The 141,633-nt window shown below is 42.2% G+C and overlaps 5 protein-coding genes, 1 long non-coding RNA gene and 1 other non-coding gene across 9 annotated transcripts in view; 5 read left to right on the top strand and 2 right to left on the bottom strand.

The window, feature by feature from the left end:
- Positions 1 to 11,200: 11,200 nt before the first annotated feature.
- LOC141505312 (uncharacterized) lies at positions 11,201 to 15,063 on the top strand. Its single transcript, XR_012473580.1, has 3 exons — positions 11,201 to 11,289; positions 12,888 to 12,954; positions 15,017 to 15,063. It is a non-coding gene; the product is annotated as an uncharacterized LOC141505312 (long non-coding RNA).
- A 5,171-nt stretch (positions 15,064 to 20,234) lies between these two features.
- TRUB2 (TruB pseudouridine synthase family member 2) lies at positions 20,235 to 36,046 on the bottom strand. 2 transcript variants are annotated; one of them, XM_074211046.1, is made up of 8 exons: positions 34,947 to 36,045; positions 33,361 to 33,492; positions 29,445 to 29,519; positions 28,321 to 28,382; positions 26,969 to 27,050; positions 25,571 to 25,643; positions 22,746 to 22,882; positions 20,235 to 22,209 (listed from the first exon to the last, which is right to left on the bottom strand). In XM_074211046.1, exons 1-8 carry the CDS (start codon positions 35,053 to 35,055, stop codon positions 21,938 to 21,940), a joined length of 942 nt encoding a protein of 313 aa, XP_074067147.1. In that variant the 5' UTR covers positions 35,056 to 36,045; the 3' UTR covers positions 20,235 to 21,937. The 2 variants fall into 2 exon arrangements, with proteins under 2 accessions (XP_074067147.1, XP_074067148.1); XM_074211047.1 differs by lacking the exon at positions 29,445 to 29,519 and having other exon boundaries at positions 34,947 to 36,046.
- COQ4 (coenzyme Q4) lies at positions 35,189 to 47,021 on the top strand. The gene is made up of 6 exons (XM_074211048.1): positions 35,189 to 35,676; positions 40,835 to 40,931; positions 42,037 to 42,139; positions 44,439 to 44,568; positions 45,332 to 45,425; positions 45,790 to 47,021. Exons 1-6 carry the CDS (start codon positions 35,460 to 35,462, stop codon positions 45,944 to 45,946), a joined length of 798 nt encoding a protein of 265 aa, XP_074067149.1. The 5' UTR covers positions 35,189 to 35,459; the 3' UTR covers positions 45,947 to 47,021.
- Positions 47,022 to 57,399: 10,378 nt separating this feature from the next.
- On the bottom strand, positions 57,400 to 57,492 carry TRNAR-UCU (transfer RNA arginine (anticodon UCU)). The gene is made up of 2 exons: positions 57,456 to 57,492; positions 57,400 to 57,435 (listed from the first exon to the last, which is right to left on the bottom strand). It is a non-coding gene; the product is annotated as a tRNA-Arg (tRNA).
- Positions 57,493 to 57,876: 384 nt separating this feature from the next.
- Positions 57,877 to 74,920, top strand: SLC27A4 (solute carrier family 27 member 4). Of its 2 annotated transcripts, none has more exons than XM_074211038.1 (13): positions 57,877 to 57,926; positions 60,147 to 60,313; positions 61,541 to 61,935; positions 62,939 to 63,097; positions 64,379 to 64,448; positions 64,546 to 64,637; positions 64,871 to 64,980; positions 66,085 to 66,294; positions 66,591 to 66,717; positions 68,864 to 69,001; positions 69,506 to 69,670; positions 71,723 to 71,869; positions 72,310 to 74,920. In XM_074211038.1, exons 2-13 carry the CDS (start codon positions 60,153 to 60,155, stop codon positions 72,465 to 72,467), a joined length of 1,932 nt encoding a protein of 643 aa, XP_074067139.1. In that variant the 5' UTR covers positions 57,877 to 57,926; positions 60,147 to 60,152; the 3' UTR covers positions 72,468 to 74,920. The 2 variants fall into 2 exon arrangements, with proteins under 2 accessions (XP_074067139.1, XP_074067138.1); XM_074211037.1 differs by lacking the exon at positions 57,877 to 57,926 and adding an exon at positions 58,027 to 58,218.
- Positions 74,921 to 77,837: 2,917 nt separating this feature from the next.
- On the top strand, positions 77,838 to 98,789 carry URM1 (ubiquitin related modifier 1). The gene is made up of 5 exons (XM_074211036.1): positions 77,838 to 77,903; positions 86,407 to 86,477; positions 94,944 to 95,025; positions 96,943 to 96,991; positions 97,565 to 98,789. The coding sequence occupies exons 1-5, from the start codon at positions 77,869 to 77,871 to the stop codon at positions 97,631 to 97,633; spliced, it is 306 nt and encodes a 101-aa protein (XP_074067137.1). The 5' UTR covers positions 77,838 to 77,868; the 3' UTR covers positions 97,634 to 98,789.
- Positions 98,790 to 135,504: 36,715 nt separating this feature from the next.
- The window catches only part of CERCAM (cerebral endothelial cell adhesion molecule), a 13,962-nt gene continuing 7,833 nt past the window's right edge, over positions 135,505 to 141,633 (top strand). The window contains exons 1-5 of the mRNA XM_074211035.1: positions 135,505 to 135,713; positions 139,478 to 139,588; positions 140,475 to 140,592; positions 140,847 to 140,981; positions 141,225 to 141,429. Of these exons, the coding sequence (XP_074067136.1) occupies positions 135,520 to 135,713; positions 139,478 to 139,588; positions 140,475 to 140,592; positions 140,847 to 140,981; positions 141,225 to 141,429 (763 nt within the window). The 5' untranslated portion in view covers positions 135,505 to 135,519. The remainder of the gene's footprint in view (positions 135,714 to 139,477; positions 139,589 to 140,474; positions 140,593 to 140,846; positions 140,982 to 141,224; positions 141,430 to 141,633) is intronic.

Raw genomic sequence — 141,633 nt, 5'->3', positions numbered from 1 at the left:
GATAAAACCACTGTAACCAAGATCAAAAGAAATGTAGTAAACTGGGAAACAATCTTTACAATTAATGATTCTGACAAAGGACTCATTTCTAAAATATACAAAGAACTGAGTCATATTTTAAAAAAAGCCATTCCCCATTTGACAAATGGTCAAAGGATATGCAAAAGCAATTTACAGATGAGGAGATCAAAGCAATTCATAGTCATATGAAAAATTACTCTAAATTATTAATTATTAGAGGAATGAAAATTAAAGCTTCTCTGAGATACTACCTCACACCTGTCAGACTGGCCAATATGACCAGAAAGGATAATGATCATTGTTGGAAGGGTTGTGGGAAATCTGGGACACTATTACACTGTTGGTGGAGCTGTGAACTCATCCAACTTTTCTGGAGAGAAATTTGGAACTACGCCCAAAGGGCAACAAAAATGACCATACCCTTTGATCCAGCAATACCACTACTGGGTGTATACCCTGAAGAGATAATGAAAAAAGGGTAAAAACATCACTTGTACAAAAATATTCATAGCAGCCCTGTTTGTGGTGGCAAAGAATTGGAAATCAAGTAAATGTCTTTCAATTGGGGAATGGCTTAGCAAACTGAGGCATATGTGTGTCATGGAACACTATTGTTATATTAGAAACCAGGAGGGATGGGAATTCAGGGAAGCCTGGAAGGATTTGCATGAACTGATGCTGAGTGAGATGAGCAGAACTAGAAAAACACTGTACACCCTAACAGCAACATGGGGGCGATGATCAACCTTGATGGACTTGCTCATTCCATCAGTGCAACAATCAGGGACAATTTTGGGCTGTCTGCAATGGAGAATACCATCTGTATCCAGATAAAGAACCATGGAGTTTGAACAAAGTTCAAGGATTGTTCCCTTTAATTTAGGGGGGGAAAAACCAGATATCTTATTGTCTGATCTTGTTATCTCTTATACGTTTTGTTTCTTCCTTAAGGATATGATTTCTCTCTCATCACACTCAATTTGGATCAATGTACAACATGGAAACAAAGTAAAGACCGACAAATTGCTTTCTGGGGGGGGTGGGGGGGAGGGAAGTAAGATTGGGGGGAAAATTGTAAAACGCAAAATCTTTAATTAAAAAAAAAGATTTAAGATTAAGTTTAAGGGACAACTGGGGTGGCTAGGTGGTGCAATGGATAAAGCACAGACCCTGGAGTCAGGAGTACCTGGGTTCAAATCCGGTCTCAGATACTTAATAATTACCTAGCTGTGTGGCCTTGGGCAAGCCACTTAACCCCATTTGCCTTGCAAAAAAAAAAAGTTTAAGGGACAACTGCTAGAAGTTGCTCCAAGAATTTTTTTAAAAAGGGGAAGGGAACCAAAAAAGGGGGGGAAGAAGGGAAAGAAGAATGAAGTCAAAAAAGGGGAAAGAAAACCATGACTTTCTTTGCATATAGCTGAAAAATAAATCTGAAGAACCCCTAAAAAAGAATATAGAATAGGGACAGCTAGGTGGCATAGTGGACAGAGCACTGGCCCTGGAGTCAGGCGTACCTGAGTTCAACTCGGGCCTCAGACACTTAATAATTACCTAGCTGTGTGGCCTTGGGCAAGCCACTTAACCCCATTGCCTTGCAAAAAAAACTTAAAAGAAAAGAAAAAAGAAGGGACCTATTTGTTCAAAAATAGTCATAGCAACATTTTGCGTAGAAGAATTAGACATTGAGGGGATACCCATCAAATGGGAAATGACTGAACAAGTTGTGATATATGATTGCAATGGAATACTATTGTGCTGTAAGAAGTGACAAGTGGGATACTCTTAAGAAAAATCTGTAAAGACTTACATGAACAGATGCAGAATAACATGATTGGAAGCAGAACATTGTAAATAGTAACAGTAATATTGTATGATAATCAATTGTGAATGACTTAGATCTGCTGAGCCATATGGTGGTCTAAGACAATCTGGAAGGACTCATTGAAAAATGCTGTCTGTTTCCAAAGAGAAACCCACACATACTATTTTTCACTTTCTTCATATGTATTCATTTTTGGTTTGAGTTTTCCACAGAATGCCTGATATTGAAATATGTTTTATGTGATTAAGTATGTATAGCCTTATCAAATTGTTCACCATCTCAGGATGTGGAAGGGGAGGGAACGGAGAGTATTTGGAACTAAAGATTTTTTTGAGTTTTGTTTTTGTATGTAAAGGAGGGAAATAAAACTGGCTAGTAGAGCTATCTAAGAGGATAGAGGACTTAGAGATAATTAAATCAGTGTTCAATGTCATGTTCTATTTTGTGGTATAGATGTATGTGTTGGATATGTCTGTATTTTGGCCCATTAAAAACTCCTTTAGATTCATGATTGTTAATTAATCTTTTTATCCTCATTAGGATCTCCCACAGTGTTGGCATAGATTCTCTAGTCTAACCTCATCATTTTATAGGTGAAGTCCAAAAAGATCAAAGAGATATGCTAGATAATTGATGACAATTCATTGAAACCTAAGGAATAATTCTAGTATTCTTTGTCAAGAAGTAGTTTTTCCTATTCTTCACCTTGGACTATTTTCTTCAATTCTTTCTGAATCATACCAGGTACATGTTCCAGGAGCCTGCTCTTTAAAACTTAAGTGTCTCACTTTCTTATTTTTTCTTCCAAGCTTTTTCATACCCTTAATGTGGATGTGGAACTCAAAATCTTACCAAAATATGAATATTGAAAATTCTTTAATAAATAAATTTATATTAAAAAAAAAACCCAGCATCAGACATATGGTTACAAGGCTGAGGGCTTGGAGTTAGAATTTGCATAAGTTTCTCTGTCTTTGAATTGGTGGATTGACTACTATATTTCTACAAGAGGAAAGAAGTGCTAAAGAAATAACAAAGTATTGGGAAAACCTTAATGTCAACTGTCACTTGGTAAATAGATAAAATTTTTATAGCACTTACATTTTAAAAAAAAATTTTCCCAGTTGATATTTTATTTTATTTTTCTAATTACATGTTATGAAAGTTTTTCAGCATTCATTTACATGCATATGCATATTTATAAGTTACATAATTTCTTCCTACCCCTCAGTTACATGATTTCTTCCCTCCCCTCAGCAGCTAACGGTCTGGTGAACATTATACATACATATATATATTTCTACACATTTATGTTTAATATGTTTACAAATTAGTCATTTTCTGTATGAATAATTAGGACTGAGGGAAAAGAAAGAAAGCCATGAGATAAGGAAAAACATAAGAGAAATTTTTTTTAAAAGTTGGGTTTTTTTTTTGTTTTATTTTGCTTTTCTTCCTCTGAATATGGATAGCCTTGTTTATAACAGATCTCCCAGGGTTATCCTAGCTCTCTGAAATGCTAAGAGGAACTGTATCCATCAAGGTTGATTGACTCACAGTGTTGTTGTTAATGTGTACAATGTTCTCTTGGTTCTATTCCCTTTGCTCAGCTTCAGTTCCTGTAATTTGTCCCATGCTTCTTCAGGGACCAACCATTTGTGGGCTTCTTATAGAACAATAGTACTCCATAGCATTCATATACCATAACTTGTTCAACCATTCCCCAGTTGATGGACATCCCCTCACTTGCCACTAAAAAAAAAAGAGCTGTGGAACTTTTCCCATTTTTTATGAATTCTTTTGGATAAAGGCCTAGTATTGGTATTGCTGGATCAAAGGGTATGATCAGTTTTATTGCTCTTTAGACATAGTTCCATATTGCTTTCCAGAATGATTGGATTAGTTCACAATTCCACCAACAGTGCATTAATGTCTCAATCCTCCCACAGCCTCTCCAACATTAATCATTTTCCCTTTTTGTCACCTTAGTCAATCTAATGAGTGCAAGTTGGTACCTCATGGTTGTTTTAATCTGATTTTTCTCTAGTCAGTAAGATTTGGAGCATTTTTTCCATATAATTAATTTCTTCATTTTGCCTGTTCATGCATGATAAAAAGTATATAAAGGAAGGTGGCCTGCCTCTACCAGATCTAAAACTATACTATAAAGCAGCAGGCATCAAAACTATGTGGTTCTGGTTAAGAAATAGAGTAATGGACTAGTAGATTAGAATAGGGTCAAAAATGACTGCAGCTATCTACTGTTTGATAAACCCAAAGACATCAGCTTCTGGGATAAGAATTCACTATTTAACAAAAATTGTTAGGAAAACTGGAAAATAATATGGCAAAAACTAGACATAGACCCACATCTCACACTCTATACCAAAATAAGGTCAAAATGGATACGGGATTTAGACATAAAGGGCGACACAGATAAGTTAATAGACCAAGAAGTACTCTATCAGATCTTTGCAAAGGGGATAAATTTATGACCAAACAAGAATTAGAGTACATTATAAACTGCAAAATGAATGATTTTGACTATATGAAATTAAAAAGGTTTTGCACTAATAAAATCAATGCTACCAAAATTATAAGGAAAGCAGAAAGCTGGGAGACAATCATCACAACTAGGAGTTCTGATAAAGGTTTCATTTCTAAAATATAGAGAGAATTGCATCAAATTTATAAGGTTACAGTGGGTCCTAGGTGGTACAGTGGGTAGAGCACCAGTCCTGGAATCAGGAGGACCTGAATTCAAATGCAGCCTCAGACACTTAATAATTACCTGACTTTGAGGCCTTGGGTAAGCCACTTAACCCCTTTGCCTTGCCAAAAAAAACCCAAAAAAAACCCCTAAAATTTAAAAAAAAATTATAAAGTTACAAGTCATTCCTCAACTGATAAATGGTCAAAAGATATGAAGACAATTTTCAAATGAAGAAATTAAAGTTATATACAAAATTATATGAAAAATATGCTCCAAGGGGCAGCTCAATAGATAGCTCAATAGGTAGCTCAATAGATAGTGCACCGGCCCTGGGGTCAGGAGTACCTGAGTTTAAATTCGGCCTCAGACACTTAATATTTACCTAGCTATGTGGCCTTGGGCAAGTCACTTAACCCCATTGCCTTGCAAAAAATCTAAAAAAAAAATGCTCCAAATCATTGATTAGAGAAATGCAAATTAAAGCAACAATGAGGTGTCACCTCACACCTATTAGATTGGCCAAGATGAGAAAAAAGGGAAAATGATCAATGTTGGAGAGGTTGTGGGAGGATTGGGACATTGAAGCATAGTTGGTGGAGTTGTAAATGAATCCAACCATTCTGGAGAGCAATATGGAGCTATGCCCAAAGAACAATAAAAATGTTCATTCCCTTTCACCTAGCAATTCCAATTCTAGGCCTATATCCAGGAGAAATCATTAAAAAATGGGAAAAGTTCCACTTGTTCCAAAATATTCACAGCAGCTCTTTTTGTAGTGGCAAAGAATTGGAAATTGAGGGAATGCCCATTAATCGGAGAATGGCTAAACAAGTTATGGTACATGAATACTATGGAATATTATTATTCTGTAAGAAACCATAAATGGTCAGACTCTGGAAAAGCATGGAAGGAATTACAGGATCTGATGCTGAGAGAAGGGAGCAGAGCCAAGAGAACAATATTCACATCAACAACAATATGAGATAATCAATCTTGATGGAAGTAGCTTCTCAGCAGTTCAGAGAGCTAGGACCACTGTATTAGACCAGCTGTAGATAGTGTTATCCCCATCCAGAGGAAGAAAAAAACAAACAAAAAACCCAACCCTTCAGAATCTGATGAATATAAAAATTATGCCATATTTCTTTTTCCCTTAATCCTAATTCTTCATACTGAAAATGACTAATCTGTAAAGCTGTTTATCAAAAATATGTATGTACAATGCTTACTTTACTGTTTGCTGCTGATAGAAGGGATGTGGGAAGAGAGGGTGGGAGAAAATTTTGTAACTTAAAAATATACACGTGCATATGGATAAAAATAAATAAATAAATATTTTTTTGGCAAAAGAAAATTGCCTGTTCATATCCTTTGACCATTATCAACTGGGGAATGACTGTAACCTTTAAATTTGATTCAATTCTCTATATATTTTAGAAATGAGACCATTATCACAACTCCTAGCTGTGAAAATTGTTTCCAGCTCTCTGTTTTCCTTCTGATCTTGGCAGCATTGGTTTTATTAGTGCAAAAATTTTTAATTTTTTTCTTTTCTTAATTGATATTTTTCCAACTACATATTATGAAAGTTTTTCAACATTCATCCACACGCATATGCATATTTTAAGTTATATAATTTCCTTCCAGCCTTCCATCCCACCCCCTTCCACAGTGTTAAACAGTCAAGTGAATATTGTACATACACATTGTGTTTACCATGTTTCTCTGTGGAATTAGGACTAAAGGAAACGAAAGAAAGCCGTGAGATAGGAAAATACATGAAAAATGTTTAAAAAGTGAACATAGTGTTTATTCAGATTCTGAAGAGTTTTTGTTTTGTTTTCTTCCTCTGGATGGGGATAACATTTTCCATAGCAGATCTCCTAGGGTTATCTTAGCTCTCTGAATTTGTGAGAGAAGCTGCTTCCATCAAGGTTGATCAATGTACAATGTTGTTAATGTATACAATATTCTCTTGGTTCTGCTCCCTTCACTCAGCATCAGTTCCTGTAATTCATTCCATGCTTCTCTGGAGTCTGACCATTTTTGGAACAGTAACGTTCATGTACCATAGCATGTTTGACCATTCCCCAGTTGATGAGCATCCCCTCAATTTCCAATTCTTTGCCTCTACAAAAAGAGCCGCTATGAATATTTTGGAACATGTGGAACTTTCCCCAATTTTTATAATTTCTTCTGGCTATAGGCCTAGTATTGGATTTGCTGGGTCAAAGAGTATATATTCAATTTTATTGCTCTTTGGGCAGAGTTCCATATTGCTCTCCAAAAAGGTTGGATTAGTTCACGACTCCAACAATAATGCATTAATGTCCCAATCTTCCCATAGCCTCTCCAACACTGATCATTTCCCCTTTTTTTTTTGTCATCTTAGCCAATCTGATGTGTGAGGTGGTACCTCAATGGTTGTTTTAATTTGCATTTCTTTAATCAATAAGATTTGGAACATTTTTTCATATATATAGCTTTAATTTCTTCATTTGCAAATTGCCTGTTCCTACCCTTTGACCATTTATCACTTGGGTAATAACTTGTAGTCTTATAAATTTGATTCAATTCTCTTTATATTTTAGAAATGAGACCTTTATCAGAACCCCTAGTTGTGAAAATTGTTTCCCAGTTTTCTGTTTTCTTTCTAATCTTGGAAGCACTGGTTTTTTTAAGAGCAAAAACTTTTAACTTAATACAGTCAAAATCATTCATTTTGCAATTTATAATGTACTCTATTTCTTGTTTGGTCATAAATTTCTCCTCTTTCCATAGATCTGATAGGTAGAATGTTTCTTGATCTGTTAATTTGTCTATGGTATCACCTTTTATGTCTAAATCCTTACCCATTTTGACCTTATTTTGGTATAGGGTGTGAGATGTGGGTCTATGTATACCTAGTTTTTGCCATTCATTTTCCCAGTTTTCCCAACAATTTTTGTTAAATAGTGAATTCTTATCCCAGAAACTAGTGGCTTTGGGTTTGTCAAACAGTAGATTACTATAGTCATTTATTACTGTGTCTTTTGACCCTATCCTAATCCACTATTTCTTAACCAGTACCAAGCAATTCTGACGACTACTGCTTTATATTATAGTTCTACATCTTGGAGGGCAAAGCAACCTTCCTTTACATTTTTTTCAACAGTTCCCTTGATATTCATGACTTTTCGTTGCTCCAGATGAATTTTAATACTTTTTTTAGCTCGATAAAATAGTTATTTGTGAAGAAAGTATGCTTTTGAGTGCATTCAGATTATATAGTTTTGGGGTTTTTTGGCAAGGCAATGGTGTTAGGTTATCTACCCAAGGTCACACAGCCAAGTAAGTATTACATGTCTGAGGCCAAATTCGAATTCCAGTCCTTCTGACTCTAGGGCTAGTGCTCTATCTCCTGTGCCACTTAGCTTTTCCCTAAAATAGTTATTTGGTAGTTTGATTGGCATGACACTGAATAAGTAATTTAATTTGAATAGAATTGTCATTTTTATATTAGCTCTACCTAACCATAAGCAATTGACATTTTTCCAATTGTTTAGAACTGACTTTATCTGTGTGAAAAGTAGTTTTATATTTTACAAAACCCTTTCTTTACAACACCTGTAGAGGTAGGTAATGCAAGTTGAGATAGAGAAACTTGAGGTTCAGGGATGTCAAATGACTCAACCTGGGTCACACAATCAGGAAATGTCAGCCCCGGGCCAAGGACCTTTCCATTCTATTAAATTGCTTTAGGTGGGGGGCAGCTAGGTGGCGCAGTGGATAGAGTACCGGCCTTGGAGTCAGGAGTACCTGGGTTCAAATCCGACCTCAGACGCTTAATAATTACCTAGCTGTGTGGCCTTGGGCAAGCCACTTAGCCCCATTGCCTTGAAAAATCAAAATAAATTGCTTAGGTAGAATAGAATTGGCAAGAGAACTCAGAAGTTCAGTTGATATAGCTACCAGGGTGATGAACATATTGACTGATAGGTCAATTCTCAATATCTTTTTTCATTACACCATTTAGGTGCCCACTCTCAAATCTGGACAGGCTGATGAGACCAGTGAGGATTCCCTACGATTGGAAATCCAGGAGCTAAAACAAAAGAGGGACACTTTGGATCAGGAGATCTCCCAGCTGATGGCTGAGTACATTTATATTTTGTTTATCATATCATGGTTTTAGAACTCACTATATACAAAACGCAAGTATTGTAAAAGGGAAGAATAGTAGTGCATATGTATATATATTTTACAGTTTATTAATATCACATTTGAGACTCCCAAAGTCCTAGTAAAGTTGGATAGTGCAAGCCTTGGTATCTCCCCTTTATAAATGAAGTTGTGAGTCAGACTTTCCTCATGTTGCATAGCTAATACATGCAAAGCCAGGACTAGAACTTCATTCTTCTGACTCCATGTGCAGCCTTCAGGCCCACTCACCATCTGTTGCACTATGCTGTACTATATACCACATGATCTCTTCCCTTGGGGACTTTCCAGTTTATGGAGAGCAGCCCAGCCCCTGCCCTTTGGGGAACAGCATGGTGCTTTGGCAAAAGGTAAGCAAGAGGGCTAGAACTAATTTGCTTTATCTAGTCATACATTCATTTTGCTTATCTAAGGAGGAGAGAATTGATACAGATAATTGCAAAAATTGATTCTAGCCCTAAAATTCAGCAATTGAGCTAGGACATATATATCTGAATAAGATCTTAAGAATGCTTACAAAACGGGGCAGCTAGGTGGCGCAGGGGCGGCTAAGGTGGCACAGTGGATAGAGCACCGGCCCTGAAGTCAGGAGTACCTGAGTTCTCATTAACAGCAACATTGTGAGAGGATAGCTTAGCTGTCCTCAGGAGTATAATGATCAAAGACAATAGTGATGAAAATATTATTTACATTCAGAGAAAGAACTATGGAGTCTAAATGCAGAGTAAAGCATACTATTTTCCATTTTTTTAAATTTGTTTTATGCTTTTTGGGTTTTTTCCTTTTGTTCTGATTCTTCTTTCACAACATGACTAATATGGAAATATGTTTTAAATAGTTATATATGTATAGCCTAAATCAGATTACTCTCTGTCAAGGGGAGGGAGGAAGGAAGGGAAAGAGAAAAATGTGGAACTCAAATTTTACAAAAAAGAATGTTGAAAACTTTAGTAACCTCTTTGGATTCCTATTATTACCTTCACCAAAAGTAAAAAGTCTGTAGTTTTCATTTCTTTCATTTTAACGGAAAAAGCTGGAGGAGGTTCTAGATGACAGAAAAGATGATTTACAAAGATACTGCCAAACTTCTAATGAAGTTTCTGTTATTTAAGTCTAAAAGTCCTCTTGGAACTTTTTTCAACTCCCTTGTTTAACACTGAACATGATTAACTGACTAGATTTTTACTGTTTGCATGGGAATTGACATTTGTATTCTGTGTAAATATCCTTGTTCTTGTTATGGTTTTTCAAGTACACTTCTTATTTTTTGGAATGTTATAACAAGATTCCTTTCCTCTCTACACACACACACACACACACACACACACACACACACACACACACAGTTTCCCTAAAACATCAGCGTATAGCTAATTCTGTGATTGTGGCTGATCTGAGTACTTTCCTCTTTTGTCATTTACCAGTTGTTAGAAGAAAGGAAGAATCTATCCTTTAATATTAATAACTACTCATTGGATTTGACCCACATTTTGTTGCCTTTCAATGCTGTTTTTATTGACATGGTTGTAGTTACCGTATACAATTTTAGCTATGCTTCATGTAGCCTGGACCTTCCCACTCTTCTGTGAATTCTGTGAAGTCCTTATGGCACCATAACATTCCATGACAATAATATGGTGACTTTGTTCAGCTGTTGTCCAGTTGTTGCTCACATATTTTGTTTGCATATTTTTCTCATTATAGATAATACTCTTACCAATATATTTGGTACAAACAGATCATTTCTTATTGCCATTCATCAAATTAGAGTATAAATTCTACAGTATGCTCCTTATGGCACACTATTAAACAGTTTAATCACTTTTCTTACATGATCCTAAACTGTTTTTTGAAACAGTAGCACGTGGTGGAAAAAATGTAGGATTTGACACCAAAAGATTAGAGTTTGAATGTGACTTGCCCCTTCTGCTCTCTGCAAGTATGGGCAAGTCACTTCACTCCTTGTTTCATTTTCCTCAGTTATAGAATGGACTAAGTGACCTTTAAGTTCCTGGAACTTTTGAGGTCTCTCTATATGTAGTTAACTAGAAAACCACATCCCTTTCTTCCCTTCTTTGTTCCCACATAACCCAGCTTGGTTTCTGTATTGTCTGATAATGAAAAACTCATTTCTGTAGCATTTTAAGGACTTGCCTCACAATTCCCCTGTAAAGTAGCCAGTGCAACCTTTTGGATTTAAACAAAAATGGATTAATACCTATATTACAGAAAGAAAACTGGTTCTGGGAAGTAATTGAATTGTCAATGGCCACACAACCCTAAAGTATCAGTCCATTGCTTTATTTATGATCACCAAGCCCTTGTTCACATCTTAGTCCATTTGAGTTCAGCAGATATTTGTTATACTTAATTGCTATTGCAGTCTTCAATCTTCATTTGGCTTTTCATTGTCCACATCTCTTTCTGTGTTTCCTCAGAGGCTACGTTGTGTCTGAATTGGAGGACCACATTTCCTTGCTCCATGAGTATAATGACATTAAAGATGTGGGCCAGATGTTAATGGGAAAATTAGGTGAGTGACTGAAAGTTTCCTGGCTTCAGAGAGACCACCTCTTCCCCCTCTACATCCCCTGCTTTGACTTTCATATACTGAGAATATCCTAATACTTTGAACCCTGCTATCACTGCTTTGTGTACATTCTTATTAATCCTTGTTTCAAATTCACTAACCAATTCCAGACACCTGGGAAGGACTAGGCAGTTTGTATTTGGGTTCCTAAATTCCCTTATCCATTTGAGTGACATGCATGCTTTGGGAGTTGATTGGTGCCTATTATTTCCTTATTACCCAAATAAGGACAGTTGTCTGATAATATCCCTCCCACACATGTCTGGTAGATAATTGGAGTATTTTGTTGTATCAGGTTCTATATGGATCATTTGAAAGATTCTATTTGCCCTCAAGTTGCTAAGCTGTTAATGAAGCAACAGCAAAAAAAAGTAGAACAGCCTTTTTTTGTTTTATGATTCATCTTGAGTATGCTAAGAATCTTCTTTGGGGGCAGCTAGGTGGCACAGTGAATAGGGTGCTGGCCCTGGAGTTAAGGAAGATCTAACTTCAAATCTGGCCTCAGACATTTAACAGTTACCTAGCTGTGTGACCTTGCGCAAATCACTTTAACCCCATTGCCTTGCAAAAAAAAAAAAAAGGATCTTCTTTGGATACCTTTAGTCATCACTCAGGTACCTGTCTAGGACAACTATGTTTTATTCTATATGGATGCAAAGGGAAAATACAGATATGCTTTTAATTTCTTGTTAAATTCTCTTTTTTAATTATGAACATCAATGGAATTCATATGGAAAGAGGCTCATCAATGGAAAGAGGCTCATATATGAAGCTGAACTTTTTACATATATTTAATTTTTAAGTATGTATTAAATTTAATAAGATCTTTTATTCACATTTTCATTTTTAATATATCCATCACTACTCAAAAATATCCCCCCAAATAGTTCTTAATTGTTAAAAATAAGTATAGACAAGCAAAATAAATCAGCACATTGGCCAAGTCTGGAAATTCATTTACCATTTTGTGAATGTCTTTCCTCTTTTTCTTTACATTATTGAAGTCATTCTGTTAATTGTTCTGATGCTATTTTATCTCACTCAGAATAAGTTTATACAAGTCTCAAATTTCTCATAACTTATCATACAATAATACACCAATATTACATTCATGGACCATCATTTTTTCAGTCATTCCCCCAAATGAAGGTCATCCAATTTGTTTCAAGTTTTGGGGGGGGGGTTAGATTTTTTTTGCAAGGTAATAGGGTTAAGTGGCTTGCCCAAGGCCACACAGCTAGGTAATTATTAAGTGAGTGTCTGAGGTAGGATTTAAACTCAGGTACTCCTGACTCCAGGGCCGTGCTCTATACACTGTACCACCTAGCCCCCCCTGTTTCAAGTTATTTTTAAGCTTCTTTCCAACCTCACTCAGCATTTCACATAGTATTAGCAACTAATAAATCATTTTAAGTCATTGTTAGAAGACCTGAGTGCTAGCTTCTTAGGTTCCCTAAGGACAGAATTTTCCCCAAAATTTTCCTTCTTTAACTGTGAAAATCTGGTTTCTTCTAATATTTTTAAAATAATGTGATTTTTAGGGGCGACTAGGTGGTGCAGTGGATAAAGCACCGGCCCTGGAGTCAGGAGTACCTGGGTTCAAATCCGGTATGAGACACTTAATAATTACCTAGCTGTGTGGACTTGGGCAAGCCACTTGACCCCATTTGCCTTGCAAAAAAAAAAAAATTAAAAGATAGGAATGGGTCAGTGTTTGGAAGACTTTTGGAAACAAAGGTATAGATAGCTGTGAATTGGATTAACCATTTTGGTATGTTTATGGTATAGAATTTTGTTAAGAAAGTGACTAAAATGTTCATTCTCTTTGATACAAAGATACCACTATTAGGCACATTATATAGCCCACATGTTAGTGATAAAAAGAAGACACCATATCCACATATACATCAAAATATTTATAGTACCTTTTTTTAATTATGTTATTTTTTTTTCTTTTTTCAATCAGCAAAAATTCTCACACTCCTACTCTGGGCCCCATGCTCCATCCCCACCCTTAAATGAAAACTAGAGAAAAGCAAATTTCTATATTGGCCACATCCAAAAAAATTGTCTCATTCTGCACTCTTGAGTCTACCTCCTTGACAGGAGATAGATACCATATTTCATCATTAGTCCTCTGAAATTGTGATTATTCTGATAAGAATTCCTAATTATTTCAGTTATTTGGCTTTACACATATTGTTATCATATTAATTTTTCTCCTGGTTTTCTTCATTTAATTCTGTATCAGTTTACAGAATTTTCACCAGTCTTCTCTGAAAACATTTTGTTCATCATTTCTTAAAGCACAATAGTGTCTCATCACATTTATATATTATAAGTTTTTCATCCATTTATGGGCATCCCCTCAGATTATCATGCTTTGCCACATCACAAAAAGTATTATATCTCTGTATATTAGAGTTTGTTTTGCCAACAATGAATCCTTTCTTTAATCTATCTTCCATTTAATTCCTTCTTTTTGGGGACAGCTGAGTGGTACAGTAGATAGAGTGCTGGCCCTAGAGTACGAAAGACCCAAATATAAATTTGGCCTCAGACACTTAATATTAACTTAACTGTGTGACCTTGGGCAAGTCATTTAACCCCACTGCCTTGCAAAAAAACAAAACAAAAAAATAATTCCTTCTTTCTTTTCTATTTTCTTTATTTCCTTCCTGAGCAGCATTTTTTTTTGTAGTAGCAAATACCTCAAAACAAAGTACCTGCCCATCCATTGAAGAATGGATTAACTGATGGACTATCGTACTATAAGAAACAATGACTATGAAAACTATAGAAATGCAGGGGAAGCATATGAACTGCAACAAAAGGAAGCAAGTAGAATCAGGGAAACACTATGCAATGACAACATAAAGAACAGTAAGACACAGTGGAATATAATGAAATTATAATAAACATGACAGATTTATAGCTTCATTTATGATTTCCTGTTCTATACTATATTGGAAGAGTTCATCTTACTTAATGATTGCTACAAAAGTTCAAAAAATTATAATGAACAAACAACCCTAAAGGGGAGATATGAGAATGTACTTCTTAGTGTAGGAGACAGTACTGCCTATCACATTTGATTGGATGTGTTGGTTTAGTTTGTTTTTCCTTTTTTAATGTTATAAGAGCTCTCTGATGTAAGGAGAAAGAAGGTTATATTAGGAAATTAAGGTTTTATTAAAAGATTTTCTTCTTGCATTTTTTGGGATATAGCTTATGTGGGAAAATATTTTGCATAACTATACATATTTGTAATAGGTTTTGTTTTTTGTACCTTCTCAATGGGGAAGAGAGAATTTGGACTTGAGAATTGGGTGTCATCAGAAAAAACTTCCCAGAACAGTAAGAGAATGCTGAGGTATAATCTCTCAATGTGCATGGATAAGATGATGATCAGGACCCATAGAAAAAAAGAATGAAATGAGCATAGAAATTGGTTTGACCTTGTAAGAAAGAATCACAGGGAAAGATGAAAGAAGTGAAGAATGTAAGGGCTGACAAATGGGAGTTTTGAAGGCTTAGGTGAAAAGTCTGAATCTGACCGAGGAATTTAAGAAGAATTTGTGGAATATATTGGGTCATTTTTGTGCCAGGATTTTGACAGCATCCTCTTTCCCAAGTTGACTTCTCTCATGACATCATTCTACTGTTCTAGCCAGCATCAGAGGTGTCACCACCAAGGAGCTGTATCCTGAATTTGATCTGGACATGAATGACTAAGCAGGAAGATGGATTCCCAGAAATCCTCCTCAGCCAGGTGTAAGCAAGATCAAGGAGTACATGAAGAGGAAATCTATAGGATTTCTAAGACAGGTCACCATGGCAGAGAAAATATTCACAAATACTTTACTATTCATTTGGAAACGAACACGTATGTTTTTTGAGGGTTTGATTTCATTGTTCTACAATCCTCTGAATTCTGAGTATTTCAGGGAATATATTCTTGACTATATCCTTATATTTATTTTATATTAAAAAATCATTTCCCTTACATATAGCTTTGGAATTATTATTAATTTGTGTGATGCTGCTTGTATATTCAAATTCATCAGGACAGTTTGTCTTGTTTAATGGTGAATAGGACTTGAAGATGGATGATGGGAAGAAGAGAAGACTTATTCCCCTTCAGAAAAATGGAAAAAAGTGTTCTGGTTACCAATTGCATGTAATTTTCCAATCATAAAAGACAACAGTTTTATTTATGACACATGCTTTATTTGTTACAATAGTGAAATTAAAATGGAGTCACTTCCCTGGATACAGCCCTGTTTGCCAAGTGTGCCTCCCATCTTTGCTGATTCCTGCCATTCCAGCCTCTTCCTTGATGTGTCATTACCTTAGTCTCTCAATATAGGTGGGAGCAGGGCATCTCTTTGTTAATGCCAGGAGATAAAGAGATCTGATCAGAAAGGATCTTGGCTAGACTCCCAAGAAACCACTTAAAATAAAGCTAAATAACAGTTGTTCCTTAGACTTTTTGAGCAGTAACTTACCTACTTTTTGAGCTTCCCACATGCCTCCCCTCACCATGAAAAGCAAAAAATTGAGTAAAATGCTTTTTATCTACTATACACTCATCTGTCTAAACTATATTAGTTTATATTACAGGAGATGACAAAATAAGGGAAGTCAGAATACTTTTTTTTTAGGTTTTTTTTGCAAGGCAAATAGGGTTAAGTGGCTTGCCCAAGGTCATACAGCTTGGTAATTATTAAGGCTGGATTTGAACTCAGGTACTCCTGACTCCAGGGCCAATGCTCTATCCACTGTTCCACCTAGCTGCCCCTAGTCAGAATACTCTTAACATTTTCAACATTTACTTCAATTCACTGTCTACCTCCTTAGATAGAAATGTTCTGATCTCTTTTAAAGCATCTTCTGCAGGTTGGTGGGAACAGTACAGTAATGACATACCCAAATCTGAGTTAGTATTCAGCACAGTCAGCTACAAAAACAGCCTCCTTCCCCTTGACCCTCATCTCTGGCTGGAAATCCCAACCTCACTCTCCTTTTATCTCTAGACTTTGTATTAGCCAAACATATCACTGGGAGGACACCTGTAGATCATCAATTGCTGTAGGATAGACGACGACATCTTAGGTAAAACCCCTATTCCCAGAAGCAGATCCATTTCCTGAATCTTTAGAATATGTTCCCTGTTATAGTTGCAGCTACAGTCATGGGCCTCTGGGAGGCAGTGTCACCTTAGGGATGAACCAAAGTCCTTCAGTGCTGACTGGAGCAAGAAAGAGTGCTCTGATGCCTTGATCATATTCTACAAAGGGTCAGCTGAACAGCCTTGCACAGGAAGGTCCAGGCAAGGAGCTGGTGACATGGCTGCAGGCTTTGTTTTCGCTTTTGCAAGGGAAGCTGTTCTTCCCCAGCAACCTCCCCATGAAAAATCAGAAGGGAAAGAAATTCCAGACGGCAATCAGATTTGAATTATGGTCTGAGCCAAGGACTGAATTGCTTTAATATTTTAGTATACTAGGTATTCTGGATAAAATTGATGGAGATAATCTTTAATACCAAAATGAATGATATTCCATCTTACAGCATTGTGATAGAGGAAATAAATATCAGTATATTACCCATATAACAATTTCTACTTGTCCTTCTTTAAGACCAGGCAGAGGAGTTGTTCTATCAAAATATGTTTCTAAAGAAGCAAAAAGGTAGTGACTATATTCCTTACACAATTTAAGTTTTAGGAAATTGCCTAGAGCACAGAAATTATAATTGCTGAGGGTTACACTGCCAATGTGTCAGAGGTAAGGTTTATATCTGAATCTTGGCTTTGAGGTCATCTCTATACACTCTAGCAGTTTCTTGCATATGACAGACATTTAAATGTTTTTTGGATTTGAAGGCTGTCTCTTTAAACAGTGAGTAAAGACTCATAAAACATAGTTATACTTAATGTTTCCTTAATGTCCCCATCTGGAAAAGGTTCAGGATGAACCTTCAAAAGTACTGTGAGGAAGTTGCCTCATTCAAATGTTTTCTGTTGGCTTGAGTCATGTGAAGGGTTAATGAGGCTGCAGAAACCTGGAGGGTGGGTGGGGGCAGTGAACCAGGTGAAAGGTTAAAATGACAAACCAAAACAGTCATCCATGTAATGTGCAGTATTCTTCTAAAGAGATTTTGTTTCTAGTTAAATCATCATTCACAATAAAAAATTGATACTTCCATGCCAAAGACATCCAACCACTATAAAGTCAGGTGATAAACAGGTTCATACCTTAACAGAAGCATTTGCCCCATTTCTCTTAGCTCTCAAAATCATATACTTAGCATTCTCAAAAACTTCTGACTTGACAATCAACTTTTTCCTCCAAACTATAAAAGTAGATCAAGCAGTAGGTCTCCCCTAATCTTTTTTTTTTAGGTTTTTTTTTGCAAGGCAAATGGGGTTAAGTGGCTTACCCAAGGCCACACAGCTAGGTAATAATATTAAGTGTCTGAGACCAGATTTGAACCCAGGTACTCCTGACTCCAGGGCCGGTGCTTTATCCACTGTGCCACCTAGCTGCCCCCCTCCCCTAATCTTTAAGAGCAAGAATCCCAAAATGAAAATTCCAGGAATGTAAGCCTAAATTCAGTTTCCAGGTTAAAAAAATAACTGCAGTCATCAAGAAGGAAAGTTCCAAATATCTAGAAACCCCAGAATCACACAAGATTTGACAGCATCAACTATAAATGAGAAGAGTTTGGAATAATAATCCAAAAAGCAAAAAAGCTTATAACCAAGGATAACTTAGCCAGGAAAAAAAAAATGAGTATCATCCTTCAGGGAGAAAATGGACCTTTAATGAAACATAACCTCCAAGTATTTCTTATGAAAAGACCAGAACTTAGTAGAAACTTTAAAATGTAAACACAAGAGTAAAAAGTATATATATTTTCAAAAACTCAACCTACTAGAAAGGAATTAAATGCTTGTATTCTAGTAAGGGGAAAAGTTTCTTGTGTTCATTCCTCCAAGCTCCCTATTAATTAATCTTGGGTATTTAAAGTTCACAATTATATAGTGCTTTAAGATTTACAGAGAGCTTTCCATACTTGTTAAATTCCTTCTATCATAAATTAAATCTAAACAACTTTATTCTTAATCAGCAAAGTTTTGCTAACCCCGAAACCAACAATAGCCAACTTGAATTAGCTATCAATGGATAAATTTCTATTCAGTCACTTCAGTCTTTCCCTAATCCTTAATCTGCAGGAGAAAAATTGCTCACTGTGACTTACGCTATTTTCCTTGCTTCTTTATCCACCTTACTTTAAAAAAAAAAAAAAGGAAACCTGTCCAGCTGGTTTGTTAGGATAAGGAACAGGGCAGTTCTGCTTCCATTGGCACTAATTTTAAGAGATCTCTAACTTCACCAAGGGGCTCAATTTAGCCATTGGAACTCCTCAGAGTATCCCAGCTCTTTCAGATGATAATAACCAACTTTATACTGTTATATATGTAATCACAGATATTGACATATATTATTTCCTTTGACCCTCATAATACTATGAAGTATGTAGGACAGACATCAATTACATTCATTTCAAAAATAAGGAAACCAATGTTCATTCATTTGTCAATTTGTCCATGGTTATATGACTGACTAACAAGTGACTAGAGCACAGATTTTCTGACTAAATTGCTTTTTTATTCAGAGTACTCAGGGAAATATCATTTGAAACCAATTTATATTACTAGATGCAAAATCACACAGAAACTCTGAGTTCCATCTGACACCCTGGTTCCTTTAACTATCCAAGAAATGGTACTCTTAGTCAACCATCTCCTGAAAGGATGATCTCACAACCCCTTAATAGTATATACCATTGCTTCACAATACAAACAGGAAATTCTTAATGATGACTAACATCAATCCTACCTGCTGATATTGAAACCATTTCACCATAACTAGCTGTCACTAGAGACAGGAAAGAGCTCCCTGCTGCCCTTCATTTCTTTCCTTGGGTGAAAATGTGTAGTAACTATTGTCTAACAAAGGGACCAGGAAGGTTTTTGATAGGATGCAGAAATATAATCTATCAAGGGCATGCTATTTGTTTGATGCTATACAAATTGTGGCCCTTGGGGGCTCCTGTTTTCTTTATATGAGGTCTTAAGCATTTATAGAACACCCATAAAAATCAGACCAGAAAAAATGCTAGCTTAGGAACCAAGGTTAGGGTGGAGGGTGAAAGGGAAAAAAGTAGAAGATCTTAAGCATAACTAGAGTGAAAAAGGACCTAAGCTTATTTGTGAGGTAAAAGTACAGAGATCCATGACCAGGAAGAACTATTTGTCAAAAGTTAAAAATTTCATAATTCTTAAAAGTACCCCCTAATTAATATTTCACCCACAAAATCACAGTACTTACTACCCTTCATGTATGTAATATTTGTATATCTTTCTGTAAGCTCTAGTAGGTGTGTCCAAGGTGAAGAGGGTTGCATTATAATAGTGGGTATTAAATTCTGAATGGACACTTGAAGGATTTTTATTGGGCAAAGCAGCCCAGAAGAGCTAAAAGGTTGGAAACCCCTGTAGTTTAGGGAATGTTTGTTTGTTGGGTTTTTTTTTGTTTTTTTGCAAGCAAATGGGGTTAAGTGGCTTGCCCAAGGCCACACAGCTAGGTAATTATTAAGTGTCTGAGACCGGATTTGAACCAGGTACTCCTGACTCCAGGGCTGATGCTTTATCCACTGTGCCACCTAGCCACCCCCAGTTCAGGGAATGTTTTATCTGAATGTTAGGTGAAGTCTAATCAAGTGCTATGTATACAGAAAGCATTCTATAAGTGTGCAGGGGTGATTAAATGGTAGGTACTCAAAAAAGTGCTGACAGAAAGAAATCTAGGTTGTGGTCCATGAAAGGGCAGGTAATCAATTTTATTCATCAGGAATTTTAAAATACCCATTTATTCAAGGTGAGTGATACACTTGAAATAGAACTTTCTAAACATTAGCCATCCTGGCAGAATAGAAATGAAGAGAGAAATTAACACTTAACCCATTCTTGAGCCCAAGTTGAACAGGGAGAATCTAAGGCAGGAAGGCAGGACCTGACTTCATAATCATTTGGATTTTATGGAAATTTGTATTTGTGGGAAGTAAAACATAATTCCAGAGAGCAAACACCCTGGTTTGCTTAACAAAAGGGGTGGATACATTCTGGAAGGGACAGGGGTAGTATGAGTAATGATGGGTGGAGCTGATTGCTTAAAGTTTATCAGCAAAATTATTACCATTCATTTGTGACCTATTACTAGGCATAACCCATACCAGCCTATAAGATAAAGAGGCCAGTCTCTCTCTCTCCATATATATATATATATATATATATATATATATATATACACACACACACACAGTAATGTAACGGAGAGAGGGAAGATAAAGAGACAAGGCAGGAGAAAAGCTGTCTATTAAGAATTTCAAAGTCCCTTGATAGCAGAATTTTCTAATCCCCAAACTCTTGGTTGTTAGGCAACATTTAACAAACTCTGCAATTAACTTCCTCTTTACTTCTAAACTAGCTCCATCCTCAGGGAAACATGAGGCCCAACCCTTATTGAGTTCAGATAAAGTGACAAGTCAAAAAGCAATGTCAAGATCTCTGGAATGGGCTTTTTAAAGTGGTTACCTGCTGCTCAGCTTTCACTGAGAAACCCCCCATCCTAAGGAAGCTGTGGTCTTGAGCTCCTGTTGAACAGCAGATCCTAGCCCTCATATGGCACTTGAAAAATTTATAAGATTCTGTACACACAATCTCATTTGATCTTCACAATAACTGTGGAAGGAAACGTGTATCATAATCCTTATTCTTATAGTTGAGGAAACAAACATTCAGAAAGGTGAGATATTAGCCCATGGTCATCTAGCCAGAAAATGGCAAAACTGGGATTCAAACTCAGGCTTTCTGACTCAAAGTCTAATGTTCTTTCCCCACAACTACCCATGCTAGAGATTTAGGGATCAAGAAAGAAGGGAAGAAATAAAGACTTGGAATGAGTTCCTTAAAATCATATCTGTTTCCCCTCTCAAAAATAAAAACCAGGACAATCCCAGCTATTAAGTGCTCTGAATTCTTCAGAGAAATCTCAGTTCTTCCTGATTTCTCACTCTTAAGAGAGGTTAGAAGACGTCTTCTCAAAACTCTGTAAGCACTAAAAAATATCAGTTCCTCCTCCTTTGATATCTCTGCCTCTCTCCTGCCACTTTGCCACTGACATTGGCAGGATTTTGCCAGATTCAAGAGGCAGCCAAGGATGCTGATTCAGACACCTCCTTCTCAACTATGTTCATAGAGCACCAAGTCACTTCCTTATACAAAAGTCAGGGGGCAGGCCCTTTTACTTACTGAATAGACAAAGATTATTTTTAAAGTTTCCCAAGTCTTCCTCCATGAACTCTAACCTCAATCAGGCCATGGATCTCCCTTGTCTGTCTTCTGCAATCCAGTTATTTGCCAGCTCCCACATCATTTCCTACTATTCTTTCCTAAAGCTGTGTGCTTCATTCTCCTTAGCCCAATGGGGGAAGTTTACTTGAGTTTGCCAGTGTCCTGGATCTCTCAGGAAGCAGATTGTCCCACAGGGTCTCTAGGGCACAGTGCTACTGTTTGGCACTTTTCTAGCTCTGCCTGTATTCGGGATGCTGCTTTTTGGATTGATTTCTGAATGCTGTGTATATCCCACTGTGTTCTCAGGAGGGCATCCTCCAGTGTGAAGACCCCATCTCGGGTCCGTCGCACCTGGGTACAAACGGCAGTTGATTTCAGTTCCAGTCCAATCTCATGAATCACTTGACGGAGTAGCTGCTGGGTCTCATGCATGCACTGAATCTCTGAATCAGGGTAACAGACAAAGAGAAAGAAAAAGGAGTATAAGTAAAGACAAGAACAGGAAGCAGAGAAGAGGAAAAGTAAGCCTGAAGAGGGATCAGGAAGAAAGAAGGGAACTGAATGAGGCCAAAGCGAAAGAGAAATTCACTGGGGAATTTTGACAACATGAAACACCATTCAACCCTGGGAACATGCCTCTAAATATAAGCTTTGCTTGCTAAGGTTCTGCATCAAAGAGTGATTTGGCATGAAATATGAGAGCATTTGTTCTGGGAAGTCTGTTACTGGCAAGGTCCTAGCACTGGGAGTGGGAAGAAGCTGGAGATCCTAAGAGCCTTCGTGAACTGCCATGCAGAGGATGAAGTTGTGAGGCTTCATAGCTCTGTTCAGACCACTGGGTTTTTCAGCATTGGTGCAATTGTCACTAAAGACTGGGGGCTGTCTCCCAGGGCTACCCTAAGGTTACCTTCAGGGAAGTAGAGGCCTTTCATTTTCCTACTCTTAGACAGTCCTGATTTTCTATGCTCCTAAATCCTACCTAAGAGGAATTCTGGAGGAGTAAATTGGAGACATCGGATTCCTGTAATCAGCATTGGACTCTTATCCATGGGCCGGATTAACCCTTTCACAGCCATTTCATAGGCCTCTTGAGTCTTCAGATCGAGATTGGAATACCTAGGGAAGAGAATGACAATTTTCAATGATCACCTCAAGAAAAGAACTTGAAATTAAGTTAAGTCTTCCCATTCTTAATTCCAAATGGGGTTCTCCTTAAAGCTATCCCTTGCCCTTTTGCCTAACCAAAAGTAATTTAATATCATGAAGGGTCAGGTAGATTCAATTCAATTTAGCAAATATTTATTGAGTTACTTCAAGGCACTTTTGAAGATACACAAAAAGACAAAATCCCTGTCCTTGGAGTGCTGATAACCTATCGGGAAATAAGATGAGGTTACTAAGAATAATACAAAGTAGAATATGATATGGGATGTGTCACAGAAGGTACAAACCTCTCATGAAATATGATTCATTCTATTTGGGGTGGGGGAGGGAAGGAGAGATGACATCTGACTGAAGAGAAATCAGGAAAGGCTTCAAATAAAGAAGGTAGCTTCTGACTTGGGCTTTAAAGGGTATACTGGATAGAAGGGCATTCAGGCCAAGAGAATAAGGAGCAAGGACAAAGAGATGGCACATTTAGGAAACAGAAAGTATTTCAGCTAGGTAAAAAAAGGAAACAATGGGAGATATGGTTGAAAAAGTAATTTAAAAGCATACTATATGGGAATATCAATACTTCCTGAGTATTCCTACTTTGGATTACTTTTATTTTCAGAACATTAAGAAATCTTGGCTTTTCCTATAGGTCAGAGGTGTTAAAACTCCTGGATAATACCTGAGCAGCTCACAGCTGATTAAATGTGTGCGGAAATTACAAACAAATAAAAAAAAATAACATAGCTAATGCTAATTGTGGTTTTCCAAATCAATATGCAGTACAAGGATCTGTTTCTATTTGAGTCTGATGTCACTGCTATAGGCAGTAGGGAGCCAGTGAAGATTTCTGAGCAGAGGAATGATATGATCAGAACTGTCATTAGGGATGATTAATAGGGTGGTATTTTATGCCTTTCTAGCTCCAGTGTCTTGTACCTCTTCTAAACACATCTAATCTGGCATGAGCTGCTCAGGAATTAACTAGAAGTATGATACTTCTGACCTATAGGAAAAGTCAAGATTTCTCAGTATATTTTTTATGCAACATAAATCCGATCCAGGAGAAAATGAAAATTAATTATGATCCTGTGGCAACAAAAAAGAATTTTGGTTGTCAAAGGGGTAAAGGACATGAGCCAACAGATATGAAATTCAATGAACATCCTTTTTTTCTTTGGTTTTTGCAAGGCAATGGGGATAAGTGGCTTGCCCAAGGCCACACAGCTAAGTAATTATTAAGTGTCTGAGACCGGATTTGAACCCAGGTATTCCTGACTCCAAGGTTGGTGCTCTATCCACTGCGCCACCTAGCCACCCCGTCAATGAACATTCTTAAGAGACTGACTACAAAGGCAAAAAAAAAAAAAAAAAAAAAAGGAAAACAGTCTCGGCCCTCAGGGAGCTTACATTTTTTTTTTTTAGGTTTTTGCAAGGCAAATGGGGTTAAGTGGCTTGCCCAAGGCCACACAGCTAGGTAATGATGAAGTGTCTGAGACCGGATTTGAACCCAGGTACTCCTGACTCCAGGGCCGGTGCTCTATCCACTGCGCCACCTAGCTGCCCCCTGGGAGCTTATATTTTACTGGAAGAGATTCACCTGTAGGCCAATAGATATATATACAAAAAAATTTCAAGAAAGAGCTAACAGCTGGAAAGAAACCAGACTACAGAACCTGGCAACTAATTTGATATAGCAGGTGAGGAAGAAGTCATCTGTAACTCCCAAGGTTTCAAGATACACAAAGTAATTAGACTGAAAGCATTTGTTGTTGTTCTTGTTTTGGACAGGAGTCTCCTAAGTAGAAGGGAAGATAATAGTGGAGAGAAAGTGATGAAAGATAAAAGATAACATCCAAAAAGGAAGATATCAGAGGAACCAGAAGATGGCATTGACTGTGCAAGTAATAGGAACAACTAAGAAAGAAAATCTGGAAAACCATTTATATAAGAACAGAAACAGGTCAGCTAGGTGGCGCAGTGGATAGAGCACCGGCCCTGGAGTCAGGAGTACCTGAGTTCAAATCCAACCTCAGACACTTCATCATTACCTAGCTGTGTGGCCTTCAAACCACTTAACCCCACTGCCTTGCAAAAACAAAAAAACAAACAAAAACAAAAACATTTGCCTTGCAAAAACTAAAAACAAACAAAAAAAAGCAGAATCAGCATTAAAAAAACCAAAACTTTGAAAGACTTAAGTACTCTAAACAATCAATAATCAACAATGTCTCCAGAAGAGGTATATAACATACCTGCAGACAGAGAAGTATGTATGAAAATACTTTTTTTGTATTTATATTCATAATAAAAAAAATTAAATTTTTTAAAAAGAGGAGTCCTACTAAATGATGTCAATATCTAAGCCTTTTCAGCAAAGTAAGAAGCAAGATCATCTTTTGAGCAAGAGGACCTGGGGTGCTAGACCTGAAGGAAAGTGTTCAATTCTGAGAATGGTAATGTGAAAAATCTGACAGAGAGAAGATCTGGGTGACTTCCCCCAGGAACTTCAAAGAACAAACAAGTCACACCAAGACAAGAACTATAGCCAATACAACATGGATACTAGTTATAGATTGTATTCCAGCCTCTCGTTTATTGCCTTCAGTGGGAAAGGGAGAGGACAGGAAGTCCAGTCTTGACACTTACGTTACCAGAGCCTTCTGATGGGAGCCTTGGATGACAGCCAGGATTCTGCTGAGCTTCTCTGGGGTCACATGATCTGGGAAAGCCAATGGATATTATAGCAGAATCACCTGCAGTGGGGTGGGAGCAAGCGGAAGCTGCTCTCACCTAGCTCAGCCCACACTCTCTCTATACCTTCTCAGATCTCCTCCTCCTATTTCTCTCTCAAGTCTGGAGTGGGCATGCACCAGGGCAAGGGAAGAGTTGGCCCTCAGGAGCAAATAGACTGCTGTACCCACACCAGCCCTCTGGCACATTCTTGGGATGATCACACCTTCCCACAGAGCTCAACCTATGGGAGCTGGCCCAAGACCAGTGGGGTGATAGTTTTGTGCAACAGAGCACTGTCCAGAAGAGAGGAGAGTTTCTCCAGCTGACTCTAAAAAAAGGTCTACTGCATATTGACCTGCCCTCCTGCCATTAAATTATATCATAATCACCCAGGCAAATGAGTAAGGTCACCTGAACACCATCCACAGGCCTCTTCAGGCTCCATATTATCCTAATAAAATTTTTCTCTCCTTTTAAAATTAATTTTAACCTAATTTCATTTGAATAAATATGCTGTGGAAAAGCGACTCAGCTCTTGTCCTGTATCTTCTTATGAAAGATTTTGGAATAGATGAACCTCAGGCCACTGGGAATTAATTGAGGGCAATATATATTTGCTGCCACTGCCTAAGAGTAAATCACTGGGAAAGTCAGTCTGCTTGGGGTACAAGAATTCAGACCACTACTTACTTGGCTGACCCTCCAAAAAGCCATCCTGTTATCCCATGAAAAAGCCACATAATCCAAGGCATGCCAACCCTGCCTACCAAGCACTCCAGATGACTTGACATTCAGCCAGTGTCCAATGCCCACCTTCACACTAGTGTATTGAACATTTAAAAACTATTCAAAAATAAAGCATCCTTTTTGGGTGTCAGGAAATTCTTGCCTATTAGGAAGTTCTCTTTTATCGAACCAAGATCTACTACTTTGAATTCTACCCTGGGTCCTAGCTGTGCTTTGAAGATCAACAGAGACACTGAGATTAGAGAGTTTAGAACTGGAAAATTCTGTCCTGCTCCCTCAGTTGAAAGATAAGAAAACCAAGACCCAGAGAGGTTTTAGGTGATCTGTTCAAGGTCACACTGTGAGTAAATACTAGAGCCAGGAAGGAAACCTGAGACTTCAGATTCTAAATTCAATGTTATTTCCGCTACTGAAGCCCCAAGCTATGTTTGACCTCTTCTACTGAGCATTTACCTCAGAGAGTGTTTGTAGTTAAAAGTCTTGGAGTCCTTGTAGAAGAACTGGAGATCACAAACAACAGCCCTAGTTATGTTCCCTGGTCCCTGGGCTCTTATATGCTCTTACCATAAGTTGTCTTTTCAATCAGCCTGCCTTCATCAGAGAAGTCATCTGTAGCTTTGCCCAGGAGCCCACGAACTGTGTAATCCTTTGAGAAGGGAGATGAGGAGCATCAATTTTCTCACTTTTTCAAGTGGACCCCACAGAAGTAGCTTAACTGAACTCTTGAACTCTAAAACAATCTATATAGCCACTGTCACACTGACTAATGCCATAGAGTCATGGGACAATGAAGCAAGTCACCCATCATTTACTATGCACCCACAGGTTGGGACACAGACAAGTTATCAAATATATATTTACTATGCAACCACAGTTGGCTAGGTACAAAACAGTATAAAAGGCAATCCTTTGTCTGCTCCTTTGATTTCTTTTGGTACTCCTCCGCTTCCCTGATGGGACTTAATTTCTAAGGAGCATCACTCTTGTGTGGGGACTAAAATCAGGGCTATGAAGATACTGGAGTCCTATAAAAGTATCATAGGTGGCCCTTTCCCATTGCTAAATCTTGGATTCAAACATTTCCACCATGTAGTTCAAAACAGTCATATCTCTTGATGTTTACCTCCATCAATTCTCTCTTCAAACTGGCTCACTTCCCCAAACATTTTGCGGTGATCTTTTATACTTTCAGGGCGTAACTTCCCTTACCTCTTTTAGTCTTAAATAACCTCCCTTCTAAATTGATCCTCCCTATCCTTTAAGATCCAGCTCAATCCACTTCTTTTCATGAACCCTTTCTAATATTGAGTGACCTCTCCCTCTCTGCTCTAAACTTCAGCAAAGTCGGCTTCTCTGATCCATTCCATGGACTACAATGTACCCCACACATGCTACCTCACAATATCCTTTTCAGTATTACTTAATTTCTCATGTATTTGTGCCTTGTTCAGCAGGTGCCGAGTAAGTAATTTTTTTAATGAATAAATGAATGACTTTAAGGTTCTTCAAAGCAAGGACTGTGACTTCTGCTGTTTTGTAGTTCTTACAGTACCACCCAGATGGCCTTTCACACTACTGTGTAAAATGTTAAGTTAATTTGTTCCCCAGATGCTGGATGAAATTCTTTCTTTCAAATTACAGGTGAGAGGCCACAAGACCCATTTAGTTGCTATACCTCTAAATACTGAGGTTCTGGCCTTGAGAGAAAAAAAAATAATAAGCTCTCACCTTTGTCCCACTACTTGTAATTTACAAGGAATTTCACAATCATTACCTTTGCAGATCTTCATAGCTATCATATTATCATATAAGATTTGTTGGAACATTTTACAAGTGAAGAAATTGAGACTCAGAGGTTAAATGATTCATTCAAGGCCATGTAGCTAATCACAGGAGCTAAACACCCAAGCAGGTACCTTGGTGAGATGGGCATTGTAGATATCTGTGAGCAGTCTGTTTCCATGTCCCACGCCGAGCACTGAAAGATACCAACAGGACAGTTCCTCTCCAGAGCTCTCCAGGCCCTTTCACACCCAGGGGTCTCCACCATTGGGAATCTAGGGAATCAGGGGTTCCTGCTCTGATCCTGCCTTGATTTTCTGCCCTGTTCTCTTAACACTATTGTCCTGTTCTATCTTAGACAAGTTCTGGTCTCAGTTTCTTACTCTGGTTGAAGGAGAAAATTTCCCCTAATCCCTCTGGTAGAGTGAAGAAAAAGAACAGCAATGAGATCATGTCTGTCCAGCCTGAATCCTGGGGTTTAGGGGGCTGGGAGAAATGTAGGAAAAATACAAAGGACTGATTGTGACTGGACCCATCCGGAGGATGTGGTCACTGACTCCACAGCCATAGACAGCATAGAAGCAGCTGCCAACTGGCTCATATCCCTCCGAACCAGGGCACTGTAGTTTCTGATGACAAGCTATGTCCAAGTGCCTACCAAAAGGACCAGAACCATATGTTCACATATCCTAAATGTGATCATGTATTCCCTGAGTCCTAGCCCTGGGGCAAGTCCAAAAGTTCTAATTACCCTCATTGGCCCATAATCTCTACTCTAATATATCAAAGACCTGGGCCAAGAGAAGGTCAGGGAGGAGAATTAGAATAGCAGAGCAACAAACAAGGAATGACTGTAGAAAAGATTCTCCAAGGGCGGCTAGGTGTCATAGTGGATAAAGCACCTGCCCTGGAGTCAGGAGTACTTGGGTTCAAATCCGGTCTCATACACTTAATAATTACCTAGCTGTGTGTCCTTGGGCAAGCCACTTAACCCCATTTGCCTTGCAAAAACAAAACAAAAGAAACAAAACCAAAAAAAAAAAAAAAGAAAAAGAAAAAAAGAAAAGATTCTCCAAAGAACTTATTTGGCCTTGACACAAAATTTCATGCTCCTTTGGTAGGGGGAAGGAGGGATAGTTACCATTCTCTTTATCTTGCTCCCCCTCCAAAAAGTAGAGGCACCTACCCACCCTCCAAAAAGTCATCCTGTTATCCCATGCAGAAGCCACATAATCCAAGGCATGCCAACCCTGCCTACCAAGCACTCCAGATGACTTGACATCCAGCCGGTGTCCAATGCCCACCTTCACACTGGTGTATTTAGGTCCTCTCACTATAAAGAGATGACACAGATGAGATCCCTGGAGTAATGTGGCAATAAAACTCTTCAGACATCACTGAGGATTCTGAAAATAAGCCTGGGTTTGGGATAAGGCAAGAACATATAGAGTTTTCCCAAAAATTTTCAGTGAATTTCAATCAGTGACTTTGGTTTGCAAGAATTATTTGCTTGAAATATTTTGCTTCAGAGAAATTCAAGCCATGGTGGACATGAAGTCTGTTTTCCTCACCTGAAGTCACAATCATTCCTTAAGCCTGAGGATGGAACTAAGCTATGACTGCTTCTAAACATATCACAGGTAAGAAGGAAAAAATGCAGACAAGAGGATTTTTTCCTTGTGCATAAAAGGCTACCAGACTAACTCTCACCTCAAAGAGTGAATAAATACTCCTATTAAGTGATGGCATAAACCCTGTCTTCTGCCCCCATGACTGTAAGGATTGGAATGAAAGGCTCTGTGATGACTGAAAATATTACTCAAGTCAGGATATCTATGCTTCATGTCCAGACCCACCTTAGTAACTGTCCCTGGTCCTACCTTGAGGGCAAATGATTATTTCATTAGAGAAGTGACAAAGCAGCATGTAATGCTTACACTTCTACAGTAGGGGTGGGCATTCTGCCAAGATTAATTTGTTTGTTTGTTTGTTTGTTTAGGTTTTTGCAAGGCAAATGGGGTTAAGTGGTTTGCCCAAGGCCACACAGCTAGGTAATTATGAAGTGTCTGAGGCTGGATTTGAACTCAGGTACTCCTGACTCCAGGGCAGGTGTTCTATCCACTATGCCACCTAGCCGCCCCTGCCAAGATTAATTTGGATATTTAATAACATCTTTTGAGGGCCATACAAAATTATCAACTTAAAAATTGGTCTGCTATATTTGGTCAAACACTTAATTAATTCACCCCTATAAAGCTCCTAAGTTTAATGAATTTTGAGTCCTGCCTGTGGTTGCCTTAGCAGAGTCAGACCAAATGATTTTGCAGGTCAGACATTCCCTACCCCATTCTAGAGCAAGGGCTGGCAAATTATGGCCCTGTCTCTTTTTTTATGGCTCAGAATGGTTTTGAAAATGTAAGTTATTTTAAAATGTCAAAACCATTCTGAGCTCACAGGCCATACAAAAACAGGTAGTAGGTCGGATTTGGCTCACAGACTGTAGTTTGCCAACCCCTGTTCTAGAGGATGAGGGGAACACTGTAGATGTACACAGGAGGGGGCAGCTAGGTGGCGCAGTGGATAGAGCACTGGCCTTGGAGTCAGGAGTACCTGAGTTCAAATCCAGCCTCAGACACTTAATAATTACCTAGCTGTGTGGCCTTGGGCAAGCCACTTAACCCCATTGCCTTGAAAAAAAGAAAAAGAAAGAAAGAAAGAAAGAAAGAAAGAAAGAAAGAAAGAAAGAAAGATGTAGATAGGAGGCCTAGAATAGATGACCTGGCATCAGCAGGATTTTCCTTTGCATTTATTTATTTATTTCTCTTTTTAAAAAATTCTTTTAATTACATCTAAATATAGTATTCAACATTCATTTTATGTAAGGTTTTGAGTTCTACATTTTTCCCCTCCCCCCTTTACTCCTCCCTCCCTAAGATAACAAGCAATACAGTTTACTATGTTACTTTATATTATTTTTTCTTAGTTTCTATTTACTTATCTTAAGTAACTATTATGATTATATTACCTTATATTACATTATATTATTTTGCTTATTTTCTATTTACTTATTTTGAGGCAGCAAAAGGACAGATCAACAGATTTAAAGTCAGAGGACCTCAGTTCAATACTAAATGGTCATTTATTTTCTATGTAATCTAACAGTAAGTCACCTTTATCTTTTATGAGTCTTTGTTTCTTAATCTATAAAACAAAGATATATCTAAACTCCTCTGTAGTTATAAATCTGAGACTTTGGATCCTCCTTATCCCACAACTCTTGAAAATTATCCTTCAACAATTTATCCTATAACTCCAGTCTTAGATAATGATATGGTATTCCTGAAACCAAGTATCCACTATAAATTTATATTATCCAAACTTAATGAGGCCATTATTGCTACAAGGCAATCCTTTTATTCTTCCCTTACTGACTCCCAAAGATACTGGCCTAGCCTCTTGCACTCTATTTAAACATATGTAATATATACTGGGCTCATAATTATAGGTCACATTACACTTAGGAAATTGTATGGTCTTTTCAATAATCCCCACCTTTTTGCCAACAACTCTACAGGTTTACTTGATTCCATCTCTCATCTTCTAAACTCAGCTGAAACAGTTTTCTTCAAAGTTACAAGTGGTCTCTTTCTCTCTCTCTCTTTTTTAAGTTTTTGCAAGACTTTAGGATTAGGTGATTTGCCCAAGATCACACAGCTAGGTAATTATTAAGTGTCAGAGGGCGGATTTGAACTCAGGTCCTCCTGACTCCAGGGCCAGTGCTCCATCTACTGCACCACCTAGCAGCCCCTAATCTAATGACCTTTTCTCAACCTTCACTGTTGTGAATACTTTCTCCTCTCTAAGTCATGACAACACGTTTTCCTGGTTCTCCTCCTACCCATCTGGTCATTCCTTCTTAGTCTCCTTTTCCAGATCTTCATCCCTGCCCCCATCCCAATCCCAACTGTGAGCAAAACCCTGAGATTCAGTCTTATGCCTTTTTCTCTTTTCTCTCTATACTCTCTATCCTTATCAGCTCCCTTGAGTTAAATGATTATTCCATGCAGAAAATGCCCAAATCTATATAATCTAGTCTTAGGTTTTTTCCTTCTTGGATCAACAACTGAATAGTGACTATTTTGAACTAGCAGTCCCATGGATATCTCAAACTCATGTCTAAAATAGAACTAAATCCTTCTCTCACCCAGCATAATCCTCTCCACAATTTCCCTATTATTGTTGTAGATACTACATCATCCTTATCACTCAGATTAGATATAATCTGAGAATCATCATGGACTCCTTACTTTCATTTATCTCATATATTCGATCAATTGCCTAATCTTGACATTGCTGGCTCCAGTCTCTCATAGAGTGCCCTCTCCACTCACAAGACCACCATCCTAGCTTGGGAATTCATCACCTCTCATCTGCACTACTAAAATAATGTTGGTCTCAAGACTTCATACTTTTCCCTACCCCAGGTGATCCTCCAGTCAGTCATTCAATGGCCATGGGCAGTTCTGATCCTGTTATTCCTACCCTAGACCCAATAAGATCACATGGTTCCTTATCAACTGTAGAATTTAAAATAAACTCTTGCTTAACTCCTAAAGCTCTCTACAACCTGGTTTTCTTATCCACTACCTGTACAACTACCACCCCACCTCCCCTACTCTTTCTCTCTCTCTCTCTCTCTGATCCTGTCACACTGGCCAAATTACTACTTCATACACATGGCATTCTTATCTTCTTCACTGCCTTCCTTCCCAATACTACCTTGTATATACTTATATGTGCACATGGATTCCCAAGGGCTACAAACTGGACAGTTTGTAGAGAGTCCCTGAACTTTAATGAGAAAAAATTACAACCTTATTTTAGTATAATTGGTTTCCTTTGTAATCCTATTTTATGCATTTAAAAATCTGTTCTTAAATAGGGTCAACTGGGGGCGGCTAGGTGGCACAGTGGATAAAGCACCAGCCCTGGAGTCAGGAGTACCTGGGTTCAAATCTGGTCTCAGACACTTAATAATTACCTAGCTGTGTGGCCTTGGGCAAGCCACCTAACCCTATTTTCTAGCCAAAACCTTAAAAAAAATACAAACTGAATTGAATTCCCAGTCTGCTTTATGGAGGTGACACCTCTAAGAAGGCCCAGAATCTACTTACCTAATGGGTGCTTGGAAAGGACTGGGACACTAGTAGCTGTGAGGGTCAATTCTTTCCCTTCACTTCCTTTTGTTGGGGCAAGGAGGAATCGGATATGCTCTTGAGGGGAATTTTGCTCCTTTGAATTAAGACCTGGAAGATGAATAGACAGTATGAGGTAAAAGAGAAAAATAAAAAAAAAATGACACAGTTTGGACTTCAGGAACTAGTTCTGGGGCTGGGGCTATTCTAATCTTGGCTAAATCATTTCTAATATCAGGTCCCCGCTTTCCTGATAAAATAATGGAAATGGAATAGAGATGACATTTAAGAGCCTATCAGTCTAATTCTGAGGTCAAGAGCAGTTCTCAGTGAAGGGAAGTCAAAGCTCATAGCTTTATCTGATAGACTTCTAGTCAAAAGCTGTAAGTTTGAATCTTCTGTTGAAACTAGCTGTATGATCCTGGGCAAGTCATCTAACTTGACTTCCAGTTTCTTCAGCTGTAATATGGGGATAACAACCCCTACCTCATAGGGTTGTTATGAGAACTTAGATATCCCATGTAAATAGATTTGCAAATTTTAAAACAGCTTATATAAATGTTAGCTCTAAGGGAAGTAGCATGAAAGAACCCCTGTGGAATTCAGTTTCCTCAAAAACAGAGGATGGGTGTATCCAGAGAAAGAACTGTGGAGTCTGATCAAAGACCATTTAGAAAAAAAACTGATATCTTATTGCTGATCTTGCTATCTCTTATACTTTAATGTTTCTTCTTTAAGGATATGATTTCTCTCTCATCACATTCAATTTGGATCAATAAGTACCATGAGAGTAAAATTAGGGAAAAAATTGTAAAACTCAAAATAAACAAAATCTTAAAAAAAAAATAGGGGGTGGCTAGGTGGTGTAGTGGATAGAGCACCGGCCCTGGAGTCAGGAGGACCTGAGTTCAAATCCAGTCTCAGACACTTAATAATTACCTAGCTGAGTGGCCTTGGGCAAGCCACTTAACCCCATTTGCCTTGCAAAGATCTAAAAAAAAAAAATTGAAGATGGGAAGACTGGTTTATCAGATGCTGCTATCTAAAGTTCCTATCCGTTCTAAAATTTAGGGCTCTGGGAAGGATGCAGTAAAGGGAATTTGGATGAGGAGAGGAGAGAGCACTAGTAGGGGCAAGGAAGGGGGGAAAAAAACAACGGGAAATATAGACAGATTAGACTATTAAGAATTTATTATGTGCTGGACATTGTCGCCATCAGGACTCCAAAACACACTCTTTGCCAGGAGGAGTGGGCTGCTATAAAGAAATCTCTCTCTGTTAGAGAAAGGAGATTCGGTCACCTGGAGGGGGTGGGATGTGAAGAAGAGTGCAAAGAGAGATCCATGGAGATCATCGAGTGCAACCTGCTCTTTTAAGAGATGAAGAAATTAAAAAATAAAACCCTAAAAATAAAAAGAGATGAAGAAATTGAAACCGGGGGGGGGGGGGGGGCCTGACCCAGAACCGGCTCTTAGCAATATCCGTAGCATCATTAGTGCACAGAGGGGAGCGCGGAGGAAGGAGCCTGGGGAGGGGTGCAGGAGTCAGGGAACGGAGTCCTTCACCCTTCAGGAGCTGAAGCTCCACGGTGTTCCGTAGGTGCTTCCAGTTCAACCCAGGCGGCTTGTAGACTGCGAAGAGTCCGTGCAGGTGATTCCAGGTCGTCGACCCCATGCTTGCGTTTCAGAAAGAGATAGACGGAAGTGACGTAAGACGCGTCCAGGATATTGGGTCCCTCGCTGGGCGCCGCCATAGTCGCAGGCCAGGCGTGCTACTTTCTTACTGTTCCGGAGAGAAACATGACTGAGGCCGAGAATAGGCCCGGTTCCACTTGGAGAGAATCAGAGCCATTTGCAACGAAGATTGCTCTTCCTCTCCGGGCTCGTAGTAGCAGAATAGGAGAGAATGCTGATCGTAGCGCTTTCCAGGACCGGGAGAGCCTTCAGAGGATGGGAAACACGATGGCTGGGAGCCGACGAGCGCAATCGCGCTGCTTTTGGCCTGTGCGTGACTCCGTCGCAGCGGGTTGGGAGGTGAATTAGCTTGGGCCTTCCTGCCTGCCTTTTGGCCACGCTGCCATGGCGACGCCGCGCCGCTTTTCGAGGCTCCCCGACCTACTACTCCGTCCCAAGCTCGGGGCCCGATGCCTCGCCGCGGACTCGAGCGCCCTTCCCCGCGGCCGCAGTCCGGGCCGGGGCCAGCTCTACCCGGATCACATACCCACCAGCCCGCTGCAGAAAGCGTTGCTGGCCGCCGGCGCCGCCTGCACGGCGCTCTACGACCCCTATCGCCACGGTGAGCCGGCCTGCCCTCCTGGGCCCAGGGACTTTCCGTAGCCTAGGGCCGTAAACCGAGAGCGCCAGGGGATCGCGGAGGTCACCGCGCCACCCATCCATTCATTGTAGATGAGGGAGCGGAGGCGCAGAGAGCAAAGAGCTTGCCCGAGCTTGCACAGGAATTAAAGCGGCCCCTGGCATTCAAACGCAGCTAAAGTGGGTGGGGGGAGGCTTTTCCCCTCATTTTTACGATACTTGACCCTTGACCTGCTGGGGAGGGATCCAGCAGAGCCCTGTTTAAAGATAAACCCATTACATGGGGAAATAAGGGCCCAGAAACTGGAGTTGTAGCCGACAGCTCGGTGACCTCCCGGGTCCGGAACCGAACCCACTCCAACCTCCCGATGCCGGTTCGCTTCCGGGTCATGACCCTTGCGCCAGACTGAAGGATCACTAGTGCCCTGGAGGGGCTAGCGGCCTCCGCCCTCTCCCTCTCCCCTCTGTTTACCCCTATGCCAGTGCCTCTAGCTGGTAGACCTGGGAGGGAATACAGAGATCTTCCAATCCAATCCCATACAGAAAAGAAATCAGACCTGGAGAAACAGAGTGAACTTGTGCACAGTTAAACAAGTGCCCAAATATCCAAGGGGCTTAGGAGCAGAGCCTTGATTTGGATCCTGGTTTTCTTATTACAAATCTAATTCTCTTATCACTATGCCAAATTGCCCCAGGTAAAATGAAGAATCTGCTGTTGAGCCAGAACTATAGAAATCAAGTCTTGATTGCCAGGTCGGAACCTTTTCCCCACTCATGGGCACTAAAGCCTTAGCCAGAATGCTGGGGTATGTTTAATATCTTGTTTTCCAGGATAAAGCCTGTAAAATTAGGAGGCTGGTCTCAGATGACCTGAAAAGCCCCTTCTGTTTCAATTCTGATTTGATGCCCTCTATAACCCTCTTACTTTGCTTACTTGTTCATTCCTAGGTGTAAGTACCTTCCTGACCCCATTCAGTGTCCTTCATTGTGAGGTTCCTTCCTACTCTTAGAGCTTGAGGAGACTTTAGACATTTCATTTTACAAAAGAGGAAACAGACCCAGATTTGAGAAGTAATATGCCTAAAGTCCTTTTTTTCATGGCAGAATCAGTACCAAAATTCAGGTTTCCTAAATCCTAGTGTAGGATACTGTCAGATAACTCTTCCCTTGTTTTATATCATGCTTGCCCGCCTTCTGCCCTGCTAATATCTCCAGATCAATTTTTTTTTTTTGTTTTTGCAAGGCAATGGGGTTAAGTGGCTTACCCAAGGTCACACAGCTAGGCAATAAAGTGTCTGAGGCTGGATTTGAACTCAGGGCCTCCTGACTCCTGGACTGGTGCTCTTATCTACTGTAACCACCTAGCTGCCCCTTGGGATCCTTTTATGTTCCCATTTTACAGATGAAAAAATAGACTTATAGGGGGCAGCTAGGTGGTGTAGTGGATAAAGCACCGGCCTTGGAGTCAGGAGTACCTGGGTTCAAATGCAGTCTCAGACACTTAATGGGCAAGCCACTTAACCCCATTGCCTTGCCAAAACCTTAAAAAAAGAATAGAGAGAAGGGAAAGTATTTTGTTCTAAGTCCTACACTAAGGTTGAACCAGAACCTGGATTGATTCACAATCCAGTGCTCATTACAGAAGTTCTATTTTACAGAACCAGCATTTTAGTTTCCTCTGTTCAGTTTTGCCTAACTAAACACAAAAATCATTTACCCATTTCAATAATTAAATCCATATTATCTCAATACTTAGGAATGTTTGTTTTTTAGTTTTATTTTCAGTTTAGTTTTAGGGAAGAGGGAAAAGGGGGACAGTCAAGATTATACATGCATATATATATGTGTATATATATATATATATAATATACATATATATATATATATAATATAGTATTGATGAGACGATCTTTAAGCCAAAATCATAGCTTAGAGCTTGAAAGAGGTCTTAGAAATCTTAGTCTTGTCATTTTCTAAAAGAAAATAAAGAGACCCAGAAAGAAAAAGTGACTTTACTCAAAATTACATAGGTAGTTAGTTATCCGGTTATAGAACTAGGACTAGTTAGTAATGTCAATCTGTACAAAAACTCAGACCAACAGGGTGATTAGGGTAGAGGCCCAGGGATTCCCAGAGTTGATGGTATCCAGGTCACCTAACTCCCAAAGCAATTCTCTTCCACAACTTAATTGCTAAAGTTCTGGGCAGGTTACTACTGTTTGGTGTGTTTATTATTGTGTTTTCCAGACCCTGCTCTAATGACGAGATCCAAAGTGCTGATAGGTCCCATCCAATGCTACCTTTTAGAGCACAAAGAGAAACAAAAATCATCTATAACGTTATATAGAGAATGAGAAAAGAAAAAGTAATTTGGGTAAAGTGGTGCCAAACCTAGAACTTTTGAATTGCTCTCCAATTAATTTTTAAAATGTACTGTACGTTTTATTTTATTTTTTTTAGGTGTTTTTTTTTTTTGTAAGGCAAATGGGGTTAAGTGGCTTGTCCAAGGCCACACAGCTAGGTAATTATTAAGTGTCTGAGATCAGATTTGAACCCAGGTACTCCTAACTTTAGGGCTGGTGTTTTATCCACTGCGCCACCTAGCTGCCCCCTGTACATTTTATTTTGACACAAGACATTTTATCATAGGATCATATATTTGTAGTATATTTATAGTTATAAAGAATCTCAAAACACTACCTACAGTGAACTTTCCCCTGAAATCATTTATTTGATGTTTGTAGAAATGAGTTCTTAGATTTTAAAAGAATAGGACTAACATTGATTGTTATGATGTACCATACTGTTGTTAACTTTGTTGACTTTATTTGCATTGTTGTTGTTGAATTTATTTTCTTTTGACTATGCTTTCTTTACTCTGAATAATTTCAAGTCTTTACATTTTCCCTTAACTCTTCAAATTTGTAATTCTTTGTGACATAATAATACATTCATATACTTCAGTTTGTTCAGCTACTTTCCATTTGATTACATATTTTGTTTCCATATTTTTATTATAATGAATAATACAGCTATGACTATTTTCATGTATCTGAATCTTAGGCCTGCTAATGAAATCTCCAGGTCAAAAGGTATAAACAACTTAATGACTTTTCTTGCATAGTTCCCCATTTTCTAGAATAACTAAACCAATTCAGTTTCATATCCAGTGATTTAAGTCTTTCCTACAGCCCTAGCAATAAATATTCCCTTTCCAATCTTTTAGAATCATGGCTCTTTGATGGTTGTGAACTGTTGCCTTAAGGCTTTAATTTACATTTATTTATTATGAACACAAATATAGATAATTAATAGTTTGCAGTCCTTTTGAGAATTGTTGGTTCATATCCTTTAGCTACCTGGGAAACATGTTTGTTTTAATTTGAATTTTGTTGTCATATTTTTAACCATTTAAAGATCCCTCCCCACAATTGATATCTTTTCTTCTAATTTGAACTGCACTGATTTTTTGTGCAAAAACTTCTAAATTTTCTCTGTTCAAGATTGTCCATTTTGTCTTTTGTGATCCTTTTTAATGCCATATTGGATTGCAGTTTTTCTCCTATTCATAGTTGTGAAAACTATAACCTTTAGTTTGTTTTTTAATAGTATGACTTTTTATTTCTATTGTTTAACCATTTGGAATTTATTGTTGTAAAAAGCATAAGATGCTGATGTAAATTAATTTTTCACCAGACTACTTTCCCCAACATTGTGTTCCTCAATTTATTGAGAACTAAACATCTCTATTCGTATTTGTAGCTAGGTCTTGCTTATCTTGTCCACTTAAGGGATCTTACTTTTTTGTATTCTATCCTGTACCAGGTATTTTTGATAATTACTGTTTTATATTCTAGTTTAAGATTTGATAACACTAAGCTGTCCCCTCCCTACTATTTTCATTATTTTGTTTCAATAACTTATTATTCTTTTCCAATTTTTATTCCATGAATTTTATTATTGTGTTTAACTCTTTAAAGCAACCTTTTAGTAATTTGATAGAGAACCAACCATATTTGAAGAGTAATTTGAGTAGTATTGTTTTTATTATATGTCTTGTCCCAGTCATAAACATTGAATATCTTTTTAATTAATTATTTAAGTCCTGAATGTGTGCTGGCAGGTTCACTGCTTATTCCACCACACCCTGCTATTAAATGATAGCCAAGGTCCTAGGCAGGTCACGCCTGCCTTGTCTGTTTTTAGAATCATGCTTACTGGCCTTTATCAGTAAAATGGAGGGGTTGAAAAGATGACTTCTAATCTTCTTTACTGAAGTAGGTTCTCTACTGACTCCCAACCAGTGACCCATAGAGTATAGATTCCTTCCAATTTTTACTATAGATTAAATTATATAATTTGAGAGCTGGAAGGCTCCTTAGAAGTCTTCTCATTTCATCTTATTTTAAAAATAAGGAAATTTGAAGCCCAAGTGAAGTCCCTGGCCCAAAGTCATACCAGGAACTACTGACAGATCCAGGTGCTTGGTTATTATTTTAGTGTTCTTTCTACCACACTACATTTGTTTTTTAGGTTTTTGCAAGGCAAATGGGGTTAAGTGGCTTGCCCAAGGCCACACAGCTAGGTAATTATTAAGTGTCTTGAGGTCGGATTTGAACTCGGGTACTCCTGACTCCAAGGCTGGTGCTCTATCCACTACACCACCTAGCCACCTCTACCACACTACATTTTAGGTTTTAGGGAAAAATTCATTTCCATAAATACAACCTATCTATGAACCTGCCTCTACATGTTAAAGTTCTTTGCACCTTTTAAGATTCATTTCAGGGACACTTTCTTCCATGAATGAATAAATTCCTTCCTTGAATGGTATCCTACCTCTTCCCACATGAAAGTGGTATTTCCATCCTCAAAATTCTCATAGAACTTTATCTTTTTCTCCTTTTCATTTAATCCTATTCTGCCTTATATGTTTTTATATACTTGACAATAGTTCTATTAAGTTTCTAGAAGAATCATTTTTTTCATCTTCATATCCTCACTATCTTGTACAAGAATGTTTGGGATCTTGGCTTCTTTCTATTACTTCTTATTACAGGGTTCTCCAAACAACTCAGCATTTAGAATTGACTGAGAGACTCCCACATTTCTTTCCACATTGTTCATTTCTGTGTTTTCAGACATGGTTGCTGTTCTGGGTGAGACCACAGGCCACAAAGCTCTGCAGTCACTAAGGGACAGAATGAGGAGGGACCCTGAGGGTGCCCAGATCCTTCAGTAAGTCCCATCTTGGATTTGGGATGGGGTTCTTAACTTAATTAAAGGTTGGGGGTGGAGGATCCTGACATCTCTCAAACCAAAGCAAAATGTTGTACTGGGTAAAGTATTGGACTTGAAGTCAGACAGTCCTTACTGGCTGTGTGATCCTGGCCAAATCACTTAGCCTTTCTTGACCTCAGTTCCTCATCTGTGAAATGAAGGTGGTTGAATGAGGTAATTTCTATGGCCCCTTCCCTGCCCATGTCCCAAATTTTACATAATACTCTATGAGCATTTCTCTGCATAAAAGCACTTCCTACAGGATAAAATCTTAATTCCTTTTCATGGAAGACCATCTACTACCTATTTCTCCAGACTTAGTTTCTATTGCTTCTTACATAATCCTTTAGTCATACTAATCCTATTTCCCAGAATGTTGTTCTCTCTCCTTTCCAGTTATTCTTATATCCCTTAAGCCTCAGCTGGAGTCATGCCTTCTCCCTGAAGTTTTTCCTGATCCCACTCTCCCCCCAGCCCACAGTGAGTTCTCTTTTCCCTTCTCTGACCTTCTTATGTACTCCCTGTTAGTACACTAACTATACTTAAGGTACACTCCTGTAGCATCATTATGATGGTTAACCTTTCGGGAACCATTTCAGGAGGTGCACAGAGGGTCACTTTTGTTCCTCCTAGACACTCTGGGAAGCAGTTGCTGACATCCTGTGATTCCCACTGTATGGTTGAGGAAAGGGAGATCAATCATGCAGCCAGTAAGTAGAGGAAGTGAAATTTTGACCTCTTCCTACTACTTGCATACTGTCATTCATCTACTTGTTCATTATCTCTTCATGTTTTCCCCAGGTTTCTTAAGGGTAGAGACAGCATCCTAAACTTCTTTGGTATCCCTGAACATTTCTTCATAAAAGGCCTTGCACAAAATAGCTCAATTAATATATATGGGTTGTGACTTTCTTCCCATTCTAGTTCTATCTGATTCATCCTTTCTTAAAACCTTTTCTAGCTGTCAGTTTCACCTAAGTTTTCTATGTGTCACTCATGTCTATCTTATCCACCCCTTAATTCACCCATTCTAGCTCCTGAATCTTCCCCCTCTGACCCACAGAGAACGGCCTCGGATCCAGCTCTCTACCTTGGACTTGAACAAACTCCGGACCCTACCAAAGGGCTCCTTTGGTTGGGAGTATACCCATTTTCTTGATGTGAATGTGAGTATTTGTTCCCTCCACACATTGATTGGGCCCTGGAGATAATGGGAGCAATGGATGTAGAATTATAGTAAGAGCCACAAGCCCCCATGGAAATAGTCTGGAAATGAGCCTTGAAGGCTTAGGTTTTGTCATCTGGTTGTGGGCCAATAGTAAACTATAAAAGCTTCTGTCAAAATCAAGAGAAGATTGGTAGCCTAACAACATGGCCTTTGCTCATTTCTGTGTTCTCTATTTCTTCACCACCTGGCAACCATAGATGCCCAGTGTCTTAAGGAGCAATCCCGGGTAGCTAGATGGCACAGTGGATAGAGCAACTGGCCCTGGAGTCAGGAGTACCTGAGTTCAAATCTGGCCTCAGACACTTAATAATTACCTAACTGCCTGACCTTGGGCAAGCCACATAACCCCATTGCCTTAAATAAAAATTTAAAAAAAAAAGGGCAGTCCATCTAGTAGAAGAGAATACAAGTACAGTCAATATGAGTATATTAGCTTCCCACTTTTTTTCACAGTCATTGAGGCTACAAATAATAGCCTTATCTCCTGAAACCTTCTTAACCCTATATCCCATTGCTGCCTTTTATGTTCATGTTAACCAGATTTCACCTATTTTTTTGAAAACTAGATTTTTCCAATTTCCCAACATCACCGTTTTTCACCTATCTCTCTGATGGGAGAGCCCATCTAGAAAGTGTCCCAGGTAGGTATCTGGAGTCAAGGACCTGGAGAGGTTAGGGCCTCTGACCCAGTCCCTCGCCCATATTTTAGCAACTAGCTATGATACAACTGTACCCCCAGGCTCTAGTAACCAAAGGATGAAACAACAAAATTGCCCTAAAGGCAATTGAGCTCAAGTTATAACTTCTGCTTCATGGAACCTGGCATTAAGGATCATCAACAAAGATTTTAATCAGCCTTTTAACCTTGGCACTGCACAAAGCAAATTGAGGTGGGTCTTCTTAAGACCTTCTAATAATCAAAGACTTGTGGATGTGGGAAGACATAGAAACAATTGAACTGACAGTGAGGAGAGCAATGCTTTCTTTTATTTATTTTTTTATTTTTTTTAAATTTTTTTTTTATTTTTTTGGGGGGGGGTTTAGGTTTTTGCAAGGCAAATGGGTTTAAGTGGCTTGCCCAAGGCCACACAGCTAGGTAATTATTAAGTGTCTGAGACCAGATTTGAACCCAAGTACTCCTGACTCCAAGGCCGGTGCTTTATCCACTATGCCACCTAGCCGCCCCTTTTTTATTTTTTTTAGGTTTTGTTGAAAGGCAATGGGGTTAAGTGACTTGCCCAAAGCCACACAGCTAGGTAATTATTAAGTATTTGAGACCAGATTTGAACCCAGGTACTCCTGACTTCAGGGCCAGTGCTTTATCCACTGCGCCACCTAGCTGCCCCGCAATACTTCTTTCAATACTAAAAGAAGCTGTGATTTCATCAGCACCTGTGGTTGATCCCTCCACACTTTTGTAGATGTTTTTGTAAAGGCTATAACTGAGGAAGGTGTACAACCAACAAGCAGGCCATCAAAAGGCAAGTACTCAGTCTCTCCAATTTGATAGAGTTGCTGGAGCCTATGCTCAGAGGAGAACTTTGTAGAGAGAATAATCCATAAAATAATTAAACAAATGAAAATGCTTGTCCTGTATACAAGCAGAGTGTCAAGTGTAATTCTGTGAATAAGAAGCCAGGAATCTCTAGGCTGAAACTGGAGGATTCCAAGCATTTAGGACTTACTCTTGGTGCTGCTGATAGATAGACACTAACTCTGGTAGTTTCTAGTAGCAGAGGAAGAAGCTCAGGGTGTTTGTGCAAAAAGAAAAAAGACCCATGGCATATATACACCTCATTAGCTCATATATGTCTTACTGTCACCAGAGAGATGACCTTATTTCTTTGCATACCTCAACCCTTCTTCAATTTGTGATGTGCTTCGGTGACTTTTCATTTTCATTTCAATGCTGCCCTTGATGTTTATTATAACATGATTTCATCTAGATACAGGTCAGAACTACCCTTCCTATAAAACACATACTCCCCCTCCCATATAAATAATCCTAAAGATATCTCTATAGCCATATTCCCTTAGTAATAGCCTTTGAGATAATCATAGCAGACATTTTCTTCAAATGTTACTCTAAATTAGTGTGTGTGTGTGTGTGTGTGTGTGTGTAGAGCCACTAGTCCTTGGAGCCAAGGACTAGTAAGGCTTAGCTAATCTTTGTGGAATTGGTAGCAGAGGATGAGGGGAGGTGATGTGGCTGAGTGCTGGGGGTGTATGGCTTTCAGAGGGTATCCCCTGATACACGAGCACCCACCCGCTTTGTGGATGATGAAGAACTTGCTTACGTGATCCAGCGTTACCGTGAGGTTCATGACCTACTCCACACCCTTTTGGGAATGCCTACCAACATGCTTGGTACGTGAGTATTCATTCTGGTGGGCACAAAGCCTGGGAGGTTGGTGTGGGGTAGATTATTGGAACATTTTAAATTCAAAAGGACAAGAACTGTGAAAGCATCAGATCAGGAAGGGAGCCAGTAATTTGTCCTGACCAAGCTGGATACACAAGTACTTGGGTCCTATTAGAGGACCCAGCTAGATTGGTCAGTTCTTGATCCCTCCTTCTTCAGGCTGTGCGATTCAACTTGAGTATCACATGAAAGAAAGGAATGAATAAATGAGCATTTATTAAGTGTTTATTATATACAAAACACATGCTAAATACTGGCAAAAAGATAGAAAAAGAGACTTTCCATGCTCATCTGAGGGAGTTCATGTTCAGATTGGGGAGCCACTACAGTTTTGCTTACAAGGATGATGACTTTGGAAATTGGGTTAGAAGCAGAACCAGTGGCAGGAGCAGGGAGGGGCATGTTGGCGGTAGTGGGTCAGCAATTAGTAGTGATGGAAAGAAAGATGGGCTCCTCCATGGTGGTTGCTCTTCTTAAGATGGTAATAAGGCCTGATCTGGAAGCAGGACCAGTAGTCTGTGGCTTCAGGCTGCTAGGCTGTTTCCATAAGGAGCTAAGGGGAGGAAATGGGGGTTTGCCTTTCCTGGCACATGCTGCCTTCTGGCTATCAAAATACCTTGCTGCTTCCCCAATAAAGTAAATTGTGACAGGACCACACATAGGAGCCAAACCTTATTATCTATCCATTTTTTCCCCCCTTTTGACCAGGAGAAATTGTGGTTAAGTGGTTTGAAGCCATCCAGACAGGCCTGCCCATGTGTATCTTAGGAGCTGCCTTGGGACCCATCCGACTCAGCACCAAGTAAGTGCTTCTACAGTCTCCTGTGTGGGTGTCCAGGCAGAAAAAAAAGCTGGGAACTAGAGAGATAGGAAATGGGAGCCAAAGTCAGAGCTCCATCAGTCCCTGCATTCAGGGACTGATTAGCAACTCTACAGCAGAACAGAGGTCATACTGAAGAGTAAGCATGGTGGGCTAAAGGGATACAGCAGGTGGTAAATCCCAAAGCAGAGATCAAAGGTTATTTGTTAGCTCAAACCTGGGGGGTCTGATTTATTTTTAGATTGTTCCTGAAAAGTGGAAGAGTTCTTACCCTCAAGGATCTTATGTTCTAATGGGTGAAGTATGGTGTGGAGCTGGCCTAATGGATTCTTCCCTGCTCCCACAGGAATCTGAAGGTGTTGATCTCTGAGCTGATTCCTTGGGCAGTTCAGAATGGCCGAAACTCCCGATTTGTCCTCAATCTCTACTATGAGCAACGGTGGGAGCAGCCCATTAGGGCCCTTCGAGAGGAGCTAGGCATCACTCCACCACCTATTGTGTGAACAGGTCACATTCAGTCCCCAGACCTCTCTGATCCAGTAGGTTCATGCCAACCCTGTGCCACTGGGTAAAAAGCGGCCCTGCTCGGGACTTTTTCACTCTTGAACATCTAAAGGAGAGAGTTCATCTAAGTCAGCTTAAAAAGGGATGTGTTTACCTTCTTATCTCCCTAAAGAGATATGTGAATAAAAGGAATCTACTTATTTGTTCAGAAGAAATCTCTTAAGTAGGTCAAAACCAATCCACCAGTCCTATTGATGCAAAGAACCATGTGCATAGGAATATTGAAATTAATTTTGAAGATTTGTAAATCTTCACTCTTCTTCTATTACTCTGTTAAAACACTGTCTTGATCTCCAATCTGACCTTGGCCACTTCTCATTGGTAAGGCAAGCTAGGTTATGCAGGCACTGAAACATTATTGAAGACCACCTAGAATCTAAGACACTAAAGCCCTCCCCAAAAGGCAAACTCTTCAATGCAGGACTTGGACAACTCCCAAGTCACCGCCTCCTCCCATGGACCCTGAGAGAGGGTTTAAGTAGATTTCTGGGGAGGCTCAGGCTCTTTCTCTTGCTTTCTGATTTCTGCTTAACCTGGCAGCAGGCCTGCCAAGATTAATTAGCAATCTATGTGGTTTTTTTTTTCCTTTAATCTCTCCTTAACTTCTCTATCACTTTGTTTTGTGTTGTAACTTCTTTTTAATAAATCTCTATTTTCTTTTTACACCTGAATTCCTGGGTCAAGTACTGATTCTTCACTGAAAACAGAATGCATCAACTACACTATCTGAATTGTATGGACTCAAAACCGAGAATTCTGTTGATTTGAAATCCAAGTCTCCATGAAGTTACTTAATTTTCTCTTCAGGCACTCTATTTTCCCCTGGAAGAATTCCTTCTATTTCATCTTACTTTTCCCATTCTTTCACCTTTTTCCTCTCCCCTTTCCTCCAAATTCAAGAATCTTTTGGGGTGGTTTGAAGATACCAGAATGTCAACTTTTTGGATCCAGAAGTGGTATAAGGAGGGATATTGGTTCCCTAGTCTGAATAAAGCCCTTTTTGGACCCAGATATTTGTTTCTCCTCTTCTTTTTTGCCAGATGGCTTGCTGGAGGATTTGGGTGAAGATTTCAGGGTCCATCTAGAGAACATTGAGCTAGCACTTTCCTTACATGACAGCCAAGAAGTGAAGGAAAGAGAGATGTGTGTAAAAAATTCGACTGAAAATTTAAGGCATCCTTTGCCCTGAGTCCATTTTGGATTTGTGTGATTTAGGCTGTAGGTATCTACACAAAATCATATATATTCTCTAGCTGCCTGTCCTCATTGTATACCATAAGTTTTATGGACTAGTTCTTGCCAAAGTGCTTACTTGCTTGAAGCCCTCTCAGTACTTCTTGAAAAGTTTAGAGTAAATCAAAACCACTCCTTAATTATCACTTTAAAGAGGTCTTTAAGATTTACAAAGTACTTTTTTCATACAGTGTGTCATTTAAACTACACGGCAGCCCCATAGGTATTATCCCCCTTTTACAGATGAAGAGCCTGAGGCTGAGAAAGATTAAGTGATTTGCCACTAGTTAATAACTAATGTCAGCAGCAGAATTCAAACCCAACACTTTCCTGGCTCCAACATTCTTAACACACTATGATGCTTACAAAGAGAGTATGAGTCATAAAATTAGAGAATTCATTATTCTTAAGAGTTGGTATAGGAGGGTCACCCAGGGACCATATGAATCTAACTATAAAATAGAAATAGACAAAATTAGAGAAAAAATTAATTGATGGGTAAATCAAGCCAATATAATAAGAATGACAGTACTACTTAAATTAATTTGCATATTTGGTGATCAAACTTGCAAAATATTTTGTAGAGCTTGGGAAGAATAATAAATTCATATGGAAGAATAAAAGGAATCTCAAGGGTAATAATGAAAAAGTGTGAAGGATCTTTCAGTGTCGCATCTCAAGTACTACAAAATAGTAATAACTAAAATAACGTGCTAGTTTTTTTTAAAAAAAGGTTGATCAATAGTAATATAGTGTTTCGTGAACCCTAGTCTAGTCACTTACTCTGCTCAGTTTCCTCATCTGTTAAAATCTATCTTTCAAGATTGCTGTGATGATCAAATAAGAAAACATTTGTTAAAAAAAATGCTTAACATAGTGCTGATTTTCCTTTCCCCTCTTCTTTCCCCAAAGATCCTAATCATTTTTTAACAAAAACTGCTAGGAAAACTGGAAGACACTAGGTTTAAACCAACATCCCACACCTATACATCAAGAGAAATTCCAAAATTAATCCATGACCTAGATATTAAAAAAAAATTCCAACAATTGGTTGATTGGTTCCTGTCCTTTGTTATTGAAGAAGACCAAAATGAAATCACTAAGTTTGAGACAAATTATAATGTGTCCGACTGTGGCTGATCAGACCAATATGAGCTCAAAATGCTCTACCACATGTTGGGCACAAATAGTCCATGTGGACACCTGGGGTGAGTTCTCTAAATTTGGCTATGTTATGTTTCCTTTGAGCTGCTTCCATTCTGCCTTCCTCACAGAGTGCAACCCCTCACAGGTAAGGGCATGCCATCCTGGGCAGTCATGTTCCATTGTCTGCCAAGCTGTACAGTCAATTCTAAAGTTCTTCAATGAGACCTTCAGGGTATATCAGGATCACTTCTGACCCCTTGTGAGCCTGCCCAGTGTGAGTTCTCCAGAAAATATTATTTTTGGCAAGCGTATGTCTGGCATTCTAACAGTGTGAGCTGCACTCCCTGTAGTAACTCTGGAATGCTCGGCAGTTTAGCTGGAGAAAGGACCTCAGGGTCTGGCATCTTCTTCTGCCAAGTGATCTTCATAATCTTCCTAAGACAATTTAAATGGAAGCAATTCAGTTTCCTGACATGGCACGGGAGACTATACAGCTTTCACAGGCATATAGCAATGAGGTCAGCACAACAGCTCTGTTAGACCCTCAATTTGATCTTCAGTCTAATAACTCTTCTCTCCCACACTTTCTTTTGGAACCTCCCAAATACTGAGCTAGTTCTGGCAATGCCTGTATCAACCTCATTGTCAATGTCCTTCCTTGGAAAGGACACTGACAAGGTAAGTGAACTTGTCCATAGTTCTCAAAACTTCTCCATTTGCTGCAATTTGCTGTCCCACATATGGATGATGTGGTCCTAGCTGATGGAGCACCTGTGTTTCTTAGAGGAAAAGGAAGAAATGACTTTTCATATTAAGAGATAGGAGAAGAGTTTATAATTAAATTTGTGCTAGGTCACAGAAGATATTAAGACAATTTTAATTATAAGCACATAATTTTTTTTTTTGCAAAGCAAATGGGGTTAAGTGGCTTGCCCAAGGCCACACAGATAAGTAATTATTAAGTGTCTGAGACTGAATTTGAACCCAGCTACTACTGACTCCAGGGCCGGTGCTTTATCCACTCTGCCACCTAGCTGCCCCTAAGCAAATAAAACTTAAAAGATTTTGCACAAAAAAAAAAATCTAATGGAGAAAAATTAGAATGAAAATAGGATGATTAATAGCCAAATACTAATTTGGAGAAAGAATATGGGGTTTTTCCCCTGTTCTCTTTCTTCATTCAAAGCCAAGTTCTTGAAAAGGACTGGCTAGGCTAGCAAAAAAATATTTCTCCTACACCTTCAGCAATACCCCACCTAGCTGGGAGAGTTTATTTCTGATTAAAAGGTAAAGAGAATCAATCTAGGTGAATTCTAGTCCATTATGTTCAACCTAAGTGATCTGGGTAGAGATGAATCCTTTTGTCTACAATGCCTCAAGGTAGAGGAGTGGTCTGGCTTGAGGTGAGTCTGTCCCAAAGTGAAGGAATTGGAGTCTTGTTCCTCCAACCTCTCACTCAAATAAACCTATGCTCTTATTAATTGTTCACCATTCCGAGTTGATTTCCACCTGTCAGGATGGACACTCTTCTAAATTTATTCAAGCATTGAATAATCTCTGGGATTCCTTAGTTTCAGAGATAGCAACCTTCAATTTATTAATTATAAATTGCTTACCATAACTAATAAATTGAGAATTACTCAGAAAGAGGCTTTTTATTCATTTCAACAGATGACTAGGGAAAAAAAATCTTTGAAAGAAGTTTCTCTGAAAAAAGGTCTCATGTTCAAGATATGTAAGAAACGGATTCAAATTTATAAGAATAAAAAAACCATTAGGTCAAAGTTTTGAACAGGCAATTTCAAAGGAAAGAACCAAAAGCATCAACAATCATTTTAAAATGTCTAAATCATTGTTGGTTGATTGGTTGGTTCTTGTCCTTTGTCATCCAGGAAGTCTAGGCTTTAGCTCAGTGGCTCCTTTGATATTGCATCCAGCATGGTATTTCACCACCACCACTCATTGCCAAGGGGTTCGAATCCCAAGGTTAGCAGGAGCTTTCTAAATCTCTAATAATTAGAAAAATGCAAATTAAAGTAACTTTGAGGCTCTGCCTCAATTATTAGACTTGCTAAGATGACAAAAGAGAATGACAAATGGAGGGTTTGTGGAGAAATAGGCACATTAATGCCTTGTTGGCAGAACGTGAGCTGGTCCAGTCATGAATTATTCCCAGAGGCTTATACAACTCCACATACCCTTTGCCCTATCATCACTACTAGGCTTATATTCCAAAGAAATCAAAGAAAGAGGAAAAGGATCCATATGTTTATTTTTTAAAATGTAAAGCAACTCCTTCCTTAGTAACCAAAACTTGGAAACTAAGAGGGGGGGAAGGGAAGAAGAGTGTTTTCTAACTGGGGAATGGCTAAACAATTTATCATATAAAAATGCAATAGAATATTATTGTAAGTCAACATCCATTTATTAAGCACTTACTATGTACCAGAGACTCCTTATAAACTGGGGCTATAAAGAAAGGCATAAAAAACAGGTTTATAAAAAGGGGGAAAGGGGAGGGGGGACGGAGAAAGGGAAGGGGAGTGGGGGAAATAACTAAAGGAAGGGAAGGGAAAAAGGGAAAGGGGAAAGAAAGGGGAGGGTGTGAAATTAGGAGGGCAAACACTGAAGGGGGTGGTTTTCAGAAACAAAAGACTGGGGAATATGGATAAAAGGGGAGGAGGGGGAAAAATACAAACAGAGGGAAGATAGCATGGAGGGCAACAAAGAATTAGTAATCATAACCTTGAATGTGAATGGGATGAACTCTCCCTTAAAATGTAAGCAAATAGCAGAGTGGATTAAAAACCAGAATCCTACAATATGCTGCTTACAAGAAACTCATTTGAAGCAGAGAGATACATATAGAGTAAAGGTAAAAGGTTGGAGCAAAATATATTTTGCTTCAGCTGAAGTAAAAAAAACAGGTTTATAGTGGCAGCTAGGTGGCTCAGTGGATAGAGAACTGGTCCTGGAGTCAGGAGAACCTGAGTTCAAATCCAGCCCCAGACAATAATTACCTAGTTGTGTTACCTTGACTTGCAAAAAAACCCAAAAAATAAGTTCATCCTCTCATCCTGATCACAGTCCCATAGGAGACAGCATGTAAACAGTAAGGTACAAGCACGTGTATGTGCATAAAATTTTCATTATATTTAATATATATTTATAATTATATAAACATATATGTACAAAAGTCTGTAAATACATATATTTCTTGGTATATAAACATATATAATGTATGATGTATTTTAAGGATATTATATAGTTATATGTTATATATATTATATAGAAATATAGGTGCTATAATAATACTCATATTTATATAGAGATATATAAAATCTCTAGGATAAATTGGATATAAAGCAACAAAGGAAAGACACTGATACTAAGAAGGATTGGGTAAGGCTTTTCATGGAAGGTGTGACTTTTAGCTGAAACTTGAAGGAAGTTAGGAGACAGAGATGAGGAAGGAAAAAAATGCAGGCAAGGGGAACAACCAATGAAAATGCAGAGTGGCACTGGCTGGGAGGCCAGTGTTACTGAATTGTACAAATTGTATTAGGGAGTAAGAGATAAGAAGACTGGAAAGGAGAGAGGGGAGCAGGTTGTGAAGGGCTTTTATTTTCGATTTTATATTTTAACCTGGAGGTGATAGAGAGCCACTGGAGTTATTGAATGAAGAATAAGGGGAAGGGAGGCTGATGTTGCTACTTTGGCAACTGAGTAGATGATAGGCTAGATTAGGGAGAGACACAGAAAGCTATTGCAATGATCCAGACATGAAGTGATGAAGGCCTATACCAGAGTAGTGGCAGTATCAGGGGATTGTGTAAGGATTCAAGGATGACACCTAAGTTTCAAGTCTGGGTGACTGAAGGATATTGTCGATTTAAGAAATGATGAAGTGGACAATTTCAAAGGAAACAAGGAACACTTATAAACGTGCAAAACCAAATGAAGATAATTTGAACAATGATAATACTATTGAAAGACTTTTGAACTCTGGCCAAAGCAATAATTAATCATGAGTCCAAAAGAATGGAGATAAAATATGCCACTCAGCTCCTGACAATGATAAACTTAAAATGCAAAAATAGACACACCTTTTCAGCTTTGACCAAAGTGGAAAGTTGTTTTGATGGATTATATAAATATAAATTGAGACATTTGTTTTTCGTTTTTCATTTTTTAAAAAAATTGCTTGGGGTGGCTAGGTGGCGCAGTGGATAGAACGATGGCCCTGGATTCAGGAGTAGCTGAGTTCAAATACAGCCTCAGACACTTAATAATTACTTAGCTGTGTGGCCTTGGGCAAGCCACTTAACCCCATTTGCCTTGCAAAAAAAAAAACCTAAAAAAAATTGCTTAATTGGTGGGGTTGTAATAGGAAGGACAGATTTTAAAAATCTAAAAAAAATTTTTTAAAAACTTGTTACTTGAAATATATAAAAAATTAATATTTGACCTGAGGGGGTGTAGAATAAATGGTACAGGCAGAAAATCTTAATTTTTTTTTAAGTTAGGACAAATGCAGTGACAAATTTCTAAGGGAATTTGAAAAGAACCTGTCTTTAAATGTTGATATCAGGGAGGATAATCAGATTGTCTATCCCTTAGTCCTTTGGAATCTCTATTGGTGTTATTTGTCACATGCTCTAATTCCCAGATTGCTAATGTTCTGTTTGCAAATGAGGGAAAATGGAGACTAGGATTCGCTGCTTTAGTTTCTTTTTCTCTATTGTTAGGTATATATGGCTATTCCTGGCTTTGGTCTGTGATAGACCAGTAACTCAGTACCAGATTTTTTAAATCATCCGATATTTAGCACCCACCCAGGTCATCATTCTGTATGCCTTTATGTGTATACACACACACACACACACACACACACACACATATTTCCATAGCGAATAATACTCCAAGCACAGTAAGAGATTATACAAATCTAAATCAATAAATTTCCATTGAGCAAGATCCTACACCACTTTAATTCACTTTTATGCAACTTGACAACTGATATTATTTCCTTTGTATAGTTCTAAATGAGAGGATTATGAATTATTACTATTATATTTATGTATGACCCGGGCTAGTGACAAATGATTGAAACCTGAAGAAAAGATTTTAGAGACATCATGTAATGGAGAGATCTGGACCTGGTTCTGACATAGAGTAGCTGTGAGCGAGTCACTTCTTTTTTCTGAGTCTTACTTATTTGTAAAATGGAAATAATAATAAACTACCTAAATCACAGAATTGTGAGGACAGTGCTATACAAATGTGAGCTACCATGCTACCATTTTTACAAGAAAGGGGTTTTTTTTTGAGACCCAGGGTCACACAACTAATGATGATGATGTTTGTAGAAGAAGACTATGACATCAGGGAGGTGATGCCATGACAAGCACATGAACTGGATTCAGGTGAGAGGATTCTGTGCAATGTCACCAGCCTCACTTTCTCCTCCAGAGCTATCTTGGCCCAGTGGACAGATATGAATCAGGATAACTGGAGATGATCCTGGATGTGAGGCAGAGTTAAATGACTTGCCCAAGGATCACACAGCTAGTAAGTGTCAAGAGGATGAATTCAAACTCTAGTCCTCCTGACTCCCAGGCTCTATCCACTGCGCCACCTTGTAGGTGACTGAGGTCAAATTTGAACTCAGGTTCTCCTGACTCAAAACTGATGCTTTAATTGAATAAGGGGCAGTTAGCTGCCCCTTAAGTAAGTTTTTATAAAGCGTAAAATTGGACAGCACATTGGTGTTCAGGGCATAGGGTATCTGGAGAGTCCAAAGGGCCCTCACCGAATTTGGGACAGATATAAAGTACTCACCCTTAAAACTGAAGCTAAAAGTAATAACTGAATAAGATGCCATCTGCAGAAATAACCCAATCTAAGAAATGCACTGAAAATAGGCTACTAAGAAAAGTTACTTTCTAAAGAGAAAGACATCAATATAAAAGAGAGCCTCTATGAGATAAGGAGTCATCTTGGAAGTTGCAAAATTTCTGTCAAGAGGAAGTACTCTAATAAGCATTGGTGACTGAGGAATATATTATAAAAGAGCTGAAGATAAGGATGTGGTTGCATTTTGGAGGAGAGCAGTTCAAGAGCCTAGATGTTGTCTCAGATACCATTCCAACCTGCATATTGTTTCTGGATTAATCTTTTTTATTTTAATTTTAATTTTTTCAATTTAAAGATAGTTTTCAACATTAATTTTGGTAAAGTTTTCTCCCCATCTTCTCTCCTCCCACCCTCAGATAGTAAGTAATTTGATAAAGTTTATGAATGTACAATGGGGTTTCACATATTTCCATATTAGTCATACTGTGAAAGAAGAATAAGAAAAGGGGGGGAAGACAAGAAGGGAAAAGCAACGTTAAAAAGCAAATTAAAAAAAAAGTGAAAATAGTATTTTTCTGATCTGCATTCAGATTCTATAGTTCTTTCTCTGAATGAAGAAGGCATGTTCTATCACAATTTTTTTTTTTTAGAATTGTCATGGGTCATTGTATTGCTGAGAGTAGTTAAGTCTTTATAGTTGATCAGTGCACAATGTTAATGTGTACAATGTTCTCCTGGTTCTGCTCACTTCACTCAGCATCAGTTCATGTAAGTCTTTCCTGGTTTTTCTGAAATGTGCCTGTGCATTATTTCTTATTGGTTGAAGGATCAATCTTGCTAAAGTATGCTTTTACCATATTACCCTTTTGCTCAGAAATTTTCAGCGTCTCCCTTTTAAAAATCTCTCAGCCTGGCACTTCAGGTCTCCTAAGACTTGACTCCAGCCTACCTTTCTAGCCTAATATCCCAATAGTTATTCCCAGTCTAGCAGCTCTATACTCCAGTCAAACTCCATAGCACCACTCACTATTCCCTAAACAACCCTATGGTTTCTCACTGTTGTGTCTTTATTAATATACACAGTTCTTGGAATGGCTTTCCTCATCCAGTTCCACCTGTCAAATTCCTTCCTATCCTTCAAGACACATCTGATCACTCTTTGTAAGTAATTTTTCCTTCCAAACTCTAATTGAATTAAAAAAAAATTTTTGTTTTTCCAACTACATGCAGCTGTAGTCTTTACCAATCATTTTATTTTCTGCAAGGTTTTGAGTTTTACATTTTTCTCCCTTCCTTTCTTCCCCACCTCCTCCCCACTCCCTCTCCATCCCTGACAAGCAATCTGCTATAGGCTCTACATATATTGATCATGTTGTGAGAGAATAAAATCCAAAAGAACAAAAAAAATCTAATAGCATTTTGTATCTTTTTAATTTTTCCAATTATATGTAAAGGTAGTCTTCAACTTTCATTTTTGTAAAGTCTCTCCCTTTCACCCTTTCTTCCCCCTGCCCCAAGATAACAAGTAATCTGAAATAGGTTTTGTATCTTTTTTATTGTTTACATTACTTCCTTATAATTTACAGTTACCTAGATACCCCCTTGAAAAACCAAGTCATCCAAGCAATGGTCTGATAGAATCAATGGAAGACTTGTGTAAATAAGCAAAGAAAATGAATGTGTGATCCTCCCTGGTCAAACTACTTGAGTATTCGCAAGAACTACATTTTAAAACAAAGTTTAGAAAACTGGAGCATATTCAGATAAGAATGATCTACATGAAAGGTCCAGAAACCTTGTCATCTGAAGAATGCTTTAAAGCTGGAAGGACATTTACACTTGAGAGGATTGGGCTAAGGTGGGGCAGGGGACTTCATTTAAGATGAAATCAAGGAAAGGAAAGTTCTAGGTCACTCATGAATGTAGAAGTTGCAAGGGAGGCAGATTTCATGCTATAATGAAATCAGTATTGTCCAATAATGCAGAGTTCCCTTCTTGTTGTCTATGGGTCAGCAAAAAATGTTTGTACAAAGGCTAAAGTGAACACCTGCCAGACATGTTGCAAAGTCAATTCCTGCTCTGGGTGAAAGGTTGGACTTGATCTTCAAAGTCTCTTCCAAAGATAAGATTTGCTGATTCTGTACCTGGGAGCAAGGCTGCCTAGGTCTTCTAACCTAGGTTAAGCCAAGGTCTTTGTGCTTTACTTTTGTTTTTAACCAGACCCCAGGTGCAAAAATAAGATGAAGTTTGTTAAATGTTCCTACCTCCTTAGAAGATTTAGGGCAATATCTAAAACAAAACAAAAAAAGGGCGGCTAGGTGATGCAGTGGATGGAGCACCGGCCCTGGAGCCAGGAGTACCTGAGTTCAAATCCAGCCTCAGTCACTTGTTACCTAGCCGTGTGGCCTCTGGCAAGCCGCTGAACCCCATTGCCTTGAAAAAATCTAAAAAAACAAAACAAAACAGAAGATTTAGGGCAACAAGGGGGCACTCGGATATCATGTCATCCAGCTCCCTTATTTTACAGAGGAGGAAACCAAGACTTAACCAGACAGAGGTAGGGAATGTCAGGGTCAGGATCCATTTTAAAGATAAGGAAACTGAGGCCAAAAAATGTTCTTAGTAAATATCGTGAGGACACAACTCCTCCAGCTGCAGTTCCTTTGGGTGACTGGGTGGCTTGGTGGATAGAGTAATTCGGACACTGGCTGTGTGGCCCTGGGCGAGTCACTTAACCTCAGCCTCAATTTCCTCAACTATAAAATGGAAATGAGGTGTCCTTGGGTCGGCACAGGAGCTCTATAAACCTTGGTTGTTTTCTTTCCACAGCTCGGCGCTGCCTCGAGGACAGGAGCAGTACGGAATAGTGCGGGGCTGGGGCGGGCAGGGTGGCCGACTGGGGCGCCTTCCTCCAGCCCCCCACGAGTGGCTCCGAGGGGGGCGCCTTGGTGACCTCGGACCCGGGGGCGGCGCGGGGAGGCCGCCCCCGGCCCGGGTCCAGGTGGGCCCTTTCTCCCTGGGCAGGGGCCGCTGCTCCGGGGTATCCGGTGGACTCCTCTTTCAAAATTTGCCTTTTTGGGGGCCTCTCCCCCACTCATGACCCAGTGCCCGGAGGCTTTTAAAACATTCCCCAAAGTGGAGAGTACTTTTCAAAATGCGACTCTGGTGGGACTCGAACCCACAACCTTTGAATGGCCCCGCGAGTCGGAGAGCTAGAAGTCCAATGCGCTGTCCATTGCGCCACAGAGCCCGCCTGGCGGGAGGCGGCTCCTCTTCCCCCTTTCTCCCGGGCGGACCTCCTCCTGCCCTTCGCCTCCCAGGGCCTGGGGGCGTCCCCGCCCCGCCCCCCGCCCCCAAGTTCGCCAAACTTTATGCCGCGCCGCAGGCTCGAGTCCCGGCTTGCAAGTCTGCGAGCCAAGTGAAGCGCAGGCACCAAAGTCGGGGGCAAGGGCGGGGCGGGCACGCTGCCCCCCGCCTCCGCAGCGGCTGGCTGCCGCACCACAGTGACCCCCGCCCCCCAAACCCCGCGGCACGGGGTCCCGGGCTCCCCGCGAGAACCGGCCGGGTCAGAGCCCCAGTCCCAAGAGTCCGGAGCGGGCGGGGACTACAACTCCCGGCGTGCCCCGCGGCGCGCGGCGGGGGCGCGCCGGCTCCGGGGCGGCTCGCGCCCGCGCGCATGGCCAGGTGCGAGTCGGTTTTCCCGGCCGCTCCGCAGGGCGGCCGCGGCGGGCGGGGGGGAGGCGGCGCCGCGGGAGGAGCCGGAGCGGCGGGAGGCGCGGCCCGGCCGGCTTGTGTGCGGGCGGTGGGCGGCGCGGGCGGCGGCGGACCGCCGGGCTGAAAAGGAGGAGGGCGAGCGGGAGGAGCCCGCAGAGTCCGCCAGCCGCAGCCCGAGCCCCGGCCCGGCTCCGCGCCCGCAGCGGGGCCGCCTCTGGAGCGCGCGGGAGGCCGCGCCCGGCACCGGGGCGCCGCCGGGAGGGTGAGTGCTGTGCCCGCCGCGGGCGGCCCGGAGGGCGGGCGCGGAGCCGGGCTGCCGACCCCCGGGCACCTGCGCGGCCCACCTGGGCTGCGGGCGTGCAGCCGCGCCGCCCGGCCCGGGGTGGGCGCTGCGCGGAGGGCCGCCGGGCCCGGCCCTGCGGGGGTGGACGCCCTGGGGGCCGGGCCGGGGCCCGCGCTGCGCCCGGGAGGAGGGTGGGCGTCGGGCGGGGCCTGGGGCACGGCCGGGCGACCCTCTGCCCCGCAGCCGCCCGGCCCTCCGCCCCTGCGTCCGTCCGTCCGCCGGCCCCGCCCGCCGCAGGCCCGGCCAGCACCGGGGACAGGGCTGCCCGGCCCGGCCCGGCCCGGAGCCCCCTCCCTTACCCCAGGGCCGCTTCTGCCTCCTGCCCGGTAGGACACATGCCCAGCGGCCCCGGGAAGCTGCCCCATCGTGTGCCCCCGCCCGCACACTGGGCTGGGGGCAGCCGCTCCGGGGACAGGCGGTGGCCCCGGGAGGAGTCGGTGTCTGCCCGTGGACAATCCGCAGCCGCCGAGGGCCCGGAATGCTCGGCGCCCCGGTCTTGAGGACCTCACGGCATACCTGCATGTCAGCATTTCGGGGCGGGGGGGGGGGGGCTCGACAGGGAGGAACCGAGCCCTTCTAGCCACTACAGCCCTCTCCGGCAAGTCTGTGACAGGGCAAGATTGGAAACCAAGAGTCCGGACTGTGGATGACCTGCCAGAGGGTATGGTCTGCCTCTGAGGTCAACTGGTAGGAACACCCAGTCCCAAAGGTCTCTTTCCAGAATAATTCTGGCCATGAAGACTTATGGAGCTAACGTAGTGTGGGATGCGCTCTCCCCGCGCCTGGCCCAGCCGTGGAGGCTTCGCATCCATCACCAGAAACCACGCTGACAGGCCTGGGTCTTTATGTCACCTCAGTGTCCCTGCGAGTCCAGCCCTAACCTTCTCTCTGCCCTCTAGCGGTCAATCTGGGGCACTGTACCCCTTGGAGATCCTCCCATTCCACTCCACTTTCCTCCCAACCTGGGCTCCCCCTTTCCAGGAAGCTTGCCCTAAGCCATAGGGCTCCAAAGATTGAGATTTTGAAAGTCCCCGTGTCTCAGTGAGGGCCAGAAGCTGGAAGGAGAAGTTCATCTCCTTGTGACTTTGCTGGGTCTGGGCCAGTAGAGCTAGGAGGCACCACTTATCTGATGTTGCCTAAGAAGGGGCCCATGATGGGCAGAAGTAGAGTCTGAGACTTCAGACCTCTCCTTTGTTGCAGTCTTGCTTCTAACTAGGCATTCCTTTTTTATTCAAGGAGATAGACTTCGGTCTGAAAAGGATGAAAAGGCTTCCCATGTGGCTTGCACCTCTCCCCATACCTATAAAATGCTAACAGGGACCTCAGTGATTACCGAGTTCCCCCCCTTCCCCTTTGCAGAAGAATGAATAGAGGTCCAAATATTCTAAGTTTGTCAAGATCAAATACTCATTAATGGTGTAATGGATGCTAGAACCCCAACCCCTGATTCATAACCTGGTCCTTTTTCTGTACCCTCTTCCCCTCTGCTACCACCCTATCACAAAATAGTGCTAGGCCCCTAGAATCTTCCCTCCTAGCCCCTACCTCTTTCTTCTTGTGCCCATGCTTGGGGTGGTTCTTGTTCCCCAGCCCCCCCCCCAATTACATCAGGGAAGAATGGGGTTACCTAAAAGGTGTTTAATCCCAGTGGAAGAGAAGGAAGGAAGCAGGGTCCAACCCACTGGACATTTTGTCCGGTGGCCTTCTCTTTTGAGAGGGGTCCTTGGGGAAGATGAAACTGCCCAGCATTAAGGAAACCAAGGCACCCAGTCAAAGAAATGGGGTGGGGGGAGGAGAAACCAAACTCCTAAGCCTTCAAGGTAGTGACCAGCTCTGATGCCCCTCAGGTCAAGATGTTGTCCAAGGTGTCCCTGGTGGGGGTAGCTGTGTTCTCCAGGCTGGTGCTGCATCTGCCATGGACACAGGTGGGCCTCTCTGTGTTCTGTTTCTACCTTGCCTTTGGGGGCTGGAGGTTCATCAGGATCATCTGGAAGACCCTTGGGCGAGATGTCTTGTGAGTACCTGCTTTTTTTGACCCAACACCTAGGTTCTCCCTCTGGGTTCCTATGGTTACAGTCTCCTCCAGAGACTTCCCTTGCCTCCTGGGACAATAGGCTTACCTTTTGACATGGCACAGAAGAGTTATTCCTCCCTGCTTTCCCCATGTCCCTTTAGCTATCTGAAACCCAAAAGATCCAAGTATCCTGACAAGGAAATGGCCTTGATTTTAGATTTCTGAGCCCTCAGTCCTTGTGCTCTGGGGATTGGGAATGGGTGGTCAATGGGGTACTCTATTGTGTCTAAGGGTCAGGTGGGAATGATCAATCTTGAAGCCAACATTTCCTTGTTTGCTATATAGTCTGACTTCAGAAGGATACCATGGCTTTATATATGCCTGCAGGGGGCTTTGTCCAGATCGATGATACTGGCAGGGACTGACTGCAACCAGCCTAAGACCAGTGCAAAGTGGATGGACTGGTTGTAGGCAGACATGGCCAAAAGGATAAAGGCTGGCATGGGGGAGACCAGGTTGGACCACGGCACAGCAGGACTGGTTCGTGCCAAGAGTAATACGTGGGAATGTGTGGTTTACTATAAGATTGGCAGAGTAACATTGGGCTCATGTTTACCCAAGCAGGAAATGCCTATGAGAAACTGAGGAAAGAAATTTGTCCATTAGGGAAGGGTGGCCAGGGGTCAGGAGGACCTAAGTTCAAATCTGCCTCAGACACCTAATACTTATCTATGTAACCCTGGGCAAGTCATTTAACTCCATTGCTTGTGTGTGTGTGTGTGTGTGTGTGTGTGTGTGAGAGAGAGAGAGAGAGAGAGAGAGAGAGAGAGAGAGAGATAGAGAGATCAACAAGCCCTGGAACTTTACTAGGTATAAAATTGAGGCAGTTCCTGTCCTGAAGGAACTTATTCTCTAAGTGTGTAATACCTGATGGAAAGAAGTGCTAGGTTGGGTTCTCCTTGAGGTATACAATAAGAAATCCTACTCAAGAGGTCCTCCTTTGCATAGGAGCTTGAAAGCAGTAGAAGGAACCTTTGTCTCCTAAATTGAACACCTTCCCTATGTAGGTTTGGCACTTAAGCTGGCATATGGTTGCTTTGCCATGAGTTCAGGCTCTAGTGGATCCTGAGGCCAGGATGCTCATCCCCAAAGGGACAACTGGTGAGCACCATGGTCATCGTGAGTGTAGGACCCATTCCTGAAGGGACTCCGCCTTTTCTTTGGCAGTGCTGGGACTGTCCTGTTGAAGGTAAAGCAGAAGGTGAGGAAATACCTCCAGGAGCAACAGACAGTGCCTACCATCTTTGCGGCTACCCTGAAGCGCCACCCCGACAAGACAGCCCTGATATTCGAGGGCACAGATACCCACTGGACTTTCCGCCAGCTAGATGACTACTCTAGCGCAGTTGGCAACCTGTTGCAAGCACGGGGCCTGGTTTCTGGTGATGTGGTGGCCCTCTTCATGGAGAACCGAAATGAGTTTGTGGGGCTCTGGCTGGGCATGGCCAAGCTGGGGGTGGAGGCGGCCCTTATCAACACTAATCTGCGACGGGATGCCCTGCGCCACTGCCTGACTACCTCTCAGGCTCGCATCCTCATCTTTGGCAGTGAGCTCTCTTCTGGTGAGTGTGAGAACCCATAGCTGAGGCCCTAGAATAGGCATGGGAGAATAGAACATAGGAAAGAGAGATGTGAGAACATAGAAGGGCAGAGTTAAAAGGGACTTGGGGATTCCTGAAATAAACCCTCAATTTTATTAGAGAAAAAAATTGAGGCCAAAAAATCAAATTGTTTTTGTACCCAAGGTCACATATCTATTTCTTTTAGTTGTTTTTTTTTTAGTTTTTTTTGCAAGGCAAATGGGGTTAAGTGGTTGCCCAAGGCCACACAGCTAGGTAATTATTAAGTGTCTGAGACCAGATTTGAACCCAGGTACTCCTGACTCCGAGGCCGGTGCTTTATCCACTACGCCACCTAGCCACCCCACTTTTAGGGTTTTTTTTTAAGTTTTTACAAGGCAATGGGGTTAAGTGACTTGCCCAAGGTCACACAGTTGGGTAATTATTAAGTGTCTGAGGCCGGATTTGAACTCAAATCCTCCTGATTCCAAGGCCAGTGCTCTATCCACTGCACCCCCTAGCTTCCCCACACATATCTATTTTTATGTAAACCATGAACTAGAACCCAGCCCTTTAGTTTCTTAATTGAACATTCTGGGTGGAGAGGAGAGAGTCTAAGGAACTAGGAGGGTGGGAATAGAACTGAGAAAGCCAGAATTAGCTTATACTAGCTTGCATTTAAGCATTGTCCTGGAGGGATTGCTTCTGTTTTTCCAGATGTGGGAAGGGACTGTTCATTACTGAGCCCTGGTTTCCATATCCCTAGTCAATCCTCACTTATCCCCTCCACCGTTTCCCTACCAAAAAACTTCTGTCCTACCCTAGAAATGTCCTAGAGAAGCTTACCTGGCCTCTTTGTCTTCCTTCTGGTACTCTGCCCAGTGTCTGAGGTTGGCATCATGGGCCCCTTAGAACAGCAAGCTGGCCCAAGGGAGGCCCTGTCCATTCCTGGACCAGGGAGCTTTGTAAAATGCTCACTGCCCTCCAATCACCTCTCTCCTTCTAGCTGTCTGTGAAATCCACAGCACCCTGGACAATTCCTTGAGTCTCCTCTGCTCAGGAGACTGGGACCCCAGCTCTGTACCAGCACGAACTGAGCACCTGGAGCCCCTCCTGGAGAAAGCCCCCAAGAACCTGCCCAGTCGACCAGATAAAGGCTTCACTGGTATGATCCCCACTGTTGGACACAGGAGAAAGCTTGGATCAGGGCTGCTTCTCTCTTGGCTCACCATTTGTTAATTTACTGATCAGGTCCTTACTGATCACTTATGTATGCCTGGCTGATTCTTGAGCCCAAACCTGTTTTATCTCTCTTTCTCTATTTCTTTCTTTTTTCTTTGCCTTTCATTCTCTTTCCTTTCTCCTTTTTTCTTTTTCCTTCCTTTATTGCTTTCTCTTTCCTTTATTTTCCCCTTCCTCCTCCTTTCCTTCCTTTCTTTTTCCTTCCTCTTTCTTTCAACTTCCTTTCTTTTCTTACCTCCTTCTCCTTCCTTTCTCTTTCTTTTTTCATCCTTCTTTTCTTCCTTCTCTTTCTCTTTCTTTTTTGCTTTCCTTCTCTCCTTCCTTTCTACCTTTCCAATTTGATTCATCTCTGATTTCTTTTTCCAACATCTTAATCCTCTCCCCCTTTCCCCATTGAGAAAGAAAGAAAGAAAAACAAAACCAATTACAAATCTGTAATAGTCAAGTAAACCCAAATTCCCACATCGGATTTTGGACATAAAGGGGAAAAAAAGATTAGTCTTTGATCTGCACTCTGAGCCTTTCACCTCTTTATGTGGATAACTTGCTTTATCATAAGTCCTCTGGAATCAATCCAGACTCTTTTTGATGTACCTCCCTGCCCTTCTCCTCTTGCCCAGATCACTCATTTCTTGCAAATCATTTAGCACATTCTGGCTTAACTCTTCATGGGGCACTTACTCCATTCTGCCTTGTGAAATTTCTTGTATCATATGACGACTTTTCACATGCTTCTGTCTTGTCTCCTCAATCAGATTATAAACTCCTTGAAGGCAGGGTCTGTAGCTTCCCATGATTCCCTCAAAGTGCCTATGAAGGTAGTAGAGATGTATAAAACTTCAGGAAAAAAATGTAAGAAATGTTCCCTGCCTCTTGGGGAAATCACCTAAGGAGATAAGACATATGTATGCTTGGGATTATTTCTGAGTGAGGAGCATAGACCCTAACTGTAAACTGGAGTCCAGAGAAGAGGTTGCTTTAAGCTCTAGTGTTTGGGGATGAAGACTCCATGGAGGTGGCTGGACTCAAAGAGTCAGTAAGATTCGAATAAATATAGAAGAGGAAGGGTCCATTTTTTTCCTTCTCTCTTCTTCCTTCCTGGTCTGGCTCTGTTCCCCTGTACCCCCTTAGGGTAGTGGTTCCCCAGTCCACTTCTACCTTGTTCACTTAGCTCTGGCCAACCATTGTGTTCCACCCTCCTCAGATAAGCTTTTCTACATCTACACCTCTGGCACCACAGGAATGCCCAAAGCTGCCATCGTCGTGCACAGCAGGTGAGGAGGTGAGGGTGGTGCTCAGGGAAGGCAAGAATGGAGTCCAGGTTCTACCAGGTATCTGATCTCTCCCTCTACCAACCCCGGCTTGTCCCAGGTATTACCGGATGGCTGCCCTGGTTTACTATGGCTTCCGAATGCGTTCTAGTGACATTGTATATGACTGCCTCCCTCTCTATCACTCAGCAGGTAACCTTAGACTCTTAGGGGCCCATGTAAGGCAGGTCCTTATTCCCTCTCACCTTTTGACTCTCATATAAGGGATGGGGATGGGGTGGGTGACTGGAATCTCCTTTGCTTTCCCTGGGACCGGTCTCCCTTCTGAGCTAGAGAGAGAAGGGGACTTCTCTGGAGCCTTTGTTTAGTTTTCTTTTACTCCCCCTCCTCCCCCACTCACCTTGGGCTCCCCCTGCATCTACCAGGGAACATTGTGGGGGTTGGACAGTGTCTGCTACATGGGATGACTGTGGTGATCCGAAAGAAATTCTCTGCCTCTCGATTCTGGGATGACTGTATCAAGTATAACTGTACGGTGAGCAGAGCAGCTGGAGAACTTGGTGGGGAGGTGGGAGGGGGTGAGAGGAGGGGACTTAAGGGGAACAGAGAGAGAAAGAGAGAGAGAGAAAGGGAGGTGGAGACAGAGAAGCAGAGAGAGTGTGTGAAAGAGAAGCTGTCAGCTGAGGAGGCCCTTTGTGTTCCTCTGGTGATAGCACTTTTCAAATTACTTTTCATCTAATTGCCCCATTTGATCCCTATAATGTCCTGTGAGGGTAGAGTCGGGTAGAACTTGGCCTACTCATTTTCAGATGAGGAAATCAGACCATTTACATATATTTATTGGGGACCTTTCCTACCGCACACTAGGCAGTGTCTGATAGAGAATTTACCCCTCAAGAAACTAACAGTCCAGTGGAGGAGACAAGACTGATCAAGAAGATAGAAAGGAACATCTAGGTTGCATAGTGGTTAAAGCACTGACCAGGAGTCAGGAAGACCTGAGTTCAAATGCAGCCTCAGACACTTAATAATTACCTAGCTGTGTGACCTTGGGCAGTCACTTAACCCCCATTGCTTTGCCAAAAGAAAAAAAATAAAGAAGATAGTCTCTAGTGTACTTCTAAGATGAGGACCCAGTAATCATTGTGTTGGAGAGAGAGCATAATGGTTTGGAAGTTGTTTATAGGAAGGGTTTATCTGGGGGCAGGGGTGATTAGAGAGGTGAGTTAGTGGGCAGTGATAGAGGTGTAAAAAATGAGGGAAGAAAAGATCAAAAAATTTTAAAAATAAACAGCAGAAGAAAAGTTTTAAAAGGGGCACAGAAGGAAATTTTGATATTTTTGTTAAGTTTTATATGCATTTAAAAAACTATATGTAAATAAAAAAGAAAGAAACATAGTGTTAGGAGCATTAGGATTTAGTTCCAACTCTGCTCCTACTTATTTGTGTGATCCGTTTTGAGTGGCTTCCTCTCTCTGGGTCTTGGTTTCCTACTATGTAAAATGATGAATTTAGGTGAATTCAAAGATCTCTTCAATAACTGATTATATATAGGTAGAGGAGAAGAAGGATCTCAGGGAGTAAGGGGAGGGTCCCAGACCTAATGCCGCGACCTGTGACCCTTCCTCCTAACTCCCAGATTGTTCAGTACATTGGAGAGTTGTGTCGCTACCTTCTGAACCAGCCTCCAAGAGAAGTGGAGACCCAGCACTCAGTGCGCATGGCCCTTGGCAATGGGCTGCGACAGTCTATCTGGATGGAATTCATCAATCGCTTTCACATCCCCCAGGTGGCTGAGTTCTATGGGGCCACAGAATGCAACTGCAGCGTGGGCAACTTCGATAGCCAGGTCAGGGGCAATTAGGGAATGAATCTGGGGACACACCTGGTCAGGTACTGGGGAGGATGGAAGACTGGGCAAAGGGCCTGATGAGGACTGGTCATTACATAGTCAGGGACCTATCTGATTAACTTCATTAGATTGGATGGGGTGGGACAGCTCCAAGGAGAAGCATTCGTGCCTCCCCAAATACAGAAGTCCCTCAGAGAATCCTGGGACTCACCTGGGGCATAAGATGAGGGAGGGAGTCATTGGGGGATGTTTTGCCTTTCTAAATCAGGGCTCTTATGCCACGGTCTTCACAGGTGGGGGCCTGTGGCTTCAATAGCCGCATCATATCCTTTGTCTATCCTATCCGGCTTGTGCGGGTGAACGAGGACACCATGGAGTTGATCAGAGATAATAATGGCATCTGCCTTCCTTGTGGTCCAGGTCTGACTTGAAATATGGATGGTTCTGAGAGTAGAGATGGGGGGAGGGGTGGAAGAACCTGAAGGAAATTAGCCTATAGACAGAGGGATTGGTTAGGGAGGGCTGGGGGCAGGAAATCATCCCAATGTCGCCTTAGCAAGTGTGCTGTGCTAGTTAATCCTGGTTCCCATCTTCTTGGGCCTCAGTTTCCCTCTCCTTGGGATTGGATTAGTTGGTCTCTGAGGTACGTTTGAGGTCTAAATGATGTTAGACTGAGCACTACCACAGACTCTGACCTGTTCTAGATACTCTAGGCCAGTGGTGTCAAACTCAAATAGAACCCTGCAGGTGTGTGTTGACTTAGAAAATCACACATTGTAATTACCTATGTTTTATTGTATTTATATTTGTTTTGGTTTGGCTTGAGTTTGACACTTTTGCAGTAGGGAATATAAAAGGGTATAAGGAATAGCCTCTGCATTCATGGAGGAAGGGGGAGATAGAACCTACACCTACACACAGACACATACATTTTATACAGATGTATGATTTCATAGGTATTGGGAAATTCTGGTGGGAAAATGCAGCTTGACAACTAGTCTGTAACTTATACTCTTAGAAAATTTATTAAAGTCGTTAAGGAGTCAAGTGATTTTTCCCTAAACAGCTAATATGTGCAGAGGCAGATAGTACACTCATAGCTTCCTGACTTGCAAGACTGACTTTGTTTATTATACCATACCCCTTTTCTCTTTCTTTTTCTCTCTCCATCCACATCTATCTACTAATCTATCCAACCATCCATCCATCTTTCTTTATCCATATCTAGCGATCTCTCTCTCTCTCTCTCTCTCTCTCTCTCTCTCTCTCTCTCTCTCTCTCTCTTCATATCTGTCAGTCCCTTTGTTTATCCAGTCATGCATCCATACCCCTCTCTCAATTTACCTATCCATTCAGCATCTGTATCTAACCATTCACCCATGTCTGTACATCTCATTATCTTTCTATCCATTCATCCAATCATCAATCTCTGTGTTTTTATTCTCAATAGAGAGATATAGTATAGTTACAGATAGATATCAAAATAGTTATATAGTATAAATAGAGATGGGCAACTAGGTGGCTCAGTAAATAAAGTGCTAGACCTGGAGTCAGGAAGATTTAGCTTCCTGAATGCAAATCTGGCCTCAGACACTAGCTATGTGACCCTGGGTAAATCACTTGATCCCTCTTTGCCTCAGTTTCCTTGTCTGTGAAATAAGTTAGGAAATGCAAACCATTTCAATATCTTTGCCAAGAAAACCCCAAATAGGGTAATGAAGAATCAAACAGGACCGAACAACAAACAATGAAGCAGCTAGGTGGGTGAGTAGATAATGCTGGACCTAGAATCAGGAAGAACAGAGTTCAAATTTAGCTTCACTAAGTTTTTAGTTGAGCAGCTCTACCTTAGTACCTTATTACTCTAGGCGAATTCTGCCTTAGATTTCTCATCTGTAAAATGAGTATACAAGAACATATCAGCCTCCCAGTGTTATTGTAAGAATAAAATAAGATATTTTTAAGGTGCTTTGCAAACTTTAAAGCATCATATAAGTGCTAGGTCTGACCTCCCAATCCCTTCCTGCACATTACCCAGGACCACCCCTTTTTCTTTACAGACCTTTTCTGTTTCAATTGTTTTTATTTGTGTCTGTATGTATATACAATATATGTACACACAAATTAAAAGATGGTATATCCTGACCTAAGTGCCAGATATGTGGGACTCACAGGAAGCACTGTAAGAAATCAGAGGGGGATGTCACTGAGGCATGGAGTGGTCAAGGGATCCTTTTGTTGAACTGAATTAGGCCTTGGAATATGGATAACAATCCAACTGAAGATGAAGGGACCAAGAGGGCCTTTCAAGGTGGGGTGAGGAATGCTGTGGAGATGACCTAGCCGGGGCTGATGGGTCTTAGAGAAATAATCAGCAGGAGATGAGGCTGAGGAGTTGGCAGATGGATGAGACAATGGAAAAGAGCCTCAAACACTGGACCAAGCAGGGGTTTAGATGGAGTTTGGGTGACCCTGTGGGGCCAGGTAAGGTTTTGGACAGAAACAGAACATGGGGAGGGGTCACCAGATAGGAGAAAGCATCCCAGCTTAGCTTTGATTTCCCCAGGGGAGCCAGGTCAACTCGTAGGCCGAATTGTGCAGCATGATCCGCTTCGGCGCTTCGATGGATACATCAATCCGGGTGCCAATGATAAGAAGATTGCCTATGATGTCTTCAAGAAGGGAGACATGGCTTATCTCAGTGGTCAGAACCCTTTTTCATTATCCCTGGGTTTTGCTACTTTCCCTCTCCCCTTCAGTTTCTTTTTGGGTGTGGGAAAGAAAATGAAGGGATTAACACCAGATTTGCCCATCCTTTAAAACACCCTCTTCCTCCACATTCCCAAGAACTTGCTTTCCTTTTACAAATTTCAAACCTGGGTTTTAGAACTGTTTGTAGGGAGTTTTTTGTGTGTGTGTGTGTGAAAGAGAGAGAATGTGGTGTGTGTCGATGTGTTGGGATGGGGAGGAGTTGGGTGCCCTGAACCTACCCTTCTTCCTTAGTGATATAAAAATCAGCAACTCTGTAATTTACAGTGAGAGGGTTGCCTCAGGCACTGGGAATTGCTGGACATCATAACTAATCTTAGAGGTATTGGATCTGGTTCTTCGTGATTCCTAATTCTCCGCTTCCTGTGGTATGTTCTAGCAGGAGAACTGAAGCCCCATCCCCCAGACCTCACCTGAGCCCTGTTCCTTCTTTCATCAGGTGATGTACTGGTCATGGATGAACTGGGCTACCTGTATTTCCGGGACCGGACAGGTGACACATTCCGGTGGAAAGGAGAGAATGTATCCACTACAGAAGTGGAGGGGATCCTGAGCCGACTCTTAAACATGGTTGATGTAGCTGTGTATGGTGTGGAGGTGCCAGGTACGAGCGAAGCATCCTCACGTGTTCTTCATGGGAGCACTTAACATATAATATAGCTCTCTCTCTCTCTCTCTCTCTCTCTCTCTCCCACAGTACTTTAGTAGGGTCAAAATCTCAATGATGTGGGCTTTCCCTCCACACCTTGTCATTCTCAACAATTCTTCTATTTTTCCATGAATTCTCCATCCTCTGGATTTTTTTCATATTTTGGGGGCCTCAGATCCAATGATGCATTAATTATCTACTGCATACATGAAGCACTGTTCTAGATGCTGGATTTTTTTTTTCATATTTTGTGGGCTCAAATCCAACAAGCATTTATTAAACAGCTATTCTGTACACAAAACACTGTGCTAGGGTTAGGATCTGAACCTGTGCTTTCACTGTCATAGGGAAGTTTCAAGTGCTACCAGTGTTTCAGTTACTGTGCAGGTAACAAGGATATAACAAAACCTACTTGAAATTAGTTTATATTTTTTTATGTGGATGTATATGGGTATACAGCATAAATTTAAATTTAACAAATAAAAATATAGAGAGTAATAAAATACAAAGTAATCTGGGAGATGTGTATATCAACTTCATTCAGAAGATGACATTTTAGTTCCATCTTTTTTTTTGATATTTTAATTTTTCCAACATGTCTTGAAAACCTTTCAACATTCATCCACTTGCATATTCATAAGTTGCACATTTTTCTACCACTTCCCCTCCCCCACCTTCTCCATACACCTATGGGGAACATGCCCTCATATTAGTCATTTTGTGTATGAGGAATTAGGACCAAGGGAAAAGAAAGAAAAACCATGGGATAGGAAGGAAAAACATGAGAAGTTTTTTAAAAAAGTGAATATAGAGGGGTGGCTAGGTGGCGCAGTGTATAGAGCACTGGCCCTGGAGTCAGGAGTACCTGAGTTCAAATCCAGCCTGAGACACTTAAGCCACTTAACCCCATTGCCTTGATCACACATCTTTTTTTTTCCCCCATATATATCCAGGATGTGTTTGGGATATGTTTTATTGCCACCTTTTCAGCCCAAGTGTTCTGTTAAATCAGTGTCTATTGTATTTCTCTCAGTGCTTAGCAGGAATCTTTGCAGACACTTAGCAAATGTTAATAACTTAGTTTGATTGTTTAGCTCCTTGAATGGCAGAACTAGGATAAAGGGGGTAAAAGATACAGGGGCACATTTTGGCTCCAGGTAATAATTGTAGTTCAGTTGTTTCCTACTCTACGTGTTTGGGTTTTCTTGGCAAAGATACTGGAAATGGTTTGCCCTTTCCTTCTCCAACTCATGTTACAGATGAGAAAACTGAGGCAAAAATGGTTAAGTGACTTGTCCAAGGTCTTAAAGTTACTAAGTGTCTGAAGCCAGATTTGAATTCAGGAGTATGAGTTTACCTGACTCCAAGACTGGTACTCTGTCCACATAGGTAATAATAACAGCATTTAGGTAGGCTTTATTTTTCAAAGTCTTTTCCATGAATTATATCCTCTGATATTCATCATGATTTTCGCTGAGTCTGAGAGTAGTTAAGACTTGTCCCAGATGGCTCAGCTAATAAGAGCTTGAGGCCAAAATTGAACTTGAATCAAATAATTATAATTTATTTAAAATACAAACTTCTTAAGAATGAGATTCAAAATAACTGATTAAAAAATAATCATAGCATATACCTCTTCACTGGATGCTGGTTGATTTGGGTGACCCCCGAAGTTACTTCTAGCTCTTAAGGTTCTGTGATTGTAGCTGTTAAATTGAGATCCCTGCTCACCTACATGGCTACATGTAACACCCAGAGTGGCCACTAGGTGTCGGGCCTTCTCTGCTACAAGCAGATGTGTCATCATTCACAGCATCCTAGTAACAGCTAACATGGCCTTTTTGGACTAGCAGAGTGTTTTGAATACGTGACATCTGAATATTTATAGGATGTTTATCAGTTGACCACTTTGTGGATTATGCCTCCTAGGTGAATGACATGGGTTTTGTGGACAAGCCTAGCAGGTGCCCATGGGTGCCCTCTGATACCTCTCCTCTTGCACTACAGGTATTGAAGGTCGGGCAGGTATGGCTGCAATCGCAGACCCCAAAGGTGGTTGTGACCTGACAGCATTTGCCAAAGCCCTGGAGAAGGAACTTCCCCTCTACGCCCGCCCCATCTTCCTGCGCTTCCTGCCTAAGCTCCATAAAACAGGTACAGCTGAAGGCCCCTCTTCCCTTCCTTCCAGGGATTCTAGCCTGGACTCCTCCATAAGTCATTTATGAGCAGCTCCTTTCCTAGGATCTTTTCAGAGCTTCCTACCCTCAGCTGTCTCCCTTATCATCTCCTATTCTGGACCTCACTACTTACAGTACTAAAGGACCTGGGTTCAAATCTTAGCTCTGACTTGGGCAAATCATTTGAACCAAGGTCTGTTTGTTTCTTTATCTATAAAATAAGGGGAAGATGGCCTCTGAAATCCTTTTCTGTTCCAAATCTTTGATCCATATCTCTTTCTTCTTCCTTGGTAAATATTTCTCTAATCTTTATTCCTTCAGTTTTTTAGTACTAAGGCTATTCTGGCCTTTCCTGTCTCCAGCAACTAGATACCCCTTTCTTAATTTTATCTAATTTCCCTTCCCTACTCCTTCCAGCGACCTACAAATTCCAGAAGGCGGAATTTCGGAAAGAGGGCTTCAATCCAGCTTTGGTGAAGGATCCCCTTTTCTACCTGGATACCCGGCTCTGCCGCTATCTTCCCCTGGACTCCAAGGCTTATGTCCGCATCCAGGCTGGGGAAGAGAAACTCTGATTGTCTCCATCCCTGCTCCCACTCCAGGGGCTGGACTGAGTCAGGGGCTAAGCCCCTGGAAGGTTCTTGGGGAACAGGGAAATGGTGTCAGACCAAAGTGGGCAGTGGTAAGGGCCATTTCCCTTCCTCCAGAATGCTGCCTGGGGTGGAGGAAGGGAAGGCAGTGAACACCTCTGCTCTGAAATTGCCAAGTGACTTTACTGCCATCTTCCTCTACCCCTACATTAGAGGTTTTCCATGAAAGCCTTGTGTCTGGGGAGCTGGAAGGCTTAGGATAGGATGAGTTCAATCCTTCATTTTGTCTCCATACCCTAGAGAGCAGAGAGTGACTGAGCATTCTCAGGGTGATTTCTTGGGGGGAGGGGAAAGGGCACAGAGGGGGGGAAGGTTGAAAGGGCAGTGCTCTAATTAAGATTCTTGCTGTCTCACACTCCCTGTACCTTGCCAAAAGGTAAGGAGCCCAGATTCAGGAAGCCAACCAACCAGAGGACAAGAACCACTCACTGCCCCACACCCTCCCCCCCCTTTTTTTTTTTGGCTAAGAGAACTAGGATGGAAGTTCTGTTTCTCTTTGGACTATGGCTGCTATCTAAGCCACTTTTTGACTTCTGTGGTCTAGACAAGGGAGGAGGGTAGTAGCTAAAGGGATCACTCTCCACCAGAACTAAAGCTCCTCCAGTTTCAAGAGCCTACAGAGCCCTGCCAGAGTCCCTGATCCAGGTGGTGCTGTGGAGACATCCCCTTCCCCTGCACACCTTTCCTTGGCCAAGGCTTCTTCAGTGGGGTCTTCTCTTTGGCCTTGTAGATAATTCCAAAGCTTCTCAGGATCATTGCAGAGAGAGAGGGAGAGGTTGGCTCCGTTGCAGGAGCTGCCCTTCCCAGCTCCTGCCCCCCTGCAGCCGCTCCCTCCCCTTGGCATTAGTTTGTGTCTCTGTCTCCAATTCTCCCTCACACCCCTTGGCCTGACGCATACCTCTTGCTGTGGGAGAGTATTTGGGGATGGGGTATCTATGGAAAATAAATTCAGACTTGACTTTGTCTCTCCCCACCCTAATTTATGTGAATGTTTGAGAGTGACTGTCTCTTGAATCAGCCTTGGGCTTCCCTTGCTTCCAGCTTTGCTCATGTCATGCTCCAGATTTCCTCTTTAGCTCTTCATTCTTTTTTTTTTTTTGTGGGGGGAATGGGGGTTGCCAGGCAATTAGTGACTTGCCCAAGGTCACCTAGCTGGATAGTTATTAAATATCTGAGGTCAGATTTGAACTGTGACCCTCTGTCTTCCCCTCCAAATCACAGTGTATTCTCTCTCCTGGGTGTGCTGCTAGTACTGTTATTACTCCTCACTTAGTATTTGACCCAGTCTGCTGGGTAGATGGGTGTCTCTGTTTCCATCCTTTCTAGTTAGAGTGGAATCGGGCCCTTCCTGCCCACACACTGCTGAGTACCAGAGGCCCTGTCGCCCTGGCCTTACAAATCTTGGTCTCTCCTGATTGTCTGATATAATGGAAAGAACCCTAGATTGGAAGTCAGGTGATAAGGATTCAGATCTTAGCACTGCATTTGATCCAACACTGTACTTCTTTCTAAAATAAGAGAGTGGAATAAAGGGCCAGAAGTTCCAGGATGGCGCTTGTCAGGTGCCTAGATGGATTGCACCTAACCCATGTGGCCAGGAGAGGGCAAGCTGATCCTAGTTAATCCTGTCTAGCTGACTCCTGCCTGCCCTGCCTGCTGCCTTAGGGATTTTGTTGTTGAGTCTTTTCAGTCCTATGTATGATCCATTTTCAGAGCAAAGACACTGGGATTGTTTGTCATTTCCTTCTCCAGATGAGGAAGTTGAGGCCAACTAGGATTAAGTCACTTGCCCAGAGTCACACAGCTTGTATTTGAGACTGTATTTGAACTTGGGTCTTCCTGATTTCAGGGATATCTAGGTGGCACAGTGGATTGAGTGCTGGTCCTTCAGTCAGAAAGACTCCTCTTCTTAGCTGTGTGGTGCTGGGCAAGTCACTTTACACATCTGGCCTCAGTTTACTCATCTGTTAAATGAACTATGGAAGGAAACAGCAAACCACTCAAATCTCTACCAATAAAACCTCAAAGAGAGTCACAGATTAAGGCACAAGAAAAAACAGACTGAATAATTTCCTGTCCAGGCTGAGTTTTCTGTCCACTGTGCTATCAAGCTGCTCCTGTTCCAGGGTGAGGTGTGCTTATTCTGTTAGTCCTGAATGGACCAGGGAACATCTTCCAATAATGGAAGGGGTTAAAGGTGGAGGAAAGAAAACCCCAGAACTGGGCCTGTTTTAAATATGGAAACCCCTCTATTCCAAGGAAATACAGAACCTCAGAGTTCTCTGAAACTGGCTGTGTTAACCTCTCAAAAAAGTAAAATGAGAGGGGGTGGGGGAAGGAAACAAGATTAGGGGAAAAATTGTGAAATTCAAAAATAAATAATTTTAAAAAGTAGAATGAGAGAGCTCACTGACCTCACAGATGGAAGAAAGCATTGCCACCCGGCGATATAGAACTATAGTCACTGTTGGGAAGAACCTCCTCATCTAAAATGGAAAACCCTTTTCCTTGTGGTTGGTGAAGAAGACTTAAGTAGCTCACCTTTGCTTGGGGATGCGCCAGCCCTGTCTCCAACTAAGTACTATCCCATTGGGCTCTCTGAAGAAAGCTGAGTCAACTTGGGGGGGGAGAGGGGGGCTGGAGCATAGCCATGAAAAGCAGTGCTGGGCATTGGAAGTGGGACTGCCAGGAGGCCTTGGCCTTGGTCCCAGCTCTTTCAACATGGAGTGAGCGACCCTAGGCCGGACACTGTTTCTGAGCCTCAGTTTTCTCATCTGTGAAATGAGACTAGATGAATTCTAAGGTAGCTTATGACTGTGAGATTGATTTCATGACCCTTCTTAAGCCCTTTATCAGAGATTAATTTTAGAGTTGGAGGAGAGGTGATTCATCTAAAGTTTGAGAGAACAGACCCAAGGCAGCTGCCCCAGGGACTTGGGATCGGGAGCCAGGTAGGTCTTCGATCCCTCCATCTTGCTCCCTACAAAAGGCAGGTGAGGCCGGTGCCCCCGAGACGGATTTTTCTAGGGGCTTGGATCAACGCCGTTCCTCCTTTAAAAAAAAAAAAGTGTCTCCTGGCGGTCCTGCCCCGGGATGCCCCAGACTGCCAGGCAAGTGGCCTTCAGAGCCACCGCTAGCTGGATCGCTTTCAACTCTTGGGAAGGTTAAATACCTCGGAGGGGTCTATTGAAGGCAGCCGGAGGGGAGGGAGCTGCTTTCAATGGGGCCCCACGTTCCTAGCCCTCTGCTCCCCGCCCCCTCCCCCGGCCCCCCAGCCCCGCCAAGCTCCTCGGCCACTAATGATATTCCGCTCTCCATCCGAGCGTTCTTTGGCTGCAGTTTAACCCGAGCGCTGGGACTGATTTCCCTCTCACTGATCTCAGCTTGACATCCAATTAGCACAAGAATGGGATAGGAAGCCTGCAAAAGACTCCAGCTCCCCCTGACCCTCCCCGCCCCTCTCCCCACCACCCCCGTCGTCTTTTCTCTGAGCCACCGAGGGTTCAGGACTGAGCCCGGGGGGATTCAGACAAAGGCCAGCGGACTGTGGTCCCCACCAGAGCCCTCTAGCCCCCTCCCGACCCTCCTATTGTCTTCCTAGATGCTTCAGAAAGAACTGAAGGCGGTTCCTGCGGGAGTCTCAGGGGTCCGTCCCCTCCCCCCGCACCACCCCCACCCTACACTCCCCATCCCTAGATTCCGCCAAAAATGATCAAGAATTATAATCTTTAAAATCGCACATAGAAGCTAGCCCAGGAACGCACTCTCGTCAGCCTGGGGTTGGCGGAGCAAATGATGCTCCAGGGTCCTTTGGAAGGAACTTGAGAAGCATGCCAGACTGGGGAGTTTTGACGTTACCCTAGTTGCCCTAGGGGGATGCCGAAGGTTTCTGAACAGGGAACTCGGGGGATAAAAGCCAGGTTTAACAATTTACCTGACCACCTATGAAGAGGGAATGGAAGGGAGTAAAGGAAGCAAAGAGACCTGTGGGAAAGTTATTGAAATATTGGAAGTGATGAGAAACCGAGTATGAAGGAAAAACTGATAGGACCAGCTTATTGATTAGATTCAATTTAAGTATCTATGAATGAAAACAGAACACTATGCTAGACACTGAGGGACATAAACATTAGAAAAAAGAGGTCGAGCCTATATAGGATCACAGGATGTCACAACTAGAAGAAACCTCAGAACAATGAACATAAAATAATTATTAGAGTTAGAAGGAACCTTAAAAGCTTTTCAAGCATCTCATTTGGTATAGAGAATGGTAAGAGTCACAAAGGAGCCGTTGCCAACATGTAGTCTACCTTCATTTTAAAGGTAAGGAAACAGACGACGTTCTACAAGATTTTAAAGCTGGAAGGGTTGTGCTAGCCACAGAAAATGCCAAGTCGTAAAGTTCTGGTTTGAGGAATATCTGATTTGTCTACCTCCTCCGCCTGCGCTACACATTGTGTTTTCTGACTGACTACTGGAGAGATGGGAGGGCGTTGGGTTAGGCTAAGGGGAAGAGGTTTTGTCCCCTTGAAGGGCTGAGAATGCCAAATGGCAATCCTGGCTGGGGAATAATTGGGAAGACCGGGCTAGGAGGAAGCAAAGCCCTGAAAGAAAAAGAAGGGAGAAACTGAGACTTAAAGGAAATGCAGGTATACAAAGGAAACAGAATGAGCATGGGGATAATAAAAAAAAAATTCAGAATCAAAAGAGCCCAGGTCAGAGCACAGGCTCAGCTTAGGGAGACAGTCCTAGTTTAGGAATGGGAGGGAAAAAAATCTCCATTACCATGATATATTTCCAAAGATTTGAAGATTTCAACATAAGGAAGAAATTCCAGCCGTTATAGGAGTTGTACTTCGTTTGAAGGGAACCAAAATAAACATCTTTATATCAGTAAAATCAAGTTAGAGTGTCCGACTAAATAAATGGTGTAACTGGAAAAGCATTGGATTGGTTCGCATTGCCACCTGGGAAAAAGACTCAGGTTCTGTCAGTTGAAAGCAATTTTCGGGTCTAAGGCCTGCAATCTTTGCCAGCCCGCGGTTTAGTTCAGTTCTCCAGCCGGACCTCAGTTTTCCCCATCAGTTAAAAAAAAAAAGGGCTTAACCAGTCTTACAGTTACTTCCGGCTAGCGTTTTCCAGGATTCTGAGATCCTTCCTCCTCTGAATTCTCCCACTCCCTCCCACCCGAGTGGGCGGAGCTGCGTTGAGGGCCCTGACCAATAGTTGAGAAGAAAGAACCTTCCCAGGGACCCCGTCCAGTTCCCCGTCCGGGTAGAGCGGAAGTAGGTGGGCGTGTACTTCCGCTACCTGCGTCTCTCCCAAGATGGCGGCCCCCGTGTCAGTGCAGGTGGAGTTCGGGTGAGTCGAGGGTCTCGAGCCCAGGGGAGGGGAGGACCCCTATTCAGAAGGGAAGTATACCGCGCTGGCAACCCCTTCCCCTTCCCTCAGAATCTGTCGCAATAGAACGGCCCTCTCTCGCATCGCCTCCTGCCGACCTGTTTGATGCGCTGCCCTGGCGGGGCTGGGTTGCTATGAGAACGACGTGACCGTATTTTCCCCAGTAGATCCGCGCGTACTCCCGTGCGTCCGTGCCAGCCCCCTCTGGTTTGTGGGCCGCGCTTTAGACTCCGAGGCCCTTTACCAGTGATCGCTTCTGCCCTTCCTCGAGCCTGGAACTTGGAGTCTGGCCTGGGAGCTCCCGGGATCCAGAACCCCCCCCCCCCCGTTACGTCACCCAGTCCGACCACTGAATGAATGTGTAAGCAGCGCCGGACGGGGTTGGTTCTCTCTCAGCCCTAAAAGGAGAGAAGTTCCTTGAAGGCAGGGATTGTTTCGTTTCATTTTTAATCCTTGTAGCCCCAAACTCAGCGCGGTGTCTGGCCCACAAGCGGAGCCTAATAAATGCTAATCGGCTGACAAGGGAGCGCTTCCTGATGGAGTTTTAATATCAGAGCTTCTCAGAACTCAGAATGGAGGTCATTGATTTACACACGGAGAAATCGAGGCCAACGACCTGGCCAGAGAACTCATTAGTATCAGAACCAAGCATCCGTTTAAGTCTGATTTTCTTTTTTCTCTTTGAAAGGGAAGGGACAGAACCCAGAGTTTGATGATGAACAAAAGAGAAGATCTGGGACTTGTTCCAGTAAAGCAGGCACTCCTCTCCTTAGCTCTCCAGAACTTTCCATGTTAGTAATAGGTCAGGATCATTGAGGGTTTTTTTGTTTTTGTTTTTTTAGGTTTTTGCAAGGCAAATGGGGTTATGCTGCTTGCCCGAGGCCACACAGCTAGGTAATTATTAAGTGTCCGAGGCTGGATTTGAACCCAGGTACTCCTGACTCCAGGGCCGATGCTTTATCCACTGCGCCACTAGCTGCCCCTGTGAGCGCCATTTAGAAAAGGAAGTTTAGTTGGAGTTGTTTTTACTTCTTGCCCTGTAATTCTGTTGGATGAAATCCTACACATTTTCATCCTTTTGTGAATCCTTGACTTTGTCATTTGGTCATTGACAAATCCCATTTAGGGAGTTTGGGGTGTATTTTGGGCCATTTATCTTTCTTGAGGCCTGTGGATTCCCCAAATCCTCCACATCATCAATTTACAAATAAGGCCCTTTAAGCTTCGGATTGTCAGGGGATTAGTCTTTTCTACATCCTAGAATTTCTCTGTCAATTCTTACAGAATTAGGTCACTTCTTAGTGTTTGGACCATCTTTTTATTTATTTATTTATTTATTTATTTATTTTTAGGTTTCTGCAAGGCAAATGGGGTTAAGTGGCTTGCCCAAGGCCAGACAGCTAGGTAATTATTAAGTGTCAGAGGCTAGATTTGAACTCAGGTACTCCTGACTCCAGGGCTGATGCCCTATGCACTACACCACCTAGCCACCCCTTGAACTATCTTCTTAAACCTAAGCTTCAGTTTCTCATGCTACCAAAGACATTGTTGATTTCTAAGAAAACAATTTTTTTCTACCTAATTTAGGAAGCTGAGAAACTGGAAAAATAGGATTTCCTAGAAAGAAGGAAAATAAGTATTCTATACTATCTTAATCCTCAATCTCAAGATAATTTTTGCCTCTAGAATTCAGATAAATCAGTCTCAAAGAAGGAAGAGATATCAGAGACCATCCAGTTCACACTGTACTTGAACAAGAATCTTCTTTATATCTTTTAAAGAGGTTGCCAAGTTTAGAATTACTTCAGGTCTAAATTTGGATCTCTTTGCAACTTCTACTCATTCTTAGTCCTGTTTTCTAGGGTTAAGAAGAAGAAGTTTAATTCCCCTACCATCTTTCAAATACTTGAAGACTGCTATCACATACCCTTCAGGTTAAAGAATCCCAACTCCTTTAGCCAATCTCCCTATGATAAGCTCCTTCATTATCCTTATTGCCCTACTTGGATACTCCAGCACATAGATGTTCTTCATAAAATGTAGTTCCAGATTTGAAGACAGTACTCTAGGTGTTGTCCAACCAAGGAAGGGTATAGTGGGGATAATTATCTCCTTAGGTTGAATACCATGTTCCTCATAATGCAGTCTATGATTGTATTAGCTTTCTGGGCTGTTGACTCATTGAACTTCTTTTCCTTTGTATCTATGATCAAGTTACTTTTTAGTAGGTCTCTTTGCTATTTGATGATTCCCCCTTTTAGTTTAAAGATCACCTTTCTGGTCTTTCTGTACTTGAGCAAATAATACAAGACGTATCACAGAACTCACCTATTCATTCTTCCTCTCTGTTCTTGAATGATTTTTCCAACCCTCTCAAGATGGGGTTTAAACCAAAGAAGTGGGCTTACCTTTTTCTATAGTCTTTTGCAAATATAACATTTGTAGATATTCTAGCTTTTGTGCTATGAGACCTAAATAGAGCTGCCTTCCCATACCTTTCTGTTTTATAATCTTTTTTTAAAAAGTTGTTTCTTTATTAACTTGACAAGCATCAACAAACTTGGATATCTCCCTAAACAAAAACAAACCTCACATAGTACAAGTTTTTTGCCCTATTTCCACCTTCTATTCAGAGACACTGCCATCACTATACTAGATATTTTATAATGTATGAAGTAAAAGATGTCAGGTAACATAGCATATGATGTCTCTAGAGTAGACTAGATTGTTTTATATCTCGACAATCAAGATATTGTTGGAAACTTGGTTTAGATTGATTCCCAAAGGTTATAAGTGCTGCACAAATTAGCCCCAGTTCTCTTACTCAATCTTTTTTCTTCATCATTCCTTCTTTTTAAAACAAGCAAGTTTTTTTTTACCAAACAGGACTGTTGGGAAGGTGAAGTCAGAGATGGGGAGAGGTCTTTCTTGGAAACTTGCCTCCCAGTTTTTGCTGGAGAAGGAAAACTGGTTCTCTGATTCCCAGCATCTGCCACCAGGACAAATGTATTAAATTTCACTGAAAATTTCAGGTGGGAAAGAAGACAATAAAAGATTAGATCACTTGAGAGTGATTTGCCCTCTTTGAGATTTAAGCTACAAATCTTAAGCCAAAAATGTGTTCAGTCTCAGGCTTTCCTTGACTTCCTTCCATTCACCAAAAAACCTTTCACCTTGCCCTCTTCCAGTTAACTCAAGGGTTGGACATGAGAATGTATTTCCATCACCTGAAGAGCTGTTTCTTTGGAGAAGTCAGAGCCCCTCCATCCCTTATTTGTGGTCCAGTAAACACAGCTGCTGGCAAGTTAGCCATTGATCCAGATTCGGTCTCCACTCATTCATTTTAAAAGACAAACAAACCCCACCAGAAACCCAGTGCCTGTGGCTGGCACTGCCAGGTTTGGTCACTGCCTGTTGTTTGCTTGGGACCTATCAGATCCAGTTCTTTTCCTTTCTACATTTCCCTGACCTACCCCCAACTATGGAACCCCCTGCAAGTCTCCTTGTTTCCTCAACCCCCACTTTCCCCAGCTGCTGCATGTCCCGACCCCCACCCCAGAAGAAAAGAGAGCTGAGTTCTTGGAGGCCTATAAATGGAAGCTCTGTGCATGGCCCACAGCTGAAATGGTCCCAGCAAGTGGGTCACAGATGGGCCTTATCTCCTCCTTCATACTTCTGCAGCAACAAAGTGTGACCTTGTTGTGATTACAGACACCCCATGTTTCCCCCATCACAATGCCTGCCTTGGCCTTCCAGTGGTCTCTGTCCATCCCAGTTCCTCAAGTTGATAATGTTGGGGGAGGGTGGTTGTGTGTGACTTTGTCAGCTGCATGACTTCCCCATCCTTGCTTAAAGCTCAGCAGTGTCTTGGTTGAAAAAGTATTCTTACCAATTGGGAGGGCAGTGTTGTAGATTTAAAAGGGCTGCTTCTCCTTTCATTTAGAAGTCCCTTTAAATAGAATTTCAGGCAGGCTAGTTGAAAGTTGTATAGCAATAGCATAGTGTAGTGATAAGAGTACTAGACTAGCAGTCAAGAAATCTGTATTCCCACTCTGACCACTGATAACTTATTAGTTTTGTGACCTTGAACATATCATTTCCTCTCCTTTGACCCCATGTTCCTTTTATGTGAAATGAGGATCTTAATACCTCATCTACCTCTTTTTCACAAGTAGAATGAAAGGAAATCATTCACACTTATATATTAGCACATACATGCCTATATATTTATGAAAGAGCTTAATAAATTATGAAGTAGTATATATTATTTCATGTTATATATTATATAAGTATAAAGGATAATACCTACTTTTATTGTTATAGTGCCTGGGGTTGAATTCAGATATTGTCCAGCCTGATGTTTCTCTCTAGGAATGCTGGTTTTGACACTCTTAGCTAACTTTTGCTGAAGCATGTGTACTTCAGACTCAAGAATGGATCAACAGACCTAGTCAGGGAGAACTGAAATGTTTACCTTCAGTCAGATTTGCTCAGACATCCATTTTCTCATGGAAATGGTTTAGCCATGTGGTAACTGCTAAGTAGTAGAACCTGTTGGTTGGGAGAAGTTCTCACAGGGAACTAACTCCTTTGCACTGCTTCATTGGAAATACATAATCTTTTTAATGGCGACATCTTTAAACGGGTCACCCTATATGCTTGGTGAGCCAAAGTGTGGTGGGTGACCCCTGACACCTCCTGTTAGAGCAGACACATGAATTATCAAAGGCCTTAAGCTTTAAAAAAATTCAAGCCCTGAGCCTAAAAGAATATAATTGTTCAGGCTCTCTTTTCCTTTTATCTGGGAAGTTGTGCTGGTTGATTATGGGGGCGGGGGGGGGGGGGCAGGGGGTTAAAAGTATCATTGATATAATATAGGAATTAAATTTAAAAATTTAAATGTAGTGATTAAGTGAGATTTGAAGCACATTTTATGTTTTGATTTTTTTTTCTAAATCTGCTTTCAAGGACTAATTATTCAGGACCTTGGTCTCTGGAAGCCTTCCCTCTTATTCCCAGTCTTTTGGATACCCACTGGCAGTTCACCAAGGAATTAGCAGAGAAAGGAAGAAATCAAACTCCAGTCATCTGGTTTTGTGCCTTGGAAATAATGTCAGTTGTTGCAGAATTAGAATTTTAGGTTTGGAAAGGATTTCAATGGTCATCTAGTCTCACTGCAACATATTTGACAAGTAGTCATTCCTCTTGTGCTTAAGGGTCTCCAGTGAAGGGCACTGACTTCTTCCAAGGTAACCCATTACTTTAGAATAACGTCAATTAGGCTTCAATTTACTTATTTGCAACTTCTGCATATTGCTTTTGATTCCGCCCTTTGAAACCAAACAGAATTAGTCTAATCCTTAGATGTGACAGCTCTTTAGATACTTGAACAGAGCTATCATGTCCCCCCTGAGGTTTTTCTTTACCCTGTTAGACATCCTTAACAAATGACAGAGTCAAGATGTTTCATTGTTCTGGTTGTCTTCCTCTCAACATTTTCTAGTTTCTCAATGTCCTTCCATGTCTGTGCCAAAAACTGAATGAACACTGTTCAGATGTTGTCTGACCAGAGCAGAGTACAAAGAGACTGTTACCTTTCTAGTCCTGAACATGATTCTATTCCTAATAAAGTCTAAGATGGCCTAACTTTTTTTTTTTGGGGGGGGTGTATGTTTGGTAAGTTCATGTTGAACTTACAATTGACTAAAACCTTCAAATCTATTTCAGATAAACTATTATCTGTCCTTCTCCTTATGAAGTTGCTTTTTTCTCTAATTCATCTAAAGGTCATGTATAACTTTACCTCACAAAAATCCAATTCACATGCAAATCAAAGCATCAACCCCATGATGCCATTGATTCTTTTCAGGACTAATAACAAATCTTCTTTAATTGCCATTGAGAGTAGCTAGGTGTCTAGTGGATGAAACACTGGGCTTATCTTTATGGCTTCAAATCTGACTCAGACTCTAGCTATGTGACTCTGAGCTAGTCATTTAACTGTCTTTGCTTCAGTTCCATCACCTGTAAAATGAATTGGCAAACCATCCTAGAATCTTTGCCAGGTAAACCCCAATGGGGTCACAAAGAGTTGGACACTAAAAATGATTGAACAAAAAAATTCCCATTGACTTTCACATCATGAGATTCTATTGCTTTATCCTATAAAGTTCTTTTTGGATCCTGATTCTCATCTAGTGTATTAGCTTTTCCTTCCTGTTTTATGTCACCTGCAAATCTGATGAAATCTTTCTTTTAACAAGTTAGTAACCTTATCACAAAAGGAAGTCAGGTTAGTCTGGCATGACCTGTTCTTGATAATACTGTTTAGACTCTTTATAATTACTACTTCCTTTTCTTCAGTGTTGATTAAACATTTCTTAGATTATTCCTACTAGAATTTTCCTGAGAATTAAGGCCAAGAGCACTGACCTGTAGTTTGCAGACAACCTTACCTTCCATTTCTTGAAAAATCAGAACATTATTTTCCCTTCTTCAATCTTGCAGTGGTGTTTACAGCCGGATAGCTCAGTGGATAAAACGTTGACCTTAGAGTCAGGAGGACTGGAGTTCATTCAGCCTCAGACATTTATTTAGCTCTGTGACCTTGGGCAAGTCACTTAACCCTGATTGCCTCATATCCATGACCATCTCAGTCATCCTGCTTCATATCTAGCCACTGGACTCAGATGTCTGGAGGAGCAATGAGGCTAGTTACTTAGCATAGCCTCCCTCATTGAAATTCAATTCACATGCTTGTCATGGTATCACCTCCCTGCTGTCAGGGTATCACCTCCCTGATATCATGGTCTTCTTTTCTTTTCATATAGCTAAAAGAAATGCATTCTTTTTGTTGTTTATAGTTTTGCACTATATTTACAGGATAAGCTCTTCTGTTTGATCTTTATTACCTACTTTTGCTTCTAACTTCTGTATTTATCTTTGTAAAACTTAAGTTGGTTGATGGGTTACTCTGAAATATCAATCTCTTCAGACTCCTTTTTTTCACTTTTCTCATATTTTGAAATTGTTTCCCAATGTGGAAATGTATTTCATGAGTGCACATGTGTAATTAATATAAAGTGCTTACCTTTTCAAAAGAGGGGGAGGAGAGGAGAGAGGAAATTTGGAAGAAACAAATGTATAAAATTGTTTTTATATGCTGTTTAGAAGAAAAGAAGAACATTCTTTGAAAAAAATTGTTTTCCTTTTGTATCTTCCAAATTTTACTCTTGAAAGGTTTCCATCCCTCTTGGACTGACTTTTCTTGTAAAATTTTAGTCTGTGTCATCCTGCCTATCCTTCCTCAAAATCCTTTGGACTCTGTTTTCCAAGAATGTAGGGTTGAGGGGCAGCTAGGTGGCACAGTAGATAGAGCACCGGCCCTGGAGTCAGGAGTCCCTGAGTTCAAATCCAGCCTCAGACACTTAATAATTACCTAGCTGTGTGGCCTTAGGCAAGCCACTTAACTCCGTTTGCCTTGCAAAAAAAAAAAAATAAACTAAAAAAAACAAAAAGAATGTAGGGTTGACTGTAAAAGAAGGGGTGAAAAATACTGGGTGGATGGGGGTGGGGAAGAGTAATTGTAGGTATTCATTAATCCAGGCTCTCCTGCTTCAAGGCTGGGGCTTATTGATTCTTGGGTAGTTAAGAAGAGGTCCCATGATGCTACCTTGGAATCAGAAAGTATTTCAGACATTATTGAAGCCAAGCCTCTATTTTTACATTTGAGACAAAATGGAGTTATTTGTCCAGAGTTATTTGTCGCAGAGCTGAGTGACACCAGAATGGAATCTAGAAATATCAGATTTCCAGTTGGGTTCTTTTCAGTTGACCATACTCCAGTTTGGTTTGAAAGATAAATACTGAAAAACATTCCTTTTCTTCTATTGCCTCTTTCCCAATAAACAGCAGGACAGATATTATAAAATTTGGTGTTTGCCAAAATTCTGACGCTCCCTAACAGTTATAGTTGGAGCATGAACTGGATTTTTGTGGGTGTGTTCTTTCTATATGCTCTTGGTTAAGAGTTGATGTCTCATTTTCACTGTTTGTATCAGTTAAACAAGCATTTATTCAAACCTACTGTGGGCCACACAGTGGGGATACAGGTAGGAATTAAAGCACAATCACTTTCTCAAACTTAGCATCCCAGATAGAATGGATTATGATTAAAATGTTGAACCAGGACAACAAAGCTCATTTAGACAGAATAGAGGAAATGAGATCATTTGAGTTGTAAAAGTAAAGCATCAGGTTGAAAAAGGGGATAGATAATTTTAAAAGAACATTTTAGTATGGTAAAAATATTTATATTCCAGAGGTATTGTATAGCTACTTGCTTTAACCAAATTCTTGTACATAAACGCATATTTACTTTTTCCTGTTCAGTGTTGTTTTAGATTACAGCCCCTTCTTGCTCCCTATAATTTACTGAGTTTTTTCTTTATCATTTTCCTTGCAGAGGTGGGGCAGAGCTCTTATTTGATGGTGTAAAGAAGCACCAGGTCACTTTACCCAGTCAAGAGGAGCCCTGTGAGTATCAAACTTCTCACACCTGTTATACTAGGGGAGCAAAGATATGACCAACCTTAGTAGCTGGGGGGTATCCTGGACTGCTGAACTATATTTATAGGAAGTAGTAGACAGAAATTTCTGGCTATCCTCACTGGTGAGGATATCCTTTTTCCCCTTCCCTCCCTCCCCCCAAATCCTCTCCCTTTACCAGCTCTGCTATCAGTAGTTATGCATCCTGAGTGTATACATTGATTCTCGTGGTTCTCAGTGACCATAAAAATCTTGTTTGACTCTCTTTCAAATTTCTCCTCTTGCATTCTCTCTTTTTTTTTTAAACATATGTGTTCAGTGTCTTACATCTGAATAGACCCATCCAAAAACCATTATCTATGATCATGGACCTCTTGGGTCCAACCAAGTTTTCTTCCCCAAGCCATCTAAGCAAAGAAATAAAGAAGAGACTTGAACAGCTAAACCATAAGTATAATGAGAAATTTGAACATCCTCCTAGAAAACTGAGGCAGGAATCTAGAATCATCTGACAATAATTATTTGACAGTATTTGTGATCCCTTAATTACCTACCTTCCCTGATATTGATAAAAGTTTGCTTAAAGTTTCTTTTTTTTTTTCTTTTTTTTTTTCTTTTAGGTTTTTGCAAGGCAAATGGGGTTAAGTGGCTTGCCCAAGGCCACACAGCTAGGTAATTATTAAGTGTCTGAGACTAGATTTGAACCCAGGTACTCCTGACTCCAAGGCCGGTGCTTTATCTACTACGCCACCTAGCCGCCCTTGCTTAAAGTTTCAAGTCATAATTTTATTTCTTTTCATCTTCTACCTTGTTCCTTAGGTGGGCATGTCCAATATCCCAAATCTAATCTAGGATTGCGACCTTTTTTAGAAAAAGGTAAAAAACTAGAGAAGATCCAGGCAATGGCAGCTTGAATGTTTAAAAAGCTAGGGAACTAAAGAATGGGGAAGATTTGGTCTGAAAAGAAAAGACTGGCATGGATGGATTAGTTGTGTCTGTGAAGCTAGTAACCTACTGAACCTTCAAATCAACAGACATCCAAGATGAATTAAACTGAAATTATAAGAGGAAAGGTTTAAGTTAAACCTGGGGGAAATAATATAATGCATTTCAAGATGGTTTAAAAGATTGAATGGGGTGATTGAGGATGATGGTTGCCAGGGAATGGATCTGGGTACCAGTACAGTGGCACTGTGAGACTAATGTAGTGGTAAACCCCTTGTGTACCCACTGGGCATTAGCCCTGACTTGTCCAAGATTAAAGGCAAGAGATTGGACTCATTTTAACTCTCCAAACCCAAATTTGTGATCATACTAATTCTTTAAATGACAATTCTCTTTTAAATAGTGCTCCATTTTCCATCCACAACCATCATCTGTCCTAGGGGGAAAGGTACATACTGTAGGGTGGAGACTGAATTCCTAGATTCTTAGAAGAGCCTGGATTTGGCAGCTTTCTTCTGGCACTGTGGGAGGATGTTGGGCTGAGACTCATTTGCAGTCAAATGGATCATTGTCCAGGTCTGTTGGCTCCCACTGGGGGGCTAGGACAGAGATGGTTCTGTCTGCCTCAACGAGAGACTCTGAAATTCTCAGACAAGCAAAACTGTCCCACTGAACTGAGAACAGGACATCTATGGGGGAGAACTAAAATGTCACTATATGATTGGGTAAACTGAAGCAGATATGATGTTGTTGTAGGATAAATTGATATCAAACCCAGATCATGGGTTTGATTACTGTCCAGGCAATCCTGGCAACCTTTTGAAGAAAGACCTCTGAGATCTCATTAGGAGACCTGATGTTACTAGCTTTGCCCTAGGATTCCATGCATTTAACTTCCTTTCTGAAGAATTCAAAGGAGTCATAGTTTCAGTGCTGAAGCATGATTATCTTCCCAAGCAAAAAGAGGACAAATGACTTATGATGATGTAATGAGTCTAGGGTAAAGCAGTATAGAACTCAGATGTCCCTCATATTCAATATCCCCCCCCCCCCCATACTCTGGTCTTTTAATTTTCTGTAATATTCTTCCTGGTGAGAGAAGGGTTAGAGGGGAAAGAAGACAAGCTTGGATACAATATATAGTTGCCAGGCATTGCCTAGTAGTGTTCCTTTTGCTGCCCAGCACGCTTTAAATTTGGGCAGCATGCATATCCTATGTAGCATTAACTTGTCATGGAAGAAGAACTGGGACTGGATCTAGGTTAAAAGTGGCATTCTGGCTCCAGCACTAGGCAGCAACTGCCAGGCATTGAGCTGACACCTCTGTGCCCAGTGGGTAGCCAAGGGGTTTGTACCACTGGACCAGCCTCATGGTGCCACTGAACTGGTACCCAGATCCATTCCCTGGCAGCCAGCCTGGCCCAGCTGCTGCTGCTTGGCTGAGCAGATCCCAGCAGTCCCAGCAGAGAAAACAGCAGCTACAAGATTGGAATGAATATTGAATTTGAAGTCAAGATTCTGATCCTTTTTCTGTGACTAACCAACTGTATAGAGATAGGGCCTAGACCTGTAATTTCCCTAGTATTAGAAACTTCTCTCAGTGTTTTATTGTACTTTATTTTGTTAAAATATTTTGCAGTTGCATTTTAATCCAATTTGGGCCACATTTCATAGTTTATGGCCTCCTGTTTGACACCTCTGCCTGGAGCATTGGGCTCACACAGCCAGTTTGGTCAAAGCAAGGACTTTATCAGGACTTCTGGCTCCTAGACCAGTTTTCTGTCTGCCACATTTTCCCTCTTTTTAACCAGCTGTGTGACCTTGGACCAGTCACTTCTCTGGGTTCTCGGTTTCTTCTGTTATAAAATGAAAGAAACTGGACTAACAATCTTTAAGGCTCTAGTAGACTAATTCAGATTGGTGAAGTGAAGGGAAAGCACCCAAAATGAGTAATATTTCCAAGAGAACCCACTGGAAGAAATGAAAGTTTAGGGGAGCTATCATTACATTGATGGGGAGTGAAGCAAGTCTACCTGCATTCTAGTTTAAGCTTTACTCAGCTCCCTCCCTTCTTCATCTATAATATGAGAATCATAATTGTACAGGGTCAGAACTCAAGGAAAGGCTTTAGAGACCATTAGAGTTAGTGTCCTTGTGTTACAAAGAAGAAAGAGCCTGAGACTCCAGGAAAGGCTAGAGCTTTACCCAGGAGTTCAACTGAACAGTGGAAAGTCAACTTTTCTGGCAGGATGGACAGTTGACCCTTTGTCATACCCCTGAGAGACCATTTCTAGACCCAGTCTGCTCTCACATCCTAACTAAGATTTTCACTGATTAAGTTTCCCATTTCTGGGGGCTGGGAATTGGGGGAATTGTTTTCATGTCACTGAGATGTCTCCCATGCAGGATAGATCTGGAGAAGAGAGAATGTTAACTAAAAGATTAAGACTCAGAGAAGGTAACCAACACCTGCTTAAGCAAATGGCCTGGGGGATTTCTCTAGTGAGGAGACAGGTGTGTCAATCCATGGGCCCCTCAGAACCAGAAGGAGTTGGGCTAAAGCCAAGGCAGTTTACCTTGCAGCTTAACTTTTCCAATCTCCAGGACAAAGCCCCAAATTTCTATTTCTTCCCAGTCATCCACACATTCCTACACAGACATACAAGATAACCTTCTGTCCAGTCCCAAACTTTCCCCCCTACCCACCCTATTTCCTCCTCTCCCTCTCCTCTCTTTGTGCCTGTCATGACTCCGCAGTTTAAAGGGTGGCCAGAGCAGGAGGGAGGGAGCTCCCCAGCTCTTTAAACTGCTTAGCATGCGCTTCACAGTGGCTTCCAGCACCAGCTGTTCCTTTCTCCTGCTCACCCTCGCTCTTGGGGCCTGTTTGCTGAGCCCCCCCAGCTCCTGTGCAAAATTGCTTTTGAAAAGAGCCACTTTCTGCTTAATTAAACAATGAGGAGCGGTCCTCTCTGCACATCTGTAAACCTCCTTCTGCAGGCCCTTTATCCCACAAACTGCTCCATTCTTACCCTCATTCATTTGTAAATGGACCCTACACCCAGCCCCCCCCCTCCCCTCACTCCATTCCCCTCATCCACTCCCACCCTTTAGGCCTTTCTTCTCCCCTTTCAAGTAAGGCCTGCTAGAGAGAAGAGTCTTTACTTGGTGGCAGTGGAAGGGGCCCATGGCACTGGCCTCCACAGATTTTTAGGTTGGTCCATAGGAAGGCATACAGTCTTATGGTCTAAGCCAAGGAAAGATGGGAGCAGACCTCCCCATTAGCAATACAAAGGAAGTCAGTTCCACCACAGGATAAACTGAAATTTCCCAGGAGAGGTGACTATGCTCTCAGAGTATAAGGTTCCCTACATGGTAATGTTGAGCAAAAGACCTTTTAACTCCCCCACAACTGCTTCTCATGAAAAGGCCCGGGGGACTATAATAATAATAATAATAATAATAATAATAACAATAACAATAACCAATATTTGATTTGAGCTTTAAAGTTGGCGAAGTGTTCCACATCCATTATCTCAGCGTTACCAAGATCCTGGGTGTTCATGACTCAATCTGAATGAGACTTCATAAAGGATTGAAATACAGATCCAGAAATTTTATTTTTAGGATTATCGTTACTTAGTGTGAGGAGGCTTAGGAGGTGCTCTCCAGTCCCAGTGACTCCCTCACTTCCCTGCCTTAGGTTCCTTCCATAGAGGGCACTTGACAGTTCTCTAGACTTAAAAGAGGTGGGGGGCTACTAACTCCTGTGGTACCCTTTCCTGGCTAAGTTAGTCATGGCCTTGTGTGTGGTGTGTGTGGTGTGTATGGGTGTATCTATCTGCGTCTGTGTCTACATCTGTGTCTGTGTGTAAAACGAGCCAAAATGGAGAGGAAAATGAATGGAGATTTGGAATCTCTGGGGTTCAGGCCTATGATTCAAAGACCAAGATTCTAGTTCCTAGGCTGATCCCAAGAGAAAGGAGGTAGGGGATCCTATGAAGTACTCCAAAAAAGGAAGATAACTATTCAACCCTAGTACTTAACTCATTGGATTCTGATGTTGATGCTAGACAAAATCATGTTATTTTCCAAGAGTAATCTGACCACTTGCATGGATGCCCAGGTGCTTCTTGAGGGTAAGACTAGGTTTACTTTGCCTCCATATCTCCAGAACCTAGTGTAGTGCCTGTATTAGATGGTTCCTAATAAATGTTCGATGAGTGATTGAGCCACTTAAAAAGTGCATATGGTGCTTGTTATCTTCTAGACCTTCAGTCACATACTCCATTATCCTGTGTGAGTTGTCCCTTTCTCAGTTCTCCTCTGCCATTCCTTCATTCACTCACCCATCTTTACTGCTTTTCCTTTGCAAGAAAAGCACTGTGCTAGGCTGTTTGGGTCATACAAAGATGAATAGGACTCCACCCTGGCCACCTAGCACCTGCAGTCTACTAGAAGAGCTGAGATGTGGACATGGGACTAGAATACAAGGCAAATGTATTAAGACCAGGTGAAGGTAGAGGCCAGGTGAGGTCATTTCTAGAACTGGATAATCCACTGTGAGGATGTGAATGGAGGAAGATAGTCAACTGGGAGGGTGAGGGTAAGATTTTCACCTCTCAGAGACCAGTTCCCAAGTCTGTCCTCTATTTACTAGCACCTGACTGCTTAACCCTTCTGCCTCCCTGGCTGCCTTTGGAAACCCACCATCTGGCTAGGAAATCTGTTTGCATGTTGTTGGTCCCAAAGTAAGGCTAAGATGAGGTATCAGCCATTTTATTCTTTTTCTGGGTACCCCAACTTTTCTTAATCCTGGGTATGTTTTAGAGAGGAGAAAAGGTAAGGAAAGGGGGAGATTTTATCCAGAAATAGAAGATTTAGGTGTATCTTGTTAGTAGTTTTGAGAAGGGAGACATCAGACATCAAACCCACCCCCCAAACAATAAGGGTGGTGAGGCAGGGCCCAAACCATGGTAACAGGCTGGCAAGAATGTGGGCGGGGCTAGGGGTGGGCTAGGCCAAAGTTAGTGACCGCAGCAAATGAGAGCTAGGCTTTGGGCATCATGATAAACGAGCCAGGACTGGGTCAAAGGAATAGCCCCATCCCCCACATTTCCCAGACTTTGTAGGCAGGGCAGCCAATGGTACTGTCATTTGGATGACCCCGTGGTGACCATAGAGCCCTGAATCCTTATCCATGGTACTAGCCCAGACAAATGACAATGTTCCCTCCTCTGTTCGAAGGACACAGCTCAGCTCGAAGGAAAGCTCAGTCTCTAGAGGAAGTGGGGAACCCAGAGAACCAGAACATGGCTGATCTCATCTCTCTACATGCCAGAAGGGAGTGGGAGTGGGAGTTCAGGGGAGGGAAAATGTGAATTCCCACAGAGCTTTCCAGTTCACCAGGGTGCAGAGGTTTACACAGACTAGTCTGGTCTCCACATTTCTCATTCCAGGCACTTGCCCTGTAGTGGCAATTCCTCTCTGCACACAGACGCACATCCTCTCCCTTCACCAAGGCCTCACTGATGGATCTGTCAGGCCTGGGCAGTTTTATCGAGCAGTAGGAAGATCTATGGGCCCACTGCTCACCAGACAGTGCCAAGATGGAGGCCAAGGGGAATCAGAGCCAAGGGGAAACCCAAGCCCATTGCTTCCCGGCTCAGAAAGGCCCTAGGGAGGAGCCCCACCAGGCGACCAAAATCATCACAGATCATTAGGCACAATGCGCCTGCGCTTCCACGTCCTCTATCTCCCCCCCCCCATCCCTCTATCTCTTTTTCTCTTGTCTTCTCTGCTGCTCTAATGCAAAGTTATAAGAATTGCCGTTTTTAAATCAGCAATCCCATGGTATGAATGCTCTGGTGCTCAGGGGGCACACCATAGTCTGTGACAGAGGAATGGGCTGGTTAGTTCAAAATTGAGTGTTTGGATGTAATGATCTCTCTCTCTTAGCACTTCAGAGAAACTATTTTCATTAATGAAATGTTTGGGTTTAGTGTCCAGCTGTACTGTCCAAATATATTTTTTTAACTTTTTAATCTCTTCCAAGCATTATTTTTACTCCTGGGCTTCAGCTCCATGCCACAGTTTAACCCACAAAATTATCCTGCATTTAAAGGACAAAGATGTTGAGTCTCCCTGGGTCCATGGCTTTGGCATCTGGGCCAGCACTCCCATCAATTACCTTCCCACTAAGTGGCCGTGTTTCCTCCTAAACCAGTGTAGACTTGAAGATTCAGAGTAGAAAGACTTTGGGGATGTTTTACTGCATTCCTAAGTATAACCTGTCTAAAGTAGGAAGGATAGTGATAATAACTCATATTTGTATAAGTCATATTTATGACTTATATGATATTTTTCTCATAATAGCCCTGTGAAGTAAGTTATACAGATACTGTTATCTTAGTTTTACAAATGAAGAAATGAATTTGCCCTTGATCATCCATCTAATAAATGTTGGAGCTGAGATGGAAACTCAGATCTTCTTGCTTTCAAGCCCAGTGTTCTCTTCAACACACTGCATGTTTCAGAGGCCATGAAGAAGGAACATAGGGACTGAGATCCCTTAGTACCAGAGGCTTAGCTTTCTCACCAGTTTTTTTCTCTCTGCACAACAAGAATGACCCATCTGGGGCATGGCAGTTTGAGGTATGCAAGGCCAGAGGGAGGGAACTACTGAGCTATTTGTCAGTGTCTCCCAGCTTACTGATGGATTCTTCTCTCCCCTCGGCCTCCCTCCTCCAAAGGAAATTAACTGATATTATCTCTCCTACAATTGTTTTTCTTCCTTCACAAAGAGAAATGTATGCCAGCCAAGAGCAAAGATGGATCCTCCCAGTCTGGGGCTGAGAAGGAGAGATAAAGGTGGAAAAGAGATATTCTGGGTGGTAGGAAGGATACTGAGAACAAGGGATTACCCATACAGACAGGCCCATTTAAAGTCTGGTTATACCAAGGATTGGCTGAGCTTTGGTGGCCAGCCATGATAACCCTTTTCCAGGGTTTTTTTGGTTAGTTTTGTAATCTTCCTACTCTTCCATTCAGGACATTTTCTTTCATTTATTTTAGCTTCAGATTAAATTTATTCTCTCTTACCCATCCCTAAGTCTCCTTTTCAAAATAAATTGACCCTTTCTAAAGTGCCCTAACTCAGACTCCTTCAGTGTCTTCACCCTCAAAATGATGTTCTTAATAGCAACCCATCTCATAAGATTGTGAGAATCAGATGAGATGAAGCTTAAAACACTCATAAAGCTTAGGTTGAAAGTTTAGGTACCTAGCAGGAGCTTAGTAAATTTGTATCTTCTTCCTTCCCATTTAAGCATGATTCTAGCAGCTTCCATGGTTTAAAAGAATGCTATCTCTGCAGACTTTCTTTGTCCTCCCCTTTGGATCAAAGAACTTCTAGTCATGTTACCAAGCAGAGGGGCTATAGTCATGTTACCAAGCAGAGGGGCTGGGCTTCCTGGGATCATGGTTGATCGGTCTTGCCCTCTCTTTTTTTAGGGGATATCCGAAACCTTCTCATCTGGATAAGGAAGAACCTGCTGAAGGAGCGACCAGAGCTATTCATCCAGGGAGATAGTGTGTAAGGCCCTTATTCCTTTTCCCTCCACTAGGGTCAAGTTGAGGGAAGGATGCCCCACAAGAGGCATGTCACACAGAAGATGGCTATCTTCTCTGAACTTGTGCCACTAGCACCCAGGCACATGTCTGATAGGAAATACTTGCCGACTGATTGGTTAATTGATTGAAGCCTCAATGATTTAGGAAGCAAGACTGGTGAGTGTATGAATTTTGGTGCTACCAGGCTTCCCTGGATGAGGATAAGCCAGGGCTCTAATCTTCACCCTTTTCTTGAGGAGGTTGTTTTTCCTCATAGACAGAAGAAGTAACTGAGACCAAAAGGAGGGATGGAAATCTTAAGTGATAGAACCCATTCCAAGAGTCAGCTCGAGAGAAACTTAAAATTACTGTGTGTCTTGTTCTCCCCCCCACACACACACCCATTCCTGACTGAATTTGAGATCCTAAATTTTTATTGCCAGATAGAAGGGGGAATGGTGAGTATAGCCAGGTGGTAAATTCAGCTTTTTGTGACCTTGGGTAGACTGCTTCTCTCTCCTGGCCTCAGTTTCTCTGTCTATAAAAAGAGAAGGTAAGAATTACAGTTCTGGTATTCTATATTTCTAGTGAATTATTTTGCTATGTGTATTATTAGTACATTATTGGACCTGAGTGTGAACAGTCACCCCTCTAATAAACTGGGTATCTGCAGAGTAGATGTTTATATGTCATAAGGCAGATTTTTTTCCCCTCAGCCACTGTAGTTATGACTTTTCCCTGTCCTACTATCATTGTGAAGTGAGATTGAAACCATCAGATTCATACTACCCCCGTCTGTTGCCTCAGCATCTACCTCCTCTGCACGTATCACAGGGCTGGGGCTATCCTCTCTGAGAAACAGCCAAAATCTACCACTGGGAAATCACTTTATTTTTAAAATGAGGCCAACCTGGTGGAAAAAGGGAAAATCATTGCATTCTGCCTGGGCTCATGGCAAAGGGTGAGGCATGCCTGTTTGTAGCATCCCTGTGGTCCAGGTCAGATGTCTCTTACTTGTCCCCAACTCTGCTCCCAAGAGACAGACTTGAGATAGAAACTTGAACTAGGACCCTGCATTTCACTGAACTTTCAAGACTTCAGAAATGGGATACTTCAGGGTTTAATTCTGGGGCTAATTTATCTCTTAAGGGAATTGTAGGGATTGTGAGATCCCCAATATAGATTCCAAGCATTAACTAAGTGAGATTGATCCCCATTGGGTTTCCCAGGAAGCTAGTTTACACTTTCTAAACTGGTACTAGATAGGTTTCAGACAGTTGAAATCTTGTCTGACTCAAACTCCTGGGGACTTAACCAGTGACATCTTCATATCTGCATGGAGACTGCAAGGAGAGGCGAGAACAGTGACTCTCACCTCCTCCTACAAGGAGATAACTAGATGTACCAAACTTAGCCAGTAGAGCCATCACCAAGAATTTCCTGTTGAATTCCTGCTGATACCCTGGAAAAATGTAGACTCTTCCTGGAAGCTCTTAAAAGATACAAACTAATCTTAGAGCTGATGTTAGAGGGGCCTTGAGAACCCCACTCCCTGACATTGCCTCAAAAAGGGATCTAGGATTTTCACATTTTTCTCTCCTCTCCAGAAGCTTCTTATACCCAGGTACCAGTTTTTTGGGCTCATCACCCAGTATGGTCTGGTGGGGTGAGCAGCAGTAGAGCTGTGTTCTGAACACAGATATCCTGTGACATGACCTTGAGCAAGGACAGGGTGGGGGGAACAACTGATATGCCTGCCACTGTGCAAGGTCTTAACTCATTTAGTAAGTTGTACTCCTCTTTAGGTCTCAGTAGCCTTCAATAGAAAATGAAAGAATTATATTTGGTGATCTTTAAAGTCCCTTCTGGTTTTCAAATTCTATAATTCTCTTTCCCACAGACGGCCTGGGATTCTGGTACTAATCAATGATGCTGATTGGGAGCTACAGGTCAGTAAAGCAGTGGGCAGCTTTTCCCTTGGTAGGCCCTACCACAATTTCCTCTTGCTTCTCATTGTCAGAACTCTGAGCATCCCCTTCCTCTGTCCTGTGTTTGCCCTTGAGTGGAGGGAGGCTATAGAAGACTCAGTCTGAGACAGATGAAAACTGAGAGAGTGTTAGTGTTTGGCCAGTTTAGGAAACCATTTCGTTTTTCTTGGAAGCAATCATATCTTTCCCTAAGCTACAATACCTCTCAGGGTTCATAACCCCACATGACCAGACTGAGTCAGAACATTGCTGATGTTCTCTGTCTCTCTGTCTCTCTCTCATCTTTCTCCCTCTCCTGTCCTTTTCTGTCTTTTTTTCTCTCCCTGTCTCTTCACTTTCTCCCTTTCTCCTCTACTTTTGTCTTTCTTTTCCCCTTTCTGTCTCTCTTTTTCTGCCTTTCTCCCTCTTTTCCCTCCTTTCTTTCTCCCTCTTCCTTTCTCTTTCTTTCCTCTCCTTTTATGTCTTTCTGCCCTCCTTCTCTCCTTTTCTCTTTTCTCTCTCTCCTCTCTCTTCTCTCTTTTTTCTTTCTCTCAGGGTGAATTGGACTACCAATTACAGGACCAAGACAGCATCCTCTTCATCTCCACACTACATGGTGGTTAGAGCATCTGTCCTCCCCTGTCTTCAGTTCCTGCAGCTCCCAGGGACCTTCAGGGCAGAAAACATCCAAAATGGAACAAAAGAGACGGAAATTCTACCCCTCCCCCTTCCCCCACAGCCAGAGCATGTGGGACACCAAGCCTCCCATGACTTTGTCTTCATGGGGAAGAACCAGAAGCAGAAGAACCCAGATAGTCCTGTTCTCTCAACACTTCCCCTTGCTACATCCTTACCACTCCCTCTCCAGCCTTAGCAGCTTTCCCTATGGGAAGGGAAATGAGGCCAGGTACTAAAAATGTGCTGCTTACAGCTTGTGCACTAATGGAAGAAGCTACTACCACCTCCTTCCCCAAAATGGGGAGTAGGGGTAGCTCTGCCAAGAAACCTGCCATAGATTGCACCCTCCAATAAGATGTGCCTCAAAGGGAGGTTGTGGTTCTTCTGCCCCCACTACTCTGCAGTCATCTTTTTGAGCTCTGAATCCCTATCCTCCTGCCTTTTATGGAACTGTTCCAATACTCTAAACTGTGTCACCTTGGGCAAGTCATTCATCACCCTAGGTTTCAGTTTGCTTGTCTGTGAAATTATCTTTTGATGATCTTTAAGAACGCTTTCAAATTCTAGAATTCCAAGACTGAGATTCCTTGCCTCAGTTTCCTCATCTCAGAAGCCAAGGCTCCACCTGCCTCTTCCAGTGTCATTACTGAGCCTCAGCTGGGGTCCCCTATTCAGTGCTGCCTCTTCCTCCTCCTTCTGCCTGGATGCCCCCAGCTGCTCCAGCCTTGCGCCTCTGACTCCCCTAGCCCTTGACCTAGGCCTGCCCCACAATATACAGGCCACCAGATGGATTCCTGGGTCCCCTCCCCCAGAGATAAAAAAAACTGTCGTCTGTCATATACTGTCTGAAGACACCTGGGCTTTGTGTCTCACTAGGGAGGGTTATAGACCTCTTCACTGTGCCTCAGTTTCCTCTCCAATGCCTAGGATTTTACCATTATGAACTTAAGAGTTACCCAAAAACCAAGGCCCAAGAAACTGCTTTATGACATATTTGGGACCTTCCAGCATCTTTCCCCACAGCATGCAGACCCATCTGGAAGTCAACATGGCGGTGCCTGTAACAGCCGGCATTGGGCAAATAAAGGCTTTCATGCCTGTTGTTTTTTTCTTTATTGCCTGGAGCCTCATCCTAGATACAGCTGGGCAAGGTCAGTTGTTGGTATCCCAGTGACCTCATAGCACAGCTCCCAGCTAGATGTAAATCTCCCAAGGATTCTGAGAATCATCCCCTTACCTCCCTGGAGCAAGTTTAAGGGCTCAACCACAATTGTCTAGACAAGGTCTGGGAATAGGAGAATACTATTGGGGAAATTTGAGGGGACCAGGAAAAATTGAATCCAGCTTGATCTGGACCTCTCAGCAGATTCAAGTTCACAGTAAGCTGCTAATATCCGCTCATCCCCCTCTCCCCCTCTCCCTTGTATACATAATGCTGAGTATTATACTGTCCACCATAGGGTCCATTTCTAGTCTCTCAGCCTGTCAGATTGAGTTTTCTGGAACCTCTACCTCCCAATTTCGCCAGTTGTCTATGGTTATATCTCTAATTCACTTCATCTTCAGAGAAGAGTTCTTTGTAAATGTTGGGTATCCCCAATTCCCTATCTTGGATGTTTATCTCTTCTCATTATAAATATAGGAAAGAGTGTGTTGCTCGCTCACTCCTCAAACTGATAGTCTTTTAGAACTCTGGGCATGGCTAGGCCCCAAAGATCCTTTGTATATCCAGAAGGAGAATGTAATCCCCTGTCCCAAAACTAGAGATGAGAAGGGGGAACAGAAAAGGAGGAAATAAGGGTACCTCGGGCAGAGAAAATTATTTCCCCAATAATTAGTTATTCAAGTTGAATGGGAGAGGACGAGAATACCTTCCTCCCTTTACCCACTTTCCAGTCATCCTCTAAATGAGAGCTATTCCAGCCTCATCTCCCTCACTGTTCCCTCCCCGGGGTATAGAATTTTTTTTGGCCTTGATGTGTCAGGAGTGAAAGATGGGGTGTTCACCGCAACACCCCCCCCCCAGTCGTACCGGCCTTATTTTAGGGCCAGTGTTGGGATGCAGGGGAGTGCAGGTGTCTGGTTATGCGGTGTGTGGTTTGCGCCCAGGGCTAGTTGTCTCAAAACTTGAGAATCTCTTGGTGGCACCTCGTTCCTATGAGCAAGTGCCCCCCGGCTCTGAAATGGGGAGACTGCCTCCTGGACCTCTGGGGGTGTCTGCCTGAGCACAGCCGCCACGGAATGCTGCTTTCTGCCTAGAGGAATCGGCGGGTTTATAGTGGTGCTTTCTTCCTTTCACTTAGCCCTGCTTCGGGTGCCCAGCTCTGCCTAGTGTCCCCGCGGTGGCCGAGCCCGGCCCGGCGGCGGCGGCGGCGGCGGCGGCGGGGAGCTCCCCTTGGCCGGTCGCCCCACGCGGGATTCCCCCGCCCGTGCCGCCGCCTGCCTGTTCCCGGGGAGGGAGGCCCCGGGCTTCTCCTGGCAGCGGAGGCGGGAGGCACCCGGGTCCCCCGACTCTCCTAGAGCGAGATCCGCTGCCCGACTCCCGGCGAACGCCCACGAGTCCTGGCGCGAGGCGGGCGCGCGCCGAGCCGGGGATCCCCGCGCCCCGCGGCCTCCGGTGCCCGGGCCGGGCAGAGGCCGGCTGCTCGGGCTCCGGCCGACGAGGACCCCAGCTCGGCCCCGAAGGTGAGGGCCGAGCGCGCTTGTGTTCTTTAACTAGAGGAATAACGAGCGTCAGTCTCTGCGGCTTGTTTGTTGTGCTTTAATTGATAAGCTTGCTTTTCCAACCTCCGCTTCGAGAGCGCCGGCGGTGCGGTGCGGTGCGGTGCGGTGCGCCCGGGCCCCGGGCCCCGGCCCCGGCCCGCTACGCCCCGCTCTGCCCGCGGCCCCGCGGGGCAGCCCGAGCTTTTCGCCTCCGTCTCTTCCGGAAGGAGCCGCGAGGGCTCGGATCCCGCCGGGCTCTCGGCTCGCTGTCCAGCGCGCACCGGACGCTCCACGAGTTTGCAGCCGGCGCCCCCTCCCCCGGCCTCGGCTGGCCCCCGGACCCGGGCCGGGCAGCCCAGCCCTCCTCTCCGGCCCGGGGTCGGGGTGCGGGGGCCGAACAAAAGCGGCCCGGGGGGTCGCGACGGTGAGCGGCGCGGGGTCGGGGGGGGGGGGCGCCGCGGTGCGGCTGCGGGCGCCGCGGACGGCGGCTCGTCTCCGGCGCGCCCCATCGGGGCGGGGAACTCCGGCCCCCCCCCCCCAGCTCTCGGTGAGGGGTCGGTCCGGGGCCCGGGGCGGGCGCCGGGAGCCGCGGGGCCGCCCTCCGAGGGGGGCTCGTCCCGCCCCGCGCCCCGGCCCCGGCCCCCGCCGGCCTCTCGCTGTCCCGGTGGCGCCGGGAGCTCAGCCACAGATGTCCAGCCACAATTCTCGGTTGGCCGCAGACTCGCACAAGAATTGCGTTTGGACAATCAGCGGCGGAACCCCTGCTTCGCGGCCCCCCGGGCCCCCCCGGCCCTCCCCGCCTCCAGTCGCCGCCCAGCTCCCGGCGACGCCGCCTCGGACGCCCGGCCCCGGAGCCCGGCGCCCGGCCCCCTCCCCGCCGCGGAGCTCCCCGGGGCCCCTACCCCTGGGACGGAGCTCCAGCGATCGCGTGACTCCCGAGTCCTGCCGGACAGATGCAGCCCGATGGCGGCCGGGCTCCGGGGCCGGATCCGCAGAGGAGGTCCGGCGTGCCGGGGGAGCCCGGCTCCGGGTCCCCGAGCGCCCGGCGGCGGACGCGCGGGGCGGGGCGGGGCCGGAGCCGGGGGCCCGCGGCCCAGGCGGCCCGGAGCTCCGCACGGGAGGAGGCGAAGGCGCGCGGCCGGCCGCCCCCCTCCCCGCCCGGGGCCCCGACAGCCGGCCGGGACGGCGGAGGGGGGCGTGCTCCCGGCCCGGCCCCGCGCGCCCCGGCTCCCGGGCTCCCCGCACTCTCGCCCCCCGGCCCGGCCGGGCACAGGGTTCCCCGGCTCTCCCTGCCCCCGGAGAGAGCGGGAGTGGAGGAATGCGAGAGGACCGGCGTGCGCGGCCGGGGCCGGGGCCGGGGCCCCGGGGCCACCTGCAGCCGGAGGCGCCGCTTCCCCGGGAGAGCCGGACCGGAGCGGGGGGGTGGGGGGGCGGGTGGCCGGGCCGGGCCGGGCCGGGGGGGGGGGCGCCCGGCGTCCCCCCGGACGCGCAGGGCGAGGCGCAGGGCTGAGCCGGAGCAGGCGCCTCTGGCGGCTCGGGGGCCTCGGGGCGGGCTTTTAGTCGTCCCCTCCAACAATACGGGCCTTGCTGCGGCGGCCGCCGAAGAATGGGGATGGGCTGCAATTGGTACTGGATTTGAATAACACCACGGGGAGATCAATGGTCATTGTGTCGGTGGAGTAATGAATCTCCGCTGTCTCCAGAGCCCCACCACGACAGCTGCAACCTGCAGTCAGGCAGCTCTTAAAGACATAGCGCGCCCCTCCCCGCGGGCCTCCCCCTCCCGCCGACAGCCCGCACCCCGGCCCCCGGACCCCCGGCCTCAGGGCTCCCTCTCCTCCGCGCCACACGCCTCCGGAGCCGCCCGGCACCGAGGGGCCCAAGGGCTCCCCTTTACTCCCCAGACCGGTGGCCCTAATTTCCCCCCAGCCGCCCCAGGAGCCCAAAGGATGCAGCCAGGAACTCTTCTCAGCCCCAGACTCTCATAAGGCTCCTGTCCCTCCCGCTCCGTAACCCGCCCAGTCTGACCCTGTGTGTATGGGTCTTAAGCACCCTTCCTAGTTTTCCAGACCCTAGTTTGGGGGTCCTGTGATCCCCACCCCAAGTCTCTTGAGATGCTACCTAGGCTTATTGCAGAGAGGTCTGCTACAAGGGGAAAATCTCTTTAAAAGGGAAATTCTCTCGGTTTTAAGGAGGGCCTAGATAAGGCTCATATTCCCCTAACTGAGAAGGAAAAAGTTTTTTTTGGAGAATGTAGAACTGTACCCTCCCTTCACCCCCTTACAACCCGACTACAAGCAGCCCCAGGGCCAGTGAGGTGTGTACTCTAGGCTGCTGTCCCTCAGCCAGAGGCTCCTACTGGAGATCAAGAGGGGCCCTGGCAGAGAAAGGACCAAGGCCTTTTCTCTTCTACTGCTCCCTGTCTTCTGGGGGCCTGCATCCTGCTAGAACAGCAGGCACACGTCGAAATAAGGGAGATGTAGGTGAACTCCCGGAATATCTGAGAGGGTCTGAGGAGGGAAGCAGAATATGAGAAAAGGAGCCACAAAGAAGATATCACCGGGGTCTCTAATCTTTCCACTCTTGGAGTCAGTAATCTCTCTGAGCACTCCCTTCTACTGAAGAGTGGGGGGGGGGGGGGAAGAGATGGAACCTGAGGCAATAGAACACATGAACTGGTCTCCTGCTTGTACTATCCGAAGAGTGGGGAGTGCCGAGTGCTGAGGATCCCTGCCTGCCAGGAGCTTTCACACCACCCTTTTCCTTCTGGTTTTCCTTCCCAACCTCTTCTCCTTCTCCAGGCACTTCCCTCCATTTCACTGCCTTAATCGGATAATTTGAGGAAATCATTTCCTCAAATCCTCCTAAGCATTCAGAATCTGACTTTTAGTCCTCAATTGGAGGACTGTAAATTCCTGAATTGCTCAGGGCAGTTCCAGTATTGTGGTGCTATATGAATGAAGGACAACTCTCTCGGACTCTAGATCCTATTTCAGAGATAAGTGGAATTATTAGTGAAGAGAGCCAAGCTCCTGGCTTAGTATTAAATAAAACCTCTCCTAAGCAAATCGCAGCTACCCAGAATGTTCCTAGAAATGGAGATGGCAAAGGTGAATGTGACCTTAGAGTACACGATGTTAGAATTTAGAATATAGCAGGTTGTCACCCTAGTTTTGCAGATAAGGAAAATTAGGGCATAATGGTTAGAGCACCAGACCCGGAGTCAGGAAGAACTGAATTCAAATCAGATCTCTGACAATTCCTAGTTGTGTGATCTGGGCAAGTCACTTAACCTCTATTAGCCTCAGTTTCCTCATCAAATGAGATCGTATTTGTAAAGTGTGTAACAGTGCCTGATATCTGATTGGCATTAAGGTCTGCTTGTTTCTCCTAGAGAAGTAAAATGATTTACCTAATATTATACTTATGATTTGGCAGTAGTTAGGTTCAGGATTAGAAATATTGACTCTTCACACTAAACTGGTGCTGGAAGTCTTTTCCTAACCTCCCCTTGAAGGGAAGCCAGGATGGAAGGTAATAGGTAGAAAAGATGAATGATAAAGAAATGAACCGAAGTCTACACTTTTCTCAAAACAGTAACACTTACGAGGCATGATCCTCAGCCCAGCATCTATATTTAAAGACACAAAAGTTTTTGAAGTTCATTTCAGATCTCCCCTCCTTTGTGGTGTCCTTTTCTCCCCTCTGAAACTTACACCCACATATCCAATCTCTCTCCCACAAAAACTGATCTCTAAAAAGTCTCAAATTTCTCTAAATTGGAGAATAAATTACTATAAGCATTAAAATGACATTCATACTATCAACCTGCATCACAGGGTTGTTTTGAGAATCAAATAAGATAATATATATTTAGATAATACAATAGTCAATTAATAGATGCAACTTAAGTTATCCTTCCAAAGGGAATTTGCATTTTTAAGAACTAGAAGCTTTAAACTAAATTGGTGAGGAATTTGAGGAATAAGGGACCTGGAGGGATAATTTGAGGTCTAAGAGAGTTTCTATGGCCTCTGAAATAATATATATTATCTTTTCCCTATGGCACCAAATAAGCATGTCCTCCAATTTTTCGCAGTGTAAACTGATGTTAGGAATATGACCTTGAGTTTCTTACGCTGAAGATCAAGATTTAATCATATCATTCAACTGTGCTTACTAAGGTAGAGAAGCAGGCGCTGGCATTTTTGGAAGGAAGCCAAAGGAACTTTGGAGTCAATCTTGCTCATAAAATTCTTTACATATCTTGGATAATAGAAATTTCACTATATTCTTTTTTTCTTTGAAACATCAATATTCAGATGAAGTTGGTGTTAAAAGGGCATGCAAATAGTTCCCTCTTGAACAGGGAACCTGCTGTGAAGGAAGACTCCCTTAACAGGAGAAGTAAGAACTCACTTTTGTTCTGGTCCTTGGATCTTTCATTAACTAGGGGGTAAACCTAGACTAGTCACTTTCCCTACCTATCCCTCAGTAAAGTGAATATAATGGGTTAAATAATCCTTAAAGTCCAGTCTATGAGACCATTTCAGTATTTTGGGCTTAGAAATTTCCTGGCTACATGATGAAATGTCTAGGTATTTTGCCTTTTGAATTGATTTTGAATTGATAGGCTCACTTGGCTCACAAGATCTCCTGGCTAGTGAACATATAGTCACCCAGATATCGTACTTGATATTCTCTGAACTAGTCAGCCTCCACTTTTCCTCCTTGCTCATTCTCTACCAGCCTTCCTCACCACCCTCTGCAGGACCCAGAGCTGATGAAGCTGCTGGGTCTCCCCCCAGAGAAGGGGATAGTTGCCCCCCTAGCCCTTCCCCCCATCCCCATCCCAGTTCCCCGGGGCCATGCTGCTTTCTTGCTGCCGCTTGTAATAAAGAAAATATCTCGCTACCCTTCCATGGTTGCCTGGCAACCCCAATTGGAGGGGGGGTGGGGGTGGGGGGGAGAGGGAATGGGGAGGAGGGAAGGGGAGGACCCCAAGTAGCCAATCCAGAAGCAAATAAGAGGATTTGGGTGACATGGGGCCTGTCTTAGGGCTAACCTGGACCAGCCTGAAGGGGGGGCATCCCCCTCATGTCTCACACCAATAAATATGGATTAGGGAGATTGGCCGGGTTTTTCCCACAGGCCTGAAAGGCCGTAGCTGACCTTTCCACCCCCTTTATACACCAACCTGACAGCCAGGCCGAGTAGAGGGCAGGACCCCCAGAGATGGGAACCCCTGGCCCCAACCGGTGCCTCTCTGGCTTCAGGGAACTTTTCACCTAACCCACTCCCACTGCCCTTTTCTCTGCCCTGACCCCCTCCCCCTTGATGGTTGGTCCAGGTCCCCAGTCTTGGTGTCTGGGTATGAGGGACAGGTCAAGCCCTAAGGCTGGGTTTCAGGAAGTCAGAGACTGGGGTGCTCTCTGGCTCACTGCAGCTGCTAAGGCTGTTCTTTCAGACTCCAGTTTTCCATCTCAGGCTTTTTACACTCTCGATTTAGGTTCTTGGCCTTCATCTATTTGTCAGCTCTCAATCCTCATCTTGGTTCTCAGCTCTTCCACATTTCTGTAGTTCCCTGGTTTTTAGTTTCCCTAACTGTTACTTTCTATTGATTCATTCTCTCTGCAGCCATATTCCTCTTTTACTCTTCCTCTTCTCCTTTTTTACTAAAACTACTTTGTCTTCACCCTCTCCCCCAACCTCTTTCCCTTTTCCCTGTCCGTATTCTCCGCTTTCTGTGTCTCTCTGTCTGTCTCTGTCTCTGTTTGTCTCTGTCTCTGTCTCTCCCTCTCCTCTCCCTCCTTCCTCCCTCCCTCTATAACATCAAACTATTGGAAGGGAATGGTAAGAGACAAGGGATAAACAAGGGGGCAGTGATCCCTTTCCCTGGTGCCTTGGCACACTCCTGACCAAGGATCCAAAGGCTTTGAATGGAGTCAGTGTGTAGCAAGGAAAGGCAAACACCTTGGTCTGGGGAAGAGGACTGGGCTCAGTTCTGCTGTGCCCTCCCTTCCTCCCTCCCTCCCTTCTTCCCTTTCTCCTTCTCTCCTTTCTTTCCCATCTCCCTTCTTTCCTTCTTTTGAGAGACAGCTGGAGTCAAGGGTGGCCAGGTGGATACCCCTCCAGTTTCATTCTTTTTTTTGGGGGGGGAGGGCTGGAGACAGGTCTCACTTTCCAGAAACCACCTCCCCCTAGATCTGCTCCCTCTCCTCCCCCCTTCCAGCCTCCTTCCTGTCCAGCAGCTGCCAGGAAAAAACCTCAGGAAGAACAAATACAGTCTGGGGCCAGGTGGCAGCCCAGGCTGTCAGAAATAAGGCAGGGAAATCAGTCTGTGGTGGTGAAGATCCCCTGATTCCCCTACCAACCCTGAGCTGAAGAGGCCCTGGAGCCAGCCCCCAGAGCATCTCTGTCCTGGGGTGAGTGGCTTTTCTCACAGGCAGGTGGGAGGGGAGGGTTGGAGAATGCTATGGTCAGGGTTCAGTGGCAAAAAGAAAATATATTGATGTGAGTGACTTCTGGATCCAAGGGGCAATAGATGGCTTCTAGAACCTTTTGCCCCAAGGGGAATTAGGGAGAAAAAAATAAAGGCATAATTGTCTTGGGGAAGATGGTTCTAGACTTGACAATGATCTCATTTCATTTAAAGGAATTATTACCCCAGATATTGAAGATGTAGTCCCCCAATTTTGGGGGCAATTGCTCTTGCCCTCCCCTGTTTCTCAGTCTCTCCCCCCCTTCCGTTTTTCAGAGTACTCTGCCATTTGTCGATTCATCCCTCCTTGCAAAAAGCCTGGGTTTTTTAATCTTTTTATGTCTCTCTCTCTCTCTCTCTCTCTCTCTCTCTCTCTCTCTCTCTCCATAGCCTATATCAGATAGGTAGGCAGGGACTCTAGTCAACGCCAAACCCAAGTAGGTAGTGGGGTAAGAAGGAAGACCAGGAATGAGGGAAATCTAGGGAGAAAGAGAGAAAAGAATCTGAAGTCTTGGAGCCAGATCATGTAGATTTTTATATCATTTTTGTGACATCAAATCATGAAATCACAAAGAGGTAAAGCAGAGGGAAGCAGCTAGGCAAAATGGAAACTGCCCTAATTTTGGCACCAGAAGTCTAACCATTATTACTTACTAAACCTCTCTCTGTCCCTGTTTCCCCATCTTTAAAATGAAGGAATAAGACCATAATGGGCTCTGAGGTCTGTTCCAGCTTCAGATCCATGACTGTATTCTGTAGATTAAAACTTAAAGGTGATGTGATGCAACTTCCACATTTTACAAATAAGGAAATTGGGGACCAAAGAGATAAAGTAATTTTCCCAAGACCATACTGTAAGTTAGTGGCTGAACAGGGCTCTAGATCCAGGTCTTTTCACTTCAGTGTCTTTGAACTCTTCCTCATAAGAATCTCATTTTCCTTCCAGGAATTAATAACATTAAAAGGTCTCATTTATAGAGCATTTTAAAGTTTATAGAGATCTTACAAATATTGCCTCATTTTATGCTCACAAACAAGGGGAAGTAAGATGTTATTACCATCCCCATTTTTACAGGGTCACACAGCTATTGTCTGAGAGATTTGAACTCTGGTCTTTCCAACTCTAGGTCCAATATCATCTACTATGTGATCTAACTGCTGTTAATAATTTAACAATGCCTACTCTGGGACACAGAATTTAAAGTATTGTTAGAAGCTTTCTCTCAGCATTTAATTTCCTTTTTGACAGGTGATAGAATGAGAGAAAGACAGAGGGGTGGCTAGGTGGTGCAGTGGATAGAGCACCGGCCCTGGAGTCAGGAGTAGCTGAGCTCAAATCCAGCCTCATACATTTAATAATTACCTAGCTGTTTGGCCTTGGGCAAGTCACTTAACCCCATTTGCCTTGTAAAAAACCTAAAAAAAAAAAAAGAAATGAGAAAGACAGAGACAGGCAGACACACACACACACACACACACACACACACACACACACACACACACACACACACACACAGAGATTCTTAGTCCTTGCTACTTCTTGAATCATGCATATAAGGAATCAAATTCACCTACTAGAAGGAATGATGAGAAGTTATCTTACATTTACTTCTCCCCCCCCCCCCCCAGAAAAGTCTATTTATTCTCATGTTTTCTACTGGTTTTTTCCCCTAAACAGAAATGGGTGTGATAATTTGTCAAAAGCTTTTAATGCACGTGTCAATGTAATCTTTATTTTGTTGTTCTTGCCATTAATATGATTTTATTATGTTATGTTCTTTTTAAATATTTAGGGAAGAAAAAGTCTCACCCTCCCACCTCCTTCTTTCCTTATTGAGAAAAAGAAACATATTTATAACATGTGGCATGTAACAAACATGCATAATCAAGCAAAATAAATTCCTATATTGATCATTACCAAAACAAAAAAGACTTAAACTGCATCCTGAGTCCATCACTTCTCTGTCAGGATTTAGGTGGCATGAGTTTCATCATGGTATTATGACTGATCATTGTGCTGATCTGAGATCTTAAGTCTTTCAAAGTCTTTTGTCTATATAATATTGTTTTGGGATAAATTGTCTGGTTCTCTTTTGGTGTGCATCAGTTCAAACAAATTTTCCCAGTTTTTTTTCTGACACCATTCCCTTCACCAGTTCTTATAGCAAAGTAGTCTTTTATTTCATTTTTATTTCCATAATTTGTTCAGTTTTTCCCCAGTAGGTGGATATCCCTTTAGTTTCTGATTCTTTACTACCACAGAGTTGCTATAAATATTTTCCTTCACATGGATCCATTTCTTCTTTCTTTGATCTCTTTGGAGGTATAGATCTAGTAATGATATCACTGGATCAATTTAGTAATCTTGGGGGCAAAACTTGTCTCATAAACTAATCTTTAAATTATTCTCTTTCCCAACAGATTTCTAGAAATGGGAATTTAAAAAACATTCCATCAGGGTACCTCCCAGTCACTTCCAATGTTAATCCATTTTGCCATAGTAAAAGTTCAGTCCTTCCATGGAAACTGAGACTATCTATCCTCACCCTATACAATATCTCTAGTACTATCTTGGACTTAGGGTAGGTGGTTTTGGGAATTTGATTCTTTCACCTTGGGTGAATTATTCTAGGGCATCAGTCTTGGGTCTAGATCCTTGCTATGCTCAGGGTTTCCCTATTCAAGTCCTAGCCTCATCTGCCAGCATTTGGGAACAGCTCCATCCGACAGTGTTGGGGGTAGAAGCAGTGCTGGGATAACTGAGTTCATTCATAGGAACAGAGAAGTCACTGGATGGAAAGGATTTTGAGAGAACATTCATCCATCTCTCTGTCTTTACTCTCAGATGGATAAGAATTAATCTTTTTTTTTTTTAAGTGCAAGGGAATTGCCCTATTTCTCATAGGGCAATAAAGCATTTGTTTCAGGATCTGAGAGAACCTGCCCTTTTCAGAGTCAGAGAGGAAGTAGCCTTGGCTCTAGCTCTGAAGTCCTTTCTCAAGGCCAGACCCCTTAGGGACTTGTTTGGGCTTCCTCCCCAGGTGTCTAATCTGCCTTTCAGGTTACTAAGGTATCAGGATCTTATCATCTGAATATCTGAATCCTTTCTACTGTAGAGATCTCTCCCCACCCCAATCTAAGATTAGTCTTTGCTTTCTTCTTCTCCAACTCAACCAGTGGTCTGGGGCTTTGGAACTGGACCCTGGGAGCTGATCTGGAGTGATGAGCAGGGCCCCTGGGAGCTCCGGAGTTCTCCAGGCCTCCCTCCTTTCTCCCTCTCCCCCACCCCCAACCCCTTCCCCTTTGTCTCCTGCTTTGTGATGGTAAGAGTTACTCCTAAATCTGCTCCATGACACTGTTATTGTTCCGCTAGGCACAGAGTTTCTAAACTTTTCCCCCGGGGTCAAGAATGTGGCCAGTTCTCCGTTCCCGGCAGCTCCTCTACGGCTCTGGGTGGCTGGAGGTGGGGCTAGGGCCTCACCCCTGGCTGAGGTGGGGGGCGGGGGTCAGCAAGGGAACAAAACCCTTTGAAATGCCTCCCCTCCATCACTGCCAACATTGTCTGCTGCCCGCGGGGGGCCTGGCACGGCCCCTCCGGGGCTCCGGCCCCCAGCTTGGACCAGGCCTGCAGGCCAGCATCTGGGAATGGACAGAAGGTTATTGTCCTGCCCTCAGGCCCTTTGTGTTGCCCAGTTCCAGCTGTCTAGGTTGGGACTGGGAGACTGACCCATAGTAAGAGGAGGGGGAGGAGAGTTAACTGGGAAAAGAACATGGATCATTGCATCCTGTGGGGTCGTTTCTAGACCCTGTGATCCCACCCAGCACTGGGATCACAGCCTGGCTGGCCCTTGCCCATCCTCCCCAAAGGAGCCTGGGGGGGACAGGGGAGGCAACAGTGCTGGGGGTAGTTCTGGGTATAGCTCTGAAACAGGCAAGAGGCTCTAACTGTGTGTTGATAACGGACCCCAGAATTTCGACTTTCCTTGGGGAACAGTTCGTTCCAGCTTGGGCAGCATCCTAGTTCCTGGATGCTTTGAGGCAGGACTTCTTAGATCTATCAGTTTCCATTGGAGTTTCTCCAGGACCCGAACTGCCTGTTTCCCAATAACCATGGGGCATGTCCCCAGGGAGGAGGAAGACTGCATCTTGTGGGACTTTCTCCCTGATTGGGGGAGTCTCTGAGCCCCAGGATGCTGTCTAACAGCCTCTTCTTTTGCGGCTGGCCTGGCTTGACCCAGAGGAGAGGGCTGTCCTCTCTAACTCTGGATCTCTTCCAACTGTTGGCTCTGCTCCCTGGACCTGAATGATCTGAGCCCCTCTCGGCAGCCTGGGCATTTCTCCAGCTTTAGTTCAGGGTGATCTGGTGTTTGGTAATCCAACATCTCCTGTCTCTTTAAGTACACTGGGTAGTTTTCCCACCTCTCCCCCCCCCCCCCCGCCCCCAAAAAGGATCCAATAGGACTACCTGAGATAGCCTCTTTGCTTTACCAAGCAAGTTTTTGGAACAGAAATCCATTTTGCCCCTACCTGGTCATCTCAGAACTGCCTACTGCTTGAGGGTCAACTGAGGACAATCCCTCTGATAGAGGAAAGGACCCAAGGGCAGCAGCCTCAGATGGTGCCCCCATGATCCTCAGAACTCCCAGGGTTTCGTTTGTAGAGGTAGGGAACAGGTCTCCTTAGAGGGGCTAGTACAGATCTTAGGGATGTAAATACAGACCCTGCGGATGGAGGTAGAGCTATGGTGGTGGGGGAACCTGGAGTTGGAGGAGTTAACATTGCTACTGGGCCGGGCACTAACTGGAGCTGCCACGCTGCAGCAGGGAGAAAACGACTTTAGCAGAGTTGGACACAGAAGGGCTGGCCAAAACTGCTTCCTAATGGACAAAACAGCTGGCTTCCCAGGGAAAACAGCTGGCTGAGTCCCAGCCTCCAGAGGATAGAGGCGCAGCCTCCTCTTCAGAGTTCTCTGTTGCTAAGGGTCCCTAAAAGATGAGGGGAAACAGGGTACAGGAGTAGGAGAAAAGTGGGGAAACCCAGTGGGAGATTTCTGGAACAGGTACCAAAAGGTTCCAGGTCCTGGTAGTAGAATGAACCTGTCTGGGATTCCAGGGAGTTGCTCTCCCTTCAGGCAGGGGAGGAGAGGGGAGTTCGTGGGCTCTGCCTCCACCCTGCCTTAGGTCCTCCCAGGGCAGAACAGAACAGAATTCTAGCTGCCATCCCTTGATCAAATCCAACTCACTCAGAATTGGCTGGGATACATGGGTTGTGGCTACTGGGGATGAGAGGGAGACCAATACTGATCCTTGGGCAGATCCTGGGTCCTCTTGTCTGAGAGGAAATTGGAGATCGAGGAGAACAGAAAGGCCCTGGGGAGGGAAGAAGAGGATAACAGAGAAGGCGGGAGGAAGAGACAACTGCCTGGTAAGAATGTATTTTCTTAATCTCCATCCTCTCCAGAGAGACTCCTAGCCTGGGCTCATTCTTTTCCAAGAGTCACTTAAGAAGGTGGCCCCCCGCTTCTGACTCACAGGGCACCCCTAGCTGAGGTGCTCCTATCCTTTGGCAAAATCCCAGTGTTCAATAGGCAGCAAATTGGAGGTGAGAAAAATAACTAACCTTCCCCCCACCCAGACATCCAGGGTAAAATGAGGCTATATTTGACTATATGTAGCAGATACTCCAGACTTGGGACATGAGTCACCCATCCCAGCTTCCAGCCAGCACCCAAGGATCCTAAATGCAAGATTCTTTGCATATGCTTTTTAGTAGGTCATTTTAAAATGGTCTTTTCATCCAATGTCCCCGTACCTCTAGCCTCTACAACCTTATCACCCCACTATTGGTTTCTGGCCCAACCACCCTACCCCTATCTGCTTCATGCTCTACCTCTTCCTCCCCAAGCATCCAAAAACAAAAAAGAAAAAGAAAAAACCACCTAAAACCAAGCACCAAGAGAATAAACCCCCCCCCCCAAAAAAAAAAACACCTTGGCTAGCATCCTGGGTCATACCCAGATCCTCTTCCCCATCTTGCAAAGAGGCAGCATTAACCTGGGTCATAGGGAAGAGCAGATCCGTGTCCCTGACTGGTAACTCTGGAGAATGAGCCCAGGGCTTGGGGCAGGGACCTGGTCTGAGGATAAGACAAACTACTGTATTTTTCCCTATAGCTTCTCCTCCACTACTGCAGTGGGAGGTGAGGAAGGAGCAGGCAGGGTCCTGGCTAAGTTGTGGACACTACCGCCACCTCCTGGTCTCTATGGAAACATCGTCTTCCTGGATTAGACATGTTTTCCAGGGATGGCGGAGATAAACCAAAGAGAAATGGGTCACCGCTTCTTGTCTTCCCCAAATCAGGTCAGGATATGTTAATTTACAAGACTAGGCCTGTCCACTATGGCCTAGTGGGTTTGGGGTATCCATAAGGGAAATATGTCTGGACTGGGAAATGTTGGTTACTTATTACCTGTGTGATATTGGGCAATTTACTCAAAAAGATACGTTTATGAAGGACCTACTCTGTGGTGGACAATGTACAGGGACACAAAGACAAAAATGGGACAGTCATTCACATTAAGGAGCTCATAATCTCTTGGAGGAAAAAATATATAGAAGCACAAAACATGTACAGAATAATTGTGGAAAGAGGAATCATTATAAGCTGAGGGGGGATGAGGGCAAGTCAGATGTGGGACTGGGGCAAAGATAAGGTTGAGGATCAGAATGGGACTTGGGTTGAACCTTGAAAAATGCTAGGGATTTTAGGAGGTGGAAATGAAGAGAGAATAACGGAGATGGGATCCAGCTAATGCAAATGTATAGAGACTGGAGATAGAATTAGTGTGTGAAATTCAATAAATTGTCCAGTTTGGTGGGGTGTAACCTTGTTAAAGGGAGTAATGGGAAATAAATCTGGAAATGTAAGTGATAGCCAGATGACAAAGAGCTTAAATATCATACAGGAGTTTGAATTTTTACCTAGAGATAAAAGGGAGACCTAGTAGCTTTAGCTTCTTGTGCAGGGGAATGATGTGGTTAGATTTGGATCTGTTTCGTCATGAGTAAATTAAGTAAATAGCTTCTGTGGTCCTTTCCAATTCAAAATCTGTGATCCTTTGACACAATGTAAATCCTTTGTCATCCGGGTAAAACCTGACTCAAGCTCCACTGCTTTGAAATGAGTCTATTCTTGCAACCTTGGGCTGGAGGTTTGACTTGCTGAGTCAGCTCAGATTCTAAGCAATATTGCCTAGACTTCTTTCACCTTCTTAAGAAAATGCACTGGTTTTATAATGACTTCTGTGCAAATTGTGCCACTGATCATATGTCTGTTTTCTTCCTGAAATCTTTGGGAAAAGAAACATCTTAATAAATAGTTTACTGAATTTGTGTGAATAACAAATGGTGTGTTTCTAGAAAATGTTCTCTAATTTTGACACTACTCACATTTAGCTCTGCCTTCCCTTTTGGGATGTTAGGAGTCCACCTTATTGCCTCAAGGAATTAGTTTGGTATTAAAACAATGGGGTTTGTCTCTCAAACTGATCATAGGGAGGCAGATTTAAAGATGGTGAGACTTTAGCCTCAATTAAACTAACACTATTTTTCAGTTGAGGAAAATCATACAGAAAGTGGTCAGGTTGAAATTTTAACTTAGATCCTTTGCCTTCCAATCCTATACTGTTTCCACTGATCTGTGATGCTGTATTATAATACACCTAAAATTGATGTAACAAGTAGATTGATTGACTAGATGCAATAATTCTTAAGGTCTTCCCTAGCTTTTGAAGTGGAATGTGGAAAATAATAGAGGCTATTGTTGGGATGAGGATTCTTTGAACCTTTAGGTAGCATCTTATAATAGTAGTTGTCCTTCATATTCGAAGAGGGCCATCTTGTCATATACACGATGAACTGACTCACACATTATATTTATTATAATGAGGGGAGTGTTGTGCAAAGATATCCTTCTCACTGCCTTTTCCAATACCTTTTCACCACTTAACCTGGTAGAAAACAGGATTTTTGGTGATGTCTGGGATATTGTGGGAAGACTTGTCTTTATGGAGATGGATACGGCCCCTCTCATATCAACGAGGGACCACAGCACTCCATCAACAGACACCAGGCATGGTGATTTTTGTGGACAACTCTGTGACAATTGGATATAGCTATCCTGTTTCTCCATGGTCTAATTGTCAACTTTGGATTTGGAGGGAGTATGGTTGCAAAGCTGAATAGAACAATTCCATCATCTTACTCATGATTAGACCATCAAGAGACAGATTAACCATACCACATTGGCAGCATTTTATAGGATTAACACCAAATGATTTCCTTAATTGTTTAGAGTGTGAGTTTTGTTTCCCTAAATTAAAAAGTGAGCTTCATGAAGGCAAGGACCAGTTTTTTTTTCAGAGGAAATGGTTTGAATATAGAGGGAAGAAAAATGGATTCATAAACAAGAGTGGAAGGCTTAAATCCCAACACTTGTTGTTATTGAGTTTGGTAACATCAAAAGTTTCTTTTTTTCTTATATTCCAAATTATTTTATTGATATATTTTAAATTTTTTATATTTCTGAATATATTCCTCCTCTATCTCCATACATCCCTTATAACAACAAATTCAAAAGGATGGGGATAAGCAGTTAAGAAAAATCAATCAGAATCTAATAGTGTGTACAATGTTCTATTCTATACAAGAAGAGTAGATGTGCATTTTCTTAACTCTAATTTAAAGCCACACTTAGTCATCATTACTCAGGGTCAGTTTTAGGTATTTTGTCATTGTTTCCATTGGTTGTGGTTGTTAGGCCATTCAGTCGTGTCCATTTCTTTGTGACTCCATGGACCACAGCACATCAGGCTCTTCTACCCTCTACCTCTAATCCACCTATTTATATTATTGTAATCATTGTCTATTTTTTCTACCACTTGTACTTATTTCACTCTGCATTTATTGGTATAAATCTATAATCATCCAGAACTTTCTCAGTTCTGAAACTTAGTATTTGTGTGACTATGGGCAATTCACTATATCTCTGAGTTTCAGTTTCTTCAGTTACAAAAGGAGGGCAATGCCCTAATATCTGCTTCACAGGAACATTATTGGGAAAAGTTAATTTAACATATTTAATAAGTACTTACTATCTGTAGGGCACTATCATAGGTGCTGGAGATATAGACAAAAACTCAAAACAGTCCTTGCCTTCCAGGAGTTTGTATTCTATGGGGCAGCAGAAATATACCAGTTAACATGAGACATAGTAAAATAATTAAGTTTGTGGACACACTCTATGAGAAACTTTGCAACTTTATACATCTTAGAATAAAAGTTTTAAATATACATTATCTCTTTTTCTATAATTACTTGTTTTACACAATCTGGCATTGTACTCACAAGATTTTGACATATGATCTCTAATTCTTGATTATGAAACTACAGAGGGATTAAATATATCTTTGAAGAATAGTCTATTTTTAAAAAACAGTCTATTTTCCCTGAGGCTAGTCTTAATCACAGCCCATAGATTTTTTTTAACAATAAGATGTCTGTTTTATTTATTTTTTTCTGATAATTTTTCCCTTTAATTGATATTTTATTTTATGATTACATGTTATGAAAGTTTTTCAACATTCATCCACATGGACATTGATAAGTTATATAATTTCATTCCACCCTTCCTTCTCAACCCCCTCCCCTTAGCAGTGAACAGTCTAGTGAACATTGTACAGGTCCATTTGTGTTTAACATGTTTACATATTAACCATTTTCTGTATGAGGAATTAGGACTAAGGGAAAATAAAGAAAATAAAAAAGGATAAAAAGGAAAAACAAGAGAAATTTTTTAAAAAGTGAACATAGTGTTCATTCAGATTCTGTAGTTCGGTTTTTTTTTTTGTTCGTTTTGTTTTTTTATCGGATGTGGATGATGTTGTCCATAACAGTTCTCCCAGGGTTGTCCTAGCTCTCTAAATTGTTTTTTTAAAAGGTTTTTTGCAAGGCAACAGGGTTAAGTGACTTGCTCAAAGCCACATAGGTAATTATTAAGTGTCTGAGGTCAGATTTGAACTCAGGTACTCCTGACTCCAGGGCCATTGTTCTATCCATTTCACCACGTGGCTGCCCTTATTCATTGTTTCTTAAAGAACAATAGTACTCCATGACATTCACATACTATAACTTACTCAAACATTCCCCAATTGATGGGCATTCCCTCCATTTCCAATTCTTTGTTGCTTAAAAAAAAAAAGAGCTGCTATAAATATTTTGGAATGTATTCCAGCTGTATTTTCATTTTTTTATGATTTCTTCTGGATATAAGCCTAGTATTGATATAGCTGAGTCAAAGGGTATGATCAATTTTATTGCTCTTTGGGTCCAGTTCTGTATTGCTCTCCAGAATGGTTGGATTAGTTCACAATTCCATGAACAGTGCATTAATTTCCTAACCCTCCCACAACTTCTCCAACATTGATCGTTTTCTTTTTTTGCCATATTAGCTAATCTAGCAGATAGGTTTTCAAAGGTGTTTAAATGAAATGAGTTCTCAGATCACTACAATATTGAGCTTCAAATCAGAGCATGATGTGATAGTTCAAGTCTATCTTCTAATATTCCGTTTCCATTTGAGAATTTCTGTAATTTTGAAACATTCTTGTTTCTATGTATATAATGTATCAATAAATTCATCAGTTCATTATTCTTCCAAGAGAGAGATTTATAGGCTGATTGAAATAATATAAATAAAATAACTTTATTTTATAAAAATTTTAAAAAATAAAAAATATATAAATAAAAATAAATCCCCCAACATTTTTTTGGAGTAGTTGACTTACAGTCTGATTAATTGTCCTGATCTTAATATCGCATCTGGACTTTTTCTGGCAAGATTACTGGCATGATCTTGGATAAAAAAAGTGAGTTTCAGCAGTAAAAATTGTCTTTTCTAATCTTCAGTGTTCCAGTCTTCATATTGTCTTGCCCACAGCTAGTGTTTTTTTCTTCATAACAACAATTTGCAGCTGTATTTTATTGGTCATTTCCTATTCTTCTAGTAGGGAAAAACTATTATCATGGTAAATGTATCAATAACAACCCCTTAAGCTTCCAACTCATTCTAAAAATCTGTTTATTTCCTAGGGATTAGTTAGGCTGTTTTGTAATTTGTTTGTTCTTGGCCATTGTTGGTTACTGTTTTTCATTTTCAACAGCTCCATCTTTTGTGCTTTGGCAAGACTGAATTTGTTTCCTTATCAACTTCAATGATCCTTGAAACAATTTTCCCTGGCTAGAGACAAAATGGTATAGTTATGAATAGAGTCCTGGATCTGGCTTCAGAATCTTGACTTAGATGTTTAAAACTGGGTGACTGGACAAGTTACCTAACTTCTCTTTGTCTCGGTGTCTACCACTGTAAAACAGGATAATAATAATAGCCCTAGCTCCCAGGGGTTGTGTAAGATCAAATAGGATAATATATATGTAAAAGGCATATATGTATATGCCTGGTGAATCATAAGTGCTAGATAAAAATGCAAGCTATTATTAACAGCTGTAATAAGCCCTAAAGTGTGTTCTTTAAGAGCCACAGCTTTTGTATGTTTCTTTTAAGTAATATATATGTGTATATATTATAATTTAAACCACAAAAATGAAAACATAACAAAAGAGAGCAATGAAATACACTTGTATTACATGAAATCCAACACTTAATTGATATACAATTATATAAAAGTGGGGAAACCAGTTCACCAGTTTAATCTGGTCAACTTCAGTCATTCTGAGTCAGTGAAAGCCTTTATACGTGATGCAAAATAAGAATACATCAAAATCTTGTTTGCTGTAAGTAATTGGTACATTGCTCCACAGAAACACAGATCAGTAGGTTTTTCCCCATGTTTGTTGAGTCAATGAAAGAAAGGGATAAGGACTAAAGCCATATTGCCAGAATATAAACTTCTTAGGGGCCAGAGATTATTAATTTCATGTTTATATTCCAAGCATTCAACATAATCTCTGAATTTAAATATTAAGAGGACCAAAGTAAGAATCCTTTATTACCTGTCTGATTTTTTTTTTGTTTTTGCAAGACAGTGTAGCTAATTGACTAGTCTAAGGTCACACAGCTAGATAATTAACAAATGTCTGAGGTCACATTTGAACTCAGATCCTCCTGTCTCTAGGGCCAGTTCTCTATCTACTGCACTAGCTAGCTGCCCCCCTCATTACCCCTATGATTTTGAGCAAGAAAACTTGGCCTTTCTGTTCTTAGCTTTCTTATTTATAAAATGAAACGATTGGACTGAATGATGTCTAAGGTCAATGATCTGATTTTATGAATCTTAATAATATAAAATTCAATAAAGATCAATGTAAAAAATCTCATACATGAGTTCAAGATGCAAGTTCACAAATATAGGGCAATGGGGGAGGCATGGATAAATAGCAGTTGTTATGGGGGCAAAAAGATGTTAAGGTTTTAGTGGACTTCAAGCTCGATATGAATAATCAGGGTGATATGTATTCCAAAAGAATAAAGTAGTCTTGGGTTGCATTAAGAGGAATTTATCTTCCAGGAATAGAGAAGTGATAGTCCCACTGCACTCTACCCTCTTCAGGACTCATTGAAGCATCATGTTCAGTCCTGGGTGCTAAGGATTAAGGAAGATAGCCAGGATGATGAGGGCCCTTGAGTCCATGTCATTTGCATTTTGGGTTTGGAAAAAAAGAAAACTCAGAGAGCATATAATAGTTACCTTTAAATATTTGAAGGGCTGTCATGTGGAGAATGGATTAAATCACATAGGATTTTAGATTTAGAACTGGAAAGGATCTTTGGAGCCATTGAGACCAATCTCTTCATTTTACAGATGAAGAAACTGAGGCAGACAGAGGTCTAAGTGATTCATCCAGGGTGACACAGCTAATATGTATCAGATCTTCCTGACTCCAATTCTAACACCTTGCTTATCTTGTTCTGATTATCCCCAAAGGGTAGTAGTTACAAAGAGGTACATGATGAATTATGTAACAATTAGTGTTGTCCAAAAAGGAAATGGGCAGTCTCTCAAGGAAGTGTTTCCCCCTTCTTGGAAAGGTTCAGGCGGGAGGATGTTATAAGTGGGAATTCAGTCCTTGTATGGGTTGGACTGTATGATGACAACTGAAGTCCCTCCCGACTCTCAACTTCTGTGATACTGTGAATTGGTCTACTCACGGCTCCCTCAAGATTTCACACTCTTTTCCTATCTTGCTCATGTTCCTCCACTTGGCAGGCTCTCTTCCCATCTCTGTCCATCTCCCTCATCCTTGGAGCTCCCTTTGGTCATATTCATCACAGATTGCCTCATATTACAATGATTTTTGTTTTTTTCCCCCACTTCATTTCAACAAATATGCATTAGGGACACAAGATGAAATGCAAGGAGTCCTCAAGGAATTTATAATCTAAAGAATCTAATCTAGCTTTTGAGGATAAGGTGATTCATCACTGTTTTCCTGAGAGTCACTTCACCCAGGGTTGTTCATATAGTGGATGCTCAGAAAATATTTGATGAATGTAGAGGATGATGTCAAAGAGGAGGAGGAGAAACACTTTAATATGCATATTTGACAGCTGGAGAGTATTTAGGAGTAGAATCCTTGGGAAAGAAAAAAGAAGGAATGAAGAAGTACTTTAGCTTGGTACCAGTCCCTCAGTTTTTAAGCAGTACATAAGATATATAGGGACATGGCAAAATACATTGCTGTCCATTTTAGCTCTAGGCTCCCTCACTTTTGGTGCCTCCAACCCTTTTGTAGTCTTTTGCCATTTCTCTTTCTTCTTTCAGTTCTAGTCCCAAGCACCCCATTCCTTCTCCATTGACACCCCATGTTACCTTTCCTTCAACCTATCCAGGATAGTACCTACTTTCTCTCTACCCCACATTCTAGGTCAGAGGTGACAGATTAATAATAAGATAAACTAAATTCTGCTAATATGTATGGTGTTAGAAATGCACAGGGTTCTTGAGGACCTGTGTGAACAAGTTCCTACGTGATTATAGGTTTTTGGGTACCTGAGTTTTAATCTTTGCTTTGACATTAATTGTGAATGGCTGTTGTATGTGACCTTGATCAAATCATTTCTTCTCTGTCCTTCAGTTTTCCCATTTGTAAAAAGAAGAGTTTGACTTGAACTCCAAGGTTCTTTCTAATTCTATAATTAATTCTATGTGGATTTTATTTTTCTCTCATCTATAGTCTTGATTTATTTTAAATAGTTTATTATTATTTTATTTTTAATTAACAAATATTTTAAAAATTAATCTGTTCCTCCCACTATCCACTTTTACCCCATCCCAACTGAGCAAATAAACATTTAAAAAACTTAAATACACCACTGCATAGTCTGGCAAAACAAATTCCCATATTATCCATATCTAAAAATGTATGCCTCTTTTCTGTATTTTAAGTTTATCACCAGGAGGTGAGTGGCATACTTCATCTTTGTTCTGTTAATTTCTTGGTTTATCTTTTGTTGTTCAGAGTTTTAAAGTCTTTCAAAGTGTTTATAGTGTTATCACTGTATAAATTGTTTCCATATTGCTCACTTTCCTCTGTATCAGTTCATAGAGTAAATCCCAATTTTCTTTAAAATTGTCCATTTCATAATTTCTTTTTTTTTTAACAAGGCAATGGGGTTAAGCGACTTACCCAAGGTTACATAGCTAAGTGAGTATTAAGTGTCTGGGGCTGGATTTGAACTCAGGTCCTCTTGACTCCAGGGCCGGTGCTCTACCCACTGCATAACCTAACTGCTCCTCATTTTATAATTTCTTATGGTATGATCATATCTCATTACATTCATATGCTACAATTTGTTTGCTTATTTCCCAACAGGAATATACTCCTTTGGTTTCCAAATCTTTACTACCTTACTATACTACTACACTAAAAGAACTGTTATCAGTATTTTTGTATATATTTTCCTTTTCTTTTCTTTGATTTCTTTAGGTATAAGGGCTTAGTAATGGTACTGCTAGGTCAAAGAGTATGCCCACTTTAGTAAATTCTGGGGCATAGTTCCAAATCTGTTCATTTTAAATGGACCCACTGGAGGAATGACTCTTAAAAGGAGGTGAAAAAAGAACCAGCTCAGTTATGGATGGTTCTTGTATTTGATAGATATTAGATGTAGATAAATTTCTTCCTGGAAAACCAGTGCTTAGCACAGTGCCTACTCATCATAAGTGCTTAATCAATATTTATTGATTGATTGAAAACCAGGATATCTGCCTCAACCTTTTATTGATAAAGTGATTTTAGAAAAGGGATTAAGATCTTTTGCTAGTAAGTGATAAAAATAGTGAAGATGACTTGATGTCCCTTATTAGGTTGGAGGGAAGAAGGTGGGAAGAGAACTGGAGAAACAGGTTTAGGGGAAAAAACAGAGAGTTGGATCTCCTGATCAGAAAGATTTTAGACTAAGCTTATTTTATTTTATTTTTATGACTGCCAATCTATCTTGGACCCCTACCATTCTACTGATCATTAATGACTTTGTTACCACATTCCCCTTTCTTTGATTCCTCTTGACCACACTGCAGCATTGAACACTCTGGACCACTTCATTCTAGATAAATTTTCTTCTCTTTGACTCTGTCAATGTATTCTAAAGGCAGTTAAGTGATACAGTGAATAGAGCACTAGGCCTGAAGTTATAAAGCTCTGAGTCTAAATCTAATCTCAGATACTTAATAACTATGTGACCTTGGGCAAGTCACTTAATCTGTTTGCCTTAGTTTCCTCAACCACAAAATGGTGATAATGACAGTGCTACCCATGAGATAGAGCTGTTCTCAGGATGGAATGAGATAATATTTGTAAAAAGCACTTAGCACAGTGCTGATCACATAATAATAATAGTTAACAATTATTTAGCTCTTACTATATATATAGCATAGGTGCTATATAAATACTTGTTCTGTACTCTTTCATGATTTTCTTCTGACCCTTTTTCTGTCTTTTTTGCCAGATCCTCAGGCTCATGTCATTCCTTAAACATGGGTGTTTTCCAAGTCTGTCCTAGCCCTGTCTGTTTTTTCTTTCTTTGCACTCTACCATCTGATCTCTCCTATTACTATGATTTCTATTTTTATCTCTATGAAATTATCTCCCAAATCTTTATCTCTATCTCAAATTCTCTCAAGAACTCCAGTCTTGGGGTAGCTAGGTGGTGTAGTGAATAGAGCACCAGCCCTGGAGTCAGGAGTACCTGAGTTCAAATCCAGCCTCAGACACTTAATAATTACCTAGCTGTGTAGCCTTGAGCAAGCCACTTAACCCCATTGCCTTGCCAAAAACCTAAAAAAAAAAAAAAAAAAAGAACTCCAGTCTTATATTTTTATATTTGCCATTACTTACTGGATATCAAATCTCTACCTCAACCCCACCTCATCTCCTTGAACCTGTCCCTTCTCCCTATCATCTTTCTATTAATGGTACTATCATATTCTTAGCATCTCAGCCTCATAACCTTGGAACCAAATTTTACTCTTCCTTCTCCATCACCCCACACACGCAAAGATTTGCCAAGTCCTCTACCCTAAAATATAACTTGTATGCAGTCTCTCCTCTCTACTCCTACCGAAACTATTCTAGTTTGGATCATTTTTTCTTATCTAATTGTTGTATTAGGCTCTCAACTGTAATAAACTCTCGTTTTTGCTGTTCTTCTTGCCAGTCCTTTCTTTAGGTTGCCCAAGTAATTGTCCTAATCTATGCCTACAGTTATGCTATTTCCAACCTTCAGTAGTCCCTTGTAGGGTGTACGAAGTTTATGGGATATTCAAGGAGTTACTAGCATCTCTGTTGTGAGGGCTTGCTGAGCTCTTTTCAGTACTACCCCTTCACCTTTGGTGTCTATTTGTCACCTGGTTCTCACCTGTGACTCCAAGAAACTATAATATGCCCAATAGCCGCATCCCAGGAAACTGTTTCAGTGAACAGGGTAAACCAAGTTGAGGGGAACCAACTGGCCTCAAATCAGTCACTACGTTAATGGGATGTCTATCCCAAGCATGTGAAAACTTCCCCAGTGGAATGGGTGGATGAGAAAAATATGTTCCAATGTCCATGAGGGCACTGGAGAGCTCTTGGAGCTTGGTAAGACATATAAGAGGCCAAAGTGATTCACTATGTCCTGGGCCATCATTAGTCATCTTGACTTTACCATGGGACTTCAGTGACTCTGGAAGAGAAAATGAGGCTAACAACTTTGTACAATTCTGTCTCACTTGAATCTAATTCTTGGGAAAATCAAGACATCACCTAATATGCCATTGGTCCTCTTCGAAAATGAAGAATAAAATAATTCCTTTTGACTTACCAAAGAAAGTATAAGCTCCTGAATTTCATTCAATTTATTCAAAGCCAACCACAATCTGGTTCATGTATCTATGTGGCTGTCTTATCAACAAAATGAACTATAGAAGGAAATGGCAAATTACTTCAATATCTTCTTCAAGAAAACCCCCAATGGGATCACAAAGAGTTGACAAGACTGAACAACAATAACAAAGAAGTGCTAGTCACTGTACTAATTACTAGATTTACAAATAAAGACAAAAATACTGTCTGACTTTAGATAATATGAAAATAGTGGGGAACCTACAAGTTAAACTTTGTATTGCTGACCTGACTCTTTCCCCCATCCCTTTCTGTTCTTATTTCCCCCCCTCAGATCTTCTTTGTTCTGCCAGTTCCTTTCATAATTCTTTTCGTTTCAGGTCATCAGACAAGAAAATCACCACACCTGGTCTCTGTTTAACCCATCAAAATTCAACAGGGGATATACATCAGCTTTGGAAGCAGAATTGATGAAACTGAAAACCAAAATTCTTGGGCCTGCCACTACCTCCCCAAAGCCTCAGACCTTGTGCCTGGGTAAATCCCTTTCCAGGCAGCCACATGTCTCTCTAATTTTTCTCTCTTACCCACCTGTCCTAGAGCTGACCAAGAAAGTCAAGAAATAAAGGTAGAGCCAAATGGTGTGGGGGAGAGGAGGGACTTAAAGTATGGGACTTTTCCTGAGTCTGTTCCACCTCCATTCCTCTCCACTTTCCACCAGCCAAAGGCCTTGATTTAACTTCCCCTCTATTCCTCCCTCCTTCCTGCACTATGTCCCCCAAATCCCATAAAGGGGAATCTAGATGCCATATTCTCTGAATTAAAAAAAAAAAGACTTCAAGTAGACAAAGGGGAGACTTTTTTTTGAAGGGCTAACAGTAGCAGATTGAACCTCTCCATGTTGCTCTGAAGCCAGATCTCCTGGAAAATGAGTTCTCAGATGTGGGGGAAAATTTTCACATCTTAGTTCCCTCCTAATTGGAGAATTTAGGGGCAGCTAGGTGGCATAGTCAATAAAGCACGGGCCTTGGAGTCAGGAGGACCTGGTTTCAAATCCGGTCTCAGACACTTAATAATTACCTAGCTGTGTGGCCTTGGGCAAGCCACTTAACCCCATTTGCCTTGCAAAAAAAAAAAAAAAACCCTGAAAACTAATTGGAGAATTTAGAGCAAGGTATTTTAAGGATTTTAGACCTCCTTGAATTTTGAATACAGCATAGGGTGCTTTAAAAAAGGGCACTAGATTTGGAACCAAAGATGTGTTTTCAAATGGGATCTCTGATATTTGCTGCCAGTGTGACATTAAGACATTTGACCTCCCTGGGTTTCAATTTCCCCATCTATAAAATAAGGAGGTATACTAGATAATGCCTAATATGCCCTTCTAACTCTAAATTCTGTGATCTTTTGCCTTGAGTAGCATCTAGGCTGCTGTTTTCCCTTAAAAGGGCAATAGTATCGATCATGAAATCAATAAAAATTATTGACGATTACAGCAGGAAAATCAATTCAATTAAATCTAACCTGCATTTATTAAATACCTTATTACTGTGGGCCAGGCACTTCACTGGGAGCTGGGGGTCATGGAAACAAAAGTGAAAAGAGACCCTGTCCTTAAGGAATTTATATTCTAGTAGGGGAAAATGGGTACACAGATAAATACAAAACAAATATAGAGTAATTACCACACGATTCGAGGGGAGGGATTTAACAAGTGGGAAAGGCAGGAAGGGCTTTGATTGAACATACTCTCTTTGGTAGAGACTTAAAACTAAGCCTCTAAGGAAGCTAGGGATACTAGGATATTAGGCAGAAAATGAAGAGAGTCAGCCTTCTAACTACATGAATCAGCTCATCCAAAGTCCTGGAGCAGTTAGTGAAATCTTGTGCAAAGGAGACAAGTAGGACTATTTGACTGGAACTAATTGTGTAGGAAGAGGAGTAATATAAAAAAAAAAAATCTGAAAAAAGGATTAAAAGGGGTTTTAAATGTAAAACAAAGCAATTAATATGGTTAATGGAATCATCTGAAACTTCCTGCTCAGGGGAGTAACAAAATTAGAACTGTACTTTTTAAAAAATTTAAATTCTTTTTCAGCTACATGTAAAAACAATTTTTAACATTCATTTATTTTAAATTTTGAGTTCTAAATTCCCATCCCTCCTCTCTTACCTCCCCCTTCATTGAGAAGGCAAGCAGTTTAATATAGGGGGTATATGGATTGTTCAGGGAAGACTATCGCCTCTAGTATGAGACTGCTGGGCTGCCATGCAACTCTCATCTGTGACTCCAAGAAGCTGTAGCATACTCAGTGGCCAGACCCTGGTACACCTTTTGGGCAGATAGACTAAACCAGGTTGAAAGTAACCACAAGTCACAAACCCACTGATGACCCTTTGGTTAACAGGGTGCCTATCCCAAGCATGTGAAAACTTCCCTAGGCAAATATGAACAATTTGTTTCAGTGGGTCATGAAGGTGGAAGCAGGCACTATGCAGCTCTTATGGCTTGGTTAGTCATTCAAAATGCCAAGGTCATCCACTGCATCTTCAATCATCACTTTTGTCTGGCCACTGGACTCTGATGGCTTTGCAAAACTTTAACTCACTTCAGTCCAATTTATAATCAAGTCAAAAGATATCACCCATACCATTTTACTATTTTTATCTATCCCAAAGCCCTGTGGCAATGGGTAAGTATGGAAGTAATTGGTGAATTGTAGTCACAACTCTGCACATAGATGCACAGGATCTAGAATATAGGTTGTCTTCTCACTGGGCTGAAATAGCAATGGGATTCAGCAGTCCCCAGATGTCTGAGCAGCCTTTTTTAGTCTAGTTTTTGTTTTTTTTTCAGGGCAATGCGGTCAAGTGACTTGCCCAAGGTCATACAACTAGGCAATTATTAAGTGTCTGAGGCCGCATTTGTACTCAGGTCCTCCTGACTCCAGGGCCAGTGCTCTACCCACTGTGCCACCTAGCTGCCTCTGAGAAACCTTTTTAAAAAAATTAATTTTTTCCAATTACATGCAAAGATAGTTTTCAGCATTCATCTATTTGCAAATTTATGAGTTCCACTTTTTACCACTCTCCCTTCCCTCCCCACTCCCTAAGGCAATGAACAATCTGTTAAAAGTTGTACAGGTACAATCATATTTAATATATTTCCATATTAGTTCTGGTGTGAAAGAGGAATTAGAACTAAGGGAGGAAAGCCATGAGTAAGAAAGAAAAAACATAAAAGAAGCTTTAAAAAGAGAACATAATATGCTTTGCTGAGCAACTTTTTTTTTTAACAAAGCAATAGGGTTAAAGTGACTTGCCCAAGTTCACACAGCTAGGTAATTATTAAGTATCTGAGGTTGAATTTGAACTCAGGTCCTCCTGACTCCAGGGCCAGGGTTCTATCTACCTCCACACCTAGCTGTCCTTGGAGCAGCCTTTTTTAAGGATCATACTGCTCTGCAGTTTTCAGATGAAGAAGTTAAAACTATCTACAGTCATATGAAAAAATGCTCTAAATCACTATTGATTAGAGAAATGCAAATTTTTTTTTTTAAAAAAGGATCACACTACTCACCTCCCAGAATGAGGAAGAATTTAGAACAGGTGACCTAAAAATTGTCTTCTTCATCTAACTCTGCTTACTATAGCAGGTGGGGAGCCTACCTTGTGGTCAAAACAGAAAGAAATACACAAAACTTTTGTGAAGATGATCCCACTCACCATTGGTACATGGAATGTATTCATGCTTATGGACAAGGTAAAATTCAATAGACCTAAAAGACAAATAGCTCTTTTATGAGAGAACTCAGAATGTAACACATCCCTTAGTGAAATGTCTGGCAAAAGAAGGCCAGCTTTCCAAAGTTGGAGCTGATTAGCATTTTTTCTGTAGTGACCAACGTGATGAAAATCGTTATGAAGCTGGAGTAGGTTTTGCAGTCAAAACTAATCTATTAAACAAATAAAAACAACAACAAACAAAAACAAAAAAGGTGCAGCTAGGTGGCAGTGGATAGAGCCCCAGCTCTGGAGTCAGGAGGACCTGACTCAAAATGTTCAAATAAGGCCTCAGACACTTAATTAGCTATGTGACCTTGGGCAAGTCACTTAACCTCATTGTCTTGCAAAAACAAAAACAAACAACAAACAAAACTAACCTATCAATAAGCTTCTATGCCTCCCAGTAGGAATGACAGACTCCTGACAATGTGATTACCACTTTCATGGAAGCACCATACCAATATTGTCATCAGTATTTATGCTCCCACCATGACAAACCCTGATGAGGTCAAAGAAAAAAATATATGAAGACCTGGAGATCTTCATCATCAATGTTCCAAAAGAGGACAAGCTTGTAATTCTGGATGACTTAATTTTATTTATTTATTTATTTTTTATGTTTTTGCAAGGAAAATGGGGTTAAGTGGCTTGCCCAAGGCCACACAGCTAGGTAATTATTAAGTGTCTGAGACCGGATTTGAACCCAGGTACTCCTGACTCCAGGGCCAGTGCTTTATCTACTATGCCACCTAGCCGCCCCTCTGGATCACTTTAATGCCACAGACTATCAGACATGGCAGGGAGCACTTTGGAGGAATGGATTTGGAAACAACAACAATACTACTACTGAAAACTTGTAGTGGTTTTGAAAACATCATCACCAACACTGTCTGGTTTGACAAAAACGTTGGGGAAATTTAGAAGTTTCTAAATTAAAAAAAAAACAAACAGAACTCCACAAGTTTTGCCAGTAGGATAATTCATCTTTCTCTACGAAGGCAGTGTTTAACTCCATCAAAAGTAAAGGGCAAGAAGTAAGGCCGCCTTAAAGAATCACAGGAGCTATCTCTCTTACCTCCTTCAAGCTGCAGCTCTGAATCCCAATGTGTGCAGAACTGAAAGGTACAGGAAATAACCTCTACAACCTTGAAAGTTTCAAACTCCAGAAGAGCAAGCCACAGAGAATTCAAGAGTGGGAATCCAGACCAAGTTTTGCAACCAGTACAGGATCAGTACTCCAACAAGCAAGGGGTTACCTTTAGGACTTCATCCTTTACTCCTCCAAGCAGTGATGCCCCCTTTGGATATGAACTTGGTGGGATTAATATCATGTAGGGACTGAGCCCAATTTGAACTGTTTTCCATTTGTTTTTCTTTCCCTGCCCCCTCCACTGAAATGGAATGGTGAAGGAAATGTTCTTACATTTGTTCTTATATCTTTGAGGTACATGTAATTTCTAAGAGTTACCTAGTGCTAAGGGGTTCAGTGATGGTCACTGCCCTCCTAATAAATGGGGGGAATAGCTGGTGGGACCTTGAGTCAAATAGCAAGTAAAAGAGACAGCCCTCAGGGTGTCCTAGAATAGTGAGGAGAGAACTTAATAACCTGACCCCGGGTGCAGCCAGAGCTTCATTATGAACTTGACAGACATTATAAACATTTTTATATGAAAATGTAACATTGTACATGTACAGACTTTCTCTGCATAGTTTGGGTTCACTATATGAGAACTTTGGAGCAGTTTCTGGATATGGAATCAAATGCTAAAAGAATTTGTTGTATTCATATGATCTGATAGACCACCAGTGGTCCTTTTGTTGTCATCTACCCCTACCCCCACAACTTTGGGGTGAGAGTTCTGCATCTATTAGAAGATTTCAGTTTTCAGCTGCTGTTTTTCTGGCCTGTAGCTCTCCAGATAATAAAACAAGATTTCAGTGAGGATCTTCCTCTACCTTGGTATTAGGGTAATTTCATCACATGGCAACTGATACTAGGTGCCACAACTAGGCAAACTTGTTCTAGGAACCTAGTTGCCATTGTTTTTTTGATGTTTGTCTTCCTGATTTTGAACACCCTGAAATAAATGAGATGTATTTGTCCTGAAGACCTTGAAAATTTGAAAATTCCCAGACCCATCACCCAGTGATGCTGTCTGAAGACAGAGGAAAGCTTCTACATTGGGGAAGGCAGCTACCCACAGGTCCAAACTGAGGTGAATAGAAATACAGCTAAGTCATGAATAATGCACATTGTAAAATGGTACCAGGCCTCATTTAATGCCAACCAAAATTCAATTAATATGACAAGTGTGAACTAGTCAGTTTGGCACTTTTTTGTCATTGGGTATGGATATAACATACAGCTACATACTATATCACCAATAGTTATGTTAAATTTTTAAACTCCCTTAACAAAAAAGGACAAAAGGAAGAATATTTTAGATGGAAACAATACCAGCACAAAAAGGAAGAGGCTTGTTAATACATGAGAACAAAATGCTGATGTAATTGAACAACATGAACATGGTCATAGTAATTTTAAAATAATACAAGATAGATGTCTGAATCTATAGGACAAAATATAAAACACACAGGCAAAATAAAAGAAAAAAGGCAAATCAAAAAAAAAGCAAAGGGCAGGCAAAGCTTAGAGAGAACTTACACAAAGCAAGTGCTCACATGGAGGTGAGAAGAATGGAAAACTGGATGTTGAAACCAGTTTGGTTTTCTTCTCTGAAGAAATTTGGAATCCATTGTGAGGCATGGGAGATACTGGAACAGAACCATCCAACATGGCCCCCATCAGAGAAGGTGTTTTGCTTTATGAGCAAAACAGAATTGCTGAAGTTCAAAAAAAAAGCGAGATGTGCAAATTTTGAGCCAATGCCACTCCAAATGTTTATATGAATCACTTCTACCTTCCAAGCTCATATTGCTTTGATCAGTCAGTCAGATATATTGTACCTTGACCCTAACATAGTGATGTCATTTTGGTCCATTTTGAACACAAAGGACAACAACCAACCAACTAACTATTTGGATATAGGTTATACATGTTTAGTTATTCAAAACATTTTCACATTAGTCATGTTATGAAAGAAAACAGACCATAAAAAGAGAAAAAAGTTGGGTGTTTTTTTAGGTTTTTGCAAGGCAAACGGGGTTAAGTGGCTTGCCCAAGGCCACACAGCTAGGTAATTATTAAGTGTCTGAGGAAGGATTTGAACTCAGGTACTCCTGACTCGAGGGCCAGTGCTCTATTCACTGTGCCAACTAGTCATCCTGGAGAAAAAAAAGTTTTAAAAAACTATGCTTTGATCTACTTCCAGACTCCACTGGAATTGGATAGCACTTTTCATCATAAGTCCTTTGAAATTGTTTTAGATTATTGTATTGCTGAGAAAAGGTAAGTCATTCACAGTTGATCATTGTATAATATTGGCGTTACTATGTATATTGTTTTGTGATTAAAACTGTACTTTGGCAGTTATGTGGATAATGCATTGGAAAAGGATGAGACTGGAATCACAGAGGCTAATTAGGAATTATTACAGTAAATTAGGTGAGAGCTAATGAGGGTCTGAAATAGAAAAGATAGCTGGTGAGTAGAAAGGAGACATATTCAAGACATAATGAGGAAATAGAATTGACAAGATTTGACAGTGGATTGAATGGGAAGAGAGAGGGAAGGAAAAGGAATAATCCAGGATTGCTGCAGGGTTTCTAATCCAAGTGGTTGCAAAGATAGCTGTGGGTTCACAGAAGTAGAGAAATTAGGAAGAAGTTTGAGAGGGAAGACAATGAGAGAGAAAACTTGAAGATCGTTTAATCCAATCTTTTTTTTTTCCAGTTTAAGAAAACTGAGACTGATGGAATGGGGACCAGACTGTCATCATACAAAGAGCCCTGGTCTTAAACAGAAGATCTGCATTCAGGTTCTAGCTCTCCCAATTGATGTCAACTTGGGTGAGTTTCCGCATCCATGAAATGAGGATAATAAGACCTACCCTAGCTAGCTTGTGATCAAAAAACATTTGTACATTTTTAAAGCATCCTATGACAGCGTGAGATGTGCCCGAAGTTATATGCAATAAATCTAGGACAGAGCCAGGGCTGGAAGAACCAAGATTTCTTGACTCCCAATCCAAGGTTCTTTTTTTTTTTTTTTCTTTTTTTTTTTTAGGTTTTTGCAAAGCAAATGGGGTTAAGTGGCTTGCTCAAGGCCACACAGCTAGGTAATTACTAAGTGTCTGAGACTGGATTTGAACCCAGGTATTCCTGACCTCAAGGTTCTTTTCAATGTACCATACTGAAGCTGCTGCCAAGGCATCAATGTAATTCAATAAGTATTCATCAAATACCTACTATGAACTAGGCACAGGGAATATAAAAACAAAGTGATAAACAATTCTTGCCCTCAAGTTACTTACATTCCACAAGGATTAGAAAAAGCAACTATGTTAACTATTATTCAAAGATAAAGAAAACACTGACAACTAAAGCAACCAGAAAAGGCTTCCTGTTGAGGTTTCACCAGCTGTGCCTTCAAGAAAGCCAAGGATTCTCATAGTTGGCAATGAAGAAGGTGGGCATTCCAGGCATGGGGGATAGTTTGTACAAAGAAGTAAAATAGGTGAAGAGAACCTCAAATCTAGGGAACAACAGGTAAGCCAGATTGGCTGCAATTCAGAGGGCAAAGGGGAATATTGTGAAATAAGTCTAGAAAGGTGTAAGCTGGAGCCAGTCTATAAAGGACTTTAAATGCCAACTGAGGGGCTTTTAGAGGCAATAGGAAACCATTGCAGGTTATTGAATAGGAGAATTATGTGGTTAAACTTGTGCCCTCAGAAGATTATTTTGTATTAATGCAGAGGATATATTGTAGAGTGGAGAGCCTGAACAGCAGAATTCAATCAGCAAGTTGTAGTAGTTAGGGAGAACTTAGTATATCCTGAACTAGGATGATGTCCTTATGAATAGAACAAGTATGAGAAGAATAACAGTGATGACCACAGCTATGCTTGAAATGTATTCAGGTGCAGACAGTGGAAGCATAAGCCTGGATATCAGGTTTGTTGTCTATGTAGCATATGGTGACAATTTTTAGTAAAAGTGATATCAATCAATCAACAAATATTTATAATATGTCTACACTGTAAAAAGCATTTTGTGAGGTCCTGGGGAAGATTACAAGGCTTAACAGACTCAGTCCTTGCCCTCAGCAAGTTTAATACAAGTACAGTGATAAAACACAGATTACCAGAATAAACAATAATATATAAGCAATGTAATAGATAGTGATAATGATTAAATAGGATGAGACTTGTGGGTATAGGACTACAGAATAAAGTTCTAAATAATAAAGGTCTGTGGAACCAAGATGCTAACAATTGAGTCCATCTGTCAAGAAAGGCATTTCAGAGGAGTTTTTGTTTGAGCTGAGCTTTAAAGAATGGAAGGCATAAGAGGCATTAAAAAAAATAGAGAACATTATTCAGTTCAGTTTGGTTGGAGTGAAAAGTGAATAGATAAAAGTTATGTGAGCCATGTCTGTCTATAGGCTGCTAGCTGCTGTTTGACATGGTGAACAGGTTGCTGGACTTGGAATAGGCAGGTCTGGAGTTCAAATCCTGCTTGAGCCTCCTATTAGCTGTAGGATTCTTTAAGGCCACTTTATTTCTCTGGTCCTCAGTTTCCTTATCTGTAAACTGGGGAGAATAGTAGCACCTATTTCATGGAGTTTTTATGAGGATTCAGTGAGAAAATGTATGGAAAGTTTCACTATTACTATTAACAATATTATTATAACTTATATATCATTATAAAATTTTCTATACCAAATGACATATATATATAATATATAATATTATTGGTAATATTATATTATAGCATAAAGGTAGGTTGTAGTATAAAAGACCCCCCAAATCCCCAAACTTTGAATTTTCTTTGATAGGCATTGAAGACTATTTGGGAGAAAAATGATATAATCAGATCCATGTATAATAAGACCCTTCTGTTATGGGGGTGAGGAGGGGAGAATGAAAGTAGGATAACCTGTTAGAATAATAGATTTGGAAGAGAACTTAAAGGTCATTATGTTCAAGTTCCTCAGTTTACAACTGAGGACAAGATTGTTCCAGTAATTTACCTGAAGGTTGACTACTAACAAGTGCTTGAGATAGGCTTTACCTGACTTCCCTGACTCTCTTTCCTCCAGAACAATATTGTAATAACTGAGGCTGAGGTAACCAGGGAATCAAAGGTAACTCTATGGGTACAGATATATAATATCAACACATCAGGTTTGGGTGAAAAATAAGGTTTGGTTTTGAACTTTTGCAGTTTGAAGTACTGGTGGGACGTCAGAGTCAATATGTCCTTATCCCGGGTGGAGATCCTGTCCTTAGGCGCAAAAGAGCACCATGAGAAAGAGAGGCCAGTTAGTCCCTGGACATGGCCATCCCATCTGAGTACTACGGACTTTTTGGTGGAGAAGGACTGGAGGAATAAAAAGGTCAGATGAATGCTTGTCAATCCGCCGTTCCCTTCCCGGCTTCTCCTCCCTCTCTCCTCTTTCCTAGCTCCAACTACTAAGGTGAACCCTCAGAATGGTGGGGTCTCCTGTCTACTCCAGGGGCAAGCTCCATTTCCTGCTCCGCTTTCACCTCCTTATGGGAAGAAGGAGAACCTGGGAACCCTGGAGCTGCCAAATTCCACTCTCTCATTTCCTGCCTTTTTAGACTTTAACCAAGAGATGGCGCGGAGGGGGGCTGAGTTAGAGGGGTTCTGGGGAATCCTGGCGGAGTTTGTAGGAGGATCCTCGCACTCCCTCGCCGCGCCCCAGAAGGGACAGCCCCTGACGTTTTCCTTCTCCACTGGGGGGGGGGGGCAGAAATGAGTTGGCCTCAGTTTCTCCATCTGTAAAACGAGTGGGGTCGAGCTAGCTGTGCTCAGATTCTCCCTCACGCTGGGGTCCCAGTTCTGAAGTCCCTCTGCCTGAGAATCCCCCGTTCCTGCTCCCCGGCAGATCAGGTCCTGGGTCCGGGCCAGATGCAGAGTCTGCAGCGGGCTGAGTCTAGGGAAGGGGGAAGGGGGCGGGCAAGGAGGGGGGCGGCTCTAGGAGCCACATTTCTTAGATCAGCTCTGCCACGCCCCAAGGTCAAGGCTGGGAGGCGTGCCCCCCCCCCCCCCCCCCCCCGCCCGGCTCCCGGGCGCTTCTGGCTCTCTAGGACTTCTAAGTCCTCAGAAAGGCTTTGAGCTCCCCAGACCCGGGACTGGGAGGGGCTGGGAAATCCATTCCCTTCGGACCGGCCTCCTCCTCCCCTCCCGACGCTCCTCCCTCGGCCCCGCCCCTGCCCCCCGGCTCCCAGTGGTGCCCCCCTCCTCGGCTCCCCTGCCAGCCCCCAGCCTGGCTCGGTTTTCCGAGCCCCGGGGGCCGACGCGGCTCCTCCGCCTGTTTTGCCATGCGCCCGCCGCCCTCTGTCCCCCGGCTCCTGCTGCTCCTGCTGCTTAGTGCCAGGCCCGCCCGGGGGTCCTCGGAGACCCCGCTGCCAGCCGTGGTCGTCGCGGTGCTGGCTCGCAACGCCGGATACTCCCTGCCGCACTATCTCGGGGCTCTGGAGCGACTGGACTACCCCCGGGCCCGCCTCGCCCTCTGGTGAGAGACCCCCGGGAGCCTCCTGGCCCCAGCTCACATCTGTCCTCCTTTCACTCGCCCCTAAAGCCTGTTTTCCCAGGACACTGCCCATGTCAGGGGACCATAGCTCCGCACCCCATCCCGAGTCCCAGAGGTTTCTCAGACTGTAAAACTCCCGCCATTCCCCACTTCCCACCTCATTTGGGACTGGGCCCCGGACCCTGGACCTAAGCTGAGGTTTGGCCTCTCCACTTTCTTGGCCTCTCTTCCCCTTTCTGGGAATTTTTTCCTCCAATCTCACCCCTTTTCTTTCTCCCTCACCCCTCCTAGGGTTTTCCCTGCCTACTGTATCCCGATGCCCACTCCTCTCTTTCTTTGAATCCCCCCCCCCTTTTCCCTCACAAGCATGTCCAATCTCCTTTCTCATTCCAAATGTATTTGGTCACCTAGGACCTGTGGTTTGATCCAGCCCAGCGGAGGGTGTACAGCTGACTGCTTGCTCAGTGTCTGGTCTTTCCCAGCTGGACTTGGCTAGACTTGGGAAAAATGGGAGTACTCTGAACCCTGGGGGGGGGGGGGGCAGTGCTGGCATCTTCAGCCCTAATAAGACCCTTTTTCCTTTCCCTTTGAAGTCCAGACAACTCTGATAGAGAATTTCACCCCTTTTCTACAAGATCTCTTAAAATCTGGGATCTGATCAAATCAGATGCCAATCTGTTATACCTTCTGTTCTCATACACTATTCTCTTTTGGGGGTTGCAGGGGATTTCTGCCCTCATCTCAAAGACTTTAGTCAAAGGGAAGGGAATCAAAGGATTAAGGATATCCCAGTTAGGTCTGTTCAGTGTCTCGGTATCTCTCATAGGGCTCAGAAGCAGATTGGGGAGGGTAGCAAAGGACACGCCCTGGAGCCCAGAGACCTCCCCCATCTATAGAAACCAGTGAAGGGACAAAACTTGGTAGGGAGAGAAGGTTGGATTGGACAGGGTGGAATGACTGACTCCCCCTCTAACCTTCAGACCTTGGCTGATGAGGGGTGGCGATGGGCTGGTGATCAAGTGAGGTCTCCCACAATTCCCACAATTTTGGACTCAGAGAGTTGGTCCCCACCCCTAGCTGAGAATGACACGTTTGCTCTCATCTTTCAGCTCTTTAAAGGGCCAGGAACATTCAAACCTGGGGGTTTTGTTCAAATTTGCCCCCATGTTCCCCTTAGAGAGAAGTTAAAACCTCCCCTAACTCTAATGGTACCTTTGACTTAATACAGTACTTCCAATGTTAATTGCTCAAAATTAATTTGTCCTCCTTAACTGAGAGTTTGGGTGAATCTGTGACTGGAGATGGATGGGAGTGGTCATTCTCCCCAATGCTATAGATCCAGAGATAGTGATCCAAAGAAATGGAGTAATTTGTTGAAGGCTATCACTAAATCTGGAATAGAGTTCTAATCAGAGTTTACCAAGAACCTCTCCCTTGCCTCCTATCTCCCATCCCCAAAACCTTCCTTGAACTTTTGGAAATTTTTCAGTAAGCATGATGTCAACTTAAACTCTTTCCTCATCAACCAAGGAAAACAATACTGTCCCCTTGTAACAGGTGGGGAAACTGAGTTCCAGAAAAGGAAAGTGACTTTCTCATGATTATGAAGAGCTGAATGAAACAGACCTGATTCTCAAACTCAAGTTTCTTTCCACTATATCTCTGGATGGATGGAGGGAGTGTTTTGCTTGGGAGAGAATTCAGGATTTGTCATTTAAAACATGCATGATTGGGGCAAGTCATTATTCCTTTCTGACCTCAGTTTCCTCATTTGCAAACTAAAGATTCCATATATGTGTTTACCCTTCCTTCCAAACACATAATTTAGTTAGCTCAGAAGGCCTAACCTCAGAGACATAACTTGCAATCTTTATGCTCAGGATAAACAGCATGAAACTGGCCTTCAAATGAAAGGAGTTGAAGAGAGGAGTAAGGCAGAGGTTCTGTAAATGTCATGAAACAACTGCTGAGAAGGCCACTTTGGGGATGGAGTTAGGTCTAAACTAGCTTGATTGAGGGTAGCTTTAGAGGGGGAAGTCATCATCTCATAGTTTTCTATTTTATTTAATTTTTATTTTATATCACCTATCTTTCCAAATATAGTTTCTTTTTTTTCTTATTTTTAGATTTTTCAAGGCAATGGGTTTAAGTGGCTTGTCCAAGGCCACACGGCTAGGTAATTATTAAGTGTCTGAGGCTGGATTTGAACCCAGGTACTCCTGACTCCAAGGTCAGTGCTCTATTCGCTGCACCACCTAGCCGTCCCCAAATAGAGAGTTTCTAAAACACTTAGTACAAATTGAATAAGCTTAAACCTGCACAAAAAACTTGGGGAACCCTTTATATACCTCCTCCCAGAAAGCTCAGCCATATAACCAAAAAAGTTCATTGAAGCTAACCAAAATATCACAAAAACTGAATATGATATGCAGCCTTCTTCATCCTTAACCCCCTAATTCTGCAAACCAGGGGAGAAGATACCTGTTTTTCTTTCTTCTTCATAGCAAAACTTGGGCATTAAAATTGTATAACATTCAGTTCTGATTGTTTTGTTGTTCTTTCTTATTTTCCTGTTTCTGTTTACTTCACTTTTATAGCAGTTTATGCATGGCTTTTCATATTCACTAATTATTTTACTGCAGATCAGTACCCCCACTGGATAGAGCATCAGCTCTGGAATCATGAAGGACCTGAGTTCAAATTCAGCCTCAGATACTTCTTAGCTATGTGATCTGAGGCAAATCACTTAACTCTATTTGCCTCAGTTTCCTCATCTTTGCTAAAGGAAAAAAACACACACATGCACACAATGGGGTTACAGAGAGTTGGGCCTGAGTGAACAATTATTTTACTAACTAGGTGTTAAGCTGAATTTTTTCAGTGCTGCTGAAGGACTGAAAGTTTTGTCAAATACCCTTGGACAAAGGGGCCTCCAAACCTGCTTTAGTTAGGGTTCTTCTGATCTATCCTAACCTTCAGGATGGTTAGCACTCAAGTGGAGTATAACTGGAGAGGTCTGATATAAGATATGAGATTCATGGAAATCAAGTAAATGTCCTTCAACTGGGAAATGGCTTAGCAAACTGTGGTATATGTATGTCATGGAACACTATTGTTCTATTAGAAACCAGGAGAGATGGGATTTCAGGGAAGCCTGGAGGGATTTGCATGAACTGATGCTGAGTGAAATGAGCAGAACTAGAAAAACACTGTATACCCTAACAGCAACATGGGAGTGATGTTCAACCTTGAAGGACTTGCTCATTCCATCAGTGCAACAATCGGGAACAATTTTGGGCTGTCTGCAAAGGAGAGTGCCATCTGTATCCAGATAAGGAGCTGTGGAGTTTGAACAAAATGCAAGGACTATTCCCTTTAATTTAGAAAAAAAAACCAGATATCTTATTGTCTGATCTTGTTACCTCTTAGACTTCTCTTCTCTTCTTTAAGGATATGATTTCTCTCTCATCACACCCAATTTGGATCAAGGTACAACATGGAAACAAAGTAAAGACTGACAGAGTGCTTTCCTTGGGGGGGGTGAGGGGAGGGAAGCAAGATTGGGGGGAAAATTGTAAAACTCAAATAATATCTTTAATAAAAATAAATTAAAAAAAGATATGGGATTCAGTCCTCAGATAGGGAATTTGGGTTTCTATATAGTCTCTCTCATCAAGTCAGCTCTAAAATTGTGCCCAGGTCACAGGTGACTTAGTCTTGCCCTTTTATTGTTGCTCTGATCACAGGTGTGCCACAGACCATAATATAGACAATACAACAGAGTTGCTTCAAGAGTGGCTGGCTGCTGTGGGCAAGGACTATGCAGAAGTGGTCTGGCGACCTGAAGGAGAACCAAGGTGGGCAGAACTGGGGATCTGGGATTCAGGTCAAATAAATTCAATTCGATAAATACTCTTTAAGGCCCTACCTTGTGTATATAAGCACTGTGTTATTTGTTGCACCTGCCTTTGAGTTTCTTATATTTTATTGGGGGATTCAACTGGTAATTGAATTAAGAAAAAGCAAAATAATTTAGGGAAGAAAACGAGTTCTCACAACCAGAAAAATCATAAAGGGTCTATACCAAGAAGCCTATTGCTTAGAATTAGGAGAACCTGAGTTCAAATCCCAATCTCAGACTGTATGACTCTGGGTAAGTCACTTAACTCTATTTGTCTCAGTTCCTCGTCTGTAAAATGTGCTGGAGAAAGAAATGACAAACCATTCCAGTCAAGAAAAACCCCAAATGGAGTCAACAATTAATTAAAAGGAGGCAATGTTAATCTTTGCTTTACAGATGGTAGTGGGTTGGACATAAGAGTCTGGGGACTATATGCCTTACCTAACTTTTTATCTTACCAGGCTCTCAATACAAGACTTTTTCCCATATCAGGCACTGTTTGATGAATGAATGATCTCTTATTCTAACCCAAACCTAGCACATAGAAGGGCCTAACAGCCTCTGTGAATTTATTTATTCTAAACTACCAAAGATTGCAATGGGTGTAAACTGAGTCTTTTACAGGGAAATTTGCATTTTAATAGAACTTCTTGACTTAAACTAAAGGGATGAGAAATTACTCTTGCCCAAGATCATATAGTTGGCTAGTGGAAAAATTAGAACTTTAAAACCCAGGTCTCTGTGCTCCCAGACCAGGCACCCCAAGGAGTGGGTTAAAGGCCCCTTCCCCTGAGGCACTGTCCTGGTTTCTAATGTTTAGTCTGATCTGATCTTTGGTACAGGTTGTATCCAGATGAAGAGAGTCCCAAACAATGGACCAAGGAACGCCACCAGTTCCTCATGGAACTGAAACAAGAAGCCCTAGATTTTGCACGAGCTTGGGGAGCTGACTATATCTTGGTAAAAGATTCTCACTTCCATCATTTATCTTAACTATTTGGTCTACAAAATCTCAGGGAGGCTATTCAGTTCCACTAGACCATATTCCTAAATTCAATCATTGTATCACTTCCCCAGATCATCCTGAAACTCCAAGTCAGGCCCTGTATCTACCCTGGACTCCAAAGAAACTTCTAGAGATATTCCTTGGTTGACACCTGCCAAGTACTGACATGTGTTTGGCCTATGACTAAACCTGTCTTGTTCACCCCCAGTTTGCAGACACTGACAATATCTTAACTAACAACCAAACTTTGAAGTTCCTGATTGGGGAGAGCCTGCCAGTGGTGGCCCCTATGCTGGACTCCCAGACATATTACTCCAACTTCTGGTGTGGAATCACCCCTCAGGTGAGATCTTGGATGGAAGAACCTAAAATGTGTGAGACTTAAGAAAAAGCAGACCTTTTAATCTGATTTAAATAGAGTTGGGATATTGAAACGGGAGTAGCTTCTTCCTAGAAAGTATTTAGCCCTTAATACAAGGGTGGATGGTGTGGAGATACGGAACCTGATTGACCTGGGCGGGGGGTGTGCAAGAAGAAAAGGACCTAGTGATTCTCTAACAGTTCTGATCTCTTTGTTTCATCTCAGGGCTATTATCGGCGTACATCAGATTACTTCCCTACCAAGAATCGACAGCGCCAGGGCTGTTTTCAAGTGCCCATGGTACACTCTACCTTTTTGCTGGCTCTTCGGGACAAAGGAGTTGACCAACTGGCCTTCTATCCCCCCCATCCCAATTATACATGGCCCTTTGATGACATTATTGTCTTTGCCTATTCTTGCCAGGCTGCAGGTGAGTGGTCTCAAGTTAGACTGGAAAGCATGGAATATTAGATCTAGAAGAAAATCTAGAACACCAGAGTATCAGAGCTAGAAGAGGCTTTAGAACACAAAACATTAGAGTAGGAAGAGACTTGAGAACACAGGGTGTTAGATCGGGAAGGGGAATATAGCTAGAAGGGCCTTTAAATCACAAATATTAGAACATATATTCATA

Source organism: Macrotis lagotis, chromosome 1, assembly GCF_037893015.1.
Source record: "Macrotis lagotis isolate mMagLag1 chromosome 1, bilby.v1.9.chrom.fasta, whole genome shotgun sequence".
Taxonomy (NCBI): Eukaryota; Metazoa; Chordata; class Mammalia; order Peramelemorphia; family Peramelidae; genus Macrotis; species Macrotis lagotis.
The sequence above is the reverse complement of the archived record's forward strand: the minus strand, read 5'-3'. Positions and strand labels throughout refer to the sequence as shown.

What these genes read in the sequence shown, in the direction of transcription:
- COQ4 (XM_074211048.1), top strand. Translation starts at nt 35,460, where the DNA reads ATGGCGACGCCGCGCCGCTTTTCGAGGCTCCCCGACCTACTACTCCGT. An exon ending in CTACGACCCCTATCGCCACG is followed by an intron (nt 35,677 to 40,834) that starts GTGAGCCGGCCT and finishes CTGTGTTTTCAG; the next exon opens with ACATGGTTGCTGTTCTGGGT. An exon ending in AATGCCTACCAACATGCTTG is followed by an intron (nt 44,569 to 45,331) that starts GTACGTGAGTAT and finishes CCTTTTGACCAG; the next exon opens with GAGAAATTGTGGTTAAGTGG.
- TRUB2 (XM_074211046.1), bottom strand. Translation starts at nt 35,055, where the DNA reads ATGGGGTCGACGACCTGGAATCACCTGCACGGACTCTTCGCAGTCTAC. An exon ending in GGAGCTTCAGCTCCTGAAGG is followed by an intron (nt 33,493 to 34,946) that starts GTGAAGGACTCC and finishes TTCATCTTCCAG; the next exon opens with GTCTTAATTCAAAGGAGCAA. An exon ending in GATTGAAAAGACAACTTATG is followed by an intron (nt 25,644 to 26,968) that starts GTAAGAGCATAT and finishes TGGCTTTCCCAG; the next exon opens with ATCATGTGACCCCAGAGAAG.
- SLC27A4 (XM_074211038.1), top strand. Translation starts at nt 60,153, where the DNA reads ATGTTGTCCAAGGTGTCCCTGGTGGGGGTAGCTGTGTTCTCCAGGCTG. An exon ending in ACCAGATAAAGGCTTCACTG is followed by an intron (nt 63,098 to 64,378) that starts GTATGATCCCCA and finishes CACCCTCCTCAG; the next exon opens with ATAAGCTTTTCTACATCTAC. An exon ending in GTATCAAGTATAACTGTACG is followed by an intron (nt 64,981 to 66,084) that starts GTGAGCAGAGCA and finishes CCTAACTCCCAG; the next exon opens with ATTGTTCAGTACATTGGAGA.
- URM1 (XM_074211036.1), top strand. Translation starts at nt 77,869, where the DNA reads ATGGCGGCCCCCGTGTCAGTGCAGGTGGAGTTCGG. An exon ending in ACCCAGTCAAGAGGAGCCCT is followed by an intron (nt 86,478 to 94,943) that starts GTGAGTATCAAA and finishes CTCTTTTTTTAG; the next exon opens with GGGATATCCGAAACCTTCTC. An exon ending in TTCATCCAGGGAGATAGTGT is followed by an intron (nt 95,026 to 96,942) that starts GTAAGGCCCTTA and finishes TCTTTCCCACAG; the next exon opens with ACGGCCTGGGATTCTGGTAC.